Source organism: Balaenoptera acutorostrata, chromosome 9 (assembly GCF_949987535.1).
Source record: "Balaenoptera acutorostrata chromosome 9, mBalAcu1.1, whole genome shotgun sequence".
Lineage (NCBI taxonomy): Eukaryota > Metazoa > Chordata > Mammalia > Artiodactyla > Balaenopteridae > Balaenoptera > Balaenoptera acutorostrata.
The window spans coordinates 3,409,685-3,552,550 of record NC_080072.1 but is presented as its reverse complement, the minus strand read 5'-3'; the positions used below and the strand labels follow the sequence as shown (position 1 = coordinate 3,552,550).

The window sequence follows — 142,866 nt, the reverse complement described above, 5'->3', positions numbered from 1 at the left end:
TGTGTTATTTTACCACAATTTTTAAAATCATCCTTCACATTAAATTAACCATTTAATTATATTATTAATCTAAATTGTATTCGTTTCGTGGGCTTCTCTCTGTCTAATTTGAATTTTATTGGCGTTTTATAAGTTGCGAGGGCTAGGAGCATAAGCTCGTCTCCAGCCTCTGTGTGTGTTGAAGTAACATTATCGCAAATAAAACCTTGTCCATCCCTGGGAGTCTGAGTCCCTGTTACTCCTTCCAGCGGGGCTTCCAGCTGGAGAAGCCCACCTGCAGGGTACCCAGGCCCCTCTGGGCGAGTCCTGATCCGACCTCCCAGGGGGGCTGAGGACCGGCTCAGACACCCCGTGTGATGAGGCCTCGCCTGACCCCCACCACCCACAGTGGACCCCGCCTGCCCTGCTCGTGCCCCACCAGGCGCGGCCTCCTCGTCACCGTGGCTTCCAGAGCTGCCCAGCGGCTCTCCGAGCAGGTGAGTGAACTGCGATGATAAAAGACCAGGTCCAGGGGCCCCAGGGCAGGGACCAGGCTGCCTCTCTGCCCATCGTGCCCGGCCGTGACCGAGACCCAGGATTTGCCCTTCACGCCGCCTAGTCCCAGCAAGAGGTCCACCACGGACCCTAGGGCGGCTCCCCCACCCCCTGAATCGCCGCCGGGCACCCCAAGGGTCCCCTCCCCGGGCAGGGTTGATGCCACGTGCACAAGAACGCACACCTCTTGGCTCTGGGAGCTCTGAAATGTGTGGTCCGTTCACACACCCACCCACGCATCCACACCTTCATTCAGGAGGTTCTCAGCCAAGGGCTAGCGGCTCAGGTGGGGCGGTGGGGAGGGGCCCTTCGCCTCCCTCTAGCTGGTGACCGCACAGTGGAGCCCCACCTCCCTTTCTCACCTGGCAGGACCAGCCCTCTCCCCGTTGCTGCAGGCTCCAGGGAGATGAGTGATGGTGAGTGGCTGGGAGTCGCTTTCACATGGTAAAGACCATGATGTCATTACTGTAATTATTCCGGGGTGACGGCACATGTTTAAAAGACTTGCCTTTACGCCAACTTGACTGGGTATGAAACTCTCGGATCACACGTTCATTCCCTGAGGTCTTTGGAGGCATCAGATGATACCTGGGGAACCGGCCCCAGTGCCTGTCACCGAGGAGCACGTGACCCAGGCCCAGCCACCGAGTCCTGCTGTGAGAAAGGGGAGTCCTCTGTCATCTGGTCCCGCTGATGTTGTCTGCAGCCCAGACCATAAACCAAAGACTGTGGAAATTCAAATGAACGTAAGTAGACGGACAAGACTAAGAGGCCAACTCTTCTTCCTCACACGGTGGGGGACCCTGTAGAGGCAAAGGAGAGCAGAATTCATAAGGTAGATGTAATAGGGATAAAGTGAGCAGTGCCATGAGAGGCATGGCATCCCCTGCAGCCAACTGCCCGGGTTCGAATCCTGGCTCTGCTATTTCGCAGCTACATGGCGCTGGGCAAATTAACTCACCTACAAAATGGATTATTATAGGACCTACCTCGAAGGAATGGGATGCTGGGGGCATTCTATGACTTGTTCCTAAAGCACAAGGTGGGTACAAGGGCACCTGCAGCCTCTGTTCCGGGTGCTGTGTCATAACCACGATGACATTTGTGTAGCAGACAGCAGAGCCAAGAGATGTGTCACTGAGTTGCTGAATTGACTTACTCTGCCTCTGGGCTCCATCACTTGCTAACACTTCTTTTTACAATTCTTTAAGACACTTTGGTTGGATTTTCTGATATTTGATGCACTGAAAGGCATCATAGTGGTCAAATGGGAATTTAGAACATAAAAATGGTGTTTCAAATCAGTGAGGAAAAAAATTCAATAATTGGGGTTAGAACAACTGGGAAAGATCATTGCATCCTTACCTCCCTCCTACCAAAATAAATCCCAAATGCATCCAAGATTTAGATTTTTTTTCAATATGAAACAACCCTGGGAGAATTTATCATCTTGAAGAGGAAGGAGAGGGCCATAAAATAAAAGACTGATCAATTCGACTACATAAAAAACTAAAAATGCCTACCTGTCAAAAAATATTATAAACCAGTTTGAAGACATGACCCCTTGTGAAATGGTTGTAGCTGAAGGAGATGAAGTTTAGGGTGAAGAGCCTGCCCAAAGTCACCCACTCAGCCACTTGTCAGCTAGTGTTTGGTGAGCACCTACTGTGTACGGGGTAGATGTCACCAGGACGGAGCTGCGTCTGGGAGCTACCTTCACGGAGCTTCCAATCCAGTGGGAGAGGCACGGTGCTCACAGCCTCCTCAGGAGGGTAACACTGGGCTGCCTGTGACACCCACTGGGTCCCCGCAGCTGGGCTCTGGGTCCTCATGACTCTGAACATCCAGTGTCAGGACCCACGTGGGGGACGAGGCCCCGCGGAGGGAGGGATCACAGCTTTGCCTACAGGCACTTACTGCTCACCGGTATTGAACTCACAGCCTGCATCTCCCGTGAGTCAATTTGGGGGTACTCTGCCTTCCCCTGGGGCTTCCAGGGGACGAGGCCGACGCAGAGCCCAGTTAACTTGGTGCTGGTTTGTTATTATCCTGGGATAGTAACTGCCTTAGGCGTTGGGGAGGAAGAAAAGGACTTGGGACAAATTAAGCATGGTGCTGATGTGGAGACAAACAGAAACAATTATAAGTGGAGAAACTGAAGTCCTGAGAGTGGCAGTGATTTGTCAAGTCACAAGGCAGAGATAGGACTGGAACCCAAGCCTCCTGACTCCAAGGCCCATGCAATATCTAGGACATCTAACTGTGTTTCAGGGAAGGGGCCTTCTGAGCTGGGTTTCATAGGATAAATAGGAGTTTGCCAGATGGTGAGCAGTTAAGGCACAGGAAACAGCAGGTGCAAAGGCCAAGAGGCATGAAATTGAAGGGTTTGTTCAGGAGGCAGCAAGTAGATTAGTGGGGCTGGTTCCAGGCAGGTTCAGGAGAGTTACACGGAAAAAAATGTGGTAGCACACACATATTATCCCTTAGGAAGAAGGTGGCATTGGTTAAAGCTGTATAGCAGCTTTGGGGTTTTTTAAAGTGCTTTGGGGCTTGCCTCTTGTTTTAGTCTCACAGAAACCTTGAATTGTATTAAGGGAGGTGTCTTCCCCTTTTGACAGGTGAGGAAATGGGGGTGCAGAGGAATTTGGTGATTAGCACGGGGTCTCGCAGCAGGAAGGGGAGGAGTGAGGTCTCCAGTCACTCTGCCAGACCAAGAGAGCCAGCCTGCCCTGAAGAACTTTCTAGTCCCCAGACAGGCCCCGAAAGTGGCCCAGCTTCGGGTGGGGGGGTGAAGCCAGGACCCCTGGGGAAGGCTGTCCCGTCTCACCACAGGCACCACCAGGGCGGGAGCAACCCCAAAAGCTAAAATAAGGCTCGTGTGCTCCAAAAATACTCTGCTGAAAGCACTGTGGTCCTGGAAATGGGCCCGTCTGCTGGCTTCCCGCCCGGGGAATCAGGGTGGAGCACGAAAGCCACACTTCCGTCCCCACCACTTTTATTTGGGGAAATCAAGCCCTCGCCACCGCCACCAGAGCTGCCTCGATCCATGCAATGCTTGCTGGAGGAAGTCTGGGCACAGACGCAGGAGAGGTCGGTCACCCACTCACCGTTCACCAGCACGTCCCCGCGGTGGCCTTCCTGTGCCAGGCCCTGCTCCTGGCATCAGGGCACAGCAGGGAGCACGGCCAACCAAGGTGCAGGAAGCCTGGGGGTGGGGAGCAGATCAGGGCGGGTTCATCGTGCTGTGAGGACTCAGGGAGAAGATGCAGACAAGGTCACGAGTCCCGCCCGCATCAGTGCATTGTTCACTTATTCAGGACCCCCTGTGGGCTTAGCCTAGCTGAGCTCCTGGGTTCCTCCCAGCAGCCTCTGAGCTACTGACTTCTGACCTGTCCCCCTTTAACTTCACCACCTTGGCTCCAAACCTTTCTCTTTCTTCTGAAACCCCATCATGGGCCCCTGACCTCAGCGCCTACCTCCAAAGCAAACAGGCAGGCCGGCAGGAGCCTGCAAGCCTTCCTGGCCCTTCTCAGCAGGCCGGTGGCTGCCCTCACCCCACACCTCTGGCCTCCAGCTCCGCTGCCTGGCTCAGACCCTCTCAGCCTCTCTTCTGGAACAAGCACTTGCTTCCTCCCTGACTCCCCTGGGATCTCTCCAGCCGCAGACCCCTCTCCACACCCGGGCCTGAGAGCCAGCCTGATTCTCAGCTTACACACTCACTTCATGTTTCTGTCTTCACAGCATGTTTCCCAAATCTCAGTGATTCCAGGGCCAGCTTGCAAATTTTTGCCTTAGCCATGTGCCACCTGTTCTTTTATTTACTTACCTTTTCCTTCGAAGTGACTCTCTTTCCTCACTGAATTTTAAATGAAAAGGGAATAGGATGTCTTCATGACAAAAGGAAAACAATCTGTGACAGACGTGGCTGGTGTCCCCACTGTCTGTTCACACCTTCTCGCTTTACACTAGAGCCCTGACTTTTAGCTGCCCAGATCCAGGCTGTATTTCCCAACCCCACTTGTAGCAAGGTATAGCCATTCAACCGAAGTTCTGCACATGAGCAGAAGCGGTGGTTGGAACTTCCTAGAAGTATTTTTAAAAGGAGGGGGATGTGCGCTTCAGCATCCCCTTCTTCCTTCCTTCTAGCTGGAATGCAAACATGATAGCTGGAGCATGGGCAGCTATGTTAGACCATGAGGGAGTATAGCAACAAGATAGAAGGAGACTGGGTTCCTGATGGTCATGGAACCTCCCTACTGGCCTTGGAAGGCTTATCTCAGGACTGCATTTGTATGAGAGAAATAAACTTCTCTCACGGAGGCCACTGTGATTTGGGGATTTCAGACGTTTGCCATAAACCCAATACTGATTAAAACACCATGTCACGTGGAGTAAGCAGAAGATGACAATGAATGCGGTGAAAAATCATATTCTAAAACTGTGGATAGATTCAGCTGCCCTTCAAGGCTCTAAACCCAAGAGCTGCTCTTTCTGTTTAAAAAAAAAAAAAAGACATTAGTCATCATTAGGCTGAGACTGAATCTGTTTGTTCAGGACTGATGGATCATTGAAAATGGAACGTCTTTCTCACCATGTGACTCGGTGCTATTTAGTGCCAGGTCCCTTACCTCACTGCTCCCTAAAATCATCCAGCTGATCACACCCCACAGGCTGAAAGCACAGCACAATAGGATGAAGCCTGCACAGCCGCCTATTGACACCCCCGCTCCTAGCCTGGAACCACCCTTCCATGCCCTCCCCCAGGGCTCCGCCGTAAGCAGCAGCCCAGCTTCCAGCCACAGACGATGTTTATCACCCTCTGGAATTCCATCTCCTGCTGCCCTCCCCACCACCCAGCCTCCGCCCAAACGTTCCCCTGGGTCTTCTTTAGTAGATGTTTCTCAAGAACCCACCGTTTGTGGTTCTGAGCGACGGGTCCAGAGCCAGACAACCACGCCTTGCTCCCTGCTGGCTGGGTGACCTGGGCAAGTTATGTAGCTTCTCCCCACCTCAGTCCTGCTCATCTGTCAAATGGGCATAAAGGGTTACATCCATCAGTACATATCATGTGCTTGGAACAGAGCCCAGAACTCACGAAGCCCGCCCCCAACACAAGTTAGCTGCTGTTGTTACATGTCAAGCGAGGGGGCTACAGCAGCGGGCCGGGCAGGTGAGGATTCTGCTGTCCTGGGGAGGCAGGGTAACCTAGAGGCTCGGAAGACACAGTTCAGCCCTGCCGGCAGCATGACACCGTCTGCGATGAGCATGTCCCGCTGTGATAGGGGTTGGATGGTGGTGGACCGTTAGGGGCTTGTCTTCCTCACTAGGCAGGGGCCCGTGACGATAGGGAACTCAACTGACATTTGACTCCTGAGCACCTAGCCTAGCGGGAGCCTACACACAGCAGGGGTTTCAGGAAACGGTATCAACAGAGGAATGCGCGTGTGCGATGCCAGATGGGCAAAGACAGCGAGGCTGAGGGCAAGGCGGCCCAGGGCCCCCGACCTGTAGGTGCTCCTTCCAACCCAGGTCTCCGCCCCCCGCCCAGCACCGTTCCTTCTGCAGCTGCAGCAAAAGGCTTTGAGTGGCTTTCTTCCTGGCACATGTGACCTCACTGACACACGTGTGCAGACGTGCGGGTGGAGAAAGTGTTAGCTGTGTGGACCCCAGGCCTTGAAGTCATCAAACTGGGTTTGAATTCAAACTCTCCTGTGCGTTTGCTGTGTGACCCTGGGCAAGTTTACCCAAGCTCTCTGAACCCCATCTTCCTCACTGAGAAACTGGCTGTTGATGCCGTGATCTATTCCTGTATAACAAACGACCCCAACACTTAGCGGCTTAAACTACCAGTTATGTTCTTTCTGCCGGGGTTCCTGTGGGTCAGACACTCAGGAGGGCTCAGTGGACTGGTTCTGGTTCCAGGCCTCCAGTTTGGGCTTCCTCCCAATATGGCGGCCTGAGGGTGGCTGAATCACCTACCAGTGGCTCAGGGCTCACGGCCAGTGTGAATCTGCAGCCCACCCAGGTTCAAGGGCAGGGGAATTAGACCCCACTCCTTGGTGGGACAGTGGGAGGGTTCTAGAAGAGCGTGTGGGACAGGAGATGTTGTTGCAACCGTCTTTTGGAAAGTACAGTTGCCACAGATGATAACACTCATGCCGGCCTCAGAGGGGGCCCAGGAGGGTTTCTAGGTGGAAAACACCTGAAACAGCGTAGGTGCCTAATAAGTGACCTCTGTGGTGATTACAACCATGATTCATTGGCTCCCCTCCTACCCTTCCTTGGTCAGCTTACATCCTGTTCATAATCCACAGGAATCGACTCCCAGGAGACAGCTGGAAGAAGTAAGGATCTGTTGGTTCACTTGGAGTGGCCCTCCGCCCTGCGGAAGGAGTGCCAGGGCACTTAGCCCAGGCCAGGTGAGCTTCGGCGACAGCACATGGGAGCTGGGCATTCACAAGGGGCGTTTCCATTCTACCGGGTGAGCACGTGGTGGCCACACTGCCCCACCTGGAGGGCTCAGCCTCCACCATCGGTGTGACGGCCTCCCCATAAACAGTCCCTTCCAGGTCCTGGAGAGCCTTGTGGCTTGATTTCATCTCCCCTCTGACACAGCAGCACTGAATTAAGAATTTCTGCTGAAGGGAAACTGTCCACTGTAGGGGCCAGAGTATGTACTTATTGGACAGCCTTCCCGGATCCATCTTGGCAGCGCTCTTTGTTACCAGACTCAGGTTCGGCTGCTCGTTGCTCAAGAATCCAACACTGAGAGGCAAGTGCTGGGTAGAAGGAAAGACAGCTTGATTGAGGAAGCCGGCAATCCTGGGGAGAAAGTGGACTCATGTCCCAAAGAACCAGCTCCCCCCTCCCCAGGTTTTGCGCAGAGATTTTTTTTTTAATACATTTATTTATTTATTTATATTTTTGGCTGCGTTGGGTCTTCATTGCTGCGTGCAGGCTTTAGTTGCGGCAAGCGGGGGCTACTCTGGGTTGCGGTGCATGGGCTTCTCTGGGTTGCGGTGTGCGGGCTTCTCATTGTGGTGGATTCTCTTGTTGTGGATCATGGGCTCTAGGCGAGCGGGCTTCAGTAGTTGTGGCATGTGGGCTCAGCAGTCGTGGCACGTGGGCTCAGCAGTCATGGCTCATGGGCTCTAGAGCGCAGGCTCAGTAGTTGTGGCGCACGGGCTTAGTTGCTCCGCGGCATGTGGGATCTTCCCGGACCAGGGCTCGAACCCGTGTCCCCTGCACTGGCAGGCGGATTCGTCACCACTGCGCCACCAGGGAAGCCCCTGCTCAGAGATTTTATAGGGAAAAGAGGAAGGGGCTACGTGCTGGGAAGGGGTTGCGGGGTATGCATCAGCTCGTGGACGCTCTTCTGATTGGCTGGTGGTGAGCTAACCGAGAGTCAGTATCATCAACCTTCTGGTTCCAGCCAGTCAGGGTCTCCACGCTGGTGGTCAGCATGCAGTTAACTTCTTCCACCTGCTGGGGTTTCAGTCTCTGCAAAACGGCTCGCAGGATGTGGCTCAGATTACGATCTCTAGCCCTGGAGGAGGAACTAAAGGTCCTTGACTCTGTCTAATGGCTAAACTATTATTATTTCATCCTGCTTGACTGTCTTCCTTTGTTTCTGCATATTCTCATTTCCCTGATTAAATTAAATTTATTCTTTGGAACTCAGAAAAGGCCTCAGAGGCTAAAGTTTTTCTACACACGAGAGGCAGGTGGAGGACGGGGGTGCTGTCTGTTCCGGGAAGACCCCGTGGGGTCCTCCTGCTCGGTTACATCCTGATCCCTGATCACAGAGAGCATGGAAGGCCACCGAGGCAGGGAACCCTAGCCTGGGGTATCTTCCATGATCCGCCCTCTACTGGGTTGAATAGTGTTCTGAAAAAATTCATGTCCACCTGCGACCTCCAAATGGGACCTTATTTGGAAATAAGGTCTTTGCAGATGTAACCAGGTTAAGACAAGGTCATATTGCAGTAGGGTGGACCCTAAATCCAATGACTTGTATCCTTCTAAGAAGAGGAAATTTGGACAGAGAGACACATGGTGAGAACGCCGTGTGAGGACAGAGGCAGAGGTTGGAGGGATGCAGCTACAAGCCCAGGAACGCCAGGGATTTTCCACAACCTCCAGAAGCTAGAGAGAGGCGTGGGACAGACTCTCCCCTAGAACCTCCAGAAGGAACCAGCCCTGCCAGCACTTTATTTTTAGGACTTCTCGCCTCCAGATTGTGTGAGAATATGTTTCTGTTGCTTTAAGACACTCAGTTTGTGGGGTCATTTGTTACAGCAGCTGCAGGTCACACACACACACACCACCACCACCACCACCACCACCACTCCTAGCTACACCCACCCTAGCACCCCCCTAGTTCTGCCCACACCCCACTGGTTCAGGCGGCCCATTCAGCTCCTCTCTCTGACTTACCAACCATGGCAGAAGAAAGAAAAAGATTTTACTCTTTAAAAAGTGCATGTAGGACTTCCCTGGAGGTCCAGTGGTTAAGATTCTGTGCTCCCAATGCAGGGGGCATGGGTTTGATCCCTGGATGGGGAACTAAGATCCCACATGCCACGCAGTGTGGCCTAAAACAAATTTTTTTAAATACATTTTTTTTAAAGTGCATGTAACTATCCACAACAGCCAAGACATGGAAGCGACCTAAATGTCCATTGACAGAGGAATGCGTAAAGAAGATGTGGTACAGAAGAAAAACTACAATCCTGCAGCCTGTGGTCCAAAAACCACAGTTACAGAAAGACAGAGAAGATGAAAAGGCAGAGGGCTATGTACCAGATGAAGGAACAAGAAAAAACCCCAGAAAAACAACTAAATGAAGTGGAGATAGGCAACCTTCCAGAAAAAGAATTCAGAATAATGATAGTGAAGATGATCCAGGACCTCGGAATAAGAATGGAGGCAAAGATTGAGAAGATGCAAGAAATGATTAACAAAGGCCTAGAAGAATTAAAGAACAAACAAACAGAGATGACCAATACAATAACTGAAATGAAAACTACACTAGAAGGAATCAATAGCAGAATAACTGAGGCAGAAGAACGGATAAGTGACCTGGAAGACAGAATGGTGGAATTCACTGCTGCAGAACAGACTAAAGAAAAAAGAATGAAAAGAAATGAAGACAGCCTAAGAGACCTCTGGGACAACATTAAACGCAACAACATTCGCATTATAGGGGTCCCAGAAGGAGAAGAGAGAGAGAAAGGACCAGAGAAAATATTTGAAGAGATTATAGTCGAAAACTTCCCTAACATGGGAAAGGAAATAGCCACCCAAGTCCAGGAAGCGCAGAGAGTCCCATACAGAATAAACCCAAGGAGAAACACGCCGAGACACATAGTAATCAAAGTGGCAAAAATTAAAGACAAAGAAAAATTACTGAAAGCAGCAAGGGAAAAACGACAAATAACATACAAGGGAACTCCCATAAGGTTAACAGCTGATTTCTCAGCAGAAACTCTGCAAGCCAGAAGGGAGTGGCATGATATACTTAAAGTGATGAAAGGGAAGAACCTACAACCAAGATTACTCTACCCGGCAAGGATCTCATTCAGATTCGATGGAGAAATCAAAAGCTTTACAGACAAGCAAAAGCTAAGAGAATTCAGCACCACCAAACCAGCTCTACAACAAATGCTAAAGGAACTTCTCTAAGTGGGAAACACAAGAGAAGAAAAGGACCTACAAAAACAAACCCAAAACAATTAAGAAAATGGTCATAGGAACATACATATCAATAATTACCTTAAACGTGAATGGATTAAATGCCCCAACCAAAAGACATAGACTGGCTGAATGGATACAAAAACAAGACCCATATATATGCTGTCTACAAGAGACCCACTTCAGACCTAGGGACACATACAGACTGAAAGTGAGGGGATGGAAAAAGATATTCCATGCAAATGGAAATCAAAAGAAAGCTGGAGTAGCTATACTCATATCAGATAAAATAGACTTTAAAATAAAGAATGTTACAAGAGACAAGGAAGGACACTACATAATGATCCAGGGATCAATCCAAGAAGAAGATATAACAATTATAAATATATATGCACCCAACATAGGAGCACCTCAATACATAAGGCAACTGCTAACAGCTATAAAAGAGGAAATCGACAGTAACACAATAATAGTGGGGGACTTTAACACCTCACTTACACCAATGGACAGATCATCCAAAATGAAAATAAATAAGGAAACACAAGCTTTAAATGACACAATAGACCAGATAGATTTAATTGATATATATAGGACATTCCATCCAAAAACGGCAGATTACACGTTCTTCTCAAGTGCGCACGGAACATTCTCCAGGATAGATCACATCTTGGGTCACAAATCAAGCCTCAGTAAATTTAAGAAAATTGAAATCATATCAAGCATCTTTTCTGACCACAACGCTATGAGATTAGAAATGAATTACAGGGAAAAAAACGTAAAAAAGACAAACACATGGAGGCTAAACAATACGTTACTAAATAACCAAGAGATCACTGAAGAAATCAAACAGGAAATAAAAAAATACCTAGAGACAAATGACAATGAAAACACGACGACCCAAAACCTATGGGATGCAGCAAAAGCGGTTCTAAGAGGGAAGTTTATAGCTATACAAGCCTACCTAAAGAAACAAGAAAAATCTCAAGTAAACAATCTAACCTTACACCTAAAGAAACTAGAGAAAGAAGAACAAACAAAACCCAAAGTTAGCAGAAGGAAAGAAATCATAAAGATCAGAGCAGAAATAAATGAAATAGAAACAAAGAAAACAATAGCAAAGATCAATAAAACTAAAAGTTGGTTCTTTGAGAAGATAAACAAAATTGATAAGCCATTAGCCAGACTCATCAAGAAAAAGAGGGAGAGGACTCAAATCAATAAAATCAGAAACGAAAAAGGAGAAGTTACAACAGACACCACAGAAATACAAAACATCCTAAGAGACTACTACAAGCAACTTTATGCCAATAAAATGGACAACCTGGAAGAAATGGACAAATTCTTAGAAAGGTATAACCTTCCAAGACTGAATAAGGAAGAAACAGAAAATATCAACAGACCAATCACAAGTAATGAAATTGAAACTGTGATTAAAAATCTTCCAACAAACAAAAGTCCAGGACCAGATGGCTTCACAGGTGAATTCTATCAAACATTTAGAGAAGAGCTAACACCCATCCTTCTCAAACTCTTCCAAAAAATTGCAGAAGAAGGAACACTCCCAAACTCATTCTATGAGGCCACCATCACCCTGATACCAAAACCAGACAAAGACACTACAAAAAAAGAAAATTACAGACCAATATCACTGATGAATATAGATGCAAAAATCCTCAACAAAATACTAGCAAACAGAATCCAACAACACATTAAAAGGATCATACACCACGATCAAGTGGGATTTATCCCAGGGATGCAAGGATTCTTCAATATACGCAAATCAATCAATGTGATACACCATATTAACAAATTGAAGAATAAAAACCATATGATCATCTCAATAGATGCAGAAAAAGCTTTTGACAAAATTCAACACCCATTTCTGATAAAAACTCTCCAGAAAGTGGGCATAGAGGGAACCTACCTCAACATAATAAAGGCCATATATGACAAACCCACAGCAAACATCATTCTCAATGGTGAAAAACTGAAAGCATTTCCTCTAAGATCAGGAACGAGACAAGGATGTCCACTCTCACCACTATTATTCAACATAGTTCTGGAAGTCCTAGCCACGGCAATCAGAGAAGAAAAAGAAATAAAAGGAATACAAATTGGAAAAGAAGAAGTAAAACTGTCACTGTTTGCGGATGACATGATACTATACATAGAGAATCCTAAAACTGCCACCAGAAAACTGCTAGAGCTAATTAATGAATATGGTAAAGTTGCAGGTTACAAAATTAATGCACAGAAATCTCTTGCATTCCTATACACTAATGATGAAAAATCTGAAAGAGAAATTATGGAAACACTCCCATTTACCATTGCAACAAAAAAAATAAAATACCTAGGAATAAACCTACCTAGGGAGACAAAAGACCTGTATGCAGAAAACTATAAGACACTGATGAAAGAAATTAAAGATGATACAAATAGATGGAGAGATACACCATGTTCTTGGATTGGAAGAATCAACATTGTGAAAATGAGTATACTACCCAAAGCAATCTACAGATTCAATGCAATCCCTATCAAATTACCAATGGCATTTTTTACGGAGCTAGAACAAATCATCTTAAAATTTGTATGGAGACACAAAAGACCCCGAATAGCCAAAGCAGTCTTGAGGCAAAAAAATGGAGCTGGAGGAATCAGACTCCCTGACTTCAGACTATACTACAAAGCTACAGTAATCAAGACAATATGGTACTGGCACAAAAACAGAAACATAGATCAATGGAACAAGATAGAAAGCCCAGAGATTAACCCACGCACCTATGGTCAACTAATCTATGACAAAGGAGGCAAAGATATACAATGGAGAAAAGACAGTCTCTTCAATAAGTGGTGCTGGGAAAACTGGACAGCTACATGTAAAAGAATGAAATTAGAATACTCCCTAACACCATACACAAAAATAAACTCAAAATGGATTAGAGACCTAAATATAAGACTGGACACTATAAAACTCTTAGAGGAAAACATAGGAAGAACACTCTTTGACATAAATCACAGCAAGATCTTTTTTGATCCACCTCCTAGAGTAATGGAAATAAAAACAAAAATAAACAAGTGGGACCTAATGAAACTACAAAGCTTTTGCACAGCAAAGGAAACCATAAACAAGACAAAAAGACAACCCTCAGAATGGGAGAAAATATTTGCAAATGAATCAACTGACAAAGGATTAATCTCCAAAATATATAAACAGCTCATTCAGCTCAATATCAAAGAAACAAACACCCCAATCCAAAAATGGGCAGAAGACCTAAATAGACATTTCTCCAAAGAAGACATACAGACAGCCACGAAGCACATGAAAAGATGCTCAACATCACTAATTATTAGAGAAATGCAAATCAAAACTACAATGAGGTATCACCTCACTCCTGTTAGAATGGGCATCATCAGAAAATCTACAAACAACAAATGCTGGAGAGGGTGTGGAGAAAAGGGAACCCTCTTGCACTGTTGGTGGGAATGTAAATTGATACAGCCACTATGGAGAACAATATGGAGGTTCCTTAAAAAACTAAAAATAGAATTACCATATGACCCAGCAATCCCACTACTGGGCATATACCCAGAGAAAACCGTAATTCAAAAGGACACATGCACCCGAATGTTCATTGCAGCACTATTTACAATAGCCAGGTCATGGAAGCAACCTAAATGCCCATCAACAGACGAATGGATAAAGAAGTTGTGGTACATATATACAATGGAATATTACTCAGCCATAAAAAGGAACGAAATTGAGTCATTTGTTGAGACGTGGATGGATCTAGAGACTGTCATACAGAGTGAAGTAAGTCAGAAAGAGAAAAACAAATATCGTATATTAATGCATGTATGTGGAACCTAGAAAAATGGTACAGATGAGCCAGTTTGCAGGGCAGAAGTTGAGACACAGATGTAGAGAATGGACATATGGACACCAAGGGGGGAAAACTGCGGTGAGGTGGGGATGGTGGTGTGCTGAATTGGGCGATTGGGATTGACATGTATACACTGATGTGTATAAAACTGATGCCTAATAAGAACCTGTAGTATAAAAAAACAAACAAAACAACTAATACTAAACTTTCATTGGGTTATTTGTATGGAAATATGTTAATATAAATGTTTCAGACATTACATGAAATTTCTAAAAATGTTATATTTGTATTTGTATGGAAATATGTATGGAAATATGTTAATATAAATGTTTCAGACATTACATGAAATTTCTAAAAATCTTATATTTGTATTTGTATGGAAATATGTATGGAAATATGTTAATATAAATGTTTCAGACATTACAGGAAACTTCTAAAAATCTTATATGTTCTGGTATAAGGTTATAAGTAATAATCCTAGTTATTACTTTAAAATGTATATCTCAGAAATAACTAATTTTCTTGTCAACTGCATTATTATGAAAAAAAAAAAAAAAAAAAAAAAAGAAGATGTGGTACATATAGACAATGGACTATTACTCATCCATAAAAAAGAATAAAATAATGTCATTTGCAGCAACATGGATGGACCTAGAGATTATCATAGTAAGTGAAGTAAGTCAGACTGAGAAAGACAAAATACCATATGATATCACTTATATGTGGAATCTATAATATGACACAAATGAACTTTATCTACAAAACAGAAACAGACTTACAGACATAGAGAACAGACTTGTGGTTGCCAAGGGGGAGGAGGGGTGGGGGAGGGAAGGATTGGGAGTTTGGGACCAGCAGATGCAAACTATTTTATATAAAATGGATGAAAAACAAGGTCCTACTGTAGAGCATGGGGAACTGTATTCTATATCCTGGGATAAACCATAATGGAAAAGAATATGAAAAAGAATGTATATATATATATATATATATGTATAACTGAATCACTTTGCTGTACAGCAGAAATTAATACAACATTGTAAATCAACTCTACCACAATAAAATAAATGTTTAAAATAATTTAATTTAATTTAAAAAAATTTAAAGCTCATTTAAGACCAGGTATTTCGCAGGTATGACTTCTCCCCCCGCTTTCTAATCTGCGCAGGTCCCAACTGCATCTGCTATGTGTCACATCAGGGGAAAAGGATCAGGAAAAAGATTCTCTCCTTGAGTGGGTGGTTGAGGGAGAGGTGGGCAGGACCCCTGGGCCCCTCTCTCTCTCCCACCGACCCCACCCCACGCCCGGCCATCTAGACAGGGTGGGCCTTGACTCCACCGGCCACTACCTACAGTCCTGTCACCCCGCACTGTAAAATCCTCCCATGGTCCTCTGCCGGCTCGGCCTTGAGTATCAGGACCAGCGGTTCCGAACCTCATGCCCACGCTTTTTTAATTGTGATAAAATACACATAACATAGAATTTCCCATCTCAACCATGTTACGCGCACAGTTCAATGGCACTAAGTAGATTCACATTGCTGCGAACCATCTCCACCATCCATCTCCAGAACTTTCCATCTTCCCAGACTGAAGCTCTGTCCCCATGAAACACTCACTCCCCCTCCCCTCCCCCAGCCCCGGGCCCCACCACCCTACTGGCTGTCTCTGTGGATCTGATGACTCCAGGGACCTCATATGAGTGGAATCCTACAGGATTTGTCCTTTTATGTCTGGCTTGTTTCTCTCAGTACCATGTCCTCTTGGTTCATCCATATGGCAGCCTGTGTCAGAATCCCAATGCCGGTTTTTTATAACAGGCAACCCATAAAGCCCTTTTCACTCTCCGGAAATGCAGTGTCTAGAACAATCTAGCACCTTGCCCCTGTCCCCACTAAATGTCCAGTAGAACCCACAATCACCGTAACAAGCAACCTGCCACCCTGCATTTCCCGGACACTACCTAGGAATGGTCCCCCCCAACCACCCTGAACACTGCTGCCCCAGATGACGCTGGCCCCTGGGGACCCCAGGGCTCTTTGTTCCTCATCCCCTCCCCAAGTCTCGAGCCCCTGACACCCTTATGAAGTTTCCTCCTTGCAGATTTCATCCCCGTAAGCAAATCACACATGCAAAAGGCTGCCGAGGGCGGAACCGGCCCGCACTCGGCCTGTGCGTAGGCTCAGCCGGCAGCGCCCCACAGCTATACCACCATCCTCAGCCGTCACCCTCATTTCAAAGAGGTGGAGATTGAGGCCCAGGGAAGAGGGGAGACCGGGACTGACGTTCACTGCATGCCTCCCAGGTGCCGCGTGCAGTGTGTCCTTGCTGCTCTCGGCATCCCTGAGAGAGGCATCATCCCATTTCACAGAAGGGAAGACCGAGGCTCAGAGAGGCAAGGAACTTTGTTCTGGGTCACGTCACAAAGCTGTTCGGTGGCAGAGCCAGAACCAGGAGCTAGGACTCCTAATTCTAAGTCAATACACCCTCCCACCTCCGTGAGGAAGGACGGAGGGGCTCAGACACCCCTCACCTCTCCCACAGTGGCCGCGGGGCCCCTGTGAGCCTCCGAAACCAGGCTGTGCGCCCTGACCCTGTGAGTCAGCGCTCAGAGGGAGCGGCCGCCCTGGTGCCACCCGGTCTCTGCCAGGCACTGCCGTGGCCGCGTGGGCAGGGTGGCGTGTTCCTTCCCTGGGCCAGGAGGTGATTAATGACCACGCGGAGAGGGTGAGCAGGTAGGACCAGGTGCAGGCATCCCAGCCGAGGCTAGTTTCTCTGTCTGGCTGGTTTCTCTGCAGCTGTTTTCACCTCACTCCGGAAAATCAGCTTTCCTGCCTCGCCCCAGCCTCCTGCCACCCCCGCTCCAAAAACACCACCTTTGCCCTTGTCTTCCGCCTGGTTCTTCTACGGCTCCCAGCGCTGTGCCTGCTCCTGAGCCTGGCATTCAAGGCCTTGTGCCAACTCCAGCTTCATCCCGTTTCCTGACACAAGCCCTCTCCTCTGGCCAAATTCCTCCCATCCCCAAAACGTGCCCCAGCTTTCCTGCCTCTGAGCCTTTGTCTGTGGTTCCCCCCATGTCCGCCCTCCTCACTCCATTTCTCCTCCTAGGCTGAGAGGGCAGGTTTGGAGTTAGAGGAACCTGATTATAACCCTGACTTTGCCTTCGTATCAAGCTGTGAGACATCGGGCAAATTCCTGTACCTCTCTGAGCTTCAGTTTCTTCACGTGTAAAATGTCATTCAATTCAATGCATATTTATTGAAATCCTGCTGTGTCCACGACAGTCTGGGAATTCAGCAGCTTGGAAAGCTTATTTTTCACTGTCTATCCTTTTGTACCTTTTCAATGCTGTGTTATATGCAAGTGTTCATTAATTAAAAATTTTTTAATTTTTTAAATTTTTTTTGATAATTTTTTATAGTTTTTTTTTAATTGAAGTGTAGTTGATTTACAATGTGTGTTAGTTTCTGGTGTACCGCAAGTGATTCCGTTATATATACATACACGTGTGTGTGTGTATATGAATATATGTATATTCTTTTTCAGGTTCTTTTCCCATATAGGTTATTACAAAATACTGAGTAGAGTTCTCTGTGCTATACAGTATATCTATTTTATATATTATTGTTTATCTATTTTATATAGTGTGTCTATGTGACTCCCAATAAAAATTTTATTAAAATAATAATCACTAATGAAACAAGACTTAGAAAAGGGAAAGATATCTCACTCCAAAGGCTGCCACGAGGATGAAGGGAGATTATACATGTAAAGTACCCGGTCTAGTGTCCAGCAAAGAAGAAGTGCTCACCAAATCACAGCTTCATCAAAATGCTGCCCTCTCAGCTCCTCTAATAAGCCTTCTTCAGTTAAACCTGTTCCCCACCTCCTCCAGGGTCTCATGACACCTTTGCTTGTCCTATTTCATCCATCCATCCACCCATCCATCCACCCATCCAGCCCCAGTACAGCTATCCACTCATCAGTTATTTATTGCATACCTACAATGTGCCAGGGCCTCTGCCAGGAGGGTAGGAGATAATGACAATACAGTTCCATTCCTTCCCCTCATGGGGACAGCTGTCAGGTAGGGGAGAGACACCATCAGAAAGTATTTACTATACAGCATTCGAGCTTTGCTAGATTATGTACAGACTAAATGTGCACCACGGAGCACACAGTGTTGGCACATGACTTGCAGAAAAGCAGCATCTAAGTCGAGACCTGAAGGTGGCACAGGCAGGTAAAGACGGGAAGCGTGTTCCCTGCAAAGGGTGGGAGGTAAGGTCAGTGCGGAGAACATGATGGAGCGTTGAGCTTGAAGTTGAGAGTAGCGCAGGCCTGGAGAGGTGACAAAGGACCTCGTAGTGACATGAGGAGTTTGAACTTTGTCCCAAGAGCAGGCTTGGAGGGTGTCAAGCAAGGAAGGGCATGATAAGGGTCTGGGTCTGGAGCCCTGAGTCTGGCTGCACTGTGGACAGTGGGCTGGAGGGATGGGAGGCAGGGGTGAGCAGAAGTGCAAGGGAGCCCACTGGAAAGCTGAAGCAGAGACGCCTGGGGCAGGAGAAGGTGATGGGGGCTGGAGCAGGGCACGGGCAGCAGGGTCGAGAGAACAGCATGAGATCAGAAGACTGCCTCCAACTCTTTATTCTTGAAGATCTTCATCCTGCAGGAAAGTTGGAAAAACAGTTGGCGACCACAGTCTCCACTTGGATTCAACAGTCATTACCATGTTCCTCTTTTGCCTTCGCTCAGTAGATAGATAGCGAGACAGGTAGATTTCCTTTTTCTGAACCACTTGAAATTGCAGTCATGACAGTGCTTTGTCCCTGAGCCCTTCAGCTGCATCTCCTGGCGTAAGGTCATTTTCCTCCTTAACCACAAGACCAGTATCCCACTGGAAGTTCAACAGGATGGCATCTGGTGTCCAGTCCGAGTTCAGATTACCCCAGTTATTCCAGGAATGTCTTTCAGAGTTGGGTTTTGTTTGTTTTGAAATCCAGGGACCCGTCAAGTTTCCAGGATTGCATTTGGTTGCAATCTTTGGCTTTTAAGGAAGAGTCAGGAGGTGGAACGCGCAGGGCTTGGTGAGTCATTGTATGTTGGGGTAGAGGGCAGGGAGGAGTCCGGGGGACGGCTGGGCTCTGGCTTGGGCAGCTTGGATGCGGTTCCCCCGACAAGGAGTTCCGGAATAGGAACAGCTGTCGAGAGAGGAGCGTCTGGTAGGCAGGTGGAAATGCAGGGGTGACATTCAGGGTCATGGTGGGAGACAGATTGGAGGCTGCATGGGAGTCCTGGAGCTGCCATAACAAGTGACCACAAACTGGGTGCTTTAAAACAACAGAAATTTATTCTCTCGTGGTTCAGGAGCCCAGAAATCTGAAATCAGGGTATCAGCATGGCCGGGCTCCCTCCATAGACTCAGGGAAGAATCCTTCCTTGCGTCTTCCAGCCTCTGGTGGTTTCCGGCGATCCTTGGTGTACCTTGCGTTACAGCTGCATCCCTCCGACCTCTGCCCCCTTCTGGTACTTGACCTTCTCCCCCGTGTGTCTTCACACGGTCCTCTTGTAAGGATGCCAGTCACTGGATTTAGGGTCCAGCCTGTTCTAGTGTGACCCCATCTTAATTTAACTAACTGCATCTGCAAAGACCCTGTTTCCAAATAAGCTCACATGCTGAAGTTCCAGGTACACATGGACTTTAGGGGGGACACGATTCAACCCATTACAGGGACCATAACTGTCTAGATGGTCATTGAAACCTCAGGAAAGGATGTGATTCCCCGAGGAGTACAGTACAGATGGAGAGGAGGGCTTGGGATGGAGCCTTATGGAATCCCAATGTTTAAGGGGGTCGCCATAGGGTGAGGAGCCCTAAAAAGGGACCAGGGGTTTTGGCCACGGCTGGGAGGGGGAGGAGGGTGTGGGGTGAACAGGGCAGAGTGCCGTGGGTACCAAGTAAGAGAAGCGCTGAGCCGGGGGCTCTGGATTCCGGGAAGAGAGCAGTTTCCGGGGAACGGTTGGGGAAAACCCAGACCGCACGGGATTTTGGCTTTAACTTTCACACACTGGCCTTGGAGCGTTGAGACCAGGGGAGTAGCAAGTGGCTCTTTTTATGTATTGCTTCTCTGATGCTGTCAGTGCTTCCTGTAAGAGCGGAAGCCCCTCCAGCTTAGGGACCCCCACCTGCTCTTGTTCACCGTGACACTCACAGCCCCCAGGACAGGGCCAGCATGTAACAGGCATTCAGGGAGCGCCTGTTAAGTGAGCCGGTGACTGGGGCCAGCCTCCTGGCTACCGCTGGGCCTTTGATCTGTCCGAGGTCCCCAGTGTCGGAGAAGGGGCACCCCTGATGCTGTTCACCCCAATACTCACCACCTTCACGCTCCACCCCCAGGACGAGGCGACACGTGGAGCCACTGAGAGGGAAACACATCCCTTCCCCTACCCCCGACTCCCTGAGTGTGGAAGGAATGAGGGAGACTACATCGTAATAATAATAATCACAGCGGACCTGCACACGCGGGCTGGGAATCCAGACCTCCGTGCGGCTGCCACGGTCCTTGTGTCTGCCCAGCAAGCATCCCCCAGGCCCGGCGCATTGGCCCTGCCGGTCAGCCTGCCCTTCCTTCTCCACCGTTGGCCGCAGACGGCCTTAGGTCAGCCCAAAGCCCAGAGGAGCCGCTCCTGGCTCTGCCTGGCTCGCCACGCCGCCCCAGTGAGGTTCGCTGCTCTGGCTGGGTTTGGCTTCTTCCGTTCTTATTAGGAGACCTCATCGTCTTTCTCACAAGAGACTGCAGCTTGTCAGCCCCAGGCAGGTTGCCGCTTGGCCAGCGGGTGGGAGCCTGCGGCTCGGCTCCCACACCCCTCTGGAGCCCCAGCTGGCACAACTGCAGGGGGAGGAGCCTGTAGGCATGGGAAAGGGGCAGAGCCACCCCCCCCACCCCGCCCCCGCTCCTCCTGGCGGCGGCTGGGGGCTCGCCTCACTGTCCCCGGGGGCCCCAGGAAAGGGGGTGGGAGGGAGGAAGCCCCTTCCCCCTCTTTTTTTTTTCCATATATAAGTGCATCTTTTGGGGCTGTCATCTGGGAATTCAACTTTATTTATTTATTTATCTATTTTTAATTTTTTTGGCCGCGCTGTGCGGAAGGCGGGATCTTAGTCCCCCAACCGGGGATGGAACCCGTGCCCCCTGAATTGGGAGCACGGAATCTTAACCACCGGACTACCAGGGAAGTCCCCCACCTCTCCCTTTTGCGGAATTTCCCTTCCCTCAGGCAGAGCAAATCTGAGTACCCCCCCATCTTTGGGAAGAGGGGGTGAAGTGTCTAGTAGACGCCCCAGCCTCAGCGAAGACCCTCCTCCCAGCCTGGGCACTGCTGGTCCCTCTGCATGGACCTTCTTCCCCCACTCTCCTCACATGACTAACTCTTACTTGTCCTTTCTGTCCTGCCTTTGATGTTGCTTCTTCCAGGAAGACCGCCCTGCTTTTCCTGGGCCAGAGGTGGTGCCTTCCCCCCAGGCTCCCAGACCCCACCACCTCCTTTCCCCTGCACTCTGTCTACACCCACGGGGAATTTAGGTTCCTTGAGGGCCGAGGCCATGTCCTCTTGCCCTCCCTGTGTCCTCGGCACCTGGGCCCACGGAACCTCATAGGCTTGCGGTAGCTGGGACGGGAGTTGGCCTGGTTACCTCTCTCTCCCTCCTCTCCCAGGACCAAGCTCATCGCCTCACTGCCTGAGGCTCCCGGCTTCCTCCTTCCCCACTGGGACCACGGCCAGGAGCTGCACAAAGAGCTGTGTGAGGGACGGGGCAGGAGAGGCAAGCGGGGTGAGAGGGGCTCCCTGGCGGGGTGACCTCCTGGAAGAGGTGACTCTATGGCGTGACAACTCAGAGACTGGGAGACGTCAGCTGTGTGAGAGGTCAGGTCAGAGAGTTCTGGGAAAAGAGGAGCAGCCAGTGCAAATGCCCTGGGGCAGGAACCAGCCTGGCAGGTTTGAGAGCCACTAAGGCAGCCAGTGTGACTGCTGCTGGGTGAGTTGTGGATTTCATCCCGAGTGTGTCAGAAACCAGGGAGGAACACGGTCTGACTCAGCCTGGGCTGCTGCGGGCGGGCTTTCCTGAGCCAGGGTGGCCTGCTGGGTTGAGGCTGAGGGACAGGGCTCGAGGGGGATTCACGGCAGTCCCCACCCCTGCCCCCATCCTGCAGACGCTGGCCAGTACTTGGAGGTATTCCCAGAAGGCACTGCAAGGAGGAAAGCATCCATGTGGGGAGCAGGAGTACAGCTCAGCTTCTGGTTCCCGGAGGAAATATTAATCTTACACAGTGAGAAATAGGTCAGGGGCGAGAGAACCTGTTTTTCTGCCACCCACAGGGATGGAGACTGGGGCGCAAAGAGCACTGAGCAGGACCTCAGTTCTGCCACCAGGGATGGAACCCGTGCCCACTGCAGTGCAAGCACGGAGTCTTAACCACTGGACCGCCAGGGAAGTCCCCAGCACGCAAGCCTTTAAACAAGGACAGCATGTCTTTTGTCTTAAACCCCATCTGGGTTTAAGATATTTACACAAAGGTCTAAGTTAAATGTAAACAGGTGTTAAATTATTTGACAGAAAGGACCCGTCTTTTCCTCTCTTATTGGAAAGACCCTGCACTGCCATGGGGACCAGCTGTGTGACTGGAGCTGGGGTCCCAACCCGGCCCCTGGGGGGTCCAATAAGGTGTGCCCACCTGAGCCAAGCACTCCGGTCTCCCCACCACCACTCACCCCCACGTGAGCATCCCAAACCGCAGGCTGGAATGTGCTCAGTAGTTGTGGCGCACGGGCTTAGTTGCTCTGTGGCATGTGGGATCTTCCCGGACCGGGGCTCAAACCCGTGTCCCCTGCATTGGCAGGCGGATTCTTAACCACTGCGCCACCAGGGAAGTCCCGGCCCTAGACTTTTTGATTAAGCACCTCCAACACCAGAAATCCAAAACGAAGACCAGAAATGAGTCCAGAAATCCGAAATGAAGGTGTGGGCAGGGTTGGTTCCTTCTCGAGGCTCAGAGGGAGAATCCGTCCCATGCCACTCCTCTAGCTCCCTGTGGTGGCCAAACCCCTTGGTGCTCCTGGGCCTACAGCCGCATCCCTCCAATCTCTGCCCCCATCTTCACACGCCTTCTCCCCTGTGTGTCTGCGTCCTCTCCTCTTTCTATAAGGACACAGTCATTCTATGTGGGGCCCACCCTAAATCCAGGATGGTCTCATCTTGATATCCTTGATTACATCTGCAAAGACCCTTATTCTGAGTAAGATTGCATTCACAGGGACCAGGAGTAGGACGCGGACATATCTATCCGCCCACCATTACATAGAGGAAGGTGCTCAAAATTTACTTAGCGATGGAGGTGTTGATCCAGAAGTCTAGGGCACCCCGTAGAGTGGGGCTGTTTCTGGCATGGCCTCTCCTTCGGGGCGGGACCACATCTTACGCCTTGAGGTCCCCCAGCTGCTCAATGGGATGGAGGAGATGGGGTCTGGTCGGGGCTGCTGGAAGCTCACTCAGGAGCCCTCTCAGGCCTCTTAAGATGGGCCAAGCACAGAGGGGCAGCCGGGTCTTCCTGCCCGCACCTGGCGGCCACAGGACCGCCATCTCGCCCACCACCGTCCCCCATCAGACTAGGTTAGAGCACCGCTGCCACTGCCGTCAGCCCTCCTGGCTCCCATCCTTTCCAGTGGGGCATGTCTCACCATGTGATTGAAGAAATGCTGGGGTAATTACTTCTTTAAGGCTTATCTCCTCCCCAGGATCCTGCCTGTCCGGTTCCTTCCTTCCCTGTAGGCCCTCGAGAGATCACTGTGTCCTGAACGAATGAGGTCAGGGTGTGAGTGATCCAGAACCTTCCCGCCCTGGTCCGAGGGAGCCAGCAGGGTGGGCTGCGTCACAGTGAGGCACCTGACCCATCCAGGAGGAAGGAACTGCTCCACGTGGGCTCCCTGGGACCCTTCCGGGGACAGCAGTTGTTCCACAGGTGACGACTGCTCACCTGCTCGGTGCTGGAGATCAAGGCAGAGAGACAGGCAGAGAGAGGGACGGAGTTCTGCCAGGCCCCGCCCCCCGACCAAGAGCAGACCCTGCCCTGGGCCCGCCCCCATGCCTCCTCCCTCCTCCCTGTGCAAAGCCTCTGCCTACAACTTCCACGCTGGGAAGCCCGGTAAAGAGATCCCACGTGTTCCCATCCTGCCCGGTGCGAAAGCCCAGACCAGCCAGCGCTGTGAATTACCGCGGACGGACAGGCCCTGGGATGGGCAGTTCCCAGAACTCTGGCTGTGAGCCTGCCCGGCTTTTCTTTGGCGATCAGCTCTTAGAAATCCCTTGGGGCAGCACCTCCCAGCACAGCGTGGGTGGTGGATTTGTGTTCCAGTTGTCCGGCTTCTTCCGGGAGTTGGCAAACTCCTTTTCACAGCCCTGCTTCTCACACCCTGCCTGGAGCCTTCATGGGTGTTCACACACTCTGCTGCTGTCTGGGTCAAGGAAGGCATTACTCAGATCTAAATATTTTGATCCAAATTAAAAAAAAAAAAAATCCCCACACCCACTGCCCAAGAAATGGGCCTCATTTCCCTTTCTTCGTCCTGAACTGCAGCCAGCAGGTTCTGAGAACGCTGGGCCGGAGTGGACGGTGACACTGCTCCCCGTCAGTCCCTGCCAAGCTGTGAGCCACCCCTGCCATCAGCATCTTGTCATCCGGGCCAGGAGAAGGTACGGCCAGAGGGCTGCCTGGGCAGCGGGCAGCGGTGGAGTTGAGGCAGGGTTGGGTGAGGAGGGTGGGACGGGGCAGGGGCACCGTGGGGTTGGAGCAGGCAGTTAAGGCTCCATTTGTGGGAAGTAAGTTTGCCTCATATGTGGGGATGCTTTTCCTTTCACGTTGGATCTGACTCACCTGCTAAAATCTGCTATTGTGACCTAAACTTACATGCTATCTAGAGAAGCGGCCTGTAATGAGCATCAGATGTGTGAAAATCTATACAGCGCAAGAAAATCACAGGTGCCTCCCTAAACATGGTATAAACACACAGGATTATGGGAATTCCCTGGTGGTCCAGCGGTTAGGACTCGGTGCTTCCACTGCTGGGACCCCGGGTTCGATCCCTGGTCGGGGAACTAAGATCCCACAAGCCACGCGGCGCAGCCAAAAAAAAAACCCAAAACAACAACAGCAACAACAAAAACCACACACACACAATTAGACAAAGTCAGTAGCCAGGTTGAAGAAATCTGCCAGAAGCTACACGTAAAGGCAAATTGTCATTAATCATTTACAACCTCACCAACGTGGAATAAGGAAACGACTGTAGGTATTCTTCAGGCATGGTAGTAAAAAATATCATTAAAAAATGGGGATTTGAGAATCTGCCCCCAGCTCGGGTATTTCCAGATTCATTTTTAAAACAAGTTTCTCAGTGGGGTAAAATGTATGCTGCAGTCCTTGAGTCCACCCTGGCCGTTCCAGCTTAGACTGGAAGTTAGTGGTCAGACCTTGTAAATGGAAATGTGACAGGCAGGAAGTTAACACTGAAGGTGGGGGGAGATTACTGGTGTATCTACAACATTGCCAAGGACGCTGCTGAGGCAGGCTGTCACGGGCAGATCTGTGTTCCCCAAATTCATGTGTCGGAGTCCTGACCCCCAGCATTTCAGAATGTGACTGTATTTGGAGTTGGGGTCTTTCAAGAAGTGATTAAAGGAAAATGAGGTCACTAGGGCACGTCCCAATCCCATAGGACTGGTGTCCTTATGAGAAGAGGAGAAAAGGACACAGACACACACAGAGGGACGACCCTGTGAGGACACAGGGCGAAGAAGATGGCCGTCTACACGCCGAGGAGAGAGGCCTCGGGAGGAACCAGCCCTGCCCACACCTGGATCTCAGATTCCAGCCTCCAGGACTGGAGACAATAAATGTCTGCTGTTTAAGCCCCCCAGGCTGTGGAACTTTGTTACAGCAGCTCTAGCAAACTAAAACACATGCCAATCTCAAAGAAAAAGTTTTTCAGCTTTTTTTTTGTTTTTTTGGGTTTTTTTGCATGAAATGCTAAGCCTTTGATTCCAAATTAACTTGGTATTAGCAGTGAAGATGGACAACCAGACCCTCCAAGGCAAAGATCCAAAATGCACATAAGAGCTCTTAGCTTGACACACGGATTCATCAGTTAATCGACGCTGAGTTCACGTCTGTCCACCTCTCTCTGGCTTCTGCCCGGGGAAACTCATTTCCCGTCCCGCGTAACGGTGCGGAGCAGAAGGGCAGAGAGGAGCTCTCAGCCATGGGGCAACCTCAATGCTACTTCTCGATGTAGGGGATCCAACTGATGTGAGCCCGTCTCCAGAGCCATTCATGGCCGCAGCACGTGTGATTTTCAAACCAGATGCAGTTTTTGTTTGCTTGTCTGTTTCGACGCTGGACACTCAGCTCTGCCGTCCTGATTTACTGTCTGATATCTAGCGCCTGGCCCGGCGCCTGGCATCAAGTGGCTCGACTTGATCACGTCTGTTGAATAAATGAATGAAATGGATAAAAATGGCCATGCCCCACAGTTGTCATGTCATCTATCAAAGTTAAAGTGATCTTAAGGAAGTGTCAGGAAGAAAGAAAAGGCTTTGCCGGCTGCAGTGAGATCATTCATTCATTCAAGGAAAGAGCTCAAACAACACGCTCGTTTCTTGTTCTGACTCCCAGGGCCCTGGGCGCGGGTGCTGGGTGGCATAGCCTCTCAGTGTGATCCTTGTTCCTCAGTAAGTCAGCAATCACGGTTTCCAAATTCCCAACACATAGTCATCTTTGAGACTTGGGAATGAGGTATCAGAATTCCCCAAACCCTAATTATTTTTCAAAACACTGTATTTATATGATTTCAATAATGATGGTCCCTAGTAAGCAGGTTCAGAGGTTTTCTGTAAAAAAAAAAATCATACACCCGTGGCTTCTTATTATTATAAACTAATATATTTTGACAATATTACATATTTTAATAACATGTGGGAAGGATCTCTATCGGATGTAGATATTGGATAACAGAAAACATAAAAAGAAGGGACTATTAGCAAAAGAGAAATGACAATTAAAAATCATTTTAACATGGATGGACCTAGAGATTATCATGCTAAGTGAAGTAAGTCAGAGAAAGACAAATATCATATGATATCATATGTGGAATCTAAAAAAAAAAATGATACAAATGAACTTATTTACAAAACAGGAAGAGACTCACAGACTTAGAAAACAAATTTGTGGTTACCAAAGGGGAAAGGGGGGGAGGAATAAATTAGGAGTTTGGGATTAACATATACACACTACTCTGTATAAAATAAATAAACAACAAGGACCTACTCTGTAGCACAGAGAACTATACTCAATATCTTGTAATAACCTATAATGGAAAAGATCTGCAAAAGAATCTATATCTATATCTGTATCTATCTATCTCTCTCTCTATATATATATATCTGAATTACTTTGCTATACACCAGAAACTAATACAACATTGTAAATCAACTATTCTTCGATAAAAAAATAAATTATTAAAAATTTAAAGATAATTCCACAAATATATGATATTAAAAAGATTAATTGCCCTGTCTGATAGTCTTGAGCCTTTGTTTCATGACAAATATGCCAGTTGTAGAAAAACTTCTTTCACTTGACAACGATGTTGGTCAGATTTTTAGGAGTCTGAAGCATTCTTCGAGTCGGGCAATAGGAGAGTACAGGTTGCTTTTTTTTTTTTATTATGGTAAAATATATAGAATATAAAAGTTACCATCTTAACCAGTTCTAAGTGTATAGCTCAGTGGCATTAAGTACATTCACATTGTTGTACAACCATCCCCACTCTCCATCTCCAGAACTTTTTCATCTTCCTAGACTAAAATTCTACCCCCATTAAATTCTCTCTCCCCATCCTCCTCCCCCTACCCCTGGCCCCCACGTCCTACTTTGTGTCTTTATGGATTTGACTCCTCTAGGGACCTCCTGTATGTGGAATTTGTCCTTTTGTGGCAGGCATGTTTCACTTAGCATCTCGTCCTCAAGGTTCATCCACAAGGTCACTTTTTTTGCAGTTTTTTCTTGTGGTTGATTTCTAATCTCATAGCGTTGTGGTCAGAAAAGATGCTTGATATGATTTCAATTTTCTTAAATTTACTGAGGCTTGCTTTGTGGCCCAGCATGTGATCTATCCTGGAGAATATTCCATGTGCAGTTGAAAAGAATGTGTATTTTGCTGTTTTTTGGATGGAACACTCTAGGGATATCAATTAAGTCCATCTGGTCTAATGTGTCACTTAAGGCCTGTGTTTCCTTATTGATTTTCTGTCTGGAAGGTCTGTCCATTGATGTAAGTGGGGTGTTAAAGTCCCTGACTATTATTGTGTTACTGTCAATTTCTCCTTTTATATCTGTTAACATTTGCCTTATATGTTTAGGTGCTCCTGTGTTGGGTGAATATATATTTACAACTGTTATGACTTCTTCTTGGATGGATCCCTTGATTGTTATGCAGTGTCCTTCTTTGTCTCTTGTAACAGTCTTAATTTTAAAGCCTATTTTTCTGATATGAGTATTGCTACTCCAGCTTTCTTTTGATTTCTATTTGCATGGAATACCTTTTTCCATCCCCATGAGGTCACTTTTTTAGTGGTGAAACTATTTCATCTGCTTCACAAAACCATAGCCTACAGTGAATATTCAAACACTGAGAAGTGCCAGCAAGTATTGCTGAGTGGGATTCAAATCATGTAACATTGAGATCCCTGAGCAAGTTTAATAGCACTACACAGAATCACAAACTCGCCGATTTAAGGACTTTGTTTGTTTATTCCTTAGAACACCACTCATAGGATTTGTGTGAAGTATCCTGTGTGTATAAACTCATTCATGTTTATTTTATTCACATGAATGACTCACCCCTGGCACAGGCAGGGCCCCGAGCAGGCCGTCACAATGTGCTGCAGCCACAAGCCAGACTGGTTCCGTAGTGGCTGGTTCTTGCCCCTGTGCTTCTGTCCTGGTTCCCAAAATCTCAACCTTATCCTTCAACTCCACGTGAGAGCACTTCCTGACCTCGCTTTTGACCTGACCAATGGATTCTTTCCAACCAGTAACCTCTTCATGTTGACTATTTCATTCTCCAAAGAGAATTTTAATGCTTTTCCCTTTGTCTCTATGTCTTGACTGATATCTCTATTTGGGATTAGGAAAAACATAACTTTCATGAGAAATGGTGGGAAAGAATTCCTGCCTAGAAACCCAATGGGCAGCGTCTCCCCTTGTGGCCTCAGGACACTGCCACAGCTCCTGGCCGCATGTCCTGAAGGTCAGGGGGCAAATAGGAAGAAGAACCACAAGGCTTTCTCCCATGCTGTTCTCTCTTCTGACAGAGAGGAAAACCCCACAAGCCCCTGCACTGTCCCTTACGTGGAATTGACAAGATCAGGGTCCAGCCCCTCTCTTAGCCTTTCGGAGGCAAAGAGCAATGAGATACCAGAGGACTCAGCTCAATCCTGATTCTCTCCAGGGTGGGTGGGCATGGCCTGGATGAAAGGGACCCCCTCAGGTGATAATAGAGATCTTCTATATCGCCCTTCCCAACTAGCATAACTCTCACAGCCATCCCTATGAGGCGGTTCTATCATCCTCACTTCAGGAATGAGGAAACTGAGGCCCAGAGAGGATTTGCCTAAGAATACACAGCCATGTCAAAAAGAAGCAGAACCAAGACTTGAACTAGGCCACTGGGCTCCAGAGCCTACAATTATTACTGTGCGAAAGTGCCTTTCAAGGAGGGGCCTGATGACCAGATTCAGCAGGGAACCAGCAGGGCTGCCAGGGTGGTCACGTCTCATGTCCAGCCATGAGTCTCACAACATCCCAGCGTGATAGTTAGTGTGGGTGTTATTATCTCTGTCTACAGATGAAGACATCAAGGCTTCGTATGGGTGTGGACCCCACCCGAGGTTAAGGTAAAGGTCAGGGCTGGGGCCCCAGCCGAGCCCTCAGAGAGTCTGAACTACCTGCCCAGGCCCTTCTTCCTCCAATTGCTGGGCGTTTTTATTAGATTCCCTCTATCTGCAGAGCATAATGAAGTTGTCAAGAGAAGCAATTTGCAAGGAGCTTATGACTTGCTTTTAAATATAAGTACACAGGGACTTCCCTGGTGGCGCAGTGGTTAAGAATCCACCTGCCAATGCAGGGGACATGGGTTCGAGCGCTGCTCCGGGAAGATCCCACATGCCGCAGAGCAACTAAGCCCATGCGCCACAACTATTGAGTCCGTGCTCTAGAGCCTGCGAGCCACAACTACTGAGCCTGCGTGCCACAGCTACTGAAGCCCATGCACCTAGAGCCCATGCTCTGCAACAAGAAGGCACCGCAATGAGAAGCCCACGCACCACAACAAAGAATAGCCCCCGCTCACTACAACTAGAGAAAGCCCGCGCACAGCAACGAAGACCCAACGCAGCCAAAAATAAATAAATAAATAAATAAACTTACACAGATGAAAGGGATGGACGTCTTCATGTCCATGTGCGAGGCTCTGAGGTCCTCTAGGAGCTGGTAACTCCCTGTGCCTGGCACTGTGTTGGGACAATGGGGCGTGTTTCAGAGGTGGAGAGGCACGTAGACCCTCAATGGGCATCAGGTTTAGTGCCTTGATGCACTGGTCTAGGGGATTTGTCCCCAGCTTTGGCGGCCTGGGGACTCCTTCTGTTGTAGTAGCACGAAAACTGGCTTTGGAGGCAGTCTTGGGTTCAAGACCCCCAGCTTCTACCAAATCATAAGCTGTGGGCCTTGGACAGGTAATCTGACCTCTCTGCGTCTCAGTGTTCGCATTCGTAAAAGGATGGAAGATACACTTGTGAGGCTTGAGTGAGGCTACACGAGTTAGGGGTTCTCTGTAAATGCTTTTTCTCCTTCCTGCTCTTGGGGATGGACGCGCACCAACCAAGCTCCGGACGGGCTCGGTCATGGGCCAAAACTTCAGCTAATTGGTCAACTGTGGGAAGCAGAACTGCCATGGAAACTGGACCACGCAGGCTGATGATCTTCCCTGCTTAGTGGCCACTGGGACCTCAGTTTCCTCATGTGTACAGTGGGAAGGATACAGGAACAGCCGTGTGGGGAATTATCTTAAGAACTAAATGAGACGAATAGTTTTCTTTCTTTCCGTTTCTCCTTGTCTGTCAACCCCTTCTCACCTTGGCAGGGGATACATGGGAAACCCAGACAGGGTTGGTTCTAATGGCTAAAGTCATCAAGCTAATGAAGCCCGGGGCCTCACCTCCTCCGCAGGGGACTGGATTACTGGGGCAACGCTGAGACCCACTGATAAGGTGCTTACTCTTTGGGGGTCCCCTTAAGAGACCATTCCTTGGGGCTTCCCTGGTGGCGCAGTGGTTGAGAATCTGCCTGCCAATGCAGGGGACACGGGTTCGAGCCCTGGTCTGGGAAGATCCCACATGCCGTGGAGCAACTGGGCCCGTGAGCCACAACTACTGAGCCTGCGCGTCTGGAGCCTGTGCTCCGCAACAAGAGAGGCCGCGATAGTGAGAGGCCCGCGCACCGCGATGAAGAGTGGCCCCCGCTCGCCGCAACTAGAGAAAGCCCTTGCACAGAAACGAAGACCCAACACAGCCACAAATAAATAAATAAATAAATAAATAAAAATTTAAAAAAAAAAGAGACCATTCCTTGCTCACAAGCATAGCGACGAGATCAGCAATTAGGACCCCCCCGTTCACTCAAGGCTCCAGTCCCAGCTCTTCCCAAGTTAGCTGGGTGCTGCTGGGCCAAAGCTCTTCGCATCTCTGAGCTTGTTTCCTCCTCTTAAACGAAGAGCCACATCCTCCATCACCCACCCCCAGCTCAGACCTCTCCACCCCACCCCACCTCCGAATAGTATTGTCCCACCACCATTCATTAGGTTGCTTTACATATTCCAGTAGACTTGGGACACACGCAGATCTCTGTGATAGAGGCCAGGCCACATTCTAATCTCACCTCTCCTCCCGGGCCCCTCACCTCTCTAGAAAGGGGAGGTGGCCCAGGCCACGCTCAAGGTTGACAGCTATATCATCTGGAGAGTCAACGCTGGCGGGCACATTTGTGAAAACACAACTCTGGGCGCAGTAAAAAACACTCTACCCCCCACCTGTACTCCCATATTTTATCTAGCCTTTAATAGAAGAACTGGAGGGAAGACATTTCTCACGTTCATTGTTTTCCTGACTGAGCCTCTGAAATATTTTTCAGGTGAATACTTCTGGGAAAGAGTTTAGTTGAGTGATACAGATAACTACATCAAAATGTCATCTTAGCTTCCTGAAAGCAATGTGCCATGGTTTGTTCTTGCCTAGGTTTTACTGAAGTAACATTGGTGGGTTTTTTTCCTCTAATGATAAAAAGAATGCACATTCATGATAAAGTATCTGGAAAGCACAAACTAGCACAAAGAAGAAAGTGAAAACAACCCACTGTCCCCCTCAAAGACAACCCCTGCCAACAGGCTGACATTAACTCTTTCTAGGAGTATCTCTGTACATACATATAGAGAGAAATGTAAGAAACTAACTGAACTCAGTAACAATGTTTTCACATATAGACATACATGTTTTTCTTTTACAAATTTGAGATTTAAAATTGAATTACACTTTTCAAAACTATTTCATGTAAAACTCATTTTATTAAAATTGTATCACTTTGATTAATATCAGTAATATTTAAAAATTTTCAGATACAAGATAATAAATTTTAGATAATACAGACTTCATCTAAACACAAACTTTTCTTTTTTGAATTAGGGTTCACGCTCTATATACTTGTGTGTAACTTGGTATTTTTTTAAGTTTCTTTTCCCATTAAAAAAATTAGGTATATATTGATAAAATAGATAACAAGGACCTACTGTATAGCACAGGGAACTATACTCAATCATTTTGTAATAACCTATAAGGGAAAAGAATCTGAAAAAAAATAGATATATATGTATGCATAGCCGAATCACTTTGCTATATACCTGAAACTAACACAACATTGTAAATCAACTATACTTCAATTTTTTAAACTTAGGACACAATTTACACATTACTGTACAGTTCTGTTAGATTTGACAAATGCATGCGGTCATGTACCTACCACCACAGTCAGGATAAAGAATTTTGCCAGTCATCTAAAATATACCTCTAAAATACGTCATCAAGCTTTCTGTCATTTGCAGTGCAATGATTTAACCTTTTTTTTTTTTTTTTTTTTGGCTGTGTTGGGTCTTCGTTTCTGTGCAAGGGCTTTCTCTAGTTGCTGCAAGCGGGGGCCACTCTTCATCGCGGTGCGCGGGCCTCTCACTATCGCGGCCTCTTTTGTTGCGGAGCACAAGCTCCAGACGCGCAGGCTCAGTAGTTGTGGCTCACGGGCCTAGTTGCTCCGCGGCATGTGGGATCTTCCCAGACCAGGGCTCGAACCCGTGTCCCCTGCATTGGCAGGCAGATTCTCAACCACTGCGCCACCAGGGAAGCCCCTAACCAGTCTTTTTTTGTTGGCCATTTGAGGTTGCTTACAATTTTCCCCTTAACTGATTTTGCAATCTGAGGGAATGAAATGGATGCATGAAAATGAGTGAAATCTGGGATTCTCATTTTCCTGCCGCTATACCAAATGGGCTTCTCCCTTCTCTACTTGGAAAACTGCTCATCCTGAGACCCAGCTCAGATGTCATCCCTCTGTGAAGCCCCTGTGATGCCAATTGCAGAGTTGGTTCCTCCTTCCTCTGTGGTCCCAAGGCACCAAGTCACACGCTGTGTATAGGACAGACATTGGAATAGTCTGTTTCTCTTCTCCCCTCCAGGCTGTGAAATGGGGGAAGTTGACGTCTTTCGCAGTCCTGTGTTCTCCAAACCTAGGCCATGCCTGGCTCACAGCGTTCTATAAATGTTCATGAAATGAATGAACATTCTACTCCGTTGAACACAATTTTATTATTGTGCTGATTTTTTAGGAGGCAGGTACTTTCTGAGCATGGCGCCAATATGGGCTGGATGAATTAAGCTGGTACACTTGAGGAGAACTGGATGTTTTCCTCTGTTCCAGACCCTGGATCAGGGATGCAAATTCATATTTACGTGGAGTCATTCAAATATTTATTGAATAAACAAATACGTGGATGAAAGGTGTGGTCCTGGACTCGGGAGGTAAGAAAGCCAATCAGACATAGCACCTGTTCTTGGTGAGCTCACAACTGGGAATCAAGGAATCTACCTTGGAAGGCTTCACTCCCCTCCCCTGCCATGCAACCTTTACTTAGACTTAGCCAGACAGCGGCCAGTGTCACTTGGCAACAATGCCTGGACATTTTGTTTTGCCAAGAGTTTGTGATCCAGGAGTCAGACCTTGAGTGGGGAGCATCTGCTTTAATTTATTAAAGGTGTATTTATTAATCTCTGCATCTGCAAGATATAGCACAGGACTTGGCACATAGCAGGGGTTTTTAAAAGTCTGAGCAAGGATGAAATACGGCTATGAATAAGGATAACAATGTTGAGAAAGATAAAAATGACCACCATTCGCTGAGTACCTCCCCAGCCAGGTCCTTGATTAGGTGCTCCCTACACATCCTGTTTCTTATAACAGCCCTGGGGTAAGTCTGTATCACTCTCCCATCTTACAAGTGGGTTCCCCCGCGGTGCCCAGGCCCACACCGCAGGGAGAAGTATCTGCTGGAAGGTGAACCAGGTGTGCCTGGCTCCAAAGCCTGCCTTCTCGACACAGCGCCCAGGAGCCTCAACATCAAACGCTGCTCATCTCTGCCTCCCCAGGTACTGCAGGTAAAGGTTGGTAATGGGTCTTGCGTAGAAACCGCGTCCTTCCGAATCGTGCAAGGACCGGTTCCTAGGAGGCTCCGGAGGCCACACCGCAGGCTCCGACCAGCTGCGAACAGGTGACTTGCACTGGGGCGCGCTCCCGCGTTAAGGTGTGTAGCCGTGACCTTCGGGAAGTGTCGGGCTCAGAACCTGGCACCCAGTAGACGCTCGATAACGACCTTCGGTGTCCTCCGCGGCTGTAAGCGGAGAGCTGGGGGCAGCCCCCCAGGTGGAAGACGCTGCTCGGGACGAGGAGCATAGCCCGGAGCGACTCGACCGAGATTCACCCACCTGGGCGGGGCCGGGGCGGGGCTTCTACTGTATCCAGTCAATCGGCGTCCGGGAGGCGAGCCCGCCCCCCTGAGGAGGCGGTGCTTGCACACTCGGCCGCCCCCGGGCTCCTCCCCCGGGGGAAGGGGCGGGGCGTGCCGGCGGCGCTCGGCGCTGACGCTGCGCCGACGCGCCCGACGTCGGGCACGTTGACGCCGGCGACGCGCAGCCGGGCCCGCTCCTCCTGTGCTCTGCCAGTGTCCGGCCGCGGGCCGGCCTTAGTGACTGGGGGCGGCGGGCCCGGGGCCGCGGGCGCGGGGCGGGCGGCGGGCGCGGGCTGCCTTCGTCGGGCCCCGAGCTCGCCTGGAGCGAGCAGCCGCCCGCGAGCCGCCGCGGAGCCTCCTCGCCCGCTCCCGCCGGCGAGCAAGGTAAGAGATAGGGGGACTGAGGCAGGGTTGGGGCGGAGCGGGGCCCCGGGCGCCGGCGCCCTCCCCGCGGGGGCCGCGCGGCTGGTGAATGTCAGCCCCGGGGGAAGGGTGCGCAGCGGGGCCCGGGGTCGCGGGGGCAGGGGGCGCTGCCCGGGGGACCCCCGGCGAACGGGCTCTCGGGGCCGTGCGCCCCCCCCCCGACCCCAGCGCCAGGTGACCCGCGCCCCCGGTGACCCCAGCGCTGGGCGCGGGGGCGAGGACCTGTGGCCGCAGGAAGTCCCGAGCCAGGCTGGGTTCCCGTGGTGAATCGTTCTCGCCACCCTGGCGTCCGGGCTGCTGCAGCACCGGGTGCGGGTGCGAGCGGGGTAGAGTCGTTGTCACTGTCAGGTGCGTGGTACGCGGTTCTGGGCATCTCCGTCCCGGGGGGTCCGCCGAGCCCGGAACACCGGCGGCAGCCTCGGGAACCGGCCCCCTGCCCCTCGTCCCGTCATTATATTTGAGACACTTAGTAACCTCTCGTAATCTCACCTTTCACTTTTCCTTCCTTACTAGCCGTATGCGTCTGTCTCGACCTGCTATATTTCCATTGTGGAATTTTTTGGGGGGGGGTCTGTTAATTTACGTAAGTTAGGTTGACTGACCAACCATTGCAGCCGTTGAAAAACACCTCTCGCCGCCCTTAAAGAGTCCAGTTCCGTTTATCGCTCACCAAATCCAGCCCAAGAATTCAGGGAGCCGTCAGTCTTTCCTAGGAGCTGACTGCACACATTCCTCCAAGATGCCTGATGGATTTTGTACTTGTCAGTTTTACTGGCTGTATGCTCCTTCTGTGCTTTTCCTGAAAAATGATTGGGTGGCACGTGTTTTGACTTTCTCTCCCCCACCGGGAAATAGAAAGGAAAAAAAAAAAGGTTACAGAAGCACACTTGTTTTCAACAACTAGAAAGTACAGCTTTGCAAAGAAAATGCCACAGGGTTTGTTCTTTATGTGAGGGTAGTCTTCTTTGGTCTTTACCCCTTCACTGGACTATTGTCAGTATTAAATGTCTTCATCTTGTGTGTTCTGGGCACGTTGGATATGCATGTGTATGTTTTCCCAGTTTTTTTCTGTACAGAGCATAGCAGTCAGATCTGGGAATAATGAGGCTGTCAGCCTTTCATTTATCAGCTACAGATAGCTATAAAGTTGCAGCTCTGTGGAAGCCTTTATTTTGCACCTGATGACTATGGTCTGGGTCTTTCATTTCAAGATGATGTGCGAGGTGATGCCGACCATCAGTGAAGCAGAAGGCCCCCCAGGAGGAAGTGGGAGCCATGGGTCCAGCTCCCCTTCACAGCCAGATGCAGATTCACATTTTGAACAGTTGATGGTCTCCATGCTGGAAGAGAGGGACCGTCTCCTTGACACTCTGAGAGAGACCCAAGAAACGCTGGCATTAACCCAGGGGAAATTACACGAGGTTGGTCACGAGAGAGATTCCTTGCAGAGGCAGCTCAATACTGCGCTTCCACAGGTAAGGGTGATTTTCACCTGAGAGTTTTTTCTAAACGCTTTTTTACGATGTTGAAATTTTTAGATGTGTATTTTGCGTAATCACTTGTGAAATGGTGGTTCTGTTACTTGCAAGTCCCATATAGATAAAATTCCTGAGGATTAAACTTCTTAGTGAGAACAAACTCTAGTGTACCATAAAGTTCTGTAAAAACACCTTATTGCTCTGTTCCCCTTTGGGGCGGCAGAAGGAACTGCCTAGATTTGGAAGAGTGTTCCAGAGTTTTTGAAAAAGGGCCATGAAGTAACCAAGCTCTGTGGTGCCTTCTGTTTTGCTGTCTTAAGCTATTCCTTGCCTAAATGTGTATTTCCATTGGTTGTATTATGTATTTCCAATTTCCTAATGAAATTTACTGGACAAATAGGATTGATTTCACAGGAAAAATATTTTTACAGTCCACCTTTCTCAGAACACCAGTGTTTTGTAAATCAAGTTTGTTTTAGGGGATAGAAGACTGAAGATGGATTCCTTTGGAACTTTCTCTTTGGCAGATGAGAATTATAAAGCTTACAGTCACACTGAAGTTTTTCATCTAAGGATATTGTGTTTGGAGCAGTGTTTCAAGGCCTTTTCTTGTGGGGCTGAGTGAGGATCTAATGATAGGAGCAGGGAGAGGGTGTCAGCTAGAAGAGTGTGCGCTGGGGGGCACAGAGCACAGTGGGAGATGCGTATGTCACTTGGGTGTTTATGAGCTGTGTAGGTGCCGTTTTACCTATTCATAATAGGTGCCTTCATGGTGCTTTCAGGTGGACCTGAATAAGCATGCATTTATTCTCTCAGGCTGGGTCTGCAGTGGTAAATTAGTAAATGAATAATTACTAGCCTTAATGCATTTCTGGGCTTTAGTCAATTCTCCTGAAAGATTGATAAGCTAAACGTTTGGATTTCCTTTTTAGCAACAATAATTTGATGTCAGTGCTGTAATGTTCCGTCTTTGTCAATTTGAGAATCATTAAGTTTTTTCTCATTTGAATCTTGTAAATTACCAAGTTTGTTTGGGTCAGATTTTATTACCACAAGTTTAGAAGGATTGGCCAAATTATGTTTTACTGGGATTTTATTGTAGTATTTGTAAATCTTTTCGGTACTTTGGGGGTTTTTTTGTTTTTTTTGTAACTGTATTTGTCTTCTTGTAATTTGAGGTACATACACTGAAGTGTAGTTTTTTGAAAGGATGAGCACGAGGGATGTAACAAGTAAGGGACAGGAGTTTTGTAAAGTCCAGTCTCATGCAGTGGAGGTTGTCACACCAGCCAGTGGGACGGTTGCTCAGTGATTTGTTGCTAGCTGCTGCTCTGTGTTGTAGCCTGGAAATGCCTTGTTGAGTGGAGAATGTGATGACGTCACCAGCTCACCTCACCACCTGAGCACCTGAGTCCAGCGTTTTAGAAACACAGGAACCATTAAGTAAACACTTTTTGGATCCTTCCCTTTCTTGGCATTAGTCTTCTGTTTGGTGGCTAATTGTGTGACCAGGTAGGCGTGTGAATAAACTCCTGCCAGATTATGTAGGCAAGTAATAGCGTACTTAAAAAAACTTAACTGTAACAGAACATACGTCAGAAAAATTCACAAATCATAAGTGTACATCGCAGTGACTTTTTCATTAAGCGAACACACTCTTGTAACCACTGCCCAGACCAAGAAATAGAACATTACCAGGCTTCCCAGAAGCCCCCTCCCACCCACTCCCAGTAATTGTCTCCCAAAGCTAACTGTGGTCTTGACTTTCTGCCGTTGATTAATTTGGCATGTTTTTGACTTTATGTAAATGAAATAAAGTAATGTGTATATTTTATTTCTTGATTCTTTCATTCAACATTATCTTTGCGAGCTCTCTCCATGTAGGTTTGTTCGTTCTCATCTGCTATTTAATAACCCAGTGTATGAATGTACCATAATTTATTCTTCCTATTGTTCATGGGTATCTGGGTTGTTTCTAGTTTTTACAAATGCTGCCCTGAATGTTCTTACTTGCTTTTTGGTACAGATACGTATGCGTTTCTGTTGGGTGTGCTCAAAGGAGTAGCCCTGCCAGGTGACGGGGTACGTTCCGCCTTAGTGGGCTCTATCCAAGGTGGTGGTCGTGACCACTGTCCTGCCCCCCACAGTGTGCGAGCCGCTGGTTGTTTTGACCCTCAGTATCGCCAGTTCTTTGGTTGTAGCTGTCTGGTGGTGGTGAGCTGTAGGAGCTCAGTGGGGTGGGAACTTGCTCCCTGATGGCCAGTAAACATCCCTGGCATTTGCTGGCCATTGGCTTACCTTCTTGGATGAAATAATCGTCTTTTGCCCATTTTTTGATTGGGTTGTCTGTTTTGTTTCTTACTGATTTGAAGGAGTTCTTTTTATATATTCTGAGCACATATATGTATGGCAGGTTTTTTTTGGGGTGTGTTTGCCTTTTCACTTTCTCAGTGGTGTCTTTTAAAAAGCATAATTTTTTATTTTAACGTACCCCAGGTGATCAATCTTTTCAGTAATATTTAATGCGCTTTGTGTTCATTGAAAGATATCATCATGAAGTTGCATGAAGATGTTATCCTGTAAAAGCTTTATTGTTTTATCTTTTACATTTAGATCTGTAATCCATCTGAAACTGATTTTTGTTTATTGTGTGAGATAAGGGCCAGGGTTCCTTTTTTTTTTTCCTTTAAGTGTATGGCTATCCAGTTGTAATTTATTAAAAAAAGCATACTTTCCGCAGTGTGCTGCAGTGTCATCTCTGTTGTAAATCAAGTGACCGTAAGTGTATGGGTCTGTTTCTGGACTCCCCTCTGCTCCATTGATCTTTTTGTCTCTTTTGCACAAATGCAACACTGTCTAAATTACTGTAGATTTAGTCAGTCTTCATATCTGGTAATTTAAATCCTACACCTGAGTCATTATTCAGTATTACCTTGGCTAATCTTGACCCTTTGCATTTTCAGATAAATTTTAGAATCCACTAGGCTGTCTTTCCCCAGAAAATGTGCTGGGATTTTAATTGAGGTTGAATTCGATTTGTAGACCAGTGTGGGGAGAAATGACGTCTTTTTAATATTGTTCTTGTAATCCATGAACACAGTATATATAGTCCTCCATTTATTTAGATCTTCTTTAATTTGTCTTAAAATTTTACAGTTTTCTGTATGTCTTATGCATGTTTAATTAGATATCTCATATTTTTGATGCCATTATAAATTACTAGTATGTAGAGATAGAATTAATTTTTCTGTATTCACTTGCTAAATCCATTTATTTCTAGTAATAATTCTTGTATTTTCTATGTATACACAATTATGTCTGCAGATAAGTTTCTTTTTTTTTCTTTCCAGTTGCTATAACCCTTTTTCTTTTTCTTGCCTTATGGTACTGGCTAGGCTCTCCAGTACAGTGGTGAACAGAAGTAATGAGAATAAATATCCTTGTCTCATTCCCAGTATCAGAGGAAAAGCTTTCACTATTTCACCATTACATATGATATTTACTGTAGCTTTTCTTTAATTTTTTTAAAAATTTATTTATTTTACTTATTTATTTTTTTGGCTACTTTGAGTCTTTGTTGTTGCATGTGGGCTTTCTCTAGTTGTGGTGAGCAGGGCCTACTCTTCAATGCGGGCTTCTCACTGCAGTGGCTTCTCTTGTTGTGGAGCACAGGCTCCAGGCGCACGGGCTTCAGTAGTTGTGGCACGCGGGCTCAGTAGTTGTGGCTTGTGGGCTCTAGAGCGCAGGCTCAGTAGTTGTGGCGCATGGGCTCAGTTGCTCCGCGGCATGTGAGATCTTCCCGGACCAGGGCTTGAACCCGTGTCCACTGCATTGGCAGGTGGATTCTTAACCACTGCGCCACCAGGGAAGCCCTACTGTGGCTTTTTTGTAGATATTTTTATCAAAATATGAAAATTTGCCTTTATTCTTAGTTTGCTAAGAGTTTTTTTAAATCATGAATTAAAATTATTACATTAAATTTTCTTAAGTATGTTTTCTGCAAATTTTAAAACAATCAAGTGATTTTTCTTTTTTTTAAAAATTAATTTATTTATTTTTGGCTGCTTTGGGTCTTAGTTGCTGCACGCGGGCTTTCTCTAGTTGTGGTGAGCAGGGGCTACTCTTTGTTGTGGTGCGCGGGCTTCTCACTGCGGTGGCTTTTCTTGTTGCGGAGCATGGGCTCTATGTGCACGGACTTCAGTAGTTGTGGCTCACGGTCTCAGTAGTTGTGGCTCGCAGGCTCTAGAGCACAGGCTCCGTAGTTGTGGCACGTGGCTTCAGTAGTTGTAGCGCACAGGCTCCACAGCGCACAACATGTGGGATCTTCCCAGACCAGGGTTCGAACCCATGTCCTCTGCATTGGCAGGCAGATTCTTAACCACTGCGCCACTAGGGAAGCCCCAAGTGATTTTCCTTTTATGCGATGGTTTAACTTTTTAAAAAATTTTGTGATTCTAGAATAATCCCAACCTGATGTTGATGTATTCTCCTTTCGTTGGATTTTATTTGTTAATATTTTGTTTAAGATTATTGCATCTGTATTCAAGGTCTGTAATTTTACTTTCTTATGCTTCTTGTCCTTGTTGGGTTTTGGTATCAAGGTTATGCTAGTCTCATAAAACAAGGTGTAAAGTGTTCCTTTTTCACCCCTGGAAGAGTTCCTGTGAGATTGGTGTTTTCTTTCTTAGATTTTTGGAAGAATTGATTGGCAAAACCAGCTGGTGTAGAACTTTCATTATGGGATGGCTTTTAATTTCAGATTTAATTTTTTACATGGAAATAGAATTTTTCTGATTTTATATGTCTTCTTGTGTCTGTTTAGGTAAAACATTTTCCCCCTGCTAGGAATTTATTCAGGCCACCCAAACTTTCCAATTAGTAAGTGTAAAGTGGTTCATAATATCCCCTTTTAAAAATCCTTGATACTGGTAATTTGTGCTTTGTCTCTTTTTCTTAATCAGTCTCTCTAGGGGTTTATCAATTTTATCAGTCCTTTCAAAGAACCAACTTTTGGCTTTATTTTATTTTTTTTTTAATTTCATATTTGTTTTCTATTTCCTTATTTTCTGCTCCTTTTCTTCCATCTGCTGTGTGTTTCGTTTGCTATTCTTTTTTCTGGTTTCTTGGGATAGATGCTTAATTGATTTTTAGCCTTCTTTCTTTTCCAGTATATGTGTTTCAGGCTATAAGTTACCCTCTAAACACCATTAGCTGCATCCCACAAATTTGAATAAGCCAAATTTTCATTTATCTTTTATGTAAAAGTATTTTCTAATTTTCATTGTGTTTTTAAAAATTATTATTTATAAAGTTTTTAAAGAAGCATGTCATTTAACTTCCCAATGTTTGGGGAGGTTTTTCTAGTTATCTTTTTGTTGATTTCTAGCTTAATTCCATGAAGATCCCTATCTTAGTCTTTTTGGGCTGCTGTTATAAAATACCATAGACTAGCTGACTTATAAACAATAGAAATTTATTTCTCATAGTACTGGAGGCTGGGAAGTCCCAAGATCAAGGTGCCGGCAGATTCCATGTTTGGTGAGTCCTGTTTCCTGGTTCTTAGATGTCCAGCTTCTTCACACTGTCCTCACCGGGCAGAAGGGGGCAAGGGAGCTCATTGCACATAGGACCTAATCCCTCCCAGAGTCCGTGCCTCCTAATACCATCACCTTGGGGGGGATGAATTTTGAAGGGGCATAAACTGTCTTATCTACTGCAATCCCTAGAGATACCCTGCATTATTTCAGTCCTTTGAAATGAGTTGAGCTTTCCTAATGGCCCAATACACATTCATTTTGTTAAGTGTTCCTTGGGCACTTGAAAGCAGTGCGTATCAGCGGGAATGCAGTATTCTGTGTGTATCAGTTAGATCAGGTTTGTTAATCATGTAATTCAGATTCTGGTAGCCACATTAAATAAAGTAGAAATAGGTGAAATTAATTTTAATATATTTTATTTAACACAGATATCCAAAATATTATCATTTCAGTGTGTAATCAACATGAAAAAAACTAATGAAATATTTTACGCTCTTTTTTTCATACTAAGTCTTTAAAATCCGCTGTGCGTTTCCTGCTTGTAGCACATCTCAGTGTGGAATAGCCACGCTTCAAGTATCACTACCTCATAGCTGTACATGACTGCATACTGGGCAGCCCCCTTCTACTGAGCGATGCATCTTAACTCTTTTTTTTTTTTTAATTAATTAATTTATTTATTTATTTATGGCTGTGTTGGGTCTTCGTTTCTGTGCGAGGGCTTTCTCTAGTTGTGGCGAGCGGGGGCTACTCTTCATCGCGGTGCGCGGGCCTCTCACTGTCGCGGCCTCTCTTGTTGCGGAGCACAGGCTCCAGACGCGCAGGCTCAGTAGTTGTGGCTCACAGGCCCAGTTGCTTTGCGACATGTGGGATCCTCCCAGACCAGGGCTCGAACCTGTGTCCCCTGCATTGGCAGGCGGACTCTCAACCACTGCGCCACCAGGGAAGCCCTGAGAGATGCATCTTAAAGGCTCCCACTGTGATGATGAATTTGGCTGTTTCTCCTTTTCTACTTCTATCCGTTTTTATGTATTGATATTTTGAGATTATGTTATTAGGTGCATTCAGATTTAGCATTCTCCTCGCTAGATTGAACTTGTATCATTATGAAATGTTCCTTTTTATCTCTAGTAACGCTTCTTCAGACACTATTTGACAGTGATATCTGCCACATCAGTTTCCTGTTAGTGTTTGCCTGGGTATCTTTTCCTTTCGCCTGATTGTGATCTTATATCTTAACGTGTACCTCTGTGAATAGTGTATAGTTTTTATTTTAATCAGTTTGACAGTTTTTATCTTTTAATTAGAGTATTTGCTCTATTTAAATGTAATTGCAATATTTCAGCTTATAGGTACAGTGTTACTATTTGTGTTCTGTTTGTCCCACCTATTCTATGTCCTTTCTCTCTTGCCTTCTTTGAGAAGTATGAAGTGTTTTTAACTCGGTGTTCCTGTGTCGGTTGTCAGATATACACTCGCAGACACAGGGTGTGTTTTACAGTTCAGCCTAGGTTCGTGCCTGCCTCTACTGCCCCCCTGACACTGCTGTTTTCTTTGACACTCAAACTGCCCTGAATGCCCTCCCACCTCCTGTGCCACTGCTATCATACTTTAAAATTTTAGATTTATTTTTGGCATCATCATCATTGTTTTGTACAGTTAATATTGTGATTTATTCTCATAGTTACCCTTTTTGTTGCTTTTCACTTGTTTTTTCATATTTCTGTCAGAGACTTCTTTTTCTCGAAGAACTGCTTTAATATTTTTTTAGTTCATGTCTGTGGGTAATGAGTTGTCTCATTTTCATTTGCCTGAAAAGTCTTTATTTTGCCTTCACTTTTTTTTTTATACATTTATTTATTTATATTTGGCTGTGTTGGGTCTTCATTGCTGCACGCGGGCTTTCTCTAGTTGTGGCGAGCAGGGGCTTCTCTTCGTTGTGGTGCGCGGGCTTCTCATTGCAGTGGCTTTTCTTGTTGCAGAGCACGGGCTCAAGGCGTGCGGGCTTCAGCAGTTGTGGCACACGGACTCAGTAGTTGTGGTTCATGGCAAGTTGTGGCTTAGTTGCTCCGCGGCATGTGGGATCTTCCCAGACCAGGGCTCGAACCTGTGTCCCCTGCATTGGCAGGCGGATTCTTAACCACTGCGCCACCAGGGAAGCCCCTATTTTGCCTTCACTTTTGAAGAATGTTTTTTGTTGGGTATAGAATTCCAGGTTGGTGGTTATTTGTTTTTCAGCACTTTATAGATGCCAATCCATTATCTTATGACTTCCTTTTTCTGCAAAAGTCAGCTCCCAGTGTTGTTGTGTCATTATAGGCACTGCCGTTTTTCCTCTGGGCACTTTAACATTTTCTTTTTGCCTTAGACACCAGAAGAGCTGCTGAAAACCAATGTGTGGTTTTCTTTGTTGAGTCAATGGCTTGATTCTTTAACCAACTATCTTTATGGGTATTTCTTATTCCCCTTTCTGTCTTTCCTCCACTCTGAGGAGCCCCATTTATATGTACATTAGATCTTTTTTTTTTTAAATTTATTTCTTTATTATTTATTTTTGGCTGCATTGGGTCTTTGTTGCTGCTTGCGGGCTTTCTCTAGTTGCGGCGAGCAGGGGCTACTCTTCGTTGCGGTGTGCGGGCTTCTCATAGCAGTTGCTTCTCTTGTTGCAGAGCACAGGCTCTAGGCCTGCAGGCTTCAGTAGTTGTGGCTCGCGGGCTCAGTAGTTGTGGCTTGCAGGCTCTAGAGTGCAGGCTCAGTAGTTGTGGCACACGGGTTTAGTTGCTTCATGGCATGTGGGATGTTCCCGGACCAGGGCTCGAACCCGTGTCCCCCGTATTGGCAGGCGGATTCTTAACCACTGCCCTGCCAGGGGAGACCCTGTGCATTAGATCTTTTTAACAGTGTCCTGTGGTGTCTTTTGCGCTCCTTGGATATACTTTTTTTCCTCTAACTTCTATTTTTTTTTTAAACTAATCCATTCTTCAGTTCATTGATCCTCTCTTCAGCTGTGTCCGATTTGATGTTAAGCCTATAGACTGAGTTCTTAAATTCAATCACTGTTATTTTCAATTTCTAGAATCCGTTTTGATTCTTGGACAATTTTCCTTTTGTCAAGTATATTTTTGAACAGTTGAAGTTTGCATCTGATAACTGGAGTGTATGGTTCCCCTCCGGATCTGTTTCTATTTCTGTTCTTTTTTCTCTTGGTTCTATTTGTTGTTACGCCCGTTTTTGTTTTTTTAGTTGAGTGTTGGACATTATGTATGAAAAACCGTAGAGGTTCTGGGTGATGCTGTCTTCCTTCAGAGTTTCCTCTGACGCAGACCCAGAGTAGGGTCACAGCTCTCAGTTCAGTCGGGGACTGAGTGACTGGAGGCTGGGAGTCCTTGGAAGCCTCAGTCTCAGCTGCCTTCACCCACCTTCCCCCCAACCCCAGGGTGGAGCCCTTCAGGGTCTCCATCTGGAAGCTTCCCACGGCCCCTCCTTGGCAGGTCCAGAAGCCCAGTTTTTGTCTCCTGAGCACCATGAGGTTACTGCAACTCAGCTGCTCAGCCAGTTTGTGCAGAGTGTTGGGCTCATTTTCTGTGCCTCCCTTTTCTCAGGGAGCTTAGTCGCTAAAGTCCTGGCTGACTTGTCAGGCCTGTACTAGAATTTTGGTCTTCCCAGCCTATGGAACTGTCCAGAGCTCTGTTAGCTAGTACCCTCTGCTTGACTTTTCACTGCGTTTTCTTCCCAGAGCCAGCATGGTCAGATGCCCCGAGGGAAGGAGCGCCCCTCTCAGTCTCCCGCTCCCTCACTGGGCTTCCCTTTTCTTTGGAGTCTTGGACCCTCCAGTTTTGGCTGCCTCAGTACCTCTTTGATGCCTTCAGACAGACTTTAAAAATGTATTTTATTTAGCTTTTCTAGTTCTTGGCGGGCTGACCTACAAGCTGCTCACGTACATAACTGGAAGTGGGGAAAAACTGGTGTGTTCTCTCCATCTGAAGCAACACGTAATAGTAAATATATTTGAGCATCTTTATTTGATGCAGGAGAACAAGAACCACTGGTCCTTGCTTAGTCCCCACTATGCCGTTTCTAATCAGAATCCCCAGGTTGCCCATGCTCGGCCACTTGAACTCGGAAAGAGGATGGAGCAAGCGGCCCACGCCCCCTGGAGACGGAGGACCTGCACTCTGGCTCCTCTTGCGGCCGTTGTCCCAGCCCCGCACTGGTCTCCCCTCTTGCCCTTGCCCTGTGCCAGCCTGGCGGTGATGGCGGGCTGGCGGTGGCAGAGGAGAAGGCTGAGGAGGTGGGAGGGGTTATGTGACCTTCGTTCTGTGAGTTGATCACATGTGGGTTTTCTTTTTCAGTGTTTAAAAAAATTACTGCTTTTAGTCTTCCTTCCAGTTTCATTTTAAAGTTGAAAATGAAGATTTTATTCTTAAAGTTGAGTGCAGTGATTTTACAGTCTTTTTGGAAGCAACAGTTGAGATTTTAAAAAGACATCTCAGAGAACACCAATATATAGAACCGAGAAAAGAGAATGTGTTCAGGTTGAATTGTGGGCAGGACCCCAAGCTGTGCCGCTGTGTCCTCCCAGAGTCTGCTGATTCCTGAGACGGGTGGATATAGGACTCCAAACACCCGAAGGACCAGGGTCCTAAAATCACCACTTAGTCTGCCTGTGTCAGGAGTGATGGTTGTCGCAGCAGAGGTCTGGGCTGAGCGGGGAGCAGTGTAGGCTGTGCCGGGGGATCGGAGCGCAAGGAGGGTGGAAACGGAGCCCGGCCAGGGGGGTGAGGGGATGGGAGACGATGCGGGACAGAGGAAGGGGTGACACCTGGTGGGGTCTGAGGGGCTGTGGCTCTCAAGGCTCGGGCGGGGGTGCTCCTGAACGTCTGCGACGCACCCGTCACAGCACCGGTTATCTGGCGACCAAGGGCCGAGGTCGAGAGGCTCTGGTGGGAAGAATCCCCAGCCTGTCTCAAGTACCGCTGCGTTCACAGCGGGGTCCAGCGCTCCACTGGGGGTTCACTGTCAGTGCCCTTAGCAAGGTTGGGTCAGCACTGCTGAGCCTAAGTGAGCGAGTCAGTTAGGAAGAACTGACCTCAGAATCAGAGTGAGGTGAAATTAGCTCAGTGACTCCTCATCCAGGGCAGGTTCTAGGGGTGCCCTTGACTTTAGGTGGGGCCCTTCCAGTGAGCGTCACTGGCAGCTTTTTTAGTAGGAGGAGGTGGCAAAACCCCTCTCAAAAGACCATGGGTATTCTAGTGTTTTTGGTTTCTGAAACAGTTAATGCTGTTCAGTACTACTTTGAAACAGTGCCCTTTCAAAGCAGTGTTTGAGCACGGGCGCCTTCCCTCTTCGGCACACGCTCTCTGCACCGCTGAGCAGGGCCATCCGGTCTCCGTGGAGCCCCGTGTGACTGAGTTGGTTCCGGCTTCTGGGCTCCTGGGAGACAGTGGCAGAGGCAGAGCTATCCAGCCATTTCGTCTCGAGATAGCGGTGATAGTGGTCATAGTGGTGAGAGTGGGATAGGGGTGAGAGTGGGATAGGGGTGAGAGTGGGATGGGGTGATAGTGGGATAGGGGTGATAGTGGGATAGGGGTGATAGTGGTCATAGCGATGATAGTGGGATAGTGGTCATAGTGGGGTAGCGGTGATAGTGGTCATAGTGGTGAGAGTGGGATAGGGGTGAGAGTGGGATAGGGGTGATAGTGGGATGGGGTGAGAGTGGGATAGGGGTGATAGTGGTCATAGCGATGATAGTGGGATAGTGGTCATAGTGGGGTAGTGGTGATAGTGGTCATAGTGGGGATAGTGGGATAGTGGTCATAGTGGGGATAGTGGTGATAGTTTTGGCCTCAGTGGGGAAGGATTGACACCATCTGGTTGAAGGTTGTAAGAGGTCTTGCTGGTGCTGCGTGGAGGATGGGTGGGGCGGGGCCAGAAGGGATGGGGAAGAAACCACTGGCGGAGGAGTCATTGGGGTACATGGGTTAAGCTGTAGAGTCAGTACTCTAGGCAAAAGTTTTAAACCCCTTAACATCACCCATCTTACAAAGCACAGAACAATGTATGTAATATTTTAATGAAGTATACATACTGCTTATGTGTATAATGTATACACTGATATTTTCAAATATTCACTGAGCGCCTGTTCTGTGTCAGGCACTGTTCTAGGTGCTGAATACTCAGTATGTGGGAAGGGTCACGTGGCCCAAGATCTCTTTATCTGTGCAAAGAGAAATAGAATGAAAGACTGTGTAGTTCAGTTTGACCAAGTTTGATGCGTGGACAGAACCGCAGCAGAAGCAGCGGCCGATGCTGGGTGTCTGCACAGGAGGACTCGGCCCGGCGGCTTTCCTCACGTTTCCACGACCCTCTGCCCTCCCCACTCTACTGCTTGAGCTCACACATCCTCGCCTGGCACACCTCCGTTTGGGTGGACTTTGGGCCTCTTGAATTCAGCATGGGCCCACACGAGCTTTTCCCCACGTCTGTCCCTGCTCCTGAGATGGAACAGTTTTCTACCTAGTCAGGTGGTCAGAAAGCAAGGAGACAGCTTGTCTCATCCTCCTAGTCTCCAGGCCCTGTAGGAGGCACCTTTCCTGTCTCTCGGAGGCCGCCTCTGAGGTCCACTGGCGAGATCCGGACCCTCTTCTTCCACCAGGTTGACTCAAGGAGGGGTTGACCCCAGCGACCTCTCTGTCCCCCGCCCCCTCTCTGTCCCGCACCAGCCATACTGGGTTGTAGGTCATTCCTCACAGGAGATGTTTTGTTTTCCTGCAGTTTCTTTGTAAATATGCTGTTCTCTCAGAGAAGAAGGCCCTTCTTCTTACCCTGTCTTCTGCTTGCTAGCTCTTAGCGCTAGCTACTGCTAAGTAATTTGGTAACTAACTCTTGGAGAACCAGTTTTGCCCTGTGTATAAAGATCCTCAAAAATGCTCATATTCTTCTTTTTTTTCCCAGATTACTCATTTATTTATTTTTTAACATGGATTTTGGGGCTAGACAGGTCTGCATTTTACTTCTGACTACAAATTAACTGCCTGCTGTTAGGCCAGTTGCTTATCTCTTTTTTTTTTTTTTTTTTAATTAAATTAAATTTATTTTTTATACAGCAGGTTTTTTTTTTTTTTTTTGAATTTATTTTTTGTCTGTGTTGGGTCTTCATTGCTGTGCGTGAGCTTTCTCTAGCTGCGGCGAGCTGGGGCTACTCTTTGTTGCGGTGCACGGGCTTCTCGTTGCAGTGGCTTCTCTTGTTGCGGAGCATGGGCTCTAGGCCTGTGGGCTTCAGTAGTTGTGGCTCGCGGGCTCTAGAGCGCAGGCTCAGTAGTTGTGGTGCACGGGCTTAGTTGCTCCGCGGCATGTGGGATCTTCCTGGACCAGGGATCAAACCTGTGTCCCCTGCATTGGCAGGCAGATTCTTATCCACTGCACCACCAGGGAAGCCCAAGGAAATGGTTCTTATCTGGAGGAAACTTATGCATAATGATATTCACCATAACAACTTTAAATATGATTTACATTTTTTACTGGTTAGAAAATTATAAGAGCAATACACCAGTTAGAAACCATTTTAAAGTATAAATGCTGTGTAGTTCGCATTCCACAGGGGTTTAACGTCTCCCACTTTACCTCCAGCCTTACCTCATTTCCCCCACTTTTGCCCTCACTTTGAGAGGGAACGATTTCTGGTGGTCCCGTTCTTGTGGTGGGAGGTGGGCTCACTGGGCTGAGGCGGTGATTTCTTTTTTTTTTTTTTAAAGTTATATGTTCGTGTTAGGGAATGTAGATTTTTTTTTTTTAACTAATTAATTTATTTATTTATTTTTGGCTGTGTTGGGTCTTCGTCGCTGTGTGCAGGCTTTCTCTAGTTGCAGCAGGCGGGGGCCACTCTTCATCGCGGTGCGCGGGCCTCTCACTATCACGGCCTCTCTTGTTGCGGAGCACAGGCTCCAGACGCGCAGGCTCAGCAGTTGTGGCTCACGGGCCTAGTTGCTCCGCGGCATGTGGGATCTTCCCAGACCAGGGCTCGAACCCGCGTCCCCTGCATTAGCAGGCAGACTCTCAACCACTGTGCCACCAGGGAAGCCCTGAGGCGCTGATTTCTGACCCCTCTTTGTCTCTCTCTCTGCACTTCCTCCTGCTCCCCAGGGACCTTCCTGGTCACTAGGGGACTTCCTAGGACCTTAGCATCCGTTTGGTGTTCCTGCCAAATCACTTCTTTCAGTGGAAGTTGCAAAGTGGTGATTTCTCCGACTCTGGGTCCTCCTTCGTTTATTAATTGACACTCCTCTGTAAAGAGCACCCCTTTTTACTCTCTTTCTGTCTCTGTCACTGTGGACACTGGATTGGTATTTATTCGGTGTATTATAGTCAGTTATCATTATTCCTTAGATGCTTATATTGTCCCCCTTGGATTGGCTCCTGTGGCCTTTGGCAAGGCCCTATTAGTCTTTGAATGTTTCCTTGTTTTCTGAAACAAAAATTTGTCCCAGGCGCACTTTGTGTTTTTCCTGCCTCAGATCTGAAATCATTCCTCTGAGGAGCCCTGGTTCCTTTTCGTGGGGAAGTATTTAGAGATCAGTATCTGGGGGCCAGGTGTGCCCGTGTCACAGGGGTTATTAGCACCTTTTAGCTCCTCCTAGGGAACAGAGCTAGACAAAAACATTCATTTTTTAAAAACCGTGGATTTCATGTTGATATTTCCTTAACAAATTAAAATGGAGTCTTTCCCCTTAATTTATTTTATATTTATAATTCTTGTCTTACACTGTTTTGATTTCTAATGATATTAGCATTATTTTCTTTATCCTATGATATACATGAAATATTTTCAACATTTTAATACCATATTATTATAATCATCCTACTGTATGAAGTTTTATAATTTCTTTGCAATTATTTTGGGTCTTAGAATAAATAAATGTATCTTAAGAATATATAGTTAGAATAATGGGTTTTGAAGCAATGTGAAGTAACATAACCGCGCAAATAAAATTTGATATACAGTTAAGTTCATTTGTTTCTGTTTATTCTTTTTTTAAAAAAATAAATTTATTTATTTTATTTATTTATTTTTGGCTGCATTGGGTCTTCGTTGCTGCGTGTGGGCTTTCTCTAGTTGCGGGAGCAGGGGCTACTCTTCGTTGCGGTGCGCAGGCTTCTCATTGCAGTGGCTTCTCTTGTTGCGGAGCACGGGATCTAGGCACGCGGGCTCCAGTAGTTGTGGCATGTGGGCTCAGTAGTTGTGGCGCATGGGCTTAGTTGCTCTGCGGCATGTGGGATCTTCCCAGACTAGGGCTTGAACCCGTGTCCCCTGCATTGGCAAGTGGATTCTTAACCACTGTGCCACCAGGGAGGTCCCTGTTTATTCTTAATTTTAGGGTTTGCATTTTTCTTTTGGAGTTAATTTTTTTCGAATACATAAAGCATTTACATGGTTCAAAAATCAGAACTATAGGAAAAGGCATTCTCAGAAATCTTGCTTCTCCTGTCTCTGTCCCACCCAACCCTCACAGGTGGGGTGACCGGTGCCTCCTGGTTTGCGTGAGATGGTCCTGGGTTTTGCCTGTTATCCTGAGCAGTTAGCAAGTGTTGCCTTTCACGCTCAGAAATGAAGCACAGCTGAAGGTTTGTTGCTTGCTAATGCTAATTAGAGATGTGACAAAATGTTTCCACTTCGTAGGTTTTCCCTGTAGCTGGAAGTGAGCTCTTGGCCCACTTCTGCAGGCTTGGATAGCAGGTCCTTGGCAGGGAAGGTCCACCCAGAGAGTTCTTACGCTTGGTTTGCAGAGTCTCAGTGTTATTCTGAGGGGGAAATTTCATTTTGCTCTGAAAATAAATTTGGGAGCTTAAAGCATATCTTGCATTTCCAAGTTTTTCTGCTTTGCAAATGGGCTAATTTACCCTTCTGCCTGTGTAATTTTAAACCCTTGTCAGTAGTAACATAATCATTGATTTCATGTGGTGGCATGTCAGTATAAAAGTTTAAGTTCTACTTGAGACTAATCGATATTTCTGAGCCATTGATCTCTCTTGAAATCGGAAGGTGCTGTTAGAAGCTAGGGCCCGCTCTTCTCCCCACCTTGACAGTCTTTCATGGGGAAACGTGAATGCCAGGTAAGGTCAGGCATCCTCTGTACCCCAAAACAGAAACAGATGTGGCAGGGGAAGAGTATTTCAAATAGTCTGAGTATTAATTTGAATAGTCTGATGTGGTATTTGTTTTCATGCAAATTAAAATCTAAAGGACTTTATTTGTGACTAAGTGTGAAATCCAGTTGAGGCCAAGGGTTAAAGAAGTTCTGTATAGCACTTTGCTGCTTTGTGGCTCAGCTCCTTTCCCTCCACTGCAGACACATGCTGACGGGAGACTGTCAGCACACTGGCGTTTCACCCCTGCGCTGTCTGAAGGCATTTTACAAAAAAATAGCGCAGCTCCCTCCTCAAGCCGACAGTGACTTAAACGAAGAGCTTAAAGCAGGCCTGCGGGTGTGCACCGCATCTCTCACTCGCGGGCCTGTCTCCCCGGGTAGATTCCATCCTGCGCCTGCCCCACCTTGGACCCCAGGTCAAGGTGCGTGCATTTTCGAGGAAAGCAGTCTATTAGGCAGAGTCGGCGGACTTGTGGGCCAGCCTTCCTTCCCTGGTTGCTTTTGTCACTTTCCTCAGAGGTGAGCCTTCGGCGTTCTCATCAGTCAGCGAGGGGCCGTAGCTCTTTGTTTTTATTCAGCAGGTGTTAGACTTAGTGCTGCCGTGTGTTAGGCGCTGTCCAGGCACCGTATGTATGGATGTTCAGGGGGATTAAATGCGATAATAGCCAACATGTATTGCCTCTAAGCCTTGTTTTTTTTAAGTGAAGTACAGTTGGTTTACAATGTTGTGTTAGTTGCAGGTGTACAGCAAAATGATTCAGTTATACATATATATATATATATATATATATATATATATATATATATATTCTTTTTCAGATTCTTTTCCCATGTAGGTTATTACAAAATATTGAGTATAGTTCCCTGTGCTATACTGTAGGTCCTTGTTGGTTATCTATTTTATATATACTAGTGTGTATATGTTAATCCCAAACTCCTAATTTATCCCTCCCCCATCTTCCCCTTTGGTAACCATAAGTTTGTTTTCTATGTCTGTGAGTTTGTTTCTGTTTTGTATATAAGTTCATTTGTTTCTTTTTTTTCTTTTTTGGGCTGCGCCGAGCAGCCTGTGGGATCTTAGATCCCCGACCAGGGATCGAACCTGTGCCCCCTGCAGTGGGAGCACGGAGTCCTCACCACTGGACCGCCAAGAAATTCCTGTATCATTTTTTTTTTATTCCATATATAAGCGATATATGATAGCCTCTAAGCCTCTTTATGTGAATTATCTCACTGAAGCCTCATAATGATACTATAGAGTATACTTTATTTATTTATTTTTGGCTACGTAGGGTCTTCATTGCTGCACGCAGACTTTCTCTAGTTGCGGCGAGCAGGGGCTACTCTTCATTGCGGTGTGCAGGCTTCTCACTGCGGTGGCTTCTCTTGTTGCAGAGCATGGGCTCTAGGTGCACAGGCTTCAGTAGTTGCGTCATGTGGGCTCAATAGTTGTGGCTCGCAGGCTTAGTTGCTCCGTGGCATGTGGGATCTTCCCGGACCAGGGCTGGAACCCGTGTCCCCGGCATTGGCAGGCGGATTCTTAACCACTGCGCCACCAGGGAAGTCGCCTATAGAGTATACTTTAAACAGTTCTAGAAAGCAGGATGCTATTATGTACCCCATTTTATAGATGAAGAAATTGAGGTTGGGGAGCTCCCCAGAGCCCCGTAGATCACAAGTGGTGGTCAGCGTTTGCACCCAGGCAGTCTGCCTCCAGGGTTCCTCCCTGCAGGAGGAGACGGGGCCGGCAGGATGCCCCCAGTGCCCGTGGGGGTGGTCCTGTGAGCGCCAGGGTTTGCTTCATCAGCAAAGGGTCTGTGTCCCCGTCAGCTCTGCCTGTGGGCGGCGGGGTAACCGCCCAGAACGGGAGCCCTCCGGTGGTCCCCACGGCACCTGCCGCTGCCCGCGCCGCTTGGCCCCTGGTGCTCAGCACAGCACCTGTCGCCCTGCAGAGCCTCGTGGAGCGAATACGATGGTTTCCTGACACCGTCAGTTGGTTTCTCTAATGCCCAGAATCTTTAAAGTCATCCGTTCTTAGATGTCTTGTCTAATTCTGCTTCTGACTGTTCTTGCGGCTCTTTCACTTGACGAATCCAGGACGTTTAGAGTTTCTCTTTTGTTCTTCATCACCTTCCCCAGAAGCTCTTGCCCGCAGTGTGTGCCCAGGGGTCTGTGTGTGCTGTGGACGGCGGCCCCGGAGCGCGCGTGTCCCTCAGCCAACTCTCGGCCCCTGGTGAGAGTCACATGCACTGAACTGCGCCAAGTCTGGGTGGATCACTGCAACAGTAAGTGAGGAAAGAGCTGTGGCTTTGGAACACAACAGATCAGCCGGCAGTTTGCATGTCAGGGTGTGCAAGGCCTGTCTTCTGTTGCTGTCTGTGATGCAGGTAGCTGGGTGGCAGCGTGGCAGAGCCCTGAGACAGCTTCTGATCTGGTTCTGTCACCGGGTCACCTCTTGGAGCCTCTGGTCGCATCTCTATAGAATGGGGGGGAGGGGGGGACTCGACCCTGTAGTTCACAGCCTTATGGAAAGAAGCCTGTCTCTGGAGGGTCTCCGAGGGGCCGGCTCCCCAGGGAGCGCGGTGCCGCCTGGAGCCTCATGTGCCGAGACCCTGCGGCCACACGGGGGTCCGGGGAGGACGGTTGGGAAGCCCTGGGAGCTAGATGATCCCCATATCCCTTTGGGTACTGTGACTGTCAGTGTTCCGTAGCTCCTGCACAGCCTTTTACTGTAAGTGGGCAGGAAAGCTCGACGTTTGGCTGTGGTTTTCCCCGCAGCTGGGGCCGAAGAGTGAGGAGTGCTGCTGGGGGCACAGCTGGTCCTGAGCAGACGCTCTGCCCCTCTGGACGTCTCTCTCCCTGGGCCAAGGCCGCGTCCTTTAGCCACTCAACGAGAAACATCCTGGTGCATTAGGATGGGATGTGATTCCTACCGTGAGTGTAAGAATGGAGGTTTTGTGAGAAGGGCAAGGAATCCAATGATGGGAGGGAAATTGCAAGGACTTTCTTCACTGCATTTGTTTTTGCCTGTGTGGAGGGAGCCGCTTTTTCTTACTGTGTGATTTGGAGGCCATGCTTAACTAAGAGCATGGGCTCTGGGACTGGGCCCTCATTCTGCCGCCTGCGCGGAGAGCTGCTTCACAGGCTGCGGTGACGCCACCCTGAGCGCGTCCATGAAGCCCTCGCCAGAGCGCCTGGGCTCCGAGGAGCGCGGGAGGCGTGAGCCGGTGTTCTGCAGAGTAGTATCAGGGAGCGTGGCCGTGATGAGGAGTCCTTTCCTTTCGGATCCCAAAGTTAATAGGGGAAAAAAGGAGGAAAGTGGAAAAAAGAAAAGTTCAAACAATATAAACTGTAAGATGCACACAGTAACAGTCTCTACCTCCATCCAGTGTGCCCACGGTGTGGGGTGATATCAGAAAGGCAGTGGCGTGTTTAATGCTCATTCACACTTCTCACTGAGGAAAGTGGGTGAAGTTCTGCGTTGAGTAAAATAAGCGTGCTACGTTGAGGGGCTTAGTTACAGGCTGCCTGGGTGATCCGTGCAGAAAAATAAATGACTGTGCGCACTCTGAGTAGTTCCCAGCGTCTCGGGGAAGGTGGGGGGACCGGCCTGGAGGCCACGAGCCCTGTCCTTCTGTGCGAGGCTCTGGCGAAGCTGCTTGTCCGCAAACTGCACCTGCACTGCCCACATCATCGCCCGGAGCCTCGGATGAATGACCACCTCTGGACACTGCTTGTTGCTTCCCGTTCGGAGTCTGGGCTCCAGGCCTGTGATTGGTGGGCCTGGGGCTGTTCTGCACTGTCCCCAGATGTGGGAGAGGCCGGGAGAGCAGGTGGCTGGTGCTTCTGCCTCCTCCTGTGGGTCACACACATGCTGTTCCTCAAGGACAGACCACTTCCCAGCCGTAGGAAGGGGGCTCCGAGGCTGGGTGGCTAAAATAGATGCCATGTGGCAACAGTATGACCATGTGTGTTGACAGTGTAAGAAAGCAGTGCAGCGTTTGCGTAGGTGGCAGACAGCGAAGACTCTGCCTGGCTGGGATTTTCAGGGACAGTCGCCACGTCCATCTCTCCTCTGCCCCGACCTCCTGCTGGAGAGAGAAAAGAATACAGTAAATAGAGATTGAAATTAGGTGTTCCTCCCGGCAACTCTTCTATTTTATCACAGTCTTTTGTTGTTTTTATTCCTGTTCCTGATTATCTTTACTCCATTTCAAGGAGAAAGTTTCACAAACCAGTAGTGCTGCCTTTTTGGTGTGTGTAGCAGGGTGCCTGAAGATGACCTGAGCGGTAGAGAGGTCCACGGGGGGGAAGGTGGTGGGTGGTTAGAACAAAGGGTTTAAGTTGGAAAGAATGTACATTCCAAGGTTGTTTTCTTGTGCAAACCAGAGAAATACTTGGTCCCAAAAAAGTTTAACGATGAATTAAGAGATTGCTTGAAAGCACATTCCTGCTGATAGGTTCTGCGTGCTTTGTACAAACCCTTGAATGTCCGGCGCTTTCCTCTTTGTTTCCCCGCTGTGTTTTCACTATTAATGACTGTTATTAAAGGGGCCGGTGCTGCCAGGAAGTGAGATGTTCTCTGGTGTGCCTGCAAGCGCTCAGGCTCTAGCCTGTTCAGTAAGCGACTTCCAGGCTGACACCTCATCCTGCTGCCCAAACGGTCGCGTTACTCTCAACGGAGAAATGAAGTTCTTTGGTGTTGACTTGGAATGCATGTTTCCTGTGCTTTGAAACACTACTGGTGTTGCTTCAGTTAACTTCATCTTAAGATTCTCTCATTGGAAGTTTTATAGTAACACTACAGAAAAACAATCTGACACACGTAATCCTAGTTTAAAGTAACTTTAAAACTTGTCAGTGATGTAGAGGGAGCTCGTGCTCCCGTCTCTGTATATCCTGTGCTCACTGGCAGGTGTCAGGTTCTTTTTTTTTCATGTTCGGAAAACCTCTGTGGAAAGAATTGAAGGAAAGGAACCACTTGCTACCCAAAGATAGTTGGATAATTATTTTCATTTTATCCTAGTCATGTGCTCGTGACTAGGAAATACATTAAAATCCTAGCCTTCTGCCGCTTTTCTTTAGTCATCGTGCAGACTCGTTCACTTCTGTGGGCTCGGCATCCGCCTTTTGAAGGTGACCGCCACGGTTGTGTCTTCAGCCCCAAGTTCGTGATGCACCTTTCACGCCCCAGCCCCAAGCTTTGTCACATCCTTTAGATGCGACCCAGGCTCTCCTGCTGCATCTCGTATCCAGAGTTGCGCTATGCTTCCTCCTCGCTCAGCCTTTGCCTCCCAGCCTCCCCTCCCAGCTTTCCCTGCATCACCTTTCCTTCCGTTCTCACCCTCCAGGACCACTCAGCGCTGTTTCGGTTTTTCTTTCCTAACGTTGTTTTTATTTTCCTCTGTATCTGGTCTCGCTGCTCGGGCCCTTCATGCCTCGAGCCTCCGTGATGCACCCTCCCCCCTTTCCAGTCCATCCAGCACACCTCATGCGGCTCCCAGGTTCACCTGAACCTTTGCTGTGCGCAGGTTTCTGCAGCACCCATCCCTGGCAGCAGAGGCAAAACCTCAACTCGTTGTTTGGCACTCACAGCTCCACGTTCTGGCTTTCTTCAACTTTCCCACAGCATTTCCCTCTATAGATACCCCTTCATTCTAGCCACACCAGTCTTTTTGCTCCCCTTCCCTCACACCTTGGCCTACACAATTCCCTTCTCGTGGAGTCCCTTTCCCGCTCCCTTTTTTCAAAACCCCACCTGTCTCTCAAGGCCGAGGTCAACCCTGTGAGGTCTGTTCTCACACCTCCAGTTCCTACTGGGATTCAGGGTCTGTCCCATCTCTAGGAGAAGATGGAGTCTGATGCCTGGGGCCGGTTTTACTTTTTATTCCTTTTACCTTTTCTTCAGCTTTTAAAAATGTCATCAGCTTGAAGAAAAACACAGATAAAGTAGTAGAATTGGGTATATATCAAGGTCATTCTTGAGGGGGGCAAAAGAAATCACAGAAAGATATCCTTTTATGTAGCTGCCCTCTTTCTTTCCACGTGGTGATGGTGGTGAAGTTACTGGTTGACTGTAACAGTCCCTTCCTTTTCACTAACTGCTGAGTGATTTTTTTCTTGTCCCCCCCATCTTTCCTTCTCTCCACCCCCTCCACACCTGTTTCAAGTCTTCGATCCTCTGCTTACTAACATGTGGCCTTGGTTTTGATACTTACTGTGTTATCTTCCCCTGAAGATAACATATCATCTATGTTGAGTTCTCAGTCCCAAGCCACTTATTAACCGAGTGACCTTTGCACTTCACTAACCTGCCTGGGCCTGTATTATAATTTGTAAAATGAGGTAATTATGAGTACCTTACTGGGTGGCTGAGAACAAAATGTGATAAAATATATGAAAATACTTTGAAAACCATAAAGCAGCAAACAAAAATAGCGCTATTGCCATTAATATTTACATCTCCATGCACTTAGAATAGCACCTCAGAAATTGCTGGTGTTGTCCAGCTGGTGTTGTCCGGGGCTACTCATCCTTAAGCCTGTGTTTCTCCCCTACTAAGCTTACTCGAGCCACAGAGGAACCCTAATAAAGTACCTTCAGTTATGGTTTTGTAGCTGGCCTTTGATTCATTCTCAGGTGTCTTCTTGTTAAATTAGAGGGTAAAACGGTTGTAACAGGGGGCTCTTGTCAGACTGGTTTGCAAGACATGAATACACAGACCCACAGAAGGTTAAGAAGGTTACAAAGCAGTAACATTTGCTGTCAGAGGTAGCGTGTTACCGATCTGTTTCCGTACGTGGCTATCGCCTGAACACTGGTGTGTTGCCAGACTCTTGGGGGCCGGGGTTTCAGTAGCGAGGGGCACGTCTTTCCCCCGAGTAGACGGGTCCGTGCAGTGAAGCGGAGGCGGAAGCCTGCGGGAGCCTAAGCGGGAGATGGGTGGTCAAGCCCAGCCCGCGACCCCGTGTTCAGCCTGCGGGAGGGTGTGGGGCTGGGCCGGCAGGTCGGCAGGTGGGGAAGGAGGACTGACGGTGATGGGGGTGTGGCCCTGACACAGTGGGGGGATGGTCCTTAGCACGGGGGTGGGAGGAGAACGGTTGACAAAGGCCTTGAGGGTGTGGCTCCCCGGGAAGTGGTGACCAGGAGCAGAGCTGGTTGTCTGACAGCTTCTGGGGGAGGATGGTGATGGACGGGCAGACTCTGGACGGGCAGAGGGGCGGCCCTGCACGCAGCCGAGACATTTTGTTGACAATCAACCCTTTATCTGTATCATTTCCACCAATCAGCTTTGTGGTCTTCTGGTAGGCAATGTCATTCTTGTTATGAAAACTGCATGACAGAGAATCAAAAGCCTTTTTCGAGTTCATTTGTACTTATTACTTTCAGCCTTAGCTATATGGCCTTAAACACGGCAGCATTTGTGTTTCTTTGACTTGGCAGCAGATTTTCAGGAAATGCTATAAATGTCGCCGTAGATACTCTGAGACTACTCATTCTTAAACCTGTATTTCTATTGACTAGGCAGAGTGGAGCTGCAAGAGGAAACCCCTGATAAAGTACTTTCAGTTATGGTTTTGTACCGAGACCTTTGATTCACTCCGAGATTTCTGTCTTCCATCTGGTGTATCAGGAAAGCAGCCCGCTAGGTTGTCCTTGGTCTTCTGTGTGCTGAGGCTTGAGCTTTCGGTCGCGATCCCCCGTGTCTGTTAAAAGGCGGCCACGATTCCCCATAATTGTTTCTTGAGTTCTTTCAGAGTCACATTGTAGCTTTAGAGCAGAGTCAGGTGCAGTGTTAGCTGACCCTGTTGCATGTCAGAGAGCTGCTCTTCAGTAGTACCTGCTGGGAATTTGGTGGAAATTTCTCTTCCTGTCGACAGTGCAGTCTCACAGGGCAACAGATTAGGTTCTGTCTTATAACCCTTTCTGTGCAGTTGTGTTTGCTGATACTGTGAGGGCCCTGGAAGGTGGGGTCCGAAGGCTCCCACACCTAATTTAACACATCGAGGGTGTTCTAAGTTAATAAAGGTCATGAAGTAATTTCACAGAGTGCTTAATCACATGTAAAAGAGTTGATTGTGGCTTTTTGGTTTGTTTTTTGCAAAATAGGGGTGCTACTAGGAGCTAATGACAAGCCTGAAATATTCTAAAATTGTGACTAAATCAGAAAAACCAGGAGCACACCATAAGGTTTTTCAGGAGACTTGCTAAGCTGTAAACTGTATGGCAGTTCCCGAGCGGTGCGGGGGAGAGCAGCATGATGTCATCTTACTAGAGGAGTGGAGATGTTCCTCAGGTGTGCTGTCCTTTCCGCAGGAGGGCATTGGCTTCCTTCTCAAATTCAGCGTGCCTCAAACCCTGAGGGCACCCTCCCATCACTCCCAGACATTTCTCTGTCCCATGGTTTTTTTTGGGGGGGGGTTATTTATTTATTTAATTTATTTATTTTTGGCTGTGTTGGGTCTTCGTTTCTGTGCGAGGGCTTTCTCCAGTTGCGGAGAGCGGGGACCACGCTTCATCGCGGTGCGCGGGCCTCTCACTATCGCGGCCTCTCTTGCTGCGGAGCACAGGCTCCAGACGCGCAGGCTCAGTAGTTGTGGCTCATGGGCCTAGTTGCTCCGCGGCATGCGGGATCTTCCCAGACCAGGGCTCGAACCCGTGTCCCCTGCATTGGCAGGCGGATTCCCAACCACTGCGCCACCGGGGAAGCCCCTCTGTCCCATGTTTTGTTGGCGCCACCATTGCCAGGAGGCTGCAGCAGGACCACCAGCGGTTCTGGAGCTTGGCCGTGGGAGTGACGGGGCAGTGAGCCACCTGGTGTCCTGCAGCTGGAGTGCGCCGTGTTGCTTTCTTAACGTAGGTGCTCGGGGATGCCCACGTGGTGGTTGGCGTCGGTGATTCCCAAATGGCTCCCCAGAAGGCGAACCACTGTTGTCCCAGCGAAGAGAAGAAAACATAGTTAAAGGATCTCTCAGAAATGTTTTAAGTCCATGTGATGTGACTGTAGGTAGAATATAAGCATGTTAGATATAATAACTTAGCATGCAACTAGAATAAGTAGTTTTATCTATTTATTTTCATAAATATGTAGGACTGAGCCTGAGTCAGAGTTGGCTGTTTAATCTGCATTCCTGAAAGTGTATGTTAAAATGGCCAAAAAACTTTTGGCAGTTGTCTTAATGGGAAACTAGGGGGATTGAATTTTACTTGAAATTGCCTTACATTTGGGCATGTATGCTATATATGTAATATTTAAATAAATAATTTGGATATTCAGGTAAATAATCATAGGTTTGCGATTATTTTTACTGTTATATAATAGCATAATATTTTAATTTGCCCTTTATTGCCATGGGGAGGTTAGAAAAGGCAAAGATTCTAAGTGGAGAAATTGTGGTGACATTTGAACAAAATAAATGCTTAAAAAAATTTTTTTTTGCAAATAATGTTTTATGTTTAAAAAGTAGTACTGCAGTCCTCACCTTGCCCAGCGCTGTGAAGGTGACCATGCAGGCTGAACCTGTGCAAGCAGTCTCCATCACCAGTGGACATAAGTATAGTTGTTGTGATCTTTACTTCTTTTTGTCAGGACATCAAAACCCTGTAAATTATAAAATATACAGATGTCAAAAGCAGTGAAACTAACATTTCTTTAGTACGCTGTAATTTATAACGTTAGAAACACTGAGAATTAAATTACATAACCCTTTGACCCAGCAGGTCTGTTTCTAGGTGTGTACCTTAGAGCAATACAATAGCTCCTTTTTACAATATTTTAAATTATAATCTGTGCTATCATAAAATTATATCCATTTAAAAATCTACCTGAACACATGATTTTAAGAAATCAGTACAATACCCTAATTGTAATATAAAGTGAATTTTAAAAAACAGTTTACAGTAGAGTATTTTGTTATGTAAATGTTTGGGCACGACTGCACTAGAGGACATAAGTCAGGTGTTTGTGTTCCAGCTAACGGATGTTTCGGTTTAAGAGATGATGATCCGAAGCCATTCTATAGAAAAGGATAGGAATGTCAAGATGTATCAGGATAAGTGAAAAACAGACCAATCTCACTTGTATTTGATCCAAGAAAAATAAATAACAGTAACTGAAATAAGGAAAATGTGCATTCGTGTTACAGATTGTCAGGTGAGAAAATGAGGACGGGTAATAACCTCACAAACGAGCGGAGCCTTCTTTGTAAGAGAAATGTCAGCGTAGTTCCCTGGCCGTGAGAGGGTCGGGGGAGCGAAGGAGCGCTCCGGAGAACGTGTTACCTCTAGCTCACACCAGGTGCCCGGGCTTGCATTCGGTGTCTCACATAGAAAAAGGTTTTGGAGACTTTTATGTGATAGGCGAGAGGGAAGGAGGATGGATCCAAAAAAGAAAAATTGACACCGAAGTTTAATAACACCCAGGATGGCGGGACTATAGGAAACATGTTTTCACACATTGCTGGCCCGTGAGGAACAATTTAACAGTATATTTTAAAATTATCAATATCCTTTGACTCAGAAATTCTCAGATTATCCCACAGATATATTTGGCACACATGCAAAATGATATATGTGCAGGATTATTTGTTGCCATGTTATTTGTAATAGCAGAAGATTGGAAACACAAACAAATGTCCATCAGCAAATGAATAAAAAATAAAATTAGGGCTTTTGAATTCATTGGTATATGCAATCATTGCAGCTATAAAAAAGGAAGAGGACATCATGAACTGATACGGAAACATCTTCAGGTTATATCCTTAACTGAAGAAAAGCAAGGGGAAATGGATGTATTTATTGGCATATATACATATATACATATAAAATTCTAGATAAGCAAGAAACCCATGACTTTAATTACCTATTGTGTGGAAGAGCAAACTGGGCTGGAAGGGAAACTTTTCTTATGTATACCTTTATTACTGTTTCAAAAATATATATATTTTTTGAAGGTTTGTGTTAAAAAAGCTCTGTCGTAAGCCCCCTTCCATTGCTGCTGCTATTACTGTTTTTTAAGAGTTTGTTACAGCTGAAAAGAAACATCTCTGTGGAAATATGGACTTTACGCTGTTCCTAATGATGGTTTAGACAGTCAAGGTCAGACAGGCAGTTTCTGGTCTCATACTTTGAAGACAGTTGCTTTATGATTCAGTAATGTCTTGGCACATGCATAGATCTATGAAATGAAATATTTGAAGATGAAAACTGCTTTATACTCTAGTAAGCATGAGTAGTGCTGAAAACCACATAACCGGCTTTATTGGGAAGTTTGAAACATTATATAAATATAAACTGGATGTTAACATACTTCATATTGTGTTCTCATTTTGTTATTTTCCAGTGTTTTAGAACTCAGAAGGTACTCACTCCTATTTGAATGAAGGATTTCTGCCCTTGATTTTTTTGCTTCATTGGTTTGATTCTACCTCAACCCCCAGGCTCAGTTTTTTAAATTTAATTAGAATGTTTTCGCCTGTGATATTTCACTAACATTATACACTTGTTTCTAAAACATATGAAATATGCATTCATACTTAATATTTCAGGTTGTTTTGAAATACACATGTGCATTTATTTTTCAGATTGTCTTGACTAATTGTAAGAAATGATGTGTGTTTAAATACTGAAATGCTAATAACAACCAGAAACATTTTCGTTTGCTCTTTAGCAGAAAGATAAAAATATGTGAAGCAAAACTTATAATTACTGTCCATGAGGAAATCCCAATTTTTGCCTAAAAGAAAATACATTCCAAAGAAGAAAGGAGTGATGGGTAAGGTAGCTGGATATTTAAGTTGGAATTTAGAAACAGAAATGGAACAATTCGCTCATTTACATTGTGAAGAAATATGTCTACTGCTTGGTATGCCCACAAACCAAAGTATAAATCCACATAAAAACTTGTGCAGGAATGTTCATAGTAGCGTTATTCATGATAGTTAGAAAGCACAAGCAACCCAAATGTCCATTAACCAGTGAATGGATAAACGAAATGTGCTACATCCACATAATGGAATTATTATTGAGGCACAAAAATGAATGAAGCACTGACACACACTGCAACATGGATGAACCTTGAAAACATTACACTGAGTGAAAGAATCCAGACACAAGAGGACAGATATTGTACAAGTCCATATGTGTGGAACATCCAGAATAGGCAAGTGCCTAGAGACAGAAAGCAGACTGGTGGCTGCCAGAGGTTGGAGGCAAGGGGTAACTCGGAGTGACTCCTAATGGGTCTGGGTTTCTTTGGGGCAGAGAGGCACGGCAGCCCAGGCGGAGGAGGCGGCGGCAGCGGCCAGTCTAGGAGATCCAAATGTGAGGTCGAATTAGCAGGCCCAGCAGTTGGCAAACATGGAGGAAAAGGAGGGAGGCCACGTGGTCTCCTCTACTCTGGGGGCCAGGAGGAAGATGATGAACTCCTGGAAGACAGCCGAGTGGAGGTGCATGGTGGGCAGTTGGACAGTGGCCCAGCGTGGGGGGTGGAAGCCTGACACAGGTCAGACAGACATGGTGTGTAGGGTGAACAGGGGACCTCGGGCAGAGCCCCAGGAGCACCAGCCGTTATGAGATGAGCAGAGAACAAGGGACCAGGACAAGGGGGAAGAAAGTGGGAAGGAGGGGTCAGATGCTCCCCCGTAGGACGGGTTAGGTGAGCCCTGAAGCTGGACTGGGTTCAGTGGAGACCAGGGTGGTGCTGGTGTGTCAGCCAGAGCTCGTTCAGTGAGGCTGGAGGCTGAGGCCGCCTCGCAGTGGTGAGTAGGAGAGCAGAAGAAAGAATTAGAGACTGAGATACGGTGACTTTGGGGGCAAGTATCTGGACAAGTTACGTCCACGTAGGCGGCCTGTATTCTGCTCGTGCCCTGTAGTTTTAACATTGTTTAGAAAGGAAAAAGGAAGTGAAGATTGGCCTTTTTTTTTTTTTTTAAATAAGTTGGGCTAATGATTTCATTCTTTTTATTTTAATTTTTAAATTTATTATTATTATTTTTTTGGCTGCACCACATGGCTTGTGGGATCTTAGTTCCCTGACCAGGGATTGAACCCAGGTCCCGGCAGTGAAAGCACTGAGTCCTAACCACTGGACTGTCAGGGAAGTCCCTGGTCTTTTTTTTTTTTTTTTTTAAAACAAAGCGAGTACGTACTTAATTGAAATAAAACAGGAATATAAGTTAAAAAGAAAGACTCATTTCCAGCCCACTTTCCCATCCATAGTGGATAATCTGCATTAGCAGTTTGGTGGGTGTCCATCCAAATTTTATATAAGAAATACAAGTTTGTGTTTGCTTTTAACCAAATTGAGATCGCATTGCAATACTGCTCTGCACCATGTTTTGTTAGGTTCACAGTATACAATCTCGATTGCTTAATTGCCAAATGCTAAGTATGAGCATAAATTTTGTCAGTATCTATTCTTAGAAACGAGAAAAAATAAATCAGATATATTGGGACTTTTGAACTGCTTATGCATTTTGCTCTGTTGCTTGCAAATAATCAGTGATTGAAAATCCAGTCCTTCTGCATTCACGGCTTTAAATATGGCTAGTGAGTTCATGACTCAGATTTTGCAAAGGTGTAAAGTTTGTCTTTTTTCCTTCTGAGTGTCCCTCTGTCCTTCTTCTCCCATCATTAGGTCGCAGTATAAATAGATAGTTATACATAACCTTTCCAAGCATATTTTAATCAACACATTAGAGTTTCAAATATGATTTGCTGATTCATTTTAATGTATAAACTTCTAATTTTCTTTCAGTTCAAAATTTGACATGCTTTTAAACCTAAGACTGTGGCAAATATCAGTAGCTTCTGTCAGAAGATAAACTAAGTCAGTTCTGCAAGTCAGTTTTTCAGGTGTTCATTTTGGTTTGCTAAAAATTAGACCCCATTTCCATTCTTTATTATACTTCGTATCCCTACAGTAAGAGGACATATACTTTTTGCCTCCAGCGAAGCTTTAGTCTTGTTTCAGCAGGTTAGCAAAAATAATGAAACGTAACTTAAAAATAAAACAGAGCTATTGGTGGAGATTATAGAGAATAGAAGATGTAGAACTGTAACACGGATGGTCAGGTAAAGAACACGGGAAGGGGGTCGGGACCACGTGAGGGTAGGAAGTGGCCAGACCCTGCTGCTTCCCACTTCCCTTGGTGTCTGGGAAGAGAGAATGGTCATCGCTTCTAGAACCAAATGTTGCATCTGATCCATAGGACTTACTTTTTTTTTTTTAATAAATTGATTTATTTTTATTTATTTATTTTTGGCTATGTTGAGTCTTCGTTGCTGCATGTGGGCTTTCTCTAGTTGCGGCAAGCGGGGGCTACTCTTCATTGCAGCGTGCGGGCTTCTCATTGCGGTGGCTTCTCTTGTTGTGGAGCACGGGCTTTAGGCGCGTGGGCTCAGTAGGTGTGGCTTGCGGGCTGTAGAATGCAGGCTCAGCAGTTGTGGCGCACGGGCTCAGTAGTTATAGCTCGAGGGCTCTAGAGCGCAGGCTCAGTAGGTGGCACACGGGCTTAGTTGCTCTGTGGCATGTGGGATCTTCCTGGAGCAGGGCTTGAACCCGTGTCCATTGGCAGGTGGATTCTTAACCACTGCACCACCAGGAAAGTCTCTTGATCATGGGCGTTGATCAGTCATGTCTGGTTCATGTAATCTGATCCTATTATCTAGATCCAGAAATGATAAGTATCGGCATTTTCAAACATTATGTGAAATCAAGTTCTTAAATTGATTTTAGTGGTTGAATGTTATTTTCCCTCGTCTCAGTCCTAGAAAATGTCAAATGGAAATACAAATCTGTATTGTGCAGACTTATATTTTAAACTGAAAATATTCCAGTGATTGTTGTATCTGTTCAGTTTCAAAGAATACTTCAAACTTTAATTACAGTAAATAGAATGTCACTTTTAACTGGCTTAACAGTACTTTTTAAACAAACATTTTTTTCTAAAGAGAAAAAAATTTAGATGCTGACAATTAGGTTCCTATCATGGTAATAGAGTAGATTGTTTATTGCACATATTTGGGATTTATTCAGGCTCTACTAGTTTTTTCTGCAATGATAATACAAACACAGTGCACATATGAACATGCTTTTGGAATCTTAAACTTTGGAATTTCCTGTCTAATGTTTATCTAAACTCCTAAGTTTAAATTTGCTTTGATACTTTTTCAGTTGAATTCTTTTGAGCAAAGAGAAAGGTTTTTCTTTAAGGAGTAAAAATAATTGTGAAGTTCTGTAAATTTGTTTTCTACCATATTCAAAGCAGTATATCATAGAATGGTTTTAGCTGTTGAATTTATTGTAAGAAACACTTACATTTAGCCAAAATGATGGGAATTAAATATTCTCTTAATAGGTGAATGAAGACAGTTTGGAGCTATTAGGAAAAACTTAAGGAAACTTTGTATGTAAAAGGCATAGGCTTGCTTCTGGTGATGAAAGAGTTAAAGGAAAAGTGAATATGGAAAAAGGCTTGCATATGGAAGTGGGGCTAGATGGTGGTCCCTTCTATTTCCAAGGTGGGTGAATCTGTGAATCACTAATTCCTCGTAGCCAGCGTGTATTGGAGTTTTCAAGCTCCTCCCACCCCCGCCCCCCCCACAGACTTGCAGTGTGCACTTGTTATGCCTTGATGCCATATTTCGTTTAAAGGCAGTGAAATGTATTCATGATAGATAGTAGGACTTTGAAAAATAAAACACCGAAATTCAACCCTCCTGGGGCCACAGGCTGCGACCCTACCACCTTGTTGTGGTTCTTCGCCCTTCCCACGTCTCCCCTGTCGTCTTTACCCACGGAAATTCCGTGGTCCATTATCATCACACTCACACACACACACACACACACACACACCACACCCTACCTCACCGTACTCGGAAACCTGCTCCCGTTAAGTCCGTTCCCCGTCCGTGGGTGTCGCTGGCAGCCTGCAGTGGACCCAGGTGCCCACGGTCATGGTACTGGTGTCCGACCCCCTCTCTGCTCAGTGGCTACTTGGTGCCCTCCCCTCCTCGCCTCCCCAGTGCACCGCATGCACCCGTCCACTCAATGCAAAGGCATCTGTTTTCTCAGAGAGATTGGAAGAAATTAGAAGAGGACTTGCAGAAATTCCTACCACACATCTCCCTGTGTGTCTGGATCTGTGCCTACGTATTCGACTGCCTTTCCCTTGACTGTGGGTGAGCTGGGCGCCCCGGGAAAGGCACCCTCTGCACGGGCCCAGCTGACTGATCTGCTCTCGGCTGCTCGGGTGGTGGCCATTGGCTCCCACCTCTCCCCTGGCTTCTGGCCGTCAGCGTGCGAGCCCCCGTCCCCTCCTGCAGCAGGGCTTTCTTGACCCCAGGTGTCCTTTAACCCCTGCCCTATTTCCCTTCTGCTCTGAACTCAGAGTCCCTCAGAAGAATGAGTGTGTGCTCACTGCCGTCCTCCTCCTCCTCCTCCTCCTCCTCCTCCTCCTCCTCCTCCTCCTCCTCATCCTCTGTTGCCCTCTGTCCAGCCAGGCTGTCGGCCCTGCCAGGGCTCCCGACCTGCTCTGGTCGTGGTCACCGCTGGCCTCCATTTCAGCAGACCCACCCACCAGGGGCCGGTCAGATGACTCCCGCTCCCAGCAGCTGCTGACCCTGGTGACCACTGCTTCCGGAGCACCGGACTCCGAGGTGTTCCCCTTCCCTCCTGGCCCTCCCCGGCCACCCTTGCTGACGCCTCTCGTTTCCCAGCCGTCCAGCGTTGGCTTCTCACAGGGCTCAAGCGTCATCTTTTATCGCCCACACTCAGTGCCTTGTTGGTCCGCGTAGAATGAGATCGCGCTCCCACCTCGGCCAGCATCCCCGCGAGGTCCAGACCAGGAAGTGCAGCTCCGCCTGAAAGCCTTAGAACGTCTCCCGTTAAGCTCGTCCGAAACTGGGCTTTTAGACCGCCCTTCAAAGCCTGCTCTTCCCGTAGACTTTCCCTTCTCAGAGAATGGGGCCTGCATCCTTCCCTCGCTCCTGCCAGAATCCTTGGAATCGTCCTGGACCCTTCTTTCTCTCCGACTTGTTGGATCTGTCAGCAAATCCTGCTGGCTCTACTCTCCAGCGCGCCCTGCCCCCCCGCCCCCCGCGGTGTGCTCACTCGCCTGGCCCTTCCTGCACTGTCCCTGCGCCAGGCTGCCTCCCCACATCCGGCCTCACCCTCTTACAGGCTCTTCTGCACACAGCATCCAGAGGACCCTTTGGAGCTGATGACGGCCACAGCAGGGGACACATGGGCTCCTTGCATTTCGCCCTGAGAATTCTTTTATGTTCTGCGTCTCTCTAGTCTTGGTCTCGGGTCAGACCCTCCCTTCTCCCCGGGGTTCTTGCTGTGGCCTCAGCTGGTTTCTCGCTCTTTTAACCTGCTCCAGCCCAGCTTCGGCCCTGCTCCCGGGGACTTTTGTTTACCCGGCAAACCCATTTTGAGCACATCCTTTGTGTCAGGCACTGCCTGGAACTTTGAACAGTTTTGCCCCTTCCCTGTTCAGGGCCCTCAAAGTCTGTACATAGACAGCTTCCAGAGCCTTCAGGATGAAGCACAGACGCCTTACGGGGTGCGCGGGACCTTCACAGTCTAGCCTCTGCCCACCTCCAGCCTCACCTTACTCCTGCCTGCGGATGCCCTTCTCCACCTCCAGTGCCTGTACTTTCGTGACGAGGCTCTTGCCAACTGGACAGCTGGGTCCTGCTTGCCATCCAGTGCAGGTGCCATCCCGGCAGCCAGCCTGTGGACACGTGTGCCCACCTCCCGTCCGAGGTGGCTTCCACTCTGCTCCACGGTGGCCTGGGGGACTCTCATGCAGAGCACGGACTGCACGGGGGTCGTTGCTCGCTTGCCTGTCTGTTCTGTAGGAGCGCCCGGGTGGCGGTCAGGCTCACCTCCTGGTGTTCAGCCAGACTAGGTGCGCAACCATTTCTCGGATGCATTGTGACTTCCAGTTAGGATGGCAGCATAAACTCATGCTTTGACATATCTCTTCTCCAGACCCAGCAGTGAAAAGATAAATTTAAACAGAGAAACATGAACCAGAAAATATGGCCAGGCCCCCAAAAGAGAAAAATACCCTTAAGGATAGAAACGGGATACTCAGTGTGGGGAGCTTGAGCTGGCTTGACGCCCTGGCCTGCGGTGCTCCAGGCCCTGAGCTGGTGGGGGCACAGGAGACGTGGCTCCCGTGGGTTACGGTGATAGGAACCAAAGCGTTGAGGCGAATTAGAACTAGATTCAGACTCACTTTCTGAAGCTGGGATTGGCCTCAGTGTATAGAGGCCAACTGCCCTCTATACATTGGGGCTTTATAGGAAGTTGTGGGCCCGGGGAGGGTAGAAAGCAATACCTGGAAGGCACGGCCCTGTCTGGTGGTTGATTCTCTAAGAGGATCTGCACTGTAATGGAAACAGGCGGCAGGGGCGCTCGGTCACCATGGAAACGTAGTTCTGGCCTGAGGCCTTGGGAGGCTCAGAGGGGCAACCACAGGACCCTAGGCTGGGTGGGGGGAGGTCGGCACCAACAACATCACCTCCTACTCGAGGGGAGCTGGAACCCAGGTCCCACAACACGAAGATCTCACACTGAGAGACCCTCCCAGAGCCAGCTCCTTACGCAGCCGTGCCTTTACTCCATCTGAGATTTGCGGATGGGGCCTGGCAAAACTGTCAAAGAAGTGTGCTTCAGGTGCTTCAAACCTGAGATAACATCCATGAAAAGCAACTAGAAATCATAAGACAAGAAGAGACAAAAATGAAACAAAAGCAGGAGGGCCTGGCCAAAAACCAATTTGAAATCTAGTCAGTGAAAAAAATGTTAGGACGATAAACTTTGGACTGGACATAATCAAAGACAGATTTAGTGAATTGGCATTTTCTTCATGAAACTGACTCAGATTGCAGTGCAAAGGGGGACGGTGTGATCAAAGAAAACTCCAGGGCCCTGAATTCAGACGAGCTTAGAGCCAGCCCTGCCTTTGACCCTCACGTGTAGTAACTGCCTCTCAGCCTAGGCTAGTCTGAGTCAGGCTTTCTCTAACCTGTAGCAGGAAGAGTGTTTCTCATACAGGATCTTAGTAATTAGAAGGAAACCTCTCCCTGATGTTAGGCATTAGATGATCTGACAGTCAGCTAGTTATTTACCAGAGGAATCAGCTATTCAGTATAATTAACATGGGCACATCTGAAAGAAATCTCAGAAACTCAGGAAGGGAAACGAGCTTGCTGGGAGGGCATGGAGAGGAGACATAGTCCACATGGCTGCCGCGCCCTCCCTGCTTCCCAGCCGTAAAGCCCAGTGCCGATGCTGCTGGCCAGGTCTCTGAAGATGTATCTTCAGAATCTTTGTCAGGTTTGAAGACACATTGGATTACTTCTCTCCAGCGTTACTGGGATGTCTTCGTGTTTGCAGGTCTGCGCTGAAGTACTGAAGTAAAGAGTTGTTCACATTCTGTAGCTGATTGATGCTCTCAGGAGCAGCCTTGTCTCCAGAGAGCACCCTTGTATACGTGTGTGTATGCGCGCGCACCTGTGTAGATTGTGGTAAAATATATATGACATAAATTTACCATTTTAACCAGTTTATTGACTGGCTGGATGACTTCAGTGGGGTCAGGCTAACAGACTGGCCTTGGGGTACTGTTAGCCTTTTTTCCGGGGGACACTCCAAAGCCTGGTGGCCTTCTAGACCTTTTTTCTTTACTCTCCCCAGTGGTTCTAGGTCACATGTCTGTGAGTCATTTAAAAATATCTTTATCCACTTTGGTATTAGGATTTATGTTCAGGAAAATATCTTGGACTTCCCTGGATCTTGAGAAGGCAGGCTTGGATTCCCTTCCCCGCCGTGTGTGTGCCAGGGTCAGGGGTGGAGGGGTGAAGGTTGGTCTGAGTTACGGTGTTCTGTGTGGTCTTGGGCTGGTCGGTGGACCCCTCGTTCTCTGGAGGGTCAGAGAGGTCCCGCTTATCTTAGGGCGGGAGTTGCCTTTGTGTGAAGCCTGGAGAGGCTTGACAGGAATTGGTCTTTAGAGACTCTCTCTCGCTCTCTTTTGTATTTATATTTATGTCTATTTACTTATTTAACTGTTTTCTAGGAGTTTGCAGCACTTACTAAAGAACTAAATGTATGCAGGGAACAGCTCCTTGAAAGAGAAGAAGAAATCGCTGAACTGAAAGCGGAAAGGAACAACACCAGGGTTAGTAGGGGATTCTCTGGGTTAACATTTGCCTCGGGGTCACGACTGGGCTCGTGTTGCTGTCTTTAAACTCAAAAGATGATCCACTCTGTCTGTTTTTAAACACATTTTCGACATTTTCCCACTGAGTGGACTGAGGTTGATCAGTTCAGGGTTCTCATACCTTGCTTGAAATTTATGATGAGAGTTAATGCAATTTTAATACATTCGAGGGGGAATTTCTCTAACTTTATTTATTTATTTATTATTTTTTGGCCACGCCGCATGGCAAGGGCGGTGGGGGTGGTCTTAGTTCCCTGAACAGGGATCGAACCCACGCTCCCTGCAGTGGAAGCGCCGAGTCCTAACCCCTGGACCACCAGGGAAGTTCTCTCTGACTTTAGACGGAACCGGAGGGATTTCAGACCTGTCTTCGCACAGTTTTGGCTTTAGTGTGAGATTGAAAGGAGTTATTTGCCCAAGATTCAAATATGAGATTGCAAGTGCTCCGTAAACCGTGCTCACCTTGGCCTTGCCGTGCAGCTGCTGCTGGAACACCTGGAGTGCCTGGTCTCGCGGCACGAGCGGTCCCTCAGGATGACGGTGGTGAAGCGGCAGGCGCAGTCCCCGGCAGGCGTGTCCAGCGAGGTGGAAGTGCTCAAAGCGCTCAAGTCCTTATTCGAGCACCACAAAGCCCTGGATGAGAAGGTACCGCCGCCACACGGCAGTTCCGGGTTTGTGCACGTGCTGCGCTATTTGGCGGACAACGCAGGTGTTTGTGCAACTTCAGTTGACTTTTGAGCTTCTTGAATTCTTGTAAACACAGTTTTTCTATAAGAAGCCAGAGTTCTGTATGGTTAAAAAGTATTAGTTGGCATAAATGTCTCAAGGTGTATTATATTCTGTGTATCAACTGGCTGTTAAGAATTGGGTAATAGAATTTATTTAGGGTGAAATTTTTTCTCAAACTTAAAGTTTAAAGCTATTAGCAAGCAGGTTTTCTTGACATTAAGATCAACGAAAGACATTAAAGGTATTCTATTATGTTGTATTACACTAACAGTCTATTAGGATAGCTATGCAGTAAGAATTAAATTAACATATATACACACACACACTAACTGAATCCCTTTTCTTTTCAGGTGAGAGAACGGTTACGAGTAGCACTTGAAAGGTGTAGTTTGTTAGAAGAAGAATTAGGTGCCACACATAAAGAGGTAAGCTTGATAAATCGTCATACAGTTTCAACTGAGGGTTCCTAATTCTTAATCCCTTCATTTTAAAAAAGTATGAAGATTGTAGTAGTAGATATCAGATGTTATTTATCTTTCTGATTGAGGACCAGCCCATCTGGGTCATTTTAATGATTAGTAAACTAGACTTTTATTTCAGAGTTGCAGAATCTCTTTTAAGTACCCATGTCTCCAGTAGAAGGTAAATTCTGACTTTAGTGACCTGGTTATATTCAGAATGGATAACATCACCATGTATTTTCTTTTCAGTTGTGTTTTTCCAAATGGAGTTTTGCTGCCTTTACTTATTTCTTTACTCTCATTCAATTTTTTGGTTTTAGCTAATGATTCTTAAAGAGCAGAATAACCAGAAAAAGACACTAACGGACGGGGTGCTTGACATAAACCACGAGCAGGAGAACACGCCGAGTGCGAACGGAAAGGCAAGTCCCTGGTCCCCTCGGTCTGGTTCTCGTCTCACCCGTCCAGTCTGTGCACGCGTGTTGGGAACCTGTCGCCAATGCACCGCTTCGGCCTGAGCGGCCGAGAGAGTCATGTGAACCCACAGCGTGCAGAAGGCAGCTTTGACCTTACCGATTTCCCAGAAGTGGTTTATTTCCTCCCTCATCAAACAAGGCTGTTTAAGGGTTCTTTCCCCCCATTAGAGATCTTCTGATGGTTCTCTAAGCCACGAGGAAGACCTGGCTAAAGTGATCGAGCTCCAGGAAATCATAGACAAGCAGTCAAGAGAGCAGAGCCAGATGAAGGAGCGCCTGGCCGCCCTGTCTAGTCACGTGACAGAGCTGGAGGAAGATCTGGACACGGCCAGAAAAGACCTCATCAAATCTGAGGAAATGAACACAAAATTGCAGCGAGATGTTCGTGAAGTGAGTGACAGTCGCCATGTCAGTGTTGTCATGGGGTTGGACGTGTGGGCTGTTCTGGTTTGATTGTCTCTTATTCTCCCAGTTACTTCAACCTTTGGATGACTGTATAAGTAAGAGCAAAACAGAACAGTGCCCTGAGACTTTGACTGGCTGCTTCCCTATTTCTGTGTCAAGGTCTTTAAAGGTAGGGGAGGCCTGGTCCAGCTGGTCCTTTGGCAGCAGAACGGACATGAAGCCGGCCCCTCCTACTGTGCTGCTGTGACTGTAATGCCCTGGGTGTGGACTCCTCATTTCTATAAGTTCTAGGCTGTCGAATGTATCCTGATAATGCTCAGATTTCCTTCTGATACACTTGAGCGAGTGCGGTTACATCTGTGGTGCTAGTTCTCTCGGAGAGACACGAGCATGGGCTGTGGGCTCTGCCAGGGCGGCATTATTGGCTGTGTTTCTAGTTTTCTGATGTTCCACTCCTTGAGGGGAATGTACGATATTGATATTGGTGGTCAGACAGAGTGGCATTTGTTCACACTTGGGTCATCAGGCTCATGCTGTAAAAAATAATGTAGAAATGTGTGCATTTCTGGCAGACGTTTCTGCATGTATCATGATTTATGAGAAACTAGCTAGCTGTCACTGTAAAGGCAAATGAACGCTGGGTGCTTCTCTGGCACCTCCTCCTGTTAGCGTAACCTCTCCTTTGTAAACAGACAGCTCCTACCCCCCCCCCACCCTGTGAGACCACCGCAGAGAGAACCCCTTTCACGTGTATGTAGAACAGGTGTACTTTCTGTTTAGTAGCTTGGTGTGAGTAATTTTATGTAAGAATTCAAAACAAATATTTGCATGTATTTATATAACCTATTTACATTATCCTTTGGCAACAGGAGGAGGTGAAGTGGCAGAGTTTAATATGCAGAGAATTTTGAAAAAAAATTTTTAAGACTTGCCACTTTTAATATTAAGACTTTGCTAATATTGGTTACTTAGTGAACAGGGAGGGACCTGAAGCGGATTTTTAGCTGGGGGACAGGAATTGCAGTAGCAGAAAGTTCAGGTCCTAGTTTCAGCGTTTGATACTATGTAATGTAATTTTGCTTTAGAAGAATTAGGCTTTAGAAGGCTGCTTCCAGTTGTATTAAACTTTTTTTGTTTGTTTGTTTTCAATTTTATTTATTTTTGGCTGCATTGGGTCTTCGTTGCGGGCTTTCTTTAGTTTTGGCGAGCGGGGGCTACTCTTGTTGCGGTGCATGGGCTTCTCATTGCGGTGGCTTCTCTTGTTGTGGAGCACGGGCTCTAGGTGTGCGGGCTTCAGTAGTTGTGGCACACAGGCTCAGTAGTTGTGGCTCGCAGGCTCTAGAGCGCAGGCTCAGTAGTTGTGGCATGCGGGCTCAGTAGTTGTGGCTCACAGGCTCTAGAGTGCAGGCTCAGTAATTGTGGCGCATGGGCTCAGTTGTGGCTTGCAGGCTCAGTAGTTGTGGCTCTCAGGCTCGGTAGTTGTGGTGCACGGGCTTAGTTGCTCCACGGCACGTGGGATCTTCCCGGACCAGGGATCAAACCCACGTCCCCTGCACTGGCAGGCAGAGTCCTAACCACTGGGCCACCAGGGAAGTCCCCAGTTGTATTAAACTTTGAGTTCTGTTTCCATTTGTTAATATTATTACTTTAATTCTGTGGTAATTGGATGAGATTTCATCCAACTTTTACCCAAGAAAATGAGACACATATCTCAATGTTGTATCTGTTGAGAGGCTGCTCCCAGTTGTGGGTACAGCCCACCTGTACCGTCAGCCAAACAGAGGTCCTGTCTTCCTGGCAGATACCTTCCCCTCCTGGAATTCTTGCAATAACAGGATATTTTATTATACTTTTTTTTTTTTTGGTAATACTATGTAGAAAAGGATGAGCTTGGTAAACTGAGTGGCCAGACATAGCATTAAGACAGATGAGTGCTGGAATTTCCCTGGTGGGCCAGTGGGTAAGGCTCCGTGCTCCCAATTCAGGGGGCCCGGGTTCGATCCCTGGTCAGGGAACTAGATCCCGCACACCGCAACTAAGAGTTCACATGCCGCAACAAAGATCCTGCATTTCGCAACTTAAACCCAGCGCAGTCAAAATAAATAAATAAATAAATATTAAAATAAAAAAATAAAAAAGACAGATGAGTGCTAATTACTTGGTGAATATTTATGATATTTGAGGTAGGTGCGTTTTCATTCACATCGGAGAAAACTGGCATGTCTATCAATTTAATTTTGAGGACAGTAATTTTATATTTGATTTGAAACTTAGGATTCAGCCCAGTTTGTTCTCTCTCTGAGTGCACCCGTGTGTTACGTATTGGTTACTTCCCTTCTCTCCCTCTGAAATGCCCGATGTAGGCCATGGCCCAGAAGGAAGACATGGAAGAGAGAGTCACTACTCTAGAGAAACGCTACCTCGCAGCACAGCGTGAAGCCACCTCTGTGCACGACCTCAACGATAAACTGGAAAATGAAATTGCAAATAAGGAGTCTATGCATCGACAGGTAGTGGTTTTTATCGAATTTTGCCTGGCTTTTATTAATTAATTACTAATGAAGGGGGGAAGACCTTTTCCTGTGACTTCCATGTTGGAAATCAAGTCCCAGCGTAAAGTTTTTATGATCTTAGAATATTATGTTCAGAAGTGTGGTGTACATTGTAAATCAACTGTACTAGAATAAAGTAAATTGTTAAAAAATTGTGGGTGACTGCAATTTACAGGTTTTCTTTTTTTAGGATTTGGTTTAACCATTTTGTGGAGCTACACTCCTGACTCTTTTGTTGCTTGTTAGCATTTTTACCAAAAGAGCAGAGAGTGGCAAAGAACTTCAAGGCAGCTGGCTGCCTGTTGGTAACTGGGGTCGGTGGGGTAAATGGCAGATTGAGAGACGCAGTCTGAGTGGTGAGGTTTGTGCCTCCTGTGCTCTGGGTAACCTCACTTGCTCCTGTTTCTGTGTGGTCTCAGATAACCAAGAGTTAACCAGGGAACCAAACCTGGCTTCTGAAAAACAAAGTGAGTTTGTCTGGTGTGTTATGAAGTGCATCATTGGCCCCAAAATAAAAATAAACTACTAGAAAGCCATTAAAATTTACGGTGTGGAATGCTAATTAAGAGCATTAAAATGTTCAAATTAATGACTTTAAAAGGCAGATCAGAAAATACTACGTACCATGTGCTGTTATTTTCTGAGGGTTTTAAAGCATAATCTATTGTTTGTATATGTACATAGAGATACATGCACACAGAAAACAGAAGAAAGCTGCATGGAAACAAGTGTTAACCTCTCAGGAACTGAGCTTATAGATGTTTTAACATTTTCCCTTTTTTAAAGAAAGAAAAATCTGTCTAAATTTTCTACATTGAAAATTTTTCAGAGTAAGAGGATTTTCTAGAAGAATGACCGTACGTTTACAAAGCTAAAACTGAGCCAGTATTCCCTTAGGCGCACTCTTAGCAGGTCTGGGTTTCAAAGGAGATGAAAGCTGTGTTTTGGCTTACATGCCCGTGGCAGCCTGTTGTCAGTAGGGTTCCCTTCAAATGATGATTCTGACGATGTTCTAAGAAGGGTTAGTACTGAACCCTTCTTTCCTTAACTTGTCAGTAAGAATAAATAAGCTCCTACAGAAAATGGGTTTGCTTTAACGTATAGGAACTTGTGTGTGTGCGTGTGTGTGTTTTAAGACTTCTTTGGAGGTATTTAGGAAGAGCAAATACTTTGGCAAGAGGTGTTTTGCACATTGAAATCAAGCCCAAGAAAGTGGGTGTGCGCTCTTCACAGAAAGAAAATATTCACTGTGAAGCAGCTGCCAAAACAGCTGTGCTTCCATCAGAACTAATTTAGTAGACTATTAAAAATGGAAATGGCTGAGCCATTTGCCCCGTTTTGACGCTTTGCTCTCCCTTTGTAGACGGAGGATAAGAACCGCCAGTTGCAAGAACGCCTGGAGCTGGCTGAGCAGAAGCTGCAGCAGACCCTGCGGAGAGCGGAGACGCTCCCCGAGGTGGAGGCAGAGCTGGCCCAGCGGGTGGCCGCGCTCTCCAAGGTGCTGCCCTGGGTCTCCTCGCGGGCCAGACGCCAGAGTTTGGCCTTGAGGATGATTTGTTCACGCTCCTTATCGTTGTGGTCTTGTCAGGGCACCTAAATCCACCAAGCAGCTCAGACTTGTTTTCAGTGCTGTGCTGTTTGAGACTGGAACAATTTTGAATGTCAGACGTTATCCCTGCTTTTGTGTCATCCCTACATTATTTTCCCTCCAGTTTTGTCAGATGTGTTTTGTGTGTCCCCAGGGTGCTTCAGCTCAGAGTCACTGCTGCTTGGAGCTACTTAAGTCAGCAACTCCAAGGTTAGGATAGAAGCTTTGTGTAAGAGCAGGATAGTTTTTCTCAGACATAGGAAAACCCCATTCTCTTTTGAAGACCGCCAAAGTAACTTTGTAATAAACAAGTTTTTGAGTCTTTATTCATTCGCTGGTTCAACAAATCATGGTGGGGCATGTGCAAGACCCGGTCCCTGCCCTCACGGTCCTCACCGTCCCCGGAGAGCCGGCAGATGAGAGGCGGTGTCCGGGTGATGCAGCGGCGGTGGGGGCGGCTCGTCCACACGGGGGGAGGAGGCGCACGACCAGCCAACGGCCCGGCCTTTAAGGCACGGTCCTGCACTGCCATTAGGCACTGGCCAGGCACAGAGGCGCGGGCCCTGGCCTGTGCTGGTGCATCCGTCAGGAGCTTTGTGTTGCCTGCCTGGAGCTCAGTGAGCTGCTGAGGGGGCCGGGCAGACCCGGGGTGGGCAGATGGCGTCAGGTGCTCGCAGACCTTCCTTAGAGCGAGTTCATTGCTGACAGCTGTAACAGAAGCGCTCTTTTTCCTTCGTGATCTGCATTTAAAGTCTCGGTTTCTTTTCTCCCCTGTCATCTCTCCTGTCCCTGGTCGGCCTTGTAGTCTGACCTTTTGTCTTCTGGAAACTCTGCCACTAAGGAAGCTAAACTGTTCGAACTTACTTCCCAGCTTAGGAAGGTAGAACGTGTACATGGCTCTTACTGTGCTTGCCGCTTCCTGCTTCCCATGCTGACTCACCCAAAGCAGTCTGAGGCTGGGGCGGAAACACAGCCCACGGGTGTGGGACCTGGGGTGGGGGGAGCACGTCTTCTCTCACAAGTCGATCGCCAGCGCCAGTCACGCCCCGGTCACCTGCCCGAGAGGGTGGATTGCCTCGCAGTGTCACGCATGAGGCCATGCAGGAAGTGTGAGCAGACGCCAGCGCGCGCCTTCCACGGAGCACGGGGCGCGGGGCACGGAGTCCCGCAGAGCGCGCCCTGCTTGCTGCTGCTGCGGTCGTCCGCACATGTTGCCAGGAAGGGGCAGCTGTGAGCTGAACTGACCCCATTCTTTGCTGACAGGCCGAAGAGAGACACGGCGACACCGAGGAGAGGCTGCGCCAGATGGAGGCACGGTTGGAGGAGAAGCACCAGGAGCTGCAGCGGGTACGTGTCCGGGCGGAGAGGCCGCGCGCCGTGCCGGGACCCGGGGGACGTGGGGGACGCGGCTCGAGCAGCGCACGGCGCCCCCTTTCTCTGCTGCTCCCCGCCCCCCTACCTGCCGAGCGTATTCAGCGCGTGGCCTCATCTGCGCGCTGTCTGCTGATTGGTGCACCCGCCACGTGGTTGCCCGCAGGCGGTGTGTCGGGGGGCGGGGGCTGCCTGCCGCTCGGACCAGCCTGGTGTGGGAGCGGCTCCAGGTACAGGTGGGACCTTACAGGCCCCCCTCCAACAAGCCTGAGGTGCCAGCCCGGGGTGCCCATGGAATTTAAGGCACAGCGTCCTAGGGGTTGGGTCTGCTTGCCTGGGGTGTGGCACTGGAGTCCCAGATTCAGGTCACGGGCCTGATCTCTGTCCTGAATCCCAAAGTATTGTTCCAGACACAAAGGTAGACGTAGGGATGGCCGTTCCTGAGCAGGAGGAGACCCGTAGTTGAGCTGGGATAAAAAGGAGCATCAGGAAAGTGTGGTGGTGGAGGCTCACGTCAGCTGAGTCCTGAGAGAGTTTTCCTGGAAGAGTTGGTCACACGGCGAGATGGGACATCCAGGAAATAGAGCGAGTGGTGGCCCCAGATCCAGGCGTGCGACATCAATATTGTCACCAACAGGAAGTGGCGTTCCTGGGCCTGGACTGCAGAGCATCAAACGTGAGCTTCCAGGAAGGAAAGCGTCTGTCTCCCATCAAGAGATCCGCATGCCAGGCGCCCCTGCCCCCGACACAGGCACACGCCCTCCCCTCTTAGGCAGAGAGAATTCGACTCTCACCGCTTGAGGGGTGCACTTCATTATTTCCAGAACTCGTTGAGCTAGGGATGCTGTTTATGACTAAGGCAATTCAAAGCAAACTTTTAAGTGGTTTTGCTTTAAAAATATTTGAGGGACTTCCCTGGTGGCGCAGTGGTTAAGAACCCACCTGCCAGTGCAGGTGACACGGGTTCGAGCCCTGGTCTGGGAAGATCCCACGTGCCGCGGAGCAACTAAGCCCTTGTGCCACAACTACTGAGCCCGTGTGCCACAACCACTGAAGCCTGTGCTCCGCAACAAGAGGAGCCACCGCAGTGAGAAGCCCGCGCTTCGCAACCAAGAGGAGCCCCCACTCGCCGCAGCTAGAGAAAGCCCACATGCAGCAACAAAGACCCAACGCAGCCAAAAATAAATAAATAAATTAATTAATTAATTTAAAAAAAATTTGAATGCTGACAGCCTTATCGTACAGTGAGCTGGGTCTCTTCTAGATGATGGTGGTTGCTGTGTTTTGGGCGTGGTTCTGAGCGCTTTGTACTTAGTGCTTCCAACAACCTAGGAGAAAAGGGAGACCCGCCGAGGGGACCTGCCCTGACGTGTGCTGCCTGTCAGCACTCTCTGTCCCCTCCCCTTTTCTTCTGTGTTCGTTCAGGGTGTAGGGTGAAAATAAGCTTTTGAAACCATGAAGTTGATGCTAGTTTTATAAAACACAGACTTACCAATTTTATTACATTTAAAAATTACTTGCGGTAATTATTTCTAGTTTTTTAGTATAAATTATCATTACAAAGAACTCAGGTGATGTTAAAGAGTATAAAGAAAAACAGGTGAAAGTCTATCTCCACTGGTTTTTTTCCCAAAATGAAATTTTTTACCTTTTGCTTTATAAGTTGAATTCATTTTACCCCCTTAATCCAGATTCAAGCTTCTGTTTACATGCTGGGAAGTTCCCCCTCCAGTGTGTGTGTAAGCTGATCCCCTTTAAAATATGCTTGTTTTCTGCATGTAAATCTGCTCCCTGAGTCCATCTGACAGCTAATGGCTGGTGACACTAATGAGGCCCCCTGGGTGCTGTGTCGAACAGAAGCGGTGGGAGGGACCTTCCTCTGCACCTGCAGTCAACTCTGGTGACCGAGTGGGTTCTGGTGACGGTGCCGAGTCCACGGGAGACGGCGGTGGGGGGCGCAGCCCGGGGAGCCAGGGCACAGGCCGGCCACGTCGTCGCTCCTCGGCGCTTTTAAAACAATGACCATACTTGTTCTTGAAGTTTATAAGTTTTTGTTTTTCCTGTTTCAGGCAAGGCAGAGAGAAAAAATGAATGAAGAACACAATAAGCGTTTATCAGACACCGTTGACAAGCTTCTTTCAGAATCTAACGAGAGGCTTCAGCTTCATCTTAAAGAGCGAATGGCAGCTCTGGAAGATAAGGTGTGCTAGCACAACGTCCCTGAAGGCCCCTTTGCAAAAGGGGCGCCAGTGGTTATGTCCTTGCCCAGGCTGTGCGTATGGGAAATTGCCTATCATTCTTACTCTCCAGAACAAGAGTTGGAGAACTGTTTCCATAGAGGGCCAACCACGTAGTAAATATCGTAGGCGTTCACTCATTGTGAGTAATTGAGTAGAAGAAGTTCATGCTGATCAATTAAGTAGCATGAAAGCAGCCACAGGCAATCCGTAAAGGAATGGACGTGGTTGTGTGCCACTAAAACTTAGAGGAGTCGGCAGTGAGCCGGATCTGGCTGACGGGCCGAGTTTATCAGCCCCTGCGCCAGAATTTTCTAGGTCCACCCTCACCCCTTCATTGCTTTTGCATTAGAAGTTTATTTCTGTCTCTTGTGTGTGATGTAATTTAACCATCTAAAAACAAGCGTTCTCATATTCCAACTCCAGCCTTCTCTCTTTTCATTTGGTTTGGAAAATGTCTAAGCCCGGGCTCTTGCTACTCTCATCATGGAACTACTTTAGCTGTAACCAGAGTAAAGGAGTAGCCGAGAATCTATGTCAGAGAAGCTCTGATGGGCGACACTTTGGTTCAGGTTTGATAAAAAACCTGTCCCGACTGCACCAGTGCCCTAAAGATGAGGCCCAAGAATCTTCCTGAGATTGGCAGCTGGGGTGATGCTTGTTTGGGAGAGACCAGTGATTACTACTAATTTATGTGGCACATTTTATTTTACACAAAACCCATGATGAAATGCATTACTAGAGACCACATAGGGCAGTTACCTCACTTCCTCCCTGATCTGCGGGCCGGCCCTAAGGTAGGAATATTTTTGTCTCAGATTTGAATTTTGCATGTGAAACTTGTGCCGGTTTCCCGAGTGACCACTGAACTGCAAAAGCTGAAAGCCGGTATAAACCAGTTTAACTTACCCTAGGAACTTGACCTCCTTATATCTAGAAAATCAGTCAGTGAAGAAGGAAATTTTATATGTACAAGTTATTATCAAAAGTTGTCATCTGGCCTCGTGGCTGGCATTTTACTCTGGGAGCGTGATCTGCCCATTAGTACGTTCACGTGGCCCATTCCTTCCCGCGGTGCTTTACTGTTTGAAACAGCTGTAGCCATCATATAGTACATGGAACATTTTTAAGAATTAACACTAAAAGGTTATTTATATCTTTTTCAGAATTCCCTCCTACGCGAAGTTGAAAATGCAAAAAAGCAATTAGAAGAAATGCAACATGATAAGGTGCTTCAATCTCTAGACTGTTTAGAAATCTGTTAAGAGATGAATTGAGCTGGGTTCGTTGTTATTATAATTACTACAGCTGTTCAGCAGAAGTTGAGTTACACTTTCTTTATGGCTGGTCCGCTGCTATAACATATATCGCACTCCTGGATTTGTATGTGGAACGCGTTTGCATTTTAGATGGATTTAGAGTCCAGCGGGTGCATGTGGTTCAGAATTCTGAGTCCTTTCTGGGTTCACTTGAAAGCTGAAACAAAGCAGGAGCCTTTCATGTGGAACAGTGCCGTCCATCAGAAAGATAATAAGAGCTACATATGTAATCTAAAATTTCCTAGTAGCCACGTTTAAAACAGTAGAAAGAAACAGGTGAAGTTAATTTTATTGTATGTTACCTAATGTAGTCAGAATGTTATCGTATAATTGCTCTAAAAACGAATGAGCTACTTTACGTTCTTCTGTCCCCCTTGAGTCTTTGAAACCTGCGGTGTGGTTTCTGGCCACAGCTCTTGGCGCTTTGGGGTGGCCCATCTCAGGCGTGCTCAGTAGCCACGTGAGGCGAGTGGCAGCTGTGGCCCACAGCGCAGGGCAGGAAGGCTGTCCATTGACTCAGAAACTCTGGCAGTCTGCCTTGTTGCTTTGCCCTGTGAGGAAGTGACGTTGGGAGTAGAGATGGCACGTGAGTGGATGTGAGCTTGGTGTAGACAGCTAAAAGCAATGCAGAGGAGCGAGTGCGATGGAGAGTGAATCCTGCGTGTGTGTCCCCCACCCCTGCCCCAAGTTCAGCTTCTCTCAGAATTCATTATTGTTAATGGCTTGGTGTTTCTCTTCTGAGAGCTTTTCTATGACCAAGATGTAACTTTTTGTTCACTACGGTTTATAAAGTTAATACTGGTCTGAGCGTTTATGTTTGCTATAGGACTCTTGGAGAAAATTTTCTCAGAATTAAAATGTTTGGAATTTATAACTGCTAATGTAACCTGTTATGGTTTTGTTCAGCATTTGAGCACATTTTGATGCAAGTCATTTTATATCCTGAAAGCAGTAGGTGCAGTGTTATGTCATTTGCTGTTTTGTAGGATCAGCTCGTAGTAACCCTGGAAGCCTTGAGAGCGGAACTGGACCAGACGGGGCTGAGAGGGGCTCCCCTACACCACGGGTAGGACGTTCCCCAGGTCACAGCTCTGCTCAGCACTGTCGTGTGTATACAGGGGCATGTCATGGCTGTGTGGACAGTATAACTGGGTGGATATAGCTCTTGGTCGCGCCTCAAGGAGCCTGTAGCTTAGTGGCAGGCTAGATGGAAGAGTAAAACATCATTCCTAAGGTTAGAATTCGGTACCTAGGAGAGTGGCAGTCACATTACTGACAAGACTCAAAACCACAGGAGGGGGTTGGTGGCTCATTAATATTTGGGTGTATTCATCTGAGGGAGCTGACAGACTGTGACACTGATGTTTCTTCAGAATTGCAGAAGGTTAACGACTTGTAGTCATTTTAAAATTTATTGAGACATGACGTGGCGTTGGCTGCCGTGGGAGGAATCACCTGGCTTGTGAATGAGTTGAGCAAATTACTCAGCATCCTGATTTTTTTCTTACTTGTCATTATAGGGGCAATACTTCTTATTAAGCTATTTAAATTTTTCTTTGCTTTCTTTGTGGAAAATGGTCATCAAGTGAGAGTTAAACTTTAGCAAAAGTTATTGAAGAGCTTAACTGGTGACATTCATTCATCTGTAGGAAAGAGACTCCTGCTTGAATCGTGATTTAGGAGACAGTTTGGAGCCTATACAAATATTTCTGCATTTGCAAACGTAGGGGACCGTCAGGGTCTAGGGTCCCTGCTGAACCTCCTTCTAGAAAAAAAGAGAAATCAAGGAAGATAGAGGCAGAGCCAGAAACTTTCCCTGTCTCCAAAACCACCGGGGGGTAGAATTTCAAGGAGAGTGCGTGTGCTTACAGACGGAGGGGTGGAGGGGTGGAGGAAGACCGGGACGGCGGCATCGCTGGACTTGCTGGCTAAGGGCCTCTAGGGTGAGGTCAGAGGTGGAGGCAGACCCCTGCTCACGGGGTAGATGAGGCGAGTGTGAGGAGGACCGTGCGGGTACCTGGAGGAGGAGGAGGTGGACACAGCCTGTTACTCTTTTGGAACTTTGAGTAATGAAGGGGGCGCAGGTGCTAGAACCGAAGGGCTGGCACAGTTGCGGGGGTTTTCAATGGAGAAGCCTTGGGCATGGTCACCAGAGCCATGTGTGACAGTGCAAGTGAAGGACGAGGAAGCAGCTCTTGCTGTGATGGTGCAGGGGGGTGGAGGGGGGGCTCTGTGCTCTGATGGTGCAGGGGGGCGGGAGGGGACTCTGTGCTCTGATGGCGCAGGGGGGTGGAGGGGAGAGGCTCTGTGCTCTGATGGAGCAGGGGGGTGGAGGGGAGAGGCTCTGTGCTCTGATGGAGCAGGGGGGTGGAGGGGGGGCTCTGTGCTCTGATGGTGCAGGGGGGCGGGGGGGCTCTGTGCTCTGATGGCGCAGGGGGGCTCTGTGCTCTGATGGCGCAGGGGGGTGGAGGGGGGGGCTCTGTGCTCTGATGGCGCAGGGGGGCGGGGGGGGGGCTCTGTGCTCTGATGGTGCAGGGGGTGGGGGGGGCTCTGTGCTCTGATGGTGCAGGGGGGTGGAGGGGGGGGGCTCTGTGCTCTGATGGGGCAGGGGGGTGGAGGGGGGGGGCTCTGTGCTCTGATGGGGCAGGGGGGTGGAGGGGGGGGCTCTGCGCTCTGATGGAGCAGGGGGGTGGAGGGGGGGCTCTGTGCTCTGATGGAGCAGGGGGGTGGAGGGGGGGGCTCTGTGCTCTGATGGAGCAGGGGGGTGGAGGGGGGGCTCTGTGCTCTGATGGCGCAGGGGGGTGGAGGGGGGTGCTCTGTGCTCTGATGGAGCAGGGGGGTGGAGGGGGGGGGCTCTGTGCTCTGATGGAGCAGGGGGGTGGAGGGGGGGGCTCTGTGCTCTGATGGCGCAGGGGGGTGGAGGGGGGGGCTCTGTGCTCTGATGGAGCAGGGGGGTGGAGGGGGGGGGCTCTGTGCTCTGATGGAGCAGGGGGGTGGAGGGGGGGGCTCTGTGCTCTGATGGGGCAGGGGGGTGGAGGGGGGGCTCTGTGCTCTGATGGTGCAGGGGGGTGGAGGGGGGGCTCTGTGCTCTGATGGTGCAGGGGGGTGGAGGGGGGGCTCTGTGCTCTGATGGAGCAGGGGGGTGGAGGGGGGGCTCTGTGCTCTGATGGAGCAGGGGGGTGGAGGGGGGGCTCTGTGCTCTGATGGTGCAGCAGGGGCTGTAGGCAGACTGTGCTCTGAAGACAGTGGGCTGGAGGGGCTGGGTACTGCGGGGGGGGGATGTTTCAAGGAGGCAGCTCTAGAGGTGTAACGTCAAGTGGCTTAGCAGAGTGGTGGTCGGGAGCTGTAGAAATGGGAAAAGACAGATCACAGCAGGTGGGGAGTGGGGCCTCGGGGTGCGGAGGGAGGACTGAAAAGATGGCTCGTAGGAAGGGCAGGCTCGGCTTGTTTGTCAGGACTTCACAGTGAAATCGGTCACCTTGTGTCTGAGATCTTCTGGGAGGAAAGCCAGCCTCGGTTGATGAGTGGGGGAGAAAGATGGTGGGTGGGCTCCGTAAGGAGACTGGGAAATGACTGCTGCGGGGCGACAGAACCCGGGGGCGTTTGTGGACTTAAGAGGATCCGCCTGCCGCCAAAAGCATGTGTAGGATTTTGTGTCGTAGCTTCCACCCGATTTCGAAGTGTGCTGTGGCCCGCAAGCAGTTGGGTAGAAGTGCTGAGAAAGAAGGAGCAGCTTCCTTAGGAATGAGGCCAGAGGGGGTGGGAGAGACAGTTGCGGTTCAAGGGAGATTCCAGACTTTGATCTCCTGCAAACAAGGGATAAATCCTACGCAACACTTGAAGACGTTTCTTTTAAAAATGTCGAGCAGTGCGTGCACCAGAGGAGGCTGAGCTAGCACGTGGTCCTGGCCCGCTCTGCAGGGGGTGTGAGGAGCGCTTACTCTCCTCAGGGGAATGGGGTCAGTTTCCCGGATTTCAGGACTCCTGCAAATGAAGGCGCCACCCTTCTTCCCAGAGACAAGGGCCGAGCAGCTCCTGGGCTGGGCCCGCGGTGCAGGTGGGCCCACGGTCAAGGCTGGGCCGCGCCTCCGCTGACCGGGGTGTCTCCTGACACCCACGCCAGGTTTCTGTCGTCATGCTCAGGGCCCCAACCACCTGTTCTGGGACGTCTTTAGCCTAGAGTCTTGATCGTTAATCTAATTACACCCAGGACTCTGCTTTCGATTCGGAAACACCAGTCCATCTAAGTTCTAAGCCGTGGTTCAGAGGGGTTTCTGCTGCTGGTTTGTCTGAGGCGCTGTGAGCGGTATAGACGGTGTTCCAGGTAGAGGAGTGTTTGTGATTGATGGGCTTCACACTGGGGATCTTGGCCCAAACAGGAAAGGAGAGAACAGCTGAAGGCCACAGGGGAGGTGTGGATGTCAAGGAAGAAGCAGAGCAGGTGCCGGGCCCAACACCTTGACCTGAGGGCGGGTTCCCAGGTGGACCACAGACCCCTGTACACCACAGACAGCTGGATTCCGTCGCTGTCACCTGCATGTCCTTGTGTCTGCACTGGTTTTCCTGGATGTGGAAGTTTTCCAGCTGGTGGGGCAGGCGGTGGGTTGCTGTTGGAGCGGGAGAGCGGTGCCCTCCTGGGTGACCTTTTCCTGTGACATCACTTATTTTCCAAGTTGACAGGTTCTGGCTCGGCCAACAAAGTGAGGTCACTTTTCTCCTAATAATGACCTTTTTCTTCCCCCGTGTTTCAGCCGACCCCACTTGGGCAGCGTCCCAGATTTCAGGTTCCCCGTGGCAGACGGGCCCTCGGACTCCTTCAGCAGCAGTGCGGTGTTGCGACGCCCCCAGAAAGGCCGGCTGGCAGCGCTGCGCGACGAGCCTTCCAAGGCAAGGGCCCCCGCCCCCGCCCCACCCCCTATCCCGGGGCCTGCGCTCTGTGAGATACTTGCCTCCTCACCCTATGGTTCCGAGACTGTTTTGAAACAAAGCTTGATGGGTCGCTTTCTCTCGTCCCCTCCCCCCTTTTTCCTTTTACTGGCTAAGAGTTTACTTCTAAGGCAAGCTTTTTTTTTTTTTTTTTAAAGAACAAATTTTGATAACGTGCCCTGCTGTAAGGCACAGCGCAGCGCTGATTAGCACAGGTTTGAGGTCGTCCTTGAGAGTAAACGAGTACAAATATTCATCGTCTTGTAGTGAGAAGAATTCTCATTTGGAAGTTCGACTGCCTTCATGTTTTTGTCCGTTTCACGGCATATATTTTTTATATACGTCTCTGTATTTTGAGCTCCCATATTCAGTGAGCAGCTAGTTTGGGCCAGGCATCCTCAGACCTAGGGCTCCAGCAGAGAATTAAAAACAGACAAAATGCCTGCACACACACCGCCCCCCCCCAACATGCACACCCTAGTGAGAAGAGAGAGGCAGCAGTGAATGGAAAGTAAAATAAAATATACTGTGTGTATTCTTTATCTGCTGCTACATAGCCAATCACTGCAAAGCTTAGTGGCTTCACAGTGAACATTTAATAGTCCACAGTTCGTGTGCATGTGGGAGCATCTTAGCGGGATGGGCCCGGCTCAGGGCCTCCTGAGGTCGCCGCCACCGGAAGGCTCCCTCGGGGCTGGGTGGCACGCTTTCAGACTCCCTCACCTGGCTGTTGGCGAGAGGGCCCCGGTCCGTGCCGTGTGGACCTCTTCATGGGGCTGGCTTTCCTCAGAACTCCCTCTGCGAGAGCGCGGGGGAGAGGCCTTGCATGCCGCAGTCTCGGTAGCTGCACACCTTTGCCTCCACTGCGTTCTGATCATTGAGTGAGCTGCATTCTGATCCTGCCCTCCCTCACGGGGTCGGGGAAGAATTGCCCTCTGCCTCTTGAAGGGAGGAGGCTTAAAGAATTCATGGACGTGTTTTTCAGTCACCACAGCCTGTCAGATGGTAATAAGCAGGGAAAGGAAACCAAGGGTACCCGAGTTGCCAAACAAGGAGGGGAATCATAATTTTTAAACAGGGTGGCCAGTGAGGGTCTCCAGGAGGGTGGCGTTCGAGCAAAGACCTGAAGAAGGGAGGGGAAGTAGCCACTCGGAGGTAACAGTCGTGCCAGCAAGACAGGCCGGTGCACTGGATGTAGGCTACGGGGGCGGGGGCGGTCCTGAGCAGCTCAAGGCTGGGGTCTGTTTCCTGCTGTGAGGAAGATAGCCGGGTCGGGGGAGGCTGGGATCTGGGCCTCGGTCCTGTTCAGGTGGACAGGCCCAGCACATGTCCAAGGGGATGTGTCAGGTCGGCAGCTGGGTGTTCCAGCCTGGACCCGGGAGAGCTCTCAACCCGAGGTAGACTTGGGGTCATGGGCGTACAGGTGGTATTTAAAGGCATGAGCCAGATAAGAGTCACCCGGTGGGTGCCTATGGAGCGAGAGATGAGGTCCAAGGATAGAGCCGTGGGGCACCCCAGATTCCGAGGTTGGGAGGTTGAGAAGGGGCGGCAGGAGGGTGAGGAGTAGCCCGGGAGGGCAGGGCCCGGTGAGCCCGACGCTCCGATGCTCTGCTGGGGCAGCGTGGGGGAGGGGACTTAGTCCTGCGGGCTCCATGGAGCCCCTGGAGCCCCACCTGCTCGCAGAGAGTGGGAGACGGAGGAGGGAAGGGGCGGAGTAGAGGCTGCCCTGGGGAGCTTTCAGGGAAACGCAGTGGTTGCTGGAAGGAGCCGTGGAGGGAGAGTTCTGTGGTTCCTGTTGTGTGCTTTTAAGGGAGAGGAGGGAGTGGACTTCCTGAGGCTGTTGGGAATGAGCCCCTAGGACGTGGATTAGCCACAGGGAAGGAGGCGTGATGGCAGGTGATCCTGGACCAGCTGGAGGGGGTGGCCCGGCCCTGGGCAGGGTCAGGGAGGAAGACGGAGTGCGTGGGCACAGACAGGCCCCAGGGGCAGGGGGCCGGGAGCCTGCGTCTAGAGGCTGCCCCGCGGTTACTCTGAGGTCGTGTCTGGGAAACGGGAGGCAGGACCCTGGGCTGAGTGTGGAGGTGGGGATGGGGGGCGGGAGGAGGTTTGGGGAGGGAAGGGATGTGAGACGGCCCCAGAGGAGAGGCAGCACAGAGCCCCAGCGAGCACGCTGCTTCCATGCATGTTCTGATGACAGCGTCACCCTCTCCGTGCACAGAGGTGCCCTTGCAGCGGGAGTTGCGGCTCCTTAGGAAAGCCCCGCTGCAGCTCCCTGCGCCCTGGGGGCTGTCGGGGGCCGGCTCTGCCGTCGCCCTGCTGCCGCTGCGGCTGCTCGTGTCCGCGCTTGTTCGGACCAGCCTCAGAAGCGGGAGGACGAAGGGACCTCCGAGGACCGTGTTACTTGGTGACACTGGTGAAAGTTATGGCAACTGAGGTGAGCCCAGCGGCTTTGCATCTGATGGACTTTTTTTTACTTCCCTTCAGCCTGGCTGACGGTGGCACAGAATTAATTTTTTTAATTTTCGGTTTTTGTTTCTGACTCGGTCACCTCAGCCTTGTGAATAACGTCATAGGATTGCCTCCCGTCCAGGCTAGGACGTGAATGTCGCCAGGCCGTCTAAGAAATAGATTCTCCTCCTGCCCACTTCTTAAATACTGCTCACTTAGCAGATGTCAGTGGCTTCTAAGCGTGACCCATTTTTCCAGAATCTTCTGGGTGTCTGTGTAAAATTGTTGTAAGTTTCTGGTAGACCGCAGTTGCCGTGACCGTTGCTGTTGAGACGTGGCCTCTTGCACACAGGTGCAGACGCTGAACGAGCAGGACTGGGAGCGCGCCCAGCAAGCCAGCGTGCTGGCCAGCGTGGCCCAGGCGTTCGAGAGCGACGCGGACGTGTCTGACGGCGAGGGCGACAGGGACACCCTCTTCAGCTCGGCCACCCTGCTGTCGCCCAGCGGGCAGGCCGACGCCCAGACGCTGGCCATGATGCTTCAGGAGCAGCTGGACGCCATCAACAAAGAGATCCGGTGGGTGCGCCCGCGCCTGGCTCCCCGCAAGCACGGTGTCTCTGAGGGGTGGTCGCTACGTAGAGAAGCCTAAGTGTCCCCTAATGAGAAAGCGTACTTCGGTTCTGTCGTAAGACTTTGAAGTCCTGAGGTCGCCCTTGATTATAAAGCTCAGTTACACAGGGCATCCTCCCCACAGCTGTGGTGTCAGCACACCGTGTGAGACGTCGTGGAAGGGGAGAGGCGTTCAGCCCCTGCCCCCAGAAGCTGCAGACACATCTGGAGAGAGAGGGCGGGGTGCAGAGAGCCGAGGCCATGTCCGTCCGGGGTGCAGAGCGGAGACATGGCTCCGGGGCATCAGGGCAAAGTCGGCTCCCCGGATTCCTTTCCTGGGGCAGGGCTGGGTGAAGGGGTGGCCGACCGGGAGAAAGGCCAAAGCTTGGCGCAGGGGCGGGTGAGGGCGGGCGTGCCGCAGGAGGTGAGGGCACCCTTCGTCAGCTTCTGCCAGCCAGCGTGTCCCCCCAGCTCTGAGCCCCGAGGTGCTGCCCCCCTGCAGCCCATGCGCCCTCCGGCATGGAGGGGTCGCCCTCTTGTGCATCCCTCGGAGCCTCGCGTATTCTGCGGTGTGTCCCAAAGCCACTGGGAAGAGAAAAGCTGGGGTTTTCGGGTTGGCAGACTCCCACTCGGACTTGCGTTTTGCTTTTAAATTAACATAATGTGAAAATTGGTTCTTGTAAGACAGTGGTCAAAGGATGTGTGTTTGAGTATTTTTTAGTCTCATCAGTATATTTAAGATGTTTTCTTTAGAAACTGTCTTAGCAATTATAATAGTTACTTTGCAAAACAGGGAATAGAATCCAAAGGACTACCTTGTAGTGATCAGGAGGCCTTAGGTCTGGGGGCAGCAGTGTGACCGGGTACCCTGAGGCCTGCCCGGTGTCAGATCTGCCATGGCCACACCTCCTGTCCCAAGTCCATGTGCAGAGCGGCCCCAGGCCGGTGACCCTGTGGTGGACCCGGTCAGAGTTGCTGCTCAGATTGCTCTTGTCACATTAACACAGGCAGAGGTGCCCATTCCCACCTGCAGAGGACGGGGGCCAGAGAGGAAAGGCCGCAGAATAAATGGCAAAAATGGCAAAAGTAGGTTGTGCTGCCTGCACTTTTGACTTCATAGACTGACTTCTTCGTGTGCCGTGTTTGAACCCAGATGAGCTCTGAAAGACTGTCTCTCCCCATCCCTGCGGGAACTATGTAACAATTATATACTTTTATTTTTATAGCATGTTGCCAGGTAAAAGTGATTTTTTCCTCATGCAGCAGGTTGACCTGATATAAATGGTAAATTCTGTCCATCGACTTGTTATCAAAACTGAGAAAATACTCTCAGGATATGTAAGTAGGACTTAAATTGGAAAGGTTATGACAAGGACCTGGTATTTTAATATCAAAATAATTGTATTTGCATAATCAAATATTTAGACTGCTGTTTAACCATCCAGTACACACTGGGGGAGAAGAACATTAACCTTGAATTCCAGAGTAATGCAGCGTGGTTGACATGAACCCAGAAACTCACATGAGGGACTTGCCTGGCGGTACAGTGGTTAAGACTCTGCCCTTCCACTGCAGGGGGCAGGGGTTCAATCCCTGGTTGGGGAACAAAAAAAAAAAAAACCCAAAAAACAAACAGAAAAAAAGAAACTCACATGAGACTGGTAGAGAACTTTATGAAATAATACTTTTGTTCAAATTCAACCTTAAAAAAAAATCAACTCAGCATTTTCATCTGGTCTAGAGACTTGTGTTTAGAAACTCCAAATTGGTAGATAGCCTCAACCACCAGAGGGCAGACAGCAGAAGCAAGAAAAACTACAGTCCTGCAGCCTGTGGAACAAAAACCACATTCACAGAAAGATAGACAAGATGAAAAGGCAGAGGGCTATATACCAGATGAAGGAACAAGAAAAAACCCCAGAAAAACAACTAAATGAAGTGGAGATAGGCAACCTTCCAGAAAGAGTTCAGAATAACGATAGTGAAGATGATCCAGGACCTCGGAATAAGAATGGAGGCAAAGATCGAGAAGATGCAAGAAATGATTAACAAAGACCTAGAAGAATTAAAGAACAAACAGAGATGACCAATACAATAACTGAAATGAAAACTACACTAGAAGGAATCAGTAGCAGAATAACTGAGGCAGAAGAACGGATAAGTGACCTGGAAGACAGAATGGTGGAATTCACTGCTGTGGAACAGACTAAAGAAAAAAGAATGAAAAGAAATGAAGACAGCCTAAGAGACCTCTGGGACAACATTAAACGCAACAACATTCGCATTATAGGGGTCCCAGAAGGAGAAGAGAGAGAGAAAGGACCAGAGAAAATATTTGAAGAGATTATAGTCGAAAACTTTTCTAACATGGGAAAGGAAATAGCCACCCAAGTCCAAGAAGCGCAGAGAGTCCCATACAGGATAAACCCAAGGAGAAACACGCCAAGACACATAGTAATCAAATTGGCAAAAATTAAAGACAAAGAAAAATTATTGAAAGCAGCAAGGGAAAAATGACAAATAACATACAAGGGAACTCCCCTCCCATAAGGTTAACAGCTGATTTCTCAGCAGAAACTCTACAACCCAGAAGGGAGTGGCATGAAATACTTAAAGTGATGAAAGGGAAGAACCTACAACCAAGATTACTCTACCCGGCAAGGATCTCATTTAGATTTGATGGAGAAATCAAAAGCTTTACAGACAAGCAAAAGCTAAGAGAATTCAGCACCACCAAACCAGTTCTACAACAAATGCTAAAGGAACTTCTCTAAGTGGGAAACACAAGAGAAGAAAAGGACCTACAAAAACAAACCCAAAACAATTAAGAAAATGGTCATAGGAACATACATATCGATAATTACCTTAAACGTGAATGGATTAAATGCTCCAACCAAAAGACACAGGCTTGCTGAATGGATACAAAAACAAGACCCATATATATGCTGTCTACAAGAGACCCACTTTAGACCTAGGGACACATACAGACTGAAAGTGAGGGGATGGAAAAAGATATTCCATGCAAATGGAAATCAAAAGAAAGCTGGAGTAGCTATACTTATATCAGATAAAATAGACTTTAAAGTAAAGAATGTTACAAGAGACAAGGAAGGACACTACATAATGATCAAGGGATCAATCCAAGAAGAAGATATAACAATTATAAATATATATGCACCCAACATAGGAGCACCTCAATACATAAGGCAACTGCTAACAGCCATAAAAGAGGAAATTGACAGTAACACAATAATAGTGGGGGACTTTAACACCTCACTTACACCAATGGACAGATCATCCAAAATGAAAATAAATAAGGAAACAGAAGCTTTAAATGACACAATACACCAGATAGATTTAATTGATATATATAGGACATTCCATCCAAAAACAGCAGATTACATGTTCTTCTCAAGTGCACACAGAACATTCTCCAGGATAGATCACATCTTGGGTCACAAATCAAGCCTCAGTAAATTTAAGAAAATTGAAATCATATCAAGCATCTTTTCTGACCACAATGCTATGAGATTAGAAATGAATTACAGGGAAAAAAACGTAAAAAAGACAAACACATGGAGGCTAAACAGTACGTTACTAAATAACCAAGAGATCACTGAAGAAATCAAAGAAGAAATCAAAAAATACCTAGAGACAAATGACAATGAAAACACGACAACCCAAAACCTATGGGATGCAGCAAAAGCAGTTCTAAGAGGGAAGTTTATAGCTATACAAGCCTACCTCAAGAAACAAGAAAAATCTCAAGTAAACAATCTAACCTTACACCTAATGAAACTAGAGAAAGAAGAACAAACAAAACCCAAAGTTAGCAGAAGGAAAGAAATCATAAAGATCAGAGCAGAAATAAATGAAATAGAAACAAAGAAAACAATAGCAAAGATCAATAAAACTAAAAGTTGGTTCTTTGAGAAGATAAACAAAATTGATAAGCCATTAGCCAGACTCATCAAGAAAAAGAGGGAGAGGACTCAAATCAATAAAATCAGAAATGAAAAAGGAGAAGTTACAACAGACACTGCAGAAATACAAAGCATCCTAAGAAATTACTACAGGCAACTTTATGCCAGTAAAATGGACAACCTGGAAGAAATGGACAAATTCTTAGAAAGGTATAACCTTCCAAGACTGAACCAGGAAGAAACAGAAAATATGAACAGACCAATCACAAGCAATGAAATTGAAACTGTGATTAAAAATCTTCCAACAAACAAAAGTCCAGGACCAGATGGCTTCACAGGTGAATTCTATCAAACATTTAGAAAAGAGCTAACACCTATCCTTCTCAAACTCTTCCAAAAAATTGCAGAGGAAGGAACACTCCCAAACTCATTCTATGAGGCCACCATCACCCTGATACCAAAACCAGACAAAGACACTACAAAGAAAGAAAATTACAGACCGATATCACTGATGAATATAGATGCAAAAATCCTCAACAAAATACTAGCAAACAGAATCCAACAACACATTAAAAGGATCATACACCACGATCAAGTGGGATTTATCCCAGGGATGCAAGGATTCTTCAATATACGCAAATCAATCAATGTGATACACCATATTAACAAACTGAAGAAGAAAAACCATATGATCATCTCAATAGATGCAGAAAAAGCTTTTGACAAAATTCAACACCCATTTATGATAAAAACTCTCCAGAAAGTGGGCATAGAGGGAACCTACCTCAACATAATAAAGGCCATATATGACAAACCCACAGCAAACATCATTCTCAATGGTGAAAAACTGAAAGCATTTCCTCTAAGATCAGGAACAAGACAAGGATGTCCACTCTCACCACTATTATTCAACATAGTTCTGGAAGTCTTAGCCATGGCAATCAGAGAAGAAAAAGAAATAAAAGGAATACAAATTGGAAAAGAAGTAAAACTGTCACTGTTTGCAGATGACATGATATTATACATAGAGAATCCTAAAACTGCCACCAGAAAACTGCTAGAGCTAATTAATGAATATGGTAAAGTTGCAGGATACAAAATTAATGCACAGAAATCTCTTGCATTCCTATACACTAATGATGAAAAATCTGAAAGAGAAATTATGGAAACACTCCCATGTACCACTGCAACAAAAAGAATAAAATACCTAGGAATAAACCTACCTAGGGAGACAAAAGACCTGTATGCAGAAAACTATAAGGCACTGATGAAAGAAATTAAAGATGATACCAACAGATGGAGAGATATACCATGTTCTTGGATTGGAAGAATCAATATTGTGAAAATGACTATACTACCCAAAGCAATCTACAGATTCAATGCAATCCCTATCAAATTACCTATGGCAATTTTTATGGAACTAGAACAAATCATCTTAAAATTTGTATGTAGACACAAAAGATCCCGAATAGCCAAAGCAGTCTTGAGGGAAAAAAACGGAGCTGGAGGAATCAGACTCCCTGACTTCAGACTATACTACAAAGCTACAGTAATCAAGACAATATGGTACCAGCACAAAAACAGAAACATAGATCAATGGAACAAGATAGAAAGCTCAGAGATAAACCCACGCACCTATGGTCAACTAATCTATGACAAAGGAGGCAAAGATATACAATGGAGAAAAGACAGTCTCTTCAATAAGTGGTGCTGGGAAAACTGGACAGCTACATGTAAAAGAATGAAATTAGAATACTCCCTAACACCATACACAAAAATAAACTCAAAATGGATTAGAGACCTAAATGTAAGACTGGACATTATAAAACTCTTAAGAGGAAAACGTAGGAAGAACACTCTTTGACATAAATCACAGCAAGATCTTTTTTGATCTACCTCCTAGAGTAATGGAAATAAAAACAAAATAAACAAATAGGACCTAATGAAACTTCAAAGCTTTTGCACAGCAAAGGAAACCATAAACAAGACAAAAAGACAACCCTCAGAATGGGAGAAAATATTTGCAAACGAATCAACAGACAAAGGATTAATCTCCAAAATATATAAACAGCTCATTCAGCTCAATATTAAAGAAACAAACAACCCAATCCAAAAATGGGCAGAAGACCTAAATAGACATTTCTCCAAAGAAGACATACAGACAGCCAAAAAGCACATGAAAAGCTGCTCAACATCACTAATTATTAGAGAAATGCAAATCAAAACTACAATGAGGTATCACCTCACACCAGTTAGAATGGGCATCATCAGAAAATCTACAAACAACAAATGCTGGAGAGGGTGTGGAGAAAAGGGAACCCTCTTGCACTGTTGTTGGGAATGTAAATTGATACAGCCACTATGGAGAACAATATGGGGGTTCCTTAAAAAACTAAAAATAGAATTACCATATGACCCAGCAATCCCACTACTGGGCATATACCCAGAGAAAACTGTAATTCAAAAAGACACATGCACCCAAATGTTCATTGCAGCACTATTTACAATAGCCAGGTCATGGAAGCAACCTAAATGCCCATCGACAGATGAATGGATAAAGAAGTTGTGGTACATATATACAATGGAATATTACTCAGCCATAAAAAGGAACGAAATTGAGTCATTTGTTGAGACGTGGATGGATCTAGAGACTGTCATACAGAGTGAAGTAAGTCAGAAAGAGAAAAACAAATATCGTATATTAATGCATATGTGTGGAACCTAGAAAAATGGTACAGATGAACTGGGTTGCAGGGCAGAAGTTGAGACACAGATGTAGAGAACAAACGTATGGACACCAAGGGGGAGATCTGCGGTGGGGTGGGGATGGTGGTGTGCTGAATTGGGCGATTGGGATTGACATGTATACAGTGATGTGTATAAAATTGATGACTGATTTAAAAAAAAAAAAAACTCCAAATTGCTTTGTGAATTGCTTTTTTGATTATATCAGAGTTCCCGATTTCCAGTTGAAAAAATTGATAGACAGGTATGCAGCTTTGCTCTAACAACAGGGAAGGTAAAAGTTGTAAATTTTAAATATCTCATTATGCAGTGAGAGTTGCCACCCAGCCCCCATCAGAATTTTAGTGTAAATAAGTAAAATCAAACGTGAATGATCGGAAGCAACTTTGTAAGATTCAGTGGTAAGTCGTTAATCGTAATACAGAACACAAACCCAGATTTGTTATCTAGACACGTTCCTCTGTTTTCTGACAAAGGCAGGTGATGGTTTTATTCTGTTTTAGGTTGATACAAGAAGAAAAGGAGAACACGGAGCAGCGGGCGGAGGAGATTGAAAGCAGGGTGGGCAGTGGGAGCTTAGACAGCCTCGGTCGTTTTCGATCAGTGAGCTCCATCCCCCCGTACCCCGCTTCCTCTCGGGCCAGCTCTTCCCCTCCCAGCAGCGGGCGGCCCACCCCTCGAAGGGCCCCGCACAGCCCTGCGAGGGAAGTGGACAGACTAGGCGTCATGACTCTGGTAAGTGTCTGCCTTCTCCTTGCTGCACCCTCCCCCAGCACACCTGGTTTGCTTGCTTGCTTTCTTTGTTGACCTAGAAGAAAATCAGGTACATTTGCTATGCTCAGAGGTTCAAGATTTTTAAAGCCAGCTAGTATTTAATCAGTCTCCCAATGAATGACAAATTAATTTTAATGTTTGGGCGACCAGCTTAGCATGTCATCATGAACTCATCCAAAGTTCTCCTTTGTGTAACATTGGGCATGGCCTCTACAAGGCACAGCAGCTACAGGAAAGTTTTTGTTTTTCAGGAATAGACAGCTTAGCAAGAGTAAACATAGGCAGCCCTAATGGCATCTCGAAAACTGTACAGAGAGTCAACGCTGTCTTCCTTTACACTAGGGATGCCTCACTGGAGGGGGCAGGGCATGCGGTCAAAACAAAACCAAAAAAGCTAAACTGGTCCTCTTGCTGAGGCACCTGGCCGCGCGCTCACGCTGGCTCTGCGTGTGGAACCAGGTTAAAAGCCAGTGCCCCGCGGCTCCCAGGGAAGCAGACGGGCCTCCTCACGCTTCCTCATCTGGAAGCGCGATGACCGTGTGGTGACGGTGTGCAGCTCTGAAGCACACGTTACAACTTTCTCGTGTATGTAGTTTAGGTTTTGTGAGTGCATTGCTGTTTACCACATGAAATCCTATTTACAATATTCTGCTTTTTAACTGCACTTGTATTATAATTTTTTTCTGTTACCACCCATTTTCATTTTAGCTGCATTGTTAGCCAGCGTATAATTAAATCAACTATGAATCATTTTAGTGACATGGGAAGTGGTAACTAGTCCATTTTGTGGTATTTTGGCATACTGTTTTTATAATTTACATCATTAGTTAATTAGCTGATATTTAAAACTCTTTGATAATTTCATTTGTGGTTTCATGCTTAATTTCTTTCAGAGAATTTGGAAAAACAGTTCTGTGTATTTTTTTCCTTGTTATATGGTTCTCTGTACTGGCTGACGGTGTGTCTGCTTCTTGTCGTTGGTGTTGATTCCCTATATCATCCTTTGTTTTATCGTTGTTAATCCAGACCCCAGCCTCCCCACCGCCGAGTGTGTAGCTTACCATCCAGCTCCCCTCCCTGTCCACCCCACTCTGTTATAAGTCCCTTCCACAGCAGCGCTGTGGTCCACAGTGTGTGTCTTTGCTTGGTCGTGGCTCTTTAGTGGGGTCTCTGCGTTATCTTCGTTTCTCATTAAACAGTGTTTTCCCCCGTAGCGGTAAGTGTTATGTAGTGTATCACTGCGTAATAGGTATGGCTGCAGGCCTGATGTAGATGGATCAGAGTGTTTTCGCTCACACTGTACAGCATGCGTGTAATTCACAAGTGAGGTGTTGCTTATGTAAAGAAATGACCCATTAAGTGTAGAATTAATGGACTCTTTGACACAACGTACTTTCTGGTTTTGGTGCTTGTATTATTTAAGATGGTAAATCTCATCAGCTTATTAAACATGCACAGTTAATGTCTTTACTAGACTATTTTTAATTAAATTATCTTCTATAAATCATAAAATGTAAAGACTCTATCTGCTATTATGCTAGCTTTTATTCTTACATATTTTCACAGGGTACCTGCTTTAATCAATAAATTTATTTTGAGAAGTTTTAAATCAAATTCTAGGTAAGGATTTTATGTTAATGTCCAATAGGTGGTTAGATTTGTTCAGTGTTAAAATAGGTATTCCAATTACTTCCTCATCAGTTAGATTGCTATTTTAAAGTATAACATGTTTCTTATTAAGAAAAACTAAGTTATAGAGAAGTTTGGCTTAGAATAGACAACTGTTAGGGCCCTTTGTTATACAGAATGCCATATTATAAGAAATTGAGTATGTTGTAATAGAATTGTATCTTCCTGAGGAATAATTTATAGTGTTTCTCTAGGAAATCTTGAATAGCTTATTATATTTAACTTTTGTGGTCAAAAAAATGTTCTATTTCCAGTTACATTTTCTCTAAATCTTATTTCACTTACATGTGTTCTGTCATTTTCTTTTTAATATATTTGCCTGTACTGATCCTTGAATTTTTAACTTCAAAGTGTGCAGTAAATCTGGTTTCTCTTCATTTCTTTGCATGCATCTGTCAGCCTAGTGATTTAAGGAAACATCGTAGAAAGGTAAAATATTTAGTAATTTAGCATGCCTTTGTTTCTTTGTGAAGTATTGAAGAGTCCCTGTCGTTTTACGTGAATGAACACTATGTGGTTGTGTACTGGTGAATGATTGACGTTTTAATGGAAGTGTTGAAACTCACCCTCCACTTAACATATGCTGCTGGTTCCGCTGGAAATAGGTCGTTCACTGGGACAAATGTAAGAGTTTGCCTTTCTCCCGCTTGTTTGCCTTCTAATTGTTGCACGTTTATTTATAATAGACATAGTGTTTTTTATTTTTTGTTACTATTTTTAAATTTTATTTATTTATTTGTTTATTTACTTATTTATTTTTGGCTGCGCTGCGAGGCTTGCGGGATCTTAGTTCCCCAACCAGGGATCGAACTCGGACCCCAGGCAGCGAGAGCGCTGAGTCCTTAACCACTCTACCACCAGGGAATTCCCCATAGTGTTTTTTAAAAAGAAATGATGGAAGCGGAGCCATAGATGCTAGATTTGGGGGAAAGCAATTTTAACAGTCACAGGTAGTAGCGTTCGGTAGGCTGTTCCTTTGTGCCAGGCATCGTGCTGAATGCTTTACGAGTTTGTTCCCTAATCCCACAAACACCCACGTGAGGTCCAGGTGCTGTTGTTATCCCTATTCAACAGACGTGGACGCCGAGGCTTAGAGAGGCCAGGCGCTGTGCCCAGGCTCGCACAGTCTGTCAGCAGCGCAGCGTGGATTTGTCTGATTTCAGAACCTGGACCCTCAGCCCCGGCGCCGTCCGGCCCGCTTTTCCACCAGGAGCTCTTGTCTCCTTCACAGCAGTCCTGACGGTGGGCGCTCGGGGCTTCTTCCTCTCCGATAACCCGGGACTGAGCCCCTGTTCTTGGAGGGAGTACGGTTGCTGAGGGCCAGATCTGTTGACCACGATGCCTCCCTCCCTCTCAGGCGCACAGCCCCCCGAGCGTGCACTCACCGCGCAGCCCTGCAGGACGTGGGCAGCCGTCCTGCGGCCCAGCCCCCCAGTGCACCAGAGCCCCCCTGCCAGGCCACAGCAGCGCGGCAGTTTAAAGTCCCGGCTCTGTCACCGATTGGTTGTGACCTGGGTGAGCCACTCACCCGCTCTGTGCCCGGCTTTGCCCGCCTGTTAAGTGAGGACGAGAGACCCGTGCCCCTCGGGGTGACCGCGCCCTGCTGCCCCTGCACAGTCCACAGGCCGGCAGTGAGACGCAGTTGTGCTGCGTACGTTTGTAGTTTTCTCGGTGGCAAGACTTTCTCAGTAAAGGTAGCAGCCTGTTGATTACATCCCGGCCGGGTGGCCTGTTGCGTGTGGTAGCTTGAGCTCGCTGACTGGCTACTTAGGGGGCCTTGTTCTAGGTTTGGCGTGTGTGTGCCCAGAACCAGCCTCCGGCGGACCTGTCTCCTCCTCCGCGTCACTGGTGGATGCCGAGATGCCTGCCCAGCTTGCGTGCAGCGGCCCGTCCTAGCCACGTGGACGCAGTGGGGTGGGCTCTCATCCCAGGGGAGGTGCGGGGGGAGAGGCAGACCAGGCTGGGTGGGCCCGGAGGGCTTCCTTAGGAAGAGGCCCTTGGGAAGGCGCTTGTCGTGTTAGCTGGGCTTCAAAGCAGCGGTTTGTCTCCATGGAGTCCATAGTCAGCTCAGACCTGCGTCACTTCCCTGACCTGTTTGATTTTTATAAAGGATTTAACTTGAATTTGAGATCGATCTCTGTTAAGTTTCACATTGATGATTTCTAGCCTTTCTAGCCTTTTGCTGTCTGATGACTGTAATTAGAAATCAGGAGAGGACACAGAGTTTATCCAGCTGTCGCTTAAATGAGTTCAGCTGTATTTTGCCCTGGGTCACTTTGTTGTCACCAAGCCACTGAGGGGCTGCAGTGGATCAATATTCTTTACAGAATCCCGTTAAAAAGGCACAGGTCGGTTGCTCACGTCTCACTGTTTATACAGATGCTTGCCGTGCATGTTTCATAAAATTTAACCTGGCTTAACCACAAAACCCAAATTTATAAGGGAGATCTGCCTGGACCCTGAAGGGGTTAATCTGTTCCCCATACTGTAACCACCACCCTGCTTCCCATACTCACATCCCATTACAAGCCAAAAAGCTGGGAGTCTGGAACAGATCATCTTTTGACGAAGACCTAGAGCAAGCTATTTCCTTTTTCCTCTCAAGCAGAAAGGTCTGGACAGGTTTGCCTGAGAGGCTTCTTACCCTTGCTCGTGTTTCTGTTGGATGGCATCAGGAGATGAACACAGGCGCCCTCTTCATCGGGGCGGTTACTGCCACGCGTGGTTCATGGTGGTGCCTTCAGGCGGGGCTCAGCTCTCTGCTGCCCCTGCGGGACTGTCCGGGTGGCCTGGATGCTAGGGACGGCAGGCCACGGGGAGGCTCCCGTCCGGTCGGGTCTCCGCGCTCATGCGGGTGCAGGCCGGCGGGAGTCGGCTCTGCTCTGTGCTCCCTCTGCTGACAGCCTTGCTCCTCATGAACAAGACAGCCCTTTAAGACGGCATTAGGCTAGATCAAGCCTTTCTGTACTGGCAGAAAGCATAGCTAATAGGTTTTCAAATAAGTTTCTGGTCACAATGTAAAGCCTCCGTGATTTCCTTTATTCGTCACAGTCTGTTGTCACCTAGTTTTACACTTATCTCAATCCCTCAGCTGCCAGCTTCGCGAGAAGAGGTACGAGACGACAAGACGACCATCAAATGTGAGACCTCGCCCCCCTCCTCCCCGCGGTCCCTTCGGCTGGAGCGGCTGCACACAGCCAGCCATGAGGACATCAGGGACGCACGCAAGTAAGGGGCCTGCTCTCCTGTTCCACTTCTGGGAAGTCTGTTCATCTTCTCTTGACAAACACGTCAGGATGATGATTTTAAAGAAATACCACTCAGTTCAGCGTGTTTGTTTCAGTGATAGACTTAGGGTGCCGGCCCCTGCTCTGGGCGCTGTAGTGAAATCCGGCAGGAGGCGCCTTCCGTTTGGACAGAGTCAGCTTGGCAAGAAGAGAGTTAAGTGATATCAGCAATTTTAGAAACACTTCGTTTCTTCAGATTCTACAGATTAACTCCTTTGGGAACTTTCTTCCTCTGCTGGCTGGAGCCTCCGCCCGGCGCGGGCTTGTTTCTGAGCGTTACTCCTCTGTAGGACGCTCCGTGGCTCGGATGCGTTCTCGTCCTTTCCGAGCTGTGAAGTGTCCCACCCCATCCTTCCGTGCTCCCCGAGTGCCCCCTCTCAGGAGACCGGCAGTCACGGTTCTGTGACGCTGGCCTTGTTCAGACCGCCACCTGCTGAGCCCCTGTCCCGAGCCAGGCGGCGCTCGACGGAGGGCACGCGTGGTCCTCTCTCCAGCGCCGCCGCCCGGTGGGGAAGGTCACACTCAGGGTGGCGGGAGGAGCCGCCCTTCCCCGGGGGCCTCTGCGCCTGCCGGGCGGCCACCTGGAGGGGCTCGGGGTGCGCTCTGCACTGCGTGGTCTGGAGCCGGTCCCCGCCCTCTCGGGAGGAGAGCTCGCGTCGGAGCCTCGGCCCCTCGGGGGCAGCTGCCCGTGCAGCGGAGCCTGCGCCTCTTGAGCGCAGCGCGGCCCGTGAGGCGCGAGCCTTGTGGGGGGTGTGCTTGCGCGAGGCCCCCCCGTTAAAGGTCGTTTTCTGTCCCCAAAGCTCGACAGGCTCGCAGGACGGCCCCGCGAGCAACCCCAGCAGTAGCAACAGCAGCCAGGACTCGCTGCACAAAGCCCCCAAGAAGAAGGGCATCAAGTCCTCTATCGGCCGCTTGTTCGGCAAGAAAGAGAAGGGCCGACCTGGAGCCCTTGGCAAGGAATCGCTGGGACAAGGTGGGTGGTTTCCAGCCAACTCTTAAGTGTTCGGAGCGGGCAGGGGGCTGCGCGTGCCCCTCCGCGCGCCCCTCCGCCGCCCGTCGCCACCGCGTGCTTTCTCTCACACGAGCTGGGTGTTCTCCCAGGTCTGTTTCCCCAGCGGGTCCCACACGGCCCAGAGAGCATGGGTAACGTCCGCCTGCCTCGAGCAGCTCAGCGTCTCCCAGGCGTCAGCCTTACTGCCTCTTGAGCGTTTGCGTGTGTGTGTGTGCGCGCACGCGTGTGTGCGTGTGTGTGTGTGCGTGCGTGCGTGCCATCTGGTCGGAAAGTTCGCCTTTAGAATTTTCTTCGCTCTCCCTACAAAAACTCCTCCACCTGTTTACAGAAACACCTAACTCGGCCGTGTTGATTTTCTCTCAATATTTCAACCACTCTGCTTCCTCGTAGCTGTTATTTCAGAGACAGAAAACTCATCTCAAGATGCCTTGGGACTCAGCAAATTGGGAGGACAGGCTGAAAAAAATCGTAAACTTCAAAAAAAGTAAGGTTTTTGTTTTTTGTCGATCTCACTGAACAGTTTTCAGTTGTTCCTGATTTTTAACTAATGTTTATTGATTAAATGTGATATCCAGCTCTGTATATACACTATCTTCTGAAAGCTTAACCCAAAGCCTTTATTAAACCATACTCCCCGGAGGACTTAGAACATCTGTGAATTTGGGAAGGACTCGCGCGTGGGTTCCTAGCCCACTTTGCAGAGTTCTCTGGCGAGGACACAGCGTGGGGCCGAGTCGCGCTCAGCCGCAGAGCGTTCGTGTCTGAATGCCGGCTCCTGCACAAGTCAGCTCTGGGGCGTTGGGGAACGTGGCTTTCCTGTGCTTCAGTTTTCTGGTCTGTGAGATGGGAGTCATAGTAGTACATACCCCATGGGGCCTTTACGAGCGTTAGCTGTACAGATACGTCTACGTATACGTACACGAGGCTCCTTAAACAGTGCCGGCACTGGGGAGGACGCACGTGTAACCGCAGCCACTGCGGGGACTTGCCACCAGGGTTCAGAGGCTTGCTGCTCGCGCTAGCGGTCAGTCGGGAAGGTGTCACTTACCGTGTTGCCCTTTTTTTCCCTCTGGTAGATTTTGTGTTTTTATGTTAAACAGATTCTCAGTTTTGCAATCTTACTAAATTTTAATTCTGAGTTGTCCTGATTCTGAAAATAAGCAATAGCAGTAGGGGTGGTTTTCTACAAAGGAGCTCGGGCGTTATGATGCCCCAGGATAGGCACAGAGGCACATAGCGTGTGCACATGTCTCTGGGTCCAGGGACGTTTTCTGACCCAGGACAGGTTGTGTGTCAGGTGACCACATCCCAAACCAGTGCTAAGTAGATGACCTGGATAGGCGGAGACTGTCCCAGTGAACTGACAAGTGGGAAATAAGACGGAACGCTTTGTAGTCTCGGGTGAGCACGAACCTGAGAGTGGGGAAGGTGGTGATAAGGTGGTAATACTGGCCCTTGAGACAGGGGGAAGCTGGGTGGGCTCTGTGATAAATCTGACGATGGGGAAGGTCATCTGGCCACTGTCAAGCACCTTGAGAAACCAACACTGGTCTGGAATCCAGGGCCTGCAGGCACTGACCCCAGGACCACCCTTGAGCCCACGGGGACCCTCTCCACTAGAGGCCAGTTTGCCTTTAGCCCCTCAAGTTGCCTGTTGATTTTTCTTTTGTGAAATCTGCCTCATTTTAGCTCTCTTCTCAGAAGTCACAGTTATCTTGCCTGGCATAGTGTTGATTGCGTTCCGGGGGAAATGCTGTCCGTTTGGTCATTGCTCACGACACCGCAGGAATACTCGGTCTTTGGCTCCCCGGAAGTGGAAATCTGTAGAAACCACTCAGCAGCAAAAGCTGATTTGAGTGTTGCTGTCTTTGAACCGTAGAGAGTGTTGTACCCGAACTCAGGTAATTGCCGTTCGCTTATGGGGACTTAACGTCAGAGCCTTTTGCCCTTCTGGAGTCATGCCAGGACACTTCTGTGCCCTAGATTCTGCTGGGGCGTTTCATCTCACATGCTCCCGCTCAGCTGCGAGAGACCAGTAGGGGTTATGGCTGTGCGCCCAGCCCTCCCACCCTCTGCTCCTGAGCGTTGGTGTTTCACGTACCGTCAAGCGTAGTATGAATTGGCCAAAATGCGCCACTGTGTTTTCTCCATTTGTCCTGTAATTCTCAGGAGGAAGTCGAGTGGTGGGCTGCCTGTGGCAGACGTCGCTGGGTTACTTGCCTGGCGTGTGATGCAGGTCCGTGCACTGGGGTGTGTGTCTGCTAGGCGGGGTCCTCTGGAGCTGGGGTGTTCGGGCGGAACTTCTGACTCTGTGTTACCGTGGCTGAGCGTGCACGAGCAGGTGTGCTCCACTCCATCGTCACGCGCGGCAAGTTCTAACGTGTGCTGGCAACTTAGAGAGCGATGCAGAGTCCGAAGATCTTCTGACCGCAGTGGGTAATTTTAGTTCTGTCAGTTAACCAGAGATACAATTGACTTTAGGGAGAATGCTTTATTTATAAATGTGAAAAAAGTATTTTAGCTTTCCAGAAAAAATGTTGTTTGAATATAGTTTAACGTTTATGGCATTATCGATGTGAGAATCAAAATATGCTTGTCAGAAATATTTTCTTTTTATTAAGCCCCAGTTTATCTCAGAGGTGCTCTTTTAACTGCTAAATGTACACAGCCAGTGCGTCCACTTTTTTAGAGAATTTTCAAGATTTGGTGAAGATGAGACTTTGAGGTTTCATGAAAGCTACATGAGAGAGCACGGCGGGCACACTTGGTGCTGGACGTGCCTGGTGAGGCGTGGAGGCTGCAGCTGTCGTGGAAGTCGGCGTCCCTGACCGTCATCGCGGTGGCCTGGGCTCTAGACGGGCTCCCCGTGTGTGGGCACTTGCTCAACGGCGTTTCAACTCGACCCCGTTAATAAGGACCTTGTGCTTTAAATGCTGTCTTTCCACCTCCCCTTGGTTGACGCTGTCGTGCGCTCACAGGGGAAGCTGAGTCGTCGGGTTTGCTGTGCTGTGTGTGTCCTGAAACCTTCCGCGTTGCCCGTCGCCCGCTACAGGCTCTGAGCTGCACTGCTTTTGACGGGAAGCAGCACCGCAGTCCTCCCGCCCGGGCCTCTCTCCGGCCCTGCGCCGGCCTGCGCGGCTGCGTCAGTGAAGTGGAGCCCAACGAGCCTTTGTAGGAAGTGCCGGGGTGTGCAGAGTGTCAGTCTCAAGAGAAATGAGGCCCTGTCTGTCTGGATGATGCCACTCATATGGTATTTGATCAGCAGAAGCTCACACAACCGTCTTGTTAGGAAAGACAGCTTGACCATGGTGCTTCTGTCCTAATTTAAAACGCACGTTGTCATTCACATAGGACATGACCTTTCTCTCATAGGCGTGTCTGTTCCCCATAGAATTCAGCGTATTTCTGAACGTCTTTCTCCTGTGACTCTAATTCTGAGGTTAGGCAGTGTGCCACGTCAGTCGACCACTAGAGCAGGTATTTAATAAATCCCGCTTGGGGTCTAGAATTTGATCCTTGAGGGGGCAGATCAAGTCCCAGCCAAGTAGCCCCGCCCGCGTGGCCCGAGCCGGGTGGGCACGTGCTGACCTCGTCCCAGCTGGCCCGCAGGGGAGGCAGCCCCCTCGGGCTCATGTCCGCAGTCCTCTCTGTACACTGAGGTCACAGATGAGAGTGAGACAGTGACAGCAGAGAGCGATGCAGAGGAAGGAAGTCAGTCCCAGCAGAAGCGGAGCGAGTCCTGTGTTTGCCTCTGGACCGTGGCTCGGGGCCGCGGGATCCCGGCAGATGGTACCCGCCTCATTCCCGCAGGGCACTGGCTTGTAGCTCAGCTTCTTCAGAACAGAGCTGGGTGCTTTGGGTGGATTTAAGGCATTTGGAGTCCTGTCGCCTTAGTGCTCGTGTTTTAGGCTTGGGAGCTAATGACCGGAAGATTTCTTGTTTTCTAGAAGACTGACCTGTGAAGGAATACCTCCTTCCCTTGCAGCTAACTTAGCTGAGGACTAAATGCCTGTCATGTTTATTTTGGTAGCTGCAGTAAAGAAGGAAGAAAAGACGGTTCTGTTGATTATTAAAAAGTGGTCATGTGAGTGCATGGGCGAGTTGGTCGGCTCTATTTCACATTTATTTATTTCTTTGTTCTTGATATCAGTACTTTTTTTTTTTTTAAAAGAAACACATTTGTTCCTAAGTGAAGGACTGAAAAGATTTTATTCCACCACTCAACAGTTTTTTAAATACCATTTTTTGTCATAAAGTCTTTTTCTCCTGTTACCGATATTCCATTAGCAGAGAGCAGGCGTTCTACTTCTGGTAGAGGATTTATCGATAGCTTCCCAAATAGTGTCCAAATAGCTGCTTTCATCTCCTGGTTTCTCAGACTGTATATGATGGGATTCAGTGAGGGACACAAAACTGTGTGTACCATGGCAGGCCCCAAATCTCGAACAGATAAAAGGTCAGCAGTTGGTCGTGAGGCAGCCGAGAGCCCTGTGGTGCCGGAGAGCGTGCCGAGGAGAGGCAGTCGTGGGAGCAGGTGGGCCTCCCCTGAAGGGGGTGTGAGCGTTCCCAGTTGAGAAGAACCGGAAACAGGAGAGAGTAGAAACAGAGGCTCCCAGGGCACGTGGCATGTCGTTCGGAGCAGTCGCAGGTTCTGTCGGCAGCAGGCAGCAGTGGGCTCCTAGATGGAGCGGGAGAGGAGCAGTGATTCGTTCTGTGCCCCACGGGCGGAGGGGCCGGGGTGGGGGCCCTGCAGCTGATGCCCGCCTGCGGGTGTGCTTCCCCCAGCGCGGGACGGGCGCCTCGGGGGGGAGGGGGCTCGTGCTCCCGGGCCCTGGGCCGCCTCGCAGGGGAAGGCGCCCCGGGCGGCAGACCGAGACCTGGGCCGGCCACCCGGCCGGGGCCTCCTCGCCCTCTCGCTGGCTTCCCGCGTCTCTCAGCCGCGTTGTCCTGCCTCCGTCACCATATCCCAGTGTCATCAGGGTGCTGGATGGGCGCTCTTAAATCCCAGAAATACATCCATAGTAGAAAAGGCTTTTTATGAAAGTGAACGACTCTTGCCTGGAAAAGAGTCAGAACGATGTGCACCAATCTCCAGGTAATGGAATCAGTGGACTCTTTGTAACCCTAAATTTCTTGTCTACAGTGAATATCTGTTGCATATTAAAAAATGAGGTCTCTGGCAAAGTGCCAAGGATTCAGTACCTGTTTGGCTCCCTTCAGAGCGCGGGGTTCTGAAAGCCCCCGGCCTGGCAGGTGCCGCCCCGCCCCCTCCTGGCCAGCCTGGCCGTCCAGGGACCACACTCTAGAGCTCGGGCTGTCCCTGGCTGACCTGCCCAGGACTTGTTTGCATCGCTCAGAGGCTCGTATGGCTCCCGTGAATGTTTGCATAAGGTGTAGCTGCTGTCTTTGAGGAGGCGTCATCTTTAGGGAACAGGAAGTAGCATTTGATTCAGGGCGCTGATGGCTCATTCTGCCCGACAAGGCCCTTCTTGCCCCCATTACTCCTTCCAGCGTTGGGATCCTGTGTCAAGATGATCACAATCTCATGTGGACTCAGTTTTTGTTTTTAATTTATGAATAGCTTTGTTTGTTTTAATTTTAAAAGTTTACCGTTTTTTTTACTCTGCTTGAGCTGTTAAGATATGTGTTGTGTTCTCTCGTATAATTATTCCTGGATAATACAGTATTTACTCTTCCCAGGAAACCTAAGGTTGACTTAGAGGGACACTTACTTGAAATTTTATGTGAAACATTTTGAGCTTTAATTGTACATAGACTTCACAGTCTTAAGTCTAATGCTACTTGAATGTAATGAAAAGCCGCTGTGTTTCTTTAGGGACTTCCCTGGCGGTCCAGTGGTTAGGACTCCGCGCTTTCACTGCGGTGGCCAGGTTCAGTCCCTGGTTGGGGGACTAAGATCCCACAAGACGTGCAGCGTGGCCAAAAAAAGAAAAAGAAAGAAAGAAAGAAAGAAAAGCCACTAAGTATCTTTAGAAATAAAAGATTCCATGGTGTGATCTGCAGAAATTATTACAGAAAAATAACTAAGAACGACCTAGGAATTTTGCAGTGACTCAGGGATGTCCAGTCAGGTAAATGGACCTGTCCTTTCCACTCCAGTCCCATCTTCTCTCCTAGACTTTTCATTTTTAAACTAATTAGTGACTTTCAGAAAGGTTTGTAAGTACATAACTCAAAGAAGTACAATAAGGTTCATAAAGCTTCTTGTGTTATCGTTTACATTAGTGTGTTATCCGTAGACAAAATCATTTTAAAAGATGTTAACATTATGGTTTGGGCATTTTAAAGTCAGGCACACAGAACCTTTCTGCTCCCATAAAGCAGCGGTCCCCAACCTTTTTGGCACCAGGGACCGGTTTCGTGGAAGACAATCTTTCCACAGGCTGGGGGGGCCGGGCAGGGGGATGGTTCAGGCCGCAGTGCGAACGATGTGGAGCGGCAGATGCAGCTTCGCTCGCTCCCCCGCCGCTCACCTCCTGCCGTGCGGCCGGTTCCTAACAGGCCACGGACCGGTACCGGTCCACATGCCGGGGGTTGGAGAGCCCTGCCGTAAAGGATCCTAGGACTCCTCACTGCCTCCTGCCCTGGGGCAGTTGGCATTGCCATCAGGATCATAGGCTCACGGCCTGCCTTGTGTGCACTGGTAGAGGTTGTTGGCATTTAAATTTTCTGGATGTGAAGCTTGTGGGTTAAACCAAAGGATGACCCGGGAATTCCCTGGTGGTCCAGTGGTTAGGACTCTGCCCTTCCACTGCAGGGGGCCCAGGTTTGATCCTTGATCGGGGAACTGGGATCCCACAAACCGCGCAGCGCAGCCAAAAATAAATAAATTAAATAACCCCCCCCCCAAAAAAAAGATGACCCAATATCTTAATTTAGCAGATACCTACTTAGCTAAATAGCAGTGCAGAATAGAAACAGCCAAAGTCCAGCCCTTTCCTTGCTAGCTATATTAGAGCGTTATTAATGTTAAAGTCTGCGTTGTTCTCTGTGTTTTGTTGTGAATGTTGAGTGTTTCTGAAGCTCTCTGAGGCACGCTCCTCTGTTCAGACCCAGGTATGGTTTCCTCTTCCTACACATTTGTCCTCCTTGTTTACAAAGGGATGCGTGATTATGTTTCGTGTTGAGTAGCCTACCTTGGATATGAAGACTCTGCTGGGTCTTTTAAAGTTGGTAGCAATTCTTTAATCCTGGAAGGAGACGATTCCGTAGAGAATCGTGGAGGGTTTTTCAGCATTTCATTACTCAGGCGTTCAGTGTGATGTGTTCCAAACTACCCTTCGGTGGATGGTTTAGAAGGTTGAAGGACAATGATGAGATGTGTGGCATCACACTTTGGGGGTTTATAAAGAGGACACTTTGCTTGTGTGTAGTGTGGCTCTTGAAAGTCTGAACATCTGTCACCTGTAGGCATGAATTGCTCGAAGAAGCCCGAAGACAAGGCTTACCCTTTGCACAGTGGGACGGGCCGACTGTTGTCGTCTGGCTGGAGGTGCGTATGCCCCTCTCCGAATCCTGGCCGAGTGTGCGAGCCCATCCATACGCCACGCGTAACCTTCTGGCCCCCGTGTCTCCCGTCTCCAGCTCTGGGTCGGGATGCCGGCCTGGTACGTGGCTGCTTGCCGAGCCAACGTGAAGAGCGGGGCCATCATGTCCGCCCTGTCGGACACGGAGATCCAGCGCGAGATCGGCATCAGCAACCCTCTGCACCGGCTGAAGCTGAGGCTGGCGATTCAGGAGATCATGTCCCTGACAAGCCCGTCAGCGCCTCCTACATCACGAACGGTATGTTTCCGTAAAAAGAGTTCATCCCCTATGCGTGTTGCTTCCGCAGTTCTTTATAAACACATCCAGCGTTCCAGTTTAAAGGTTTAGCATTCAAAGACATGACAACTTTTAATTTGTGACAATTGGCTTGTTAAAAGATACGTCACTAAATACTTTTATAACAGCTTGGCTACAGTTGCATTGTAATATAGAAATGGGAGTCTTTGAAAACATAAAAAAGTAATCATCACAAATTTAAATATGAATTTAAAGAAAGTGAAGGAGAAAAAGCTTAGACCCGAGGTTGCATTGTAAGCAGTGGTTCCCTCGTTTGCCTTGTTTGGCCTGTTGGCGCTTTCCCTTTGGGGAGCTGTAGACCCTGGGATTTTAAGAGCCCGTAATCTGCAGGTGCACTCCAAGTAGTGTCTGTGCTCATCCAGTTTTGCTCCACGTGGGAAGACCTTGGAAGTCCTTTCAGAGGGTCCTCCGAGTTGAAAAAGTCAAAAACTAACGTAATGAAAACGTGAATTATAATTGGGAGATCAGGGCGGGCCAGCTCTTCATTTCTCCAGGGCAGACTGTACACCGGCTCAGTTCCCACTCTGCTTTCAGTCTGTCTGCTCCGGACAGAAAAACTGGTGCGGAAACTAAGCCTCACAGACGTGCTTCCTCTGAGTAGCAGGTCAGCGCCCGATTCAGGGCTCACAGTTACTTTACGTGAAAAGCGTGAAAGCTTTTCTGTTCGCTTGTCTTCCGTTGTTCTCAGTGGGAGCGTCGTGGTGATGACAGTGGCCCGTGTCCTCACCTCTTGCACAGGCGCACGTGATCTCAGTGTATATGGTCTGCTCTGTGCCCAGGTGTTTCACCAGAGTCGCCTTTTCAGAAATGAAGGTGCTGGGGGCTTTCCCGCAATTTTTATCAAGTATCTCGGTAAAGGGAGCGTCTCATGAGTTGAGTTTAATGGACGGTGAAGACGAACAGGCCTCCCGTGAGGAACCTGCCCACCGTTAGGCGGGGGCACCGCCCGCGGGGGCTCGGCCGGCTCGGGGCTACGGGGACGCCCGGTGGTGCCGTCACTGGGACTCCGGCGGCCCCGCGCCCCGCCTCTGACAGAGGCCCGGTCACCGGCGGCCGCCTGCTCACAACCGTCTCCCCAGAGCCCGAAGCCGGACTTCCGTCCTGTTCTTTGTTGTGCTTTGACTGGGTGAGACCGTCTTAAGTACAAGGCTTAACAGTTCCTCGAGAATCATTCGCCACTTTCAGAAGCACGCAGTGTGTTCGCTGCTCTTCAGATGCCACGTAGCTCAGGTGTCAGCGTGGCACAGGAGGCTCTAGGGCTGTCCTCCTCAAGAAGGCGGCGTCCTGCCCGGAGAAGGGCGAGCGCGGTGAGCGCCCGTGTCTCCCTGTGGGCGGCTAAGACGGGGGGTGGGTGGGGACGGCCTCCGCCCCACCCGCTCCCCTCCCGTGCCCTGGCTGACGTGTCTGCCGCCTTTCCCCTCTGTCACCGCTGCCCTTGCCCTGGATGTGGCCGGTCACGGGGTGCCCCTAGACCACAGGAAATGTCTGGTTAACACACGAGGAGATGGAGACGCTCACGGCCACGCCCCAGACGGTCAGTCCCGCCCCGTGCTCACCCACCCCCACCCCTCCCCGGGCAGCCCCACCGCAGGTTGGCGCTGTTCTTGGCCTTTCTGGGGAAAACAGAAATGTCGCTTTACGTTCGATTGTTCTGGATAAGTATTTCCTTTAGGTATTAGTTAAATGTGTGAAACACAATCCATATTTCATCTTATTTTATATTTTTTTCAGGAACTTAAAGTTGGTAGACTTGCTCCATGTAGAATAGACTTAATTGCTGTCTTCTTTAGGGGAGACCTCAGTTCAGCCCTCTGGCCCTAGTTTTCTCCTCTTCCGGGTGTGCTTGCCGTGGGAAGTCCGCTCCTTGCATGAGACACGGGAATTGTTGGTTTTGCATGAGTTTTGCATGATGCTTTGATTCTGTGACCCTTTTCGCCCAGTTAAGCTGCACCTCCCCTGCAAAGTTAATTTGCTTGCGTCACTAAGCTCACCAATACTAATAGTTATGTTCTTTTGCATCCCTAACCACGTAACATCAGGAAGATGAGGAGGGAAGCTGGGCTCAGGTTGGAGACTTTCTATAATGTATTCTTCACTGTATGTACAGCAACAAAAAGAATTGGAGTATGAAAACTTGTAATTTACTTTTCTTGACGTTTTTAACTTCTTGACATAGAATATTGTTAATGATTTGAAAGCATTAGCCAAAGAAAGCACAGGATTAAAGAGCGCGTCTCATGGACAACTTTGAACATTTCTTGGGTGGTGCCCTCGTAGCTAATTCTCATTAACATAAATCACTTTGTTTGACACGAGGTCTTTCCTACAAAGCCCTGTGGCTTCCGCAGCTCCTGAGATGATGTATTTCAGTCCCTGGTGGGGGTAGCGTTAGTCACAAGATCTACTGATGAGAAAATCGTGTTCTAATAAATTTCCAACACAAGAGCTGCGTAGAGACTCTACCTCTGCCGGCATTTACTACAGAGTGTCCTAATACAGTGTTGTTCCAAAGGCTTTCTCACTGATGGGATTCTCAGAAATTGAGCCCATTCTCGCTTAACGTACGTGTTGAATTGTTAGGTCCCCAGGTCAACTCCAGAAAAGCTCTGTCACAGCTGTTTTGCAGCTTTACTTTGAGACCCGTTGATTAAAATCAGTGATTTCCCTACGTGTGATCCCACCGACATTGCCCTGTGACTCGCAACAAGTCGAAGGCTGCCGGGTGTGGCTGGAGTTTCCCTGAGGCGCTTACCAGTGGCACCTGTTCACGGACCTTGAAAGGATAACTGTTTAACTGGAAAGTCAAAGGAGTTTTAAATCAGAATTTTCCTGATTACAGGTTGTTGGTTGAAACACCTGCTTCCCTCTATTTGTGCTCCTGAAATAAAGCCAATTATATCACTTTTTAACAGAAGAGGAAAAGCTATAATATGATTCTGTGAGCTCCACCCCCCCCATTTAGGTATTCTTTGCCACTACTCCAGATAAATATCCTCATTAATTTTTTAACCTAGTCACTAATGACTATCAGTGAATTTGAAAGAGTGCATTTCATAATTACTTAAACATCAGTATATTTTACACTAAGAAGCAGAACTTGGTGAGCACTTGAATATAAAATTCCCTGCGTCATGGGGCACGAAGTGTAAATTAAATAAGCTGGATGTTTGCTTTTCGCAATGGAAATATAAACGAAGATGAGCCCTGCCGATGACGCCAGAATTGCCAACGTTCAGTCCCTCAGCGTAAGCAAGGACCGCTTTCACTCCACCCCTCTCCCAGAGGAGAGGAAAGCAAAGAGGCTTCCTGGTGTCCGTGAATCTGCCAGGGGCACATGGCGTACAGTGCGTATTCCCTGTGGTATTAGCACAGTGACCAGCTCCTAACCCAAGGGGAAGTTTGAGGTGCCCTTGGGCACTCAGGGGAAGAAGACATCAAGGTGTTGTCAGAGCCTTGGATGCCTTCATTTAGGAAGTAGCATCACCCAGCTGTCCGCGCGAGACTACGCTGCCCACCGGTGGTACAGGATCGAACAGGACAGCTGCATCCGTGCCGTCACTTTCACCTTGTACAGAGTTCAGACAACTGATTTGTATGTGGTCATTTCAGTGATGGAAAAATAGACCCTATAGAGTCTCTTCTATCCCAAATGTCCTCTGATCATGAGAGAGCCCCATTGTGTGCTTTTCTTCAGAGGCTGTGATGACAGCCTAGGAGGTGTGGGTCTCCCTGGGATTGAGCCTGATTTTCCCAGAAACCTACATTATCGACCATTTAGGTGTGACTAGAGTACCTAAGGAGTCAACAAAGATACGGAAGCTTCTGCTTCCATGGAATTCTCTGTTTAGAAATGTCTTTGCATCTTGTGTCTCTTTAAGAATACATAATCCGCAAGCAAGAAAATAATACCAGATATTCATGCTGTAAGTGTCAGGCTTATGAGATGAGAGTTGGGTTTGAAAGAGTGAAAAAACATGATACTGTGATGATGTCCCAAAAATGTTTGATGTTTATCTCCACTCACGACTATTTATAGAATTTTTTTTTCTATTAGAAACATTTTTTTTTTCTATTAGAATTTGAGTGTTCTTGCTGGAGTCTGAGTCATTCCTTCCAGCTTCGTTGGTATAAATAATAGATTAGAGGCCATATTTTTGAGACAGACCATGGTGGTAGTCGAGAGATACTATTTCCAAGGATTCCATAGTGTACAGAATTCCTCTGAATATACCTTAGTCTTCTTGGACTGAAGAACATCAAGTACCTTTCTTTGGTATGTGTGTATATACATATAATGTGCTTATTTTTCATTGTGCAGACCTTGCACATATTCTGTTAGATTTATCCCTGAGGATTTCATGGGTTTTGATGATGTTATTATAAGTGGTATTTTTTAAAATTTCATTTCCAGTTTATTTCTAGTATTTACAAGTATTGTGCATTTTTATATGTTGACCTTGTATCCTGCAACTTTGCTAATAAACTCATTTTTATTCTTGTAACTGTTTTGCAGATTCATTTTCGACATTAATAACCAGGTCATCTGCAAATACCGTTTTATTGCTTTTCCAGTTCATATGATTTTGATTTCTTTTTTCTTGTCTTATTACAGTGGCTAGGAGTTCCAATACAGTGTTGAATAAAAGTTGCGAGTGCAGACATCCTTGCTTTGTTCCTGATCTTAGGGAGAATGCATTGTATGTTGTCAGCTCTACGTTTTTTGTAGATGCTCTTTATATGAGGTTGAGGCAGTTTTCTTCCATTCCTAGATTGCTGAGATTTCCGTATATAAATGATGGATATTGTCAGATGCCTTTTGTTTGTCTTTCGAGATGATATTGTGGTTTTTCTTTTCAGTCCTTTGATACAGTGAATTTCATTGGTTTTTCAAATGTTGACCCAACCTTACGTTCTTGGGATAAACCCTACTTGTCATGATAACCCTGTTCGTTTAATTGATGATTGATTTCCTGATACTTTGTTAAGGAATTCTGCTTCTGTGTCTCTGAGGGATATTGGTTTGTAGTTTTCTTATTATATGTTTCTCTGGTTTAGGTATCAAGATAATTCTGGCCTCGTAGAATGAGTTAGGCGTTTTTTTCTTCACTATTTTGGAATAGTTTGTGTAGAATTGGTATTTTTTTCATACATGCTTGATAGGATTCACTAGTGAAGCCATTTAGGGTAGAGATTTTATGTGTGTGCGTGTATGGGTGGGTAGGAAGGTTTATAACTACAAATACGAGTTTTAATAGATTCAGGTTATCTGTTTCTTACTGAGTGGCTTTCATAAATTGTGTCTTTCTAGAAATTAGACTATTTTATGTAAGTTGCTTAAAGTTGTTCACAATTTACCCTTGTTGCTATCCTTTCAGTGTCTATAGGATCTGTACTGATGTCCCCTCTTTCATTCTTGATATTGGTGGTTTATGTCTTCTCTTTTTTCTTGATCACTCTGGTTGGTCAATTTTATTGATATCTATGAAGAAACTGATTTTAGTTACATTGTTTTATTTTCTGTTTTTCTGGTTTCCATTTCATTGATTTCTGCTGGTTTATTTTCTTCTTTCTGCTTCATTGATTCCTAATTTAATTCTTTTGAGGTCAGAGAACATACTTTGTATGATTTCAGTCACTTTAAGTATGCTGAGATTTGTCTGTCTTGAAGAGTGTTCCATATCCCCATAAAGAATGTATCGTGCGGTTGGATGGAGTGTTACATAAAATGTCAATTAGGTTAGGTTGGTTGATAGCGTTGTTTAAGGCTTCTGTATCCTTACTGGGGTTGGTTGGTTGTCTGTTTTGGCTTCCTCGTTCAATCAGTTATTGAATAATTGAGAGAGGAGGGTTGAGCTCTCTGACTATAATTGTGCGTTTGTCTCTTTCTCCTTTCAGCCTATCAGTTACTGCTTTGCTTACCGCTTCTTTTAAAACTATTTTTTAATTCACTTGACTGACTTGGAAATTAACAGATGTCTTGTTAAGGAAATTTGGAAAACAAAGTGTTAAAAATAAAATTAAAGACAGCCAGAGATATTGTTAATGAGTAGAGTTAGATTGATCCTTCAAACTTGTTCATGAGTCGTGATCATTCTTTGCTGATGTATTATTATGTATAAAAGCTATTTCAGAAAAGTAATGTGTAGTCAGTTATAATTTTTATCGTGGTTGTTAAATAGGTTAAATTTACACACACAAGAGAGTCATAGAGTTTTAATGGCATAATTCCTTTTGTATAAAATTTTGCCAGCAAATTCATAAGGTAGTAAGTAAGAGATCAAATTATTTTGAAATTATAAGCAACCACGTTGTCATTAGCTTATTAGCCTTTGAGAATATGTAACAGATTAAAAATCCAGTTTAAAAATGATATAAATGGTCTTTGTGGCTGCTTTCATGGGTTTTTTCCTGAACTGATCATCCTTGATTATTGAAAGCAGACACTGGCATACGGGGACATGAACCACGAGTGGATCGGCAACGAGTGGCTGCCCAGCCTGGGCCTCCCGCAGTACCGGAGCTACTTCATGGAGTGCCTCGTGGACGCGCGGATGCTGGACCACTTGACCAAGAAAGACCTTCGCGGGCAGCTGAAAATGGTTGATAGTTTTCACAGGTTAGTCGCCGCAAGTGGTTCTTACTAATTGGCTGAGAGATGTTTGACTGTTGCCAGGTCTAAATTTTTTCCTTTTTTTTCTTTTTCTCTTGGAAATAGAAACAGTTTCCAGTGTGGAATTATGTGCCTGCGAAGGTTAAATTATGACCGGAAAGAACTGGAAAGAAAAAGAGAAGAAAGCCAGAATGAACTAAAAGGCTAGTACAGTCGTGTTTCTTGCTTCCCAGTGTACTAGCAGCCTCAATGATATCCTGTTTTAAAGAAAAAAATCAGGAAATGCTTTAAGTGGAGAAAACGTGTCTGGCATCATTACAGAGGAGGGAGTGTTTTTAAGATCCTCCTCTGTGGGCAGAGCACTTGTGCCTGTGTCCTTGCGCTCAGTCTATAGGTTAGGTGTCTCAAGGTAAACAGTTTTCCCATGACCCTAGAGATTTCCTGTTACTATGACACGTGTCCTGTTTTACTCAGAAATGCTGCTACACACTGTAGATAATTCCAGAGCCGAAAAGAACAAGACCTGCTGTTCACTCATTTGATTTAAGTGTGAAAAATACTGCTCTGGCCATTTGTCAAAGGACTTGAGGAGTGCAGAGGAGAGCAGCGTGGCTCTCCTCCCAGGCTGGAGGGAGCGGGCCTCGAAGGTGCAGTGGGAGCTTCTTAGCCAGGGAGGAGGGCAGAGGCATTTCAGTTAGAAGGCGGGTGTGGAGGCCTGGGAGGATGTGGGCTGTCCAACTGGGAGATGTCAGATGCTTGTCTCCGAGGGGGAGCGTCTCACTCTGTGCGCCTCTCAATGATCAAGTATGATAGAGTGCTTTTAAATAAGGTGTTAGTGATTAAGCTCAATGTAAAACCTCCCAGAATTTTCAGAAAATAAATTAATAATATTAATAGTAATAATAATAGTAAGACTTATGGAACAAGTCCAGGCACTTTCAAAGGTTACTTTATTTAATCCTTACCACAGCACTGTGAGTATAAGTGCTGTTTTCATCCCCAGCTTTTACTAAGAAACAAACTAAAGGTAAAAATATGGTTGGGGAGACGGCCCATTTGAAGGATAGTTGAGTCGTGATTGAGTTAATTTGAATCATGAGAAAAGCCAGAAGCCAACATTTATATATTCTATACCTTTATCCAGGAAAGAGCATTGGTAATGAAATCTGTAAATCTGTTTCATTTGTTTTCTGTATGGTTTAAATGGTTTAAATCTTTTTACGGTTGACAGAAGCTGTCTTTGAAAGTAATCGGTGATCATCTGGATGTATTTGTACAGAGTGGCTATTTTTAGCTCTCCACTAGCGCAGATTTAATCATTTATGACTTGGCTTAATATGAAATCTCCCCCCTAAATCTCTAATATGCTGGAGAATATCTTTAAGTTTCTCTCTTTTTAACAAAAGAGAGACAACAAAAATGGCTTCAAGAAAAAAGCCTTCACGACTGTAAGTGAGAGGTGGATGCCGAATTGAGCAAGGTGTCCGGATATGGTGCCAGCTCCTCCTCGGGACGGGAGGAAAGTACATCGAAAGTCTCGCAAGTCTGTATCTGAAACGTGTTCGTACCTGGTGGGCCTTCACATCCTTGTGTGTCCTTTTGTTTCTGATCCCCGGATCCTCGTTTTCTATTCTCTAGAAATGAAGTGTACATCATAACTTCATTCCTCTTGGGTTCACTTGAAGAATGAGTTCTGACGGGACAGTCTCCATTAGAGTGGAGAAGGGCCGAGCCATCAGCGTCTCAGTACAGTAGGGGTTGGCTGCCCGCCTAGTGGTGTCTCCCAGCCCTCACGGAGATCGTGGCTTTTGTCAGGAACTGAAGGGTCAGTTCCACGGTAGGGATCTTTCCGCCGTGCCTGCAGGGTGTGCGTGATGAACACAGCTTTCTGAGGCCACTTTTAAAACTGTTTTTATTCATCTGCAGATGTGCTTGTTTGGAGCAATGATCGAGTGATTCGCTGGATCCTCTCCATTGGTCTCAAGGAATACGCAAACAATCTCATAGAGAGCGGTGTGCACGGTGCCCTTCTGGCCTTAGACGAAACCTTCGACTTCAACGCACTGGCCCTCTTGTTACAGATCCCTACGCAGAACACACAGGTACAGCCCAGACGCCGGGCCTTCACTGCGGCGCAGTGTGTGGTCCGTTCTCCCCATGCAGACATGTAGCTGCCTATCTGAATGGAGACCAAACTTAACAACATCTCAGACCACTAGTAATCTCATTCCATACCAAATCTGTCATATAATAGTTCAAAATCCGTAATGCTTCATTCCTCAGTATTTTTGCCTATCGACTTTTCATTTTCCGTTGGAAGCATGAGAGTCTTACGGTAAACAAAATAAGGGGAACTTTCATTCAAGTCAATACTCTGCTAAGAGTGACGTGTATCAAGATTTAGTTCTTCCGTGGAAAGAGAAATAACTCTTGTGTGTCAGATGAAGGTTTTATTAATTTTGTTTCTACATGTAATTGCCCTGTGCAATTTTTGTTGACTTGTGGGCTCATTTGAGAATGAGGAAATTTTTTTATTCTTCTGCGGAAGATTGTATATCTTTTGCCAGTATCCCGATCTTCGCACCAGCACCAACCCACAGAGCACACTTTTGTATATAATTTCCAAGAGGTCATGGATCCCTCTCCCCAAAAGGCCATCCAAGGACTCCATGTTAAACCCCTGATTTAAAATACTATCATAGTTTGAGTTTTTTTGTTTTGTTTTGTTTTGTTTTTAAAGTCTTGGTTTAAAAAAACAGTCTGGATATGCTGATATTCAAATGAGATTGTTGAAAGCTGTAGGGTGGTGTTGTTTTATGATTTCAGGCTCGTGCTGTCTTGGAAAGAGAGTTTAACAACCTTTTGGTCATGGGGACCGACAGAAGGTTCGATGAAGTAAGTTTTCAGCTTAATTTACATTAATGCAACTTTAAAAGTCATTATTTTATCATACTTGTATGAACCATGTAGTCAGGGTATTTCTTCTAAATGTGGAGACAATTTTACTTTACAAATTAAGCTTTGCTCTTAAAAATTTATTAACAAATGAGCTATTAAAAAATTACTATCTTTGGACTTCCCTGGTGGTGCAGTGGTTAAGAATCCGCCTGCCAACGCGGGGGACATGGGTTTGAGCCCTGGTCTGGGATGATCCCACATGCCACGGAGCAGCTAAGCCCGTGCGCCACAACTACTGAGCCTGCACTCTAGAGCCCGCGAGCCACAACTACTGAAGCCCGTGCGCCTAGAACCCGTGCTCCACGACAAAAGAAGCCACCTCAGTGAGAAGCCCGCGCACCGCAACAAAGAGTAGCCCCTGCTCGCCGCAACTAGGGAAAGCCCGTGGGCAGCAACAAAGACCCAGCACGGCCAAAAATAAATAAGTTAATTAAATAAATTAATTTTAAAAAAATGAGTATCTTCAGTAAGATAGGGGTTTGTATTTTTTTTAGTTTTCGCTATTTAACTTTTGATACCCTTCAAAAGTATTTTTTTTTATATCGTAAAACACTGGTTTCAGCTTAGGAATGGAGTCTAAGTTGTGTTTTGGGGACCAGCCGGATGTCTTACCCTAATCCAGAGCCCCTGTGCTTTGGGGGACTGTTTCATAAGTATATTGAAAAGCACAAAATATTAATTTCCCCTTACACAAAACCGTGACTCATTTATTCCCACACTATTGTTATTCTCTTCATTGGACGTTAAGGAAACTTGAGTTTGACAAAGAGAGTAGAAGGGCACCTAAAGCAGCATTTGCTGGCTCTGTCCCAGCATGAGACAGAATTGTTTACAGCTCGAAAACTGTTTCTAAAGACAAATAAAAACGTGTTATCTTATATAGCAAGAAGGTGATTCCTTCAAGATAAGAAGTGAAGCCTGGTAATTGTCAGGAGGAACGTACACCCGGGCGGCCCAGGCAGTCCTGGGTGATGCTCAGTTAGGGTCCCAGCATCAGTGGTACCGGCCCCCGGCCACTCTCCACAGCTCCCAGCTAATCACATGGTTGTCACGAATGGGGTGAGATAAAGATGCGGTAACAAGCTCAGTCATTTTAAAGGGCTGGTAACTTTATGTTTTTGTCCTTTATTTTTAAATCTGTCTTGTTTTCTGTCCTTTAATTCACCAGGATGATGATAAAAGCTTTAGGAGAGCACCTTCTTGGAGAAAAAAATTTAGACCAAAGGATGTTCGTGGCTTAGCTGCTGGGTCAGCAGAGACTCTCCCCGCAAACTTCCGGGTCCCATCCTCTCTGTCCTCGCCCTCTGTGCAGCCAAAGAAGATGCAGCTGGACGGTAGGTGATGCAGTGCTGCCCCAGCCGCTTGTAGGCGGCTTGAGCAGCTCTGGGACTGGAGCATTAATAATGATCTAGAATGGCCTACTTAATACGTTACAAGGCACTGGAGTACTGTTGCATGCCCAGGTGTAAATGTTTAAAATTCATCCTAACATCTGTTTATAAAAGTTTAACAGTAATACAGTCTTAATTCTTAAGTTCTTGTCTGGTTGAATATTAGCATACTCTTCTAACTAATAAAACTAAGAATCGCGTGTGTTCTCAGAGCGTTAGATCGACACCCATGCTCGTAAAGATGTGTGTGTGGCAGGCAGCACTCAGAAGCTGTTTCATAAAATAGCTTAGTAGCTTTCAGACCACACCAGTTCCCCCTCGACTTCTCTTCACGCTAGAAGGATGACTGAGTCCATTTGAAATAACCTCCACCTTCCTGTCCTCACTGTTATTTGTCCCTTGCACGCTGTAGAAGGCCGGGGAGAAGGAAGAGGGTGAGGCCGAGAGAAGTCATCACCCGAGCACGGCTGGGCCCATAGTCATTTCACACCCAGCTCTGATCTTCCCTTTGACAACTGCTCTGCCAGAGAGCACCGCTAGTTAAGGGTGGGCTCTCAGCGCTGCTGTGTCCCCACTCGACAGCAAAATCGAGAGACAGACAGCCTGGGTCCGAGCCTGGCCCTGTGGCCTAGGAGGCGCCTTGAGCACCGCGCCTGTTTCCCATCTGGGAAAGGGTCGTCTTGGGGCGCCCTCCTCCCCGGCTGGCTGTGCCAGTTACACAAGTGATTCACAGAGGGGGTCACGGCTCAGGAAAGCGCCTGGCGAGTCCTCAGTCCCGTGAGGGCGGAGCCCTTAGGGCCCCTGCGGCGCTGCTGTTACTTGGCTGTCCCCACGCCTGCCGTGGCGGAGCTGCAGGAGAGCGAGGGGTTTTCGAAGTGTGCTGACGGGGTTTGCAGTTTTCTCCTGTTGTCAGCCCTTCCCATGCATAGGTTTGTAAGTTTTACTCTCACTTGCCTGTATGAAAACCAGAGCAAAGTACATTTAGGGAAGCCTTTGCTAAATAAGCTGGACACTTTAGTGAGGGTGGCTTACAGGGCAGCATTTTTATTAAAAAGCTGGATCTCGGTGCCAGAATTCAATAATATGCTTAACCCGGGGAGTGGGAGGGAACCCAGGGGGAACCCAGCAAATTTTTTTTTTTTTCTTTAAATAGCATTTTTCTTCCAAGGAGCATGCAGTTCATTTTTACAGATTTTAACCGTAGCTTGGCCTTCAATTTATTGGATAGTCTAAATGAGTGCTTTCTTATTTTCCTCACTGCTTCATTTCCATTCTCCTCGTTATAAATCGCATTTCGCTGTTAAATGCTCACAGTGATGTTAACATTAGAGTTTTGATAAATTAAAAATACTCCTAGAAAGAGGTGTAGGCAATCTATTATATGGGAGATGACTTTTTACCCTTGTGTAAGAAGGAAGGCATAAACTGTTAAAATGGGTTGTTTTCATGGCTTTTGAAGGCAAAGTGCAGCAGGCCTCTGGGGTTCTTAGGATCAGAAGGATTTAGAAAGATGATCTGCGGGACTTCCCTGGTGGTCCAGTGGTTAAGGCTCCACGCTTCCAATGCAGGGGGCGCGGGTTCGATCCCTGGTCGGGAACTAAGATCCTGCGTGCCACGTGGCATGGCCAAATATAAATAAATAAAGTAAAATAAAACGTCCAAATCAATGGCTTTAAAAAAAAAATCTCCAATCAGCAGCACCAGCTGTCTTAAGCCCTTTCTGGAACCACTGCCAAATGTTGGTAAGATGTGTTCCTGCTGGACCTGTGGGAAAACGAAAAATGTTGCATTGGGAGCAGTGGATTTCTGCTAGGGGTTGTGGAAATTTCTTACTCTGCTTGAAGCGGGGTGAGGGCTTACCTATTGGGCCCTGCAGCCTGTTTCTTGACAAGAAAAAAACCGTCAATGGTGACATCCTTTCGGGTGGAAACTGACGCTGGGCTTCCGCTTTGTTAGCCAAGTCCCCGTCCTCTGCCCTCTGCCCACTGCCCGAGCCGCTGGGGGAGGCTCCCCGGGGAGAGAGAGCAGGCGGGTCCCCCTGGGGCAGCAGAGCGCGGGGCCTCCAGGCCGTCGTCCCCTTGGGGGGGCCCGTCACGTGGCCGCTGTTACTATTGCCCGAGTACCGAGTACCGTCCTCACGGATACAGCGAAAGAGAAGTCCAGGCGCTCTCTGCATCTAGAGGGTTTAAGGAGGGACCACGTGGTCACGCTGAGTAGTCGTCACCCACCGTGCAGGCGTTTCTCTGTCATCAGACTGCGGCTGCTGCTGTAGTGTGACCTCCCTGTGCCCCCCAGGGTGGCGGAGGTGAAGGGAACCCCCACGTGGTGGCCCTTAGGCTCCCTTTCTCCGGCTCGTCCGCCCCTCCCCCTCTAGAGGTTTCCCCCAGAGCCCTCAGGAGGTGGCCGCTGTGGATGTGAGTGCGTGTCCGTCCTTGTGCCCCCGTGTGGCGTCCCACCACTAACCGCACGCTGTGTTTGCACGCTTCCTCCCGTGCTTGTCGGACCAGGCAGCGTGGCGGGAGCGCAGAGGCTGGACTCCGCTGCAGTCAGGACTTACTCCTGCTGAGCCTCCGCCGGTGAGTACGGGGCGGCCCGGCCCCGCCCTGGCGCCGGAGCGTCGGGGGGGCGGGGCGGCAGGAGAGCGGAAGGTGACCTTGGCGCTTAGCTGCCGCCGGGAGTGGTCAGTGCACGGCCCGGGTCTCCCTCGCGTTGCCCTGTGTGCTGGTGTCGCTCCCGCGTCAGCGGTGCTGCAGCACCGTGTCCTGCGTGCACATTCTCGAAGGGAACAAGCCCCGAAGCATCAGGGTTCAAGAGGCTGCACCGCCGTGTGCCTCTCAGGCCAAAGGCCCGTCTTTAAAACGAAACTGCGCTGGCATCTGGGGGCCGGCCGCTGCTGAGGGACCACCCTTGCTTTGCAGGTGGTGCTCTGGGTGGGTGTGGGCCCGGGAGCCCAGCCCTCCCCTCGCTGCTCTCAGGGTTCTGTTGTCACGTCTCAGCTGGAATGCATGATTGGTTTTCTTATTAGCAGCTTTTAGATGTATGTCGAAAGAAAGTCAGTCAAGGAAAGGAATTCTGTCCTTGATCTGCTTGGTCCTTGATACTTACCTAAATTCTAAAAGCAGCCAAAGCACAGAAAGTAGGGCTTGGGGGGTCGTGGAGGGGTAGGAGCTCGGGCACTTGAAGCCGTCTCAAGACTGACTCGTTTGCTTTTATTTTATTTTCCAGTTTACCCACACTACTTCTACAGATGATTATGCAGCATTTTGAATCCAGCGAAGACTACATTTTGAGCTCAATGGAATCTTTAATCTGTTAATACTTGTTATATGGACCCTAAGATATTTTATTACAGAGTTTTTAATTAGCGAAAAATTCATGAATACCATAGAGAAAATATTTTAGAATTTAATGTTTCTTATATTTATGTAAACTTATGACTTCATTTATATAGTTACTTACTTTTTCATGTATATCCAGGCTATAAATATCCTTTCAGATCAGTTCATGTTCTTATATCTGATTTTAGTCTTTCAAAGGAATGTACTGTAATGCTTGTATGTATAAATCCTATGAACAAATATAGGGCTTTTGTAAATTATGCATTTATTGTAATTATTCTTGTTTAATTTTTTAATGATAAACCATGACAGAGAAAATGATTTTACTGCGTTTGTAAAATCATCATGACACAGCGTGCATTATCCTTTACAAACTGTAACCTAGCCCTACAACAATCATTTTGAAAGAAGCCAACTTACTTTCAAGCAATTGTTGTTGTGTTTTAATGACTGACCTTAGCTATACTTTTTCTAGCAAGAAATGCTTTACTCTGTAGCGTGAAGAGATTAAAAATACGGGGTGTTAAATATCAGCTTCTAATCAAATTTGGACTGAAAGGATCATTAGAACACTATGAAAATCTCTTAGGACCGGTGAGCTCTTCCATAGCCTGGCCTCTGTGGATCCGGATACCTCGTCTTGGGTGACTGGCAGAAGCCACGAGCTGGGGGAAGAGCGACTCCGGTGGGGGGGTGGGGCCTGGGCCCCCGCAGCCCGCCGCGCCCGCCCCCTTTACCTTCCCCGCCCCGCCCCCCCCCCCCCCCCCGGAAGCCGGGTCAAGGGCGCCGACTCTTAGAGGACCAATCACGAAGCACTGCACTCACTGAGGAGACACTGGTGCACGCCGAAGATGAAGGCACGAGATCCTGAAAATAATGTAGTGCAGCTCTAATCAAGGCCTTATTTTTCTGATGTAAATCATCCTTTTACATTTGTCTGTAAACATGTTTAAAGAATGGACCTAGTCGTACATTTTTAGATTTTGACGATATAGCCATTTTGGATTCTATAAGTAGCAAATGTAACTTTTACTTTTTAAATGGCATATTAAAAAGCCAGCAAGAGATGTGTTCAGATCATGGTGCATTATTTATTACGCAGCTGATGTACCGGTAGACAGAGATGGCGTGTCTTTTTACATTTGGGCTCTGCCTTTAATTTACTTGTACAGTTCACTGTTACCGTTCTGTTTTTCTATTCATCTTTTGTGAACTTCCTGATTATGTAACAAAGTATGTACAGTCTACTTTTGAACTATTTTTATCACAGTATTATTTATTGCTTTCTTTCAATAAAGTACTGAAGCAAAATTTTCCACTGCCAATAAAGAGTACCGAGGGTAAGCTGTACTCCTACTGAGAATTGACCGCAGCTGTTGTATCTCCCGCTCCAGGCCGACTGATCGGAGCCAGTGTCGTCATATGGAAATTCTGCTATAGGAATGGATGGACAGACTAAAAAGGCTGGACGATGGGAGTGTAGGGTCAGGTGTCCCCCAGAGGGTGACCAGGTAGGTGTTCGTGCCCTCGGTTCTGGAGACCAGAGGCGCCGTCTCATCAGTACCTACGGGGAGCCGGGCCCTGGAAGCCTCTGCTTGCCACAGGCACCGGGCCGATTGTCGGAAACAACGTGGAGATGCGTAGGCCCACCTATGGAGTCCAGGGCTGGGGCGGCCGAGGGCAACCCAGACCTGGACCCGAAGGAGGAGCCCCGGGGGTGTGTGTGTGCACGCATGCGTGTGTATGGGTGTGGGTGCTTTTTAATTTTTTTTTTTAGTCAACAAATTTTATTCACATATTCCATAGAAACAAGAATGTAGCAAGGGAGTTAGGGAAGTATGAAAAAAGATTTTTAATGCAGACTTATAATCACAGCTCTGGGTACATCTGGGAGCAGGCTCTCCCCCCGGCATCAGGCTCCCCCCCCGCATCAGGCTCCCCCGGCATCAGGCTCCCCCCCCCCCGGCATCAGGCTCCCCCCCGCATCAGGCTCCCCTGGCATCAGGCTCCCCCCGCATCAGGCTCTCCCCCCGGCATCAGGCTCCCCCCCGCATCAGGCTCCCCCGGCATCAGGCTCTCCCCCCGGCATCAGGCTCCCCCCGCATCAGGCTCCCCCGGCATCAGGCTCCCCCCGCATCAGGCTCTCCCCCCGGCATCAGGCTCCCCCCCGGCATCAGGCTCCCCCGGCATCAGGCTCCCCCCGCATCAGGCTCCCCCCCGCATCAGGCTCCCCCCCCCGCATCAGGCTCCCCCGGCATCAGGCTCCCCCCCCCCGCATCAGGCTCCCCCGCATCAGGCTCCCCCCGCATCAGGCTCCCCCCCACATCAGGCTCCCCCCCGCATCAGGCTCCCCCCCCGCATCAGGCTGCCCCCCGCATCAGGCTCCCCCCCCGCATCAGGCCGCCCCCTGCATCAGGCCCCCCCCGGCATCAGGCTCCCCCCCGCATCAGGCTCCCCCGGCATCAGGCTCCCCCCGCATCAGGCTCTCCCCCCGGCATCAGGCTCCCCCCCGGCATCAGGCTCCCCCCGCATCAGGCTCCCCCCCGCATCAGGCTCCCCCGGCATCAGGCTCCCCCCGCATCAGGCTCCCCCCCCCGCATCAGGCTCCCCCCCCCCCCGCATCAGGCTCCCCCCCCCCGCATCAGGCTCCCCCGGCATCAGGCTCCCCCCGCATCAGGCTCCCCCCCCCCCGCATCAGGCTCCCCCGGCATCAGGCTCCCCCCCCCCGCATCAGGCTCCCCCCGCATCAGGCTCCCCCCCACATCAGGCTCCCCCCCGCATCAGGCTCCCCCCCCCGCATCAGGCTGCCCCCTGCATCAGGCTCCCCCCGCATCAGGCTCCCCCGGCATCAGGCTCCCCCCGCATCAGGCCCCCCCCCCGCATCAGGCTCCCCCCCGCATCAGGCTCCCCCCGCATCAGGCTCCCCCCGCATCAGGCCCCCCCCCCCGGCATCAGGCCCCCCCCCCGCATCAGGCTCCCCCCCGCATCAGGCTCCCCCCGCATCAGGCTCCCCCGGCATCAGGCTCCCCCCCCCGCATCAGGCTCCCCCCGAATCAGGCTCCCCCCGCATCAGGCATGGCAGCCACACTTGTCCGATGCCCCTGTGCCACCACAGCCCTGGGCACACTCAGGGCAGCCGGAACAGCAGCTCTTGCAGGAGGTGCGTTTTTAGGAGCCAGCGGTGGAGCAGGAGCAGCTGGGGTCTGTTTCCAGCTGAGGTAAGGCCAGAGCCAGCGGCAGAGAAGGGGCACTTGTGCTGGTGGCGGTGTGTGTGCGCGCGTGCGCGTGCCTTAGCTCCGCTTCCTCTGTGCAGGCTTGGTCTCCTGCTCTTCCCACGTGGTCACTCAAGGGTCCCAGGGCTGTGTCCTTCCAGATTCATGGCCTCTGTGATAGCTCAAGCCAAGTCCTGAGTCACGTCCGGGTTCAGTGTGGCAGAGGGGTGGGAACACGCAAGCTGGAGGGCTGAAAGTGGATCCCCAGGGGGACAGCCGGGCACTAGTGGGTGGCAGAGTGGGTGCAGGTGACTGCTCACAAAGGGCCACTGCGGGTGGCACTAGGACGAGGGCACGGACGCCTCAGCTCCCTAGGTGACGTTTCCCGCCCTCCCCACCGCGAAGTTGTGACCGCCATCAGGTCTGGGGGCGCAGGAAGCCCGGTGACTGACACCACCCTACTTGGGCCCTGTTGGGTGGGCACTGCTGGCCGTGGCCTCGGTTTTCATTCCTGTCCCGACTGTCCCTCCAGGGCTGACAGGGCTTCCTTTCTGAATGGCACCTGTTTTGTTTACGTGGATGAACGCATTCCGGCTTGTTTCTGTCGGCATAGCTGTCAGGTCATTGTGTGTTTCCCTCTTTAGAGCCTGTGCTGCTCATCTTCCAGCTTAACTTAGGAGCAGCCTTGTTTTCTGCATTTCCTGGTTCTCAGGGTTAACTTACGCGTGAGATTTAAAGCCACAGAGTGCTTTCCTCTTCTCACATTCCATTTTTGCTTGACCAAAGCCAAGCGAGCCTTGAGTATCTGAAAGATTCTGGAAACAGAGTCACGCATGATTCATAAGCTGCAGGTGTTTCATGACAGCTTGTTTCATTGATTCCACTTAGGCCTTTAAAAACAAGTGTCGATGGAGAAGTACCCAAAGAAAGCAGTAAGGAGATGTTTCTGTAGTTTTGCTTCTCTTAGAACACTCGTTAGCCATGCTTCTTAGGTCTGCTCCCTTCACAGCCAGTGCCCAGGGCTTGCCCATCACGGGCATGGGAGGGAAATCAGTCTGCAGTCCAGGTGTGGTCACGTTAAAGAGGATCTTGACTCTTCCCACCATTAAAAACTCTTTGTTAGGCTACGTATCCTACCCTTAAGGGTCTCTCTTTAAGTTTCACGTCATGCATTTTTGAGGTCACCGTGGTTTCGATTTTTGTTCTTTGCCTTTTGCTAGCTAAGTCCTCTCTTCACCCAAGATGGGTTTCCGGGGTATCCGGGAGAGTCCGTCTTTCCTGTGTTCTTGCCAGATAGATGAGTAGGTGCATATCCAAGTGCTACCACAGCTGCTGTTGTAACTACCCACGTGTCATTCGGTACATTTCTATAAATTTGTTTGTTTATTTTTATTTTTGGCTGCATTGGGTCTTCGTTGCTGCGTGCGGGCTTTCTCTGGTTGCGGTGAGCGGGCTTCTCATTGTGGTGGCTTCTCTTGTTGCGGAGCACGGGCTCTAGGCATGCGGGCTTCCGTAGTTGTGGCACGCGGGCTCTAGAGCACAGGCTCAGTAGTTGTGGCCCACGGGATTAGTTGCTCCACGGCATGTGGGATCTTCCTGGACCAGGGCTCGAACCCGTGTCCCCTGCACTGGCAGGTGGATTCTTAACCGCTGCGCCACCAAGGAAGTCCTCAATACATTTCTAAATATCGCAGATCCTTTTGTTTCTTACATTTCCTTGGCTTAATCCCTTGGTGAGAATGGGTAGCCAGTGCCTTTGCTGTTTCATGTCCTGGACTCAGCGGGGCACCTTTTCAAGTACTGCTGTCTGAGACCAGCACTATGTACAGCCCTACGCCCGGCATGCAGGTGCAGTGGGAGAGGAGGTGGGCCAGGTCCTTGCGGAGGCTCGAGGGGAGGGTCCATTCTCTCTTCCAGTGTTCGGTGGTTGCTGGCTTCCGCAGCCATGGCCACGTTCCTCCAGTCTGCTCTGTCTTCACGTGGCCTCTCTCCTCTGAGTGTCTCATCTTCTGTCTCTTTAGAAGACCACTTGTCATTGGCCCATGCAGGTAATCCAAGGTGATCTCATCTCAAGATCCTTAATTACATCTACAAAGATCACTTTGCCAAATAAAGTCACATTCACCAGTTCCAGAGATGTGCACAGACGTATCTTTGTGGGGCCACCACCATTCGGCACTCTGGAGAAGACCCTGCCGCCCTGGAGATACCAGGATGGGTAGAACTGGCCCTCCCCAGGGACCGCCCTCTAGTGGGGACTGGACCCTCGACATCCCATGAAGGGCGCTGTGAGCAGAGAGCAGGGGGCTGGGCTGGGACGTGGGGGGAAGGAGCGTCCAGACGGCTCACAGTGACCTGGCAGGTGCGGGCAGAGACTGGCCAGGAAGAACGTGGAAAATATTTTAAAATAATCAAAATGAGCCATGGCGTGCAAACAGGTTTGACTGGTAGGAGAGGTATTCTTCCAACTGGAGTGTGTCGAGTGTCCCTAGCTGCAAAGGTTGACGGATGGGCTCTGCTCTATTAAAAAGTGGTTTGGGGACTTACCTGGTGGCACAGTGGTTAAGAATCCGCCTGCTAATGCAGGGGACACGGGTTTGAGCCCTGGTCCGGGAAGATCCCACATGCTGCGGAGCAACTAAGCCCGTGCGCCACAAGTACTGAGCCTGCACGCCACAACTACTGAAGCCTGCACACCTAGAGCCCGTGCTCCGTAACAAGAGAAGCCACCGCAATGAGAAACCCGTGCACCGCAAAGAAGAGTAGCCCCCACTCGCTGCGACTAGAGAAAGCCCGCGTGCAGCAACAAAGACCCAATGCAGCCAGAAATAAAATAAATGAAATAAATAAATTTATTTTAAAAAAAAAGAAAACGTAACTGAGGAATTGTAGTATTACACTACCTATAGGGCCGAAGAGATTTTAGTCATCAATTCTCCAACATCTTATTTTCTTTTTTTTTTTTTCATTTAACATTTATTTATTTGGTTGCATCAGGTCTTAGTTGTGGCAGGCAGGCTCCTTAGTTGTGGCATGAAAACTCAGTTGTGGCATGCATGTGGGATCTAGTTCCCGGATCAGGGATTGAACCCGGGCCCCCTGCATTGGGAGCATGGAGTCTTAACCACTGGACCACGAGGGAAGTCCCCACCTTATTTTCTTTTTAATGTTTTATTTTAATCAGAGTAATAAAGTGTATATCACTTAAGTGAAACCCCAGCGGCCCCACTCTCTGACTTCCCCTTCTCTGGTCCATGTGCAACTGGGTTAACTGTTTCCTCTAGTTGCTTCCTTACTCCTAAATAATTTGTGCTTAATGTGGTCTCTTGATTCACCAATTTTATTTATATATTTTTTATAAATTGATTTATTTGTTTTTATTTTTGGCAGCGTTGGGTCTCTGTTGCTGCGTGTGGGCTTTCTCTAGTTGCAGTGGCTTCTCTTGTTGTGGAGCACGGGCTCTAGGCGCGTGGGCTTCAGTAGTTGTGGCTCTCGGGCTCAGTAGTTGTGGCGCACGGGCTTAGTTGCTCCGCGGCATGTGGGATCTTCCCGGGCCAGGGCTCAAATCCGTGTTCCCTGCACTGGCAGGCGGATTCTTAACCACTGCACCACCAGGGAAACCCTTGATTCACCAATTTTAGACTTTGCAGATGGCAACTCTTTATGGTAGATGGGAATTTTAGCATTCCTCTGCCCTGCCCTATCCTCTCCCAACACAGTTAAATCAAAGTTGGTTGAATCCATGTCCACTGTTTCCATTAATAAGGCTGTAAATATTATTTATTGCCAAGCCAAATGGATTACTATGATTACAACAAAAAAGGCACGTGGAAAGACAGTATTCCCCAGTATTTACAGATGAAATAATACAGTGTCTGGCATTTGCTTTAAAATAATCCTGGGGCAGGGATAAGTCAGGATATGGATCAAACAAAATTGACCCTGTGGGGAGATAACTGTTAAAAGATGGGTGATGGAAGTGTCCATCGACAGATGAATGGATAAAGAAGATGCGGCACATATATACAATGGAATATTACTCAGCCATAAAAAGGAACGAAATTGAGTTATTTGTAGTGAGGTGGATGGACCTAGAGACTGTCATACAGGGTGTAGTAAGAAAGAGAAAAGCAACTACCGTATACATGTATTCCATATATATATATGAAATCTAAAAAAAAAAAAGGTTCTGAAGAACCTAGGGGCAGGACAGGAATAAAGATGCAGACATAGAGAATGGACTTGAGGACACCAGGAGGGGGAAGGGTAAGCTGGGACAAAGTGAGAGAGTGGCATGGACATAAATACACTACCAAATGTAAAATAGATAGCTAGTGGAAAACAGCTGCATAGCACAGGGAGATCTGCTCGGTGCTTTGTGACCACCTAGAGGGGTGGGATAGGGAGGGTGGGAGGGAGACGCAAGAGGGAGGGGACATGGGGATATATGTTTATGTATAGCTGATTCACTTTGTTATACAGCAGAAACTAACACAACATTGTAAAGCAATTATACTCCAATAAAGATGTTAAAAAAGAAAAAAAGATGGGTAACGGTTTCATGAAGGTTTATTATATTAATCTGTTTTTGCATTCGTGTGAATTTTTTTAGCATAAGAAAAATTTTAATAGTTATTTTAGGGACATCCTCCGTGTGATAAACTGTCTCAGTCTGGACTAGATGTCTGGAAATTGCTTCTTGGCTCTCACTTTGGAATGTAATTTAGCCTAGTTTTGAACTTCTAAGCAACCCACAGTGGAAAACATTTTACACCACAGCTCAGCATGTATACAGTACATTTCATCAATTTTATTATGACCGTTTTTTCACTTTTTTTTACCCGTGAAGTCAGGATGTGTCTTACAAGCAGTGATATCTTAGAAATACCGTGTGTGACAAAATACCGCCTAGGCTGCAGATTCTTTGCTGCTCCTCTCAGTGAGAGGTGGGGTCTTAATCCCCCCCCTCCCTACCTCCTTAAGCCTGGGCTGGCCTCAGTGACTTACCTGGTTGACCAGAAGAATGTAGCAGGTGTGATGTTCACGGACCTCTGAAGCGAGGTCAGCAGAAGCCTTGCAGAAATCAGCCACCGAGTAAGAAGTCCAACTACCCAGGCCCACCATGCTGTAAGGAAGCCCAAGCTGGCCCCATGGAGAGCTGTGCAGAGCGAGATCCTCACGGCTCCTGCCAGCCTATTGGAAGTGAAGAAGCCAAGTTGGACATTCCTGTTCCTGAAGACATGATGGGGAGAAGAAATGAGGAACGCACCCAGCAGACAGAGCCAAGGCCCCAGACATACGGCCCTAATCAGTTCATCCAGCCACAGCCAAAAATTTGATCTATCACAGCCGAGGCTCCATCGAAAACAAAGATGAGCCGTCCCCTGCACTTTCCAGACTCCTGATCCATGAAGTTTCAGCATAAAATGGTGGTTGTTTTTCACCATGAACTTTTGGAGTGCCTTATTACACAGCAATAGACAATTGCAACTATTATGTATGCAATGAACTCATATATTCTATTCTGCCGTCTTATATACTTTTTATGCTGTTTTCCTCCCCCAGAAGATTGATTTCACAATTCCCTGAAAGATCACCATCTGCTATCTTATCTGTTGCTTTGTAAAAATCCACCCCAAAACTTAGTGGTAAAAACAATGATTTCTTGTTTCTCTTGATTCGGTGGACTGGCAGTCTGGGTGGTTCTTCTGCTGGTCTTTCCTGGAACCGCTTACGTGATGGCAGTCACCTGACAGCTCTTGTGGGGCTGGAAAGTCCGAGGTGGTCTCAGTCAAGTACCTGGAAGCTGGTGCTGGCTTTTGGCTGGGAGGCCTGGGTTCTCCTTCATGTGGCGTCTCTCACACTCCAGGAGCTTCTTCACAGCAGTGTAGTCTCAAGTTCCAAGATTGTAAGACCAGAAGCAGCAAGGCATCGTAAGGGCTAACATCGTAATGTTAAGGATCCTTAACATTATATTTAGAATGCATACAACGGGACTTCCCCGGTGGTCCAGTGATTAAGACTCCGTGCTTCCACTGCAGGGGGCACGGGTTCGATCCCTGGTCAGGGAACTAAGATCCCACATGCCGTGTGGTGTGGGGGGACGCCCCCCCCCCCAAAAAATAGAAGTCATACAATGTCATTTCTGCCACGTTCTATTGATCAGAGTGTCACAATGCCAGTCCACATTCAAAAGCTTGGAGAAATAGACCCCACCTGTTTCCTGATAAGCGGAACAGTTATGTCACTGCTGTGGACTGAATGTTTGTGTTCCCCCCGCCAATTCATACGTTTAAACCTAATGCCCAGTGTGATGGTATTTGGAGGTGAGGCCTTTGGGAGATGCTTAGGTCCTGAGGGTGGAGACCTCATGAATGGGATTAGTTTTCTTATAAAAGAGACCCAGAGAGCTCCCTCGCCATGTGAAGACACGAGGAGAAGCTGGCCGGTTATGAATCAGGAAGCCAGCTCTCACCAGACACCAATTCTGCTGACACCTTGATCTGGGACTCCCACCCTCTAGAACTGTGAGAAATAAATGTATAAGCCACCCAGCCTATGGTATTCTGTTATTATAGCCCAAGCCGGCTAGGTCAGTCACACAACAAAGAGGTGTGGACACACTGAGGGCTGTATGAGTCTGCTCCGCCTGCTACAACACAATATCACACACGAGGGGCTTTAACCAACAGACATCACTGTCCCCAGTCCTGGAGGCTGGAATCCCAGATCCAGGCGTGGGCAGGGCTGGTCCTCCTGAGGCCTCTCTCCTCGGCGTGTAGACGGCCGTCTTCTCCCTGTGTCCTCACGGGGACGGCCCTCTGTGTGTGTCTGTGTCCTTTTCTCCTCTTCTCATAAGGACACCAGTCCTATTAGGTTAGGGCCTCACCCTTATGACCTCATTTAACCTTAGTTACATCCTTAAGGGCCCTATCTCATCTCCAAATACAGTCACATTCTGAGGTGCTGGGGGTCAGGAACACCATTCAGTCCATAATAAGGCTCATTATTATAACATTTACCACACACTCTCGGAAAGACTCTATCACATTCCAGATTGATGGTTATTTTCTCTCAACACTTCAAAGATATTAGCCCACTGTCACCTGACACCCTTTAGGCAGAGGGCATGTCTGTAGTGGGGCTAATTGTCATCCTTTTGCAAACCATCTGTCTTTTCATTCTGGTAACTTCTATGATTTTTGATTCTTGAGAGTTTGCAGTTTTACTGTATTTCTTGGAGCATAGGTGACCCTTGAGCCACTCAGGGGTTAGGGGTGCCAACCCTCCTCAAAGTCAAAAATCTGAGTATAATTTAGAGTGGGCCCTCTGTAGACTCAGTCCCTCCATATCCACAGCTCCACAGCCGAAGATTCAACCAACCTTGAACCACGTGGGTCTAATGCATTTACTGTTGGAAGATAATCCACGTGTCAGTGGACCCGCAGCCTCAGCCTGCTCACTGCTTTGCACTTCTGTTCACTTTTGGTCCACAGAGATATTCACCTTGGAGCATGGCTGTACCTTTTTGCTTTTCAAAGTTTACATCGGTTCTATAGTTGCTAGGTGGCCAGCTGGTCTTTCCCACACCCTCCTGAGGGGCGGAAACAGTGCTTCAACGGGGGAACCTGCCACACCTTTTCCCCAGAAGTCACTCTGAAGCATGGTCTGTCCTCCCCGTAGCAGCCAGAGTGGTCTTTGTGTGTCACAAAGCTCATGCCACCTTCCTGCTGACCAGTCTTCCTGGGAGCATTGGTTATTCTAATCTGGACAATGGAAGCAGTAATTCCAGCTCATTGAATGTGGCATATGTATTATATAATTATGTAATATAATACATATTAAAAAAATAATTCCAGCTCATTGAGAGAAAGCAGATGAGTGGTTGCTTGGGGTGGGGTGGGGTGGGTAGGAATTGATCACTAACAAGCAGGGTCTCCTCTTGGGGGGATGAAAATGTTCTAAAGGTCGGTTGTGGTGATGGTTGCACTGAGACAGGCTGGGACCTGGGACCTGGGACCCTTTGCTGCAGTGCTTACATCTGAACAAACGTCTCCTTGAGCAACAAAATACAAAGAAACTTTAAGGGACTAAAAATAACTGTGTGCATGTACAGTTGGGGCAAATTACAGACAACAAGATACAAAAAGCCCCAAAACCCAACTGCCACTTCTGAAGAGCTGGGAGCAAAAGCAGGGTCCTGCGCATGCCCGCTGCACAGAACACCACCAAAGGGGTGGGCAGACCACCTAAGCCACGCCTCCAGCCCGACCCGAGGACACACCCCTACCCTCAGGCCATAGAAGGAACCAGCTCGCCCCACCTCTCGGGAAGTGAGCAAGGGAACCTCTTGTTCTCACTCCCCCCTGCTGCAGCAGGGGCCCCAGTACAGCCTTGCCTGAATTTCTTGTCTGGCCTCTGATCCATTTCTGTTGATTAAGGAGGCCAAGAGCCCTGGAGGGTAACAGCACCACCTCGTGACAATACTAAAGAACTACTGAACTGTATGCTTTAAGTGGGTGTGTTGTATTTTATGTAATTATAGCTCAATAAAAACTACTCTTAAAAAATAATTTCAACGCATAAAGCTGTTTTGGGGGGAAAATGAAATATCCTATTGGTGTTCTGAGACTCCACTTCTAATGTCGGGGTAGTCCCGCCCCCCCACCCCCCCCACCCCGCAACAAACAATTCTCAGACACCGGCGGGGCGCCTGAGAATTCAGCTCACTTCTCACGCTACCTGCTCCGAGGTGGCTTCAGAGCCTGCACGTTGCAGATTCAGTCGCACAACTCCCGCACGCCCACTTCAGATGTCAACTGCAAGTCTAGGTTGCTACCTGCGCTTCTGACTCACCGGCTACAGACTGGAGGTTCCCACGACCTCCTCCTTGGACTTCAGACACCAGCCCCAAGTGCAGGTTGTCACCTGTGCTTCTAAGCCACTGGCTATAAATCAGAGGTTCCCAACCCTCCTTGGGGTTGATGAATTTGCTAGAGTGGCTCACAGAACTCAGAGAACCTTGTTACTTACTAGATCACAGGTTTATTTTAAAAGGTTATGAACTCAGGCACAGCCAGATGGAAGAGGTGCACAGGGCAAGGTGTGGGGAAGGATTCAGAGCTTCCGTGCTTTCCAAGCAGCAGTCTCCCCAAATCTGCACACGTTCACCACCTCGGGAGCTCCCAGAACCCTGTCCTTTTGGGTCTCTACGGAGGATTCATTACACATGCATGACTGATGAACTATTGGCCACTGGCGATTAATTCAACCCGCCGTTCTTCACTTCTCCCCTCCCCAGAGCTCAAGGGTGAGACTGAAATGTCCAACCCTCTAGTCACTTAGTTGGTTCTCCTGGCAACCAACTCCCATCCTTAGGTGCTTTCCAAAAGTCAGCTCATTCATATAACGAGACACATTTATGCTTCTAACAGTTAGGAAATTCCAAGGGTTTGGGGAGCTGTAAAACAGGAACCGTGAATGAAGATCAACTGTATATAAGAAATATACGTTTGGTCATCTGAATGACCAAAAACAAACTTCTTTCTAAAAAATTTTTATTTTGGCCGTGCTACGTGTCTTGCGGGAATCTCAGTTCCCCAACCAGGGACTGAACCCGGGCCACAGCAGTGAAAGCCCGGAATCCTAACCACTAGACCACCAGGGAATTCCCAAATACATATTGCTTTTTAATTATTATTATTTTTTTTTTTGGCCACAACACGCAGCTTGCCAGATCTTAGTTCCCCAACCAGGGATCAAACCCGCACCCCCTGCAGTGGAAGCGTGGAATCCTAACCACTGGACTGCCAGGAAAGTCCCCATATTTCTTATAAATCACAATATCACACTTAGACTTTAAAAATCTCACAGTGGTGTCTGACAAAGCCAGGCTGTCCCCAGATGTTAGTTCCCCTACTTCCAGGTCTGGTATTTCCCTCTGCCTCTACAAGGATGAAGTCATGGGCCACTGCAATCACTGACCTTCCACCTACCCTGAAAGGAGGTCAGGGTGGAGATCAGGAATGAGGTGCTCTGTACTCTGGGAAGAACTGGCAGAACAGGTCTTCAGATAGTTAGACATTTTCAGAAGATTTTCTGAGCCCAGTTTCTTGTGTCTTCTCATACCTAGAAAAGCACTAAAATTATTAACAGGGACATCTGCACCTTGTGACCAGCAGAAGCCTCTGTGAAAATGTGTTTTTGACTGCATGTACCCCTCCCTTCTCTAAAATCATATGTATACTGACCCCCCCAACTCCACCTCTTTGGAGCAGTTCCTCAGAGCCATCTGAAAGGCTGTCTCTCAGACCGTAGTCCTCTTATGCCCCAAATAAAACTTAACTCACAACTCTCACGTTGTGCATCCTTTTTCAGTCAACAGGGCCAACACTTATTGGGCACTTTATGCCGGGCCCTGGGCTAACCAAGCAACATGGGACCTGCATATTACAATCTCCAGGAGACAACAGCTAGCTGCACAAACGGGGAGACCCAGGCTCAGAAAGACAGAGTGACTGGCCACGGCCACATAGCTAGTAGGCCTTGGAGTTGGGATCTATTGTCAGATCCTCTGCCTCCAGAGCCTAAAGTCCTATATCAAAAGGGAGCCTTCCCTTAGTCCACCAAGCAATTAGCTTGATGCCTGACTGCACACAGCACTGCACTGTCAGTGGTAATGATGGAAGTGAAAACACTTCGATTCTATCCATCCGACCTCAAGGTTTTCTATGCGGACCCCCTTCTTTCCCACCTCTGTGCCTTTGCTGCAATCCCTCCCTCTTCCCGGGATGGCCTTCCTACCTTTTTACGTCCTTATCCTGCTTAGTCTTAAAGCTCCTGCTCAAAAGCCATCTCTCCAGCATCACTTCGTGGACCTCATTTTGACTTGTGACAGGCCCCTCAAAGGTACCAGGTCCACAAATGTATCCTCACTCTCCCACCGCAATCTTGGTGCATCTTCTCCCCCACCCTCCAACCCTCATTCCCTACCCTGCCCATCTGCCCTGTCTGAGCATCTACTCAGATACTAGGAGTCATTCTTTTGTAAGGAAAAATTCCAGACTTTAGAACGGGCAAAAATGATTCTTAGATATTCTTTTAACAGAATGCTGGAGCCTCTGATAATCATGATTCTACAGGATGTGTGTCTTTGTTATTTTTGCCTAGATTATTCCGTACCTCTGTAGAGGTAGAAGTTAACCTGTAGAAAACAGATAGCAATGCAAATAATTTGCATCCACAGAAAGGCAAATTACCTGTGTCCAATGAAATACAACTGACATTGCCCTATGGATAGACCGGTTTTTGCAAATTCATTTCAGCATGCCTTCGACTTCTCCTCTGAACAAGTTGTAACACATTTTTGCTTCATTTATTATTAAGTGAAATAAGATCTTTGACATGTGTTCATTTTACATGTGTATGAAAGTCATGATTTTATCTTAAAAAAATTATCCTTTGACCCCTGACATCTCCTTCCCCACCCCATACCCCAAGTCCATCCTCAAACCTGACAATTTAACTTCCTAAATGTATCTTGTACCTACTCACTTCTCTCCATCTTACTTGCTACCACCAGTTTGCCTGAACTGGTGGTAGCAAGTAGGTTACTAGGATCCTACCTGGCTCTCTTCCCATCCACTCTCCACCCAGCAGCCAGAGGGATTTCATTACAATTCAAACCGTATGATGTCTCCCCTCTGCTTAATCTCCTCCAAGGACTTCTCATTTCTTCTAGAATAAAGACTAAGGTCCTTGCTCTGCCCTCTCAATGTCTACATGACCTGGCCCCATCTTGCCCCACTG

The 142,866-nt window shown here is 47.9% G+C and overlaps 1 protein-coding gene and 1 long non-coding RNA gene across 8 annotated transcripts; both read left to right on the top strand.

Moving 5' to 3' along the window:
* The first annotated feature begins 269 nt into the window (after positions 1–269).
* On the top strand, positions 270–7,409 carry LOC130708918 (uncharacterized). Its single transcript, XR_009009297.1, has 3 exons — positions 270–476; positions 1,099–1,280; positions 6,849–7,409. It is a non-coding gene; the product is annotated as an uncharacterized LOC130708918 (long non-coding RNA).
* Positions 7,410–35,466: 28,057 nt separating this feature from the next.
* On the top strand, positions 35,467–128,602 carry PPFIA1 (PTPRF interacting protein alpha 1). Of its 7 annotated transcripts, XM_057552339.1 has the most exons (32): positions 35,467–35,699; positions 36,950–37,213; positions 72,989–73,090; positions 73,613–73,777; positions 74,212–74,286; positions 74,643–74,744; positions 74,967–75,188; positions 77,567–77,713; positions 79,119–79,253; positions 80,149–80,223; positions 80,607–80,690; positions 82,784–82,915; positions 84,118–84,180; positions 85,257–85,336; positions 89,022–89,157; positions 91,997–92,220; positions 99,425–99,656; positions 101,784–101,813; positions 104,476–104,612; positions 105,472–105,644; positions 106,074–106,167; positions 113,115–113,196; positions 113,289–113,489; positions 115,021–115,083; positions 115,589–115,615; positions 119,990–120,165; positions 120,265–120,362; positions 122,086–122,261; positions 122,986–123,054; positions 124,286–124,451; positions 127,016–127,084; positions 127,734–128,602. In XM_057552339.1, exons 2-31 carry the CDS (start codon positions 36,950–36,952, stop codon positions 127,072–127,074), a joined length of 3,789 nt encoding a protein of 1,262 aa, XP_057408322.1. In that variant the 5' UTR covers positions 35,467–35,699; the 3' UTR covers positions 127,075–127,084; positions 127,734–128,602. The 7 variants fall into 7 exon arrangements, with proteins under 7 accessions (XP_057408322.1, XP_057408316.1, XP_057408318.1 ...); XM_057552333.1 differs by lacking the exons at positions 115,021–115,083; positions 115,589–115,615; XM_057552335.1 differs by lacking the exons at positions 115,021–115,083; positions 115,589–115,615; positions 127,016–127,084.
* The last annotated feature ends 14,264 nt before the right edge of the window (positions 128,603–142,866 follow it).

Coding starts and splice junctions, on each gene's coding strand:
- PPFIA1 (XM_057552339.1), top strand. CDS start 36,950: ATGATGTGCGAGGTGATGCCGACCATCAGTGAAGCAGAAGGCCCCCCA. Junction 106,168..113,114: donor AATCGTAAACTTCAAAAAAA/GTAAGGTTTTTG, acceptor TGTCACCTGTAG/GCATGAATTGCTCGAAGAAG. Junction 115,616..119,989: donor AGGAGGGAAGCTGGGCTCAG/GTTGGAGACTTT, acceptor TATTGAAAGCAG/ACACTGGCATACGGGGACAT.